General features: G+C 46.5%; 3 protein-coding genes and 2 long non-coding RNA genes across 9 annotated transcripts in view; 3 read left to right on the forward strand and 2 right to left on the reverse strand.

Annotated features, from left to right (window-relative positions):
- Positions 1 to 4,290: 4,290 nt before the first annotated feature.
- On the reverse strand, positions 4,291 to 70,580 carry ELOVL2 (ELOVL fatty acid elongase 2). Of its 4 annotated transcripts, XM_068166866.1 has the most exons (10): positions 70,348 to 70,580; positions 65,262 to 66,030; positions 64,306 to 64,468; positions 22,997 to 23,060; positions 18,567 to 18,754; positions 10,847 to 10,924; positions 9,822 to 9,993; positions 7,627 to 7,751; positions 6,099 to 6,233; positions 4,291 to 4,702 (listed from the first exon to the last, which is right to left on the reverse strand). In XM_068166866.1, the coding sequence occupies exons 3-10, from the start codon at positions 64,405 to 64,407 to the stop codon at positions 4,574 to 4,576; spliced, it is 993 nt and encodes a 330-aa protein (XP_068022967.1). In that variant the 5' UTR covers positions 64,408 to 64,468; positions 65,262 to 66,030; positions 70,348 to 70,580; the 3' UTR covers positions 4,291 to 4,573. The 4 variants fall into 4 exon arrangements, with proteins under 4 accessions (XP_068022967.1, XP_068022968.1, XP_068022966.1 ...); XM_068166867.1 differs by lacking the exon at positions 65,262 to 66,030; XM_068166865.1 differs by lacking the exons at positions 65,262 to 66,030; positions 70,348 to 70,580 and adding an exon at positions 64,627 to 64,824.
- Positions 6,533 to 30,351, forward strand: LOC137455775 (uncharacterized). 2 transcript variants are annotated; one of them, XR_010990905.1, is made up of 3 exons: positions 6,533 to 6,621; positions 29,307 to 29,467; positions 30,120 to 30,351. It is a non-coding gene; the product is annotated as an uncharacterized lncRNA (long non-coding RNA). The 2 variants fall into 2 exon arrangements; XR_010990904.1 differs by lacking the exon at positions 6,533 to 6,621 and adding an exon at positions 20,988 to 21,240.
- On the forward strand, positions 50,524 to 64,123 carry LOC137455774 (uncharacterized). The gene is made up of 4 exons (XR_010990903.1): positions 50,524 to 50,739; positions 52,348 to 52,443; positions 62,781 to 62,877; positions 63,493 to 64,123. It is a non-coding gene; the product is annotated as an uncharacterized lncRNA (long non-coding RNA).
- Positions 65,092 to 80,740, forward strand: SMIM13 (small integral membrane protein 13). The gene is made up of 2 exons (XM_068166869.1): positions 65,092 to 65,476; positions 77,193 to 80,740. Exons 1-2 carry the CDS (start codon positions 65,401 to 65,403, stop codon positions 77,378 to 77,380), a joined length of 264 nt encoding a protein of 87 aa, XP_068022970.1. The 5' UTR covers positions 65,092 to 65,400; the 3' UTR covers positions 77,381 to 80,740.
- A 13,657-nt stretch (positions 80,741 to 94,397) lies between these two features.
- The window catches only part of NEDD9 (neural precursor cell expressed, developmentally down-regulated 9), a 52,016-nt gene continuing 4,382 nt past the window's right edge, over positions 94,398 to 142,031 (reverse strand). Inside the window, exons 2-7 of the mRNA XM_068166858.1 lie at positions 125,344 to 125,784; positions 104,661 to 104,762; positions 103,434 to 103,535; positions 101,785 to 102,999; positions 100,944 to 101,033; positions 94,398 to 98,968 (exon numbers count right to left, since the gene is read on the reverse strand). Of these exons, the coding sequence (XP_068022959.1) occupies positions 98,459 to 98,968; positions 100,944 to 101,033; positions 101,785 to 102,999; positions 103,434 to 103,535; positions 104,661 to 104,762; positions 125,344 to 125,784 (2,460 nt within the window). The 3' untranslated portion in view covers positions 94,398 to 98,458. The remainder of the gene's footprint in view (positions 98,969 to 100,943; positions 101,034 to 101,784; positions 103,000 to 103,433; positions 103,536 to 104,660; positions 104,763 to 125,343; positions 125,785 to 142,031) is intronic.

The following is a 142,031-nucleotide window of genomic DNA, read 5'->3' on the forward strand; positions in this document are numbered from 1 at the left end:
TTGGTGTCATCAGCAAACTTGCTGAGGGTGCACTCAATGCCACCTTGTCCTATCACAGGGTGCAACTTAGAAGAGGCTGTCCCCTCCCTCTTGACAGCCAGCCCTCAGATATTTATAAACATTTATTAAATCCCCTCTCAGTCTTCTCCAGACTAAACAGCCCCAGGGTGCTCACCTTCTCCTCACAGGGCATGTGCTCCACTCCCTCAATCATCCTGGTAGCTCTTTGTTGGACTCTCTCAAGTAAATCCCTGTCCCTGAGCCATTAAACTCTGGATTGCAGAGATAAAAGTCCAGAGGGATATATTGAATATTGCCCAGATATTTGATGGCAAACTGGGGACTGTGGAGGGCAAGAAATTTGGAGTGTTGCAGAGAAAATGGAAAGTCAAGTTAGAGAAATTATTTCTAAAGCCACTGACTGCTGACTTCTAGGAGAGTTCAAAGTACAGTGAACAATGTTGGGATTAGATAAACTAGCATCAAAGGTCTTTTAAAAATGAGCAGCAGGATACCCATGCTGTTTAACATCATCTGCTTTGACAGAGTTCCTTAAAGCAGGGTTACTCTTCACAAACTTCAATGCTGTGGTAGGCTTTACACCTGCCAGTGCATCTTAATGAAGTTGTGGGGACATGGCATGCTTCCAAGCTCTGTCTGCTTATAAAACTGACCTCGGCTCCCTGTGTGGGTTGGAGGGAACCATTCCCTGCACACAATGTGCCTTCATGACAAAAGCCCACTTCTGCCAGAGTGCTTCACCACTTAATGTCTTGGAGAGGGCTGAAACTCTGCCTTCTTGAGAAGATCATGCAACAATGAGAAGCTGCTGTTGCCATCATTCTGGAGATTATGCTTATTCATTTATCTTCAATATCCCTGACTGGAGTTGGTACAAGTCCTTTAGTATGGATGTTGCCTTGGCCATTTTAAGCTTGCTCCTTTTTCCAAGGAGCAGCCCTGCCCAAAGTGATAGCTTGAAATAGGGAGAGGTTGAGATATGATGGCTCTCAGAACGTTAGGGGCTGGAAGGGACCTCAAGAGACCATCTAGTCCAACCCCCTCTGCCAGAGGAGGATCACTTATACCACATGACAGAGGAACTCATCCAGGCAGGTCTTGCATATCTCCAGAGATGGAGACTCCCCAACCCCCCTGGGCAGCCCATTAAGGATTTTTATTTTTCCAACTGCAGCAATAATGGTTGCACTTTGAACTTCTGAGATGTTGTTTGGTGGCTTCATTGCTCTCCCAGTTAGAGATGCTAAGCTTTTGTTGCCCCAACCTTCATGTGTGTTGGAGTGCTCTCTTGGTGTCTCCTGTGACTGTGAAAAAATCAGGAACCATTTTCATCCAAGTATCTTTGTTAGCTAATGCACAGAAATGAGACTGCATACTCTACCCTTGTGTAACCTGCCACTACAAAGGTTGGAAGATGAGTGAGCACTATGGAGGGTGTGGATAGAAGAGAAAGCAGGAGCTGTTATTAAAAATTATCATCACCTGCACTTGCTTTTAACTGTTTTACTGAAAAATCTGAACCCTTAAAGGCTGCTTTTGGTGACAGGTACGAGGGAATGGAGAGGGATGCCATGCAGTTTAGATGTCTCCTCCTCCCACAGTTTTTATATTGCCTTACATAAAACACTTCACCTTTTGAGAAGCTCAGTGAGTTCTAGCCTGTGAAATGCTTAAGCTAGGAGGACATGCTGGAAGCTTTGTCTTTTTCTTAATGGTCTCTCCCTTTGTAGTCAGTAGCAGTGGTATTGGAGACACCATCTGAGGCAGGAATGAATGACTTTCTGATTTTGGACATCCCCCTCCTGCACTACTGCATCAGTTCAGCATGTTTGAGCTGAAATGCCTGGAAGGTCTTAACTCCATTTGGCTTCTGCCAAACATTTCCTTTTTTGGAAGGTAGGTAGCTGACCTTGGCAGGTTTCCTTTGCCTGCTCCCTCGCACACTTTGAAGTGTTATTTATTCAGCTATGTAATATTTCATTCCTTTCAGGGGAATTAGACACAGATCAATTTTCAGCCTGGTGTTCTGAGCCAGAGCAACAGAGATCACAGTATCACAGTATAACTAAGGTTGGAAGAGACTTTGAGGATCACCGAGTCCAACCTATCAACACAGACCTCATGACTAGACCATGGCACCAAGTGCCACGTCCAATCTCCTCTTGAACACCTGCAGGGATGGTGACTCCACCACCTCCCTGGGCAGCACATTCCAATGACGAATGACTCGCTCGGTGAAGAACTTTCTCCTCACCTCGAGTCTAAACCTCCCCTGGTGCAGCTTGAGACTGTCCCCCCTTGTTCTGGTGCTGGTTGCCTAGGAGAAGAGGCCAACCCCTTCCTGGCTACAACCACCCTTCAGGTAGTTGTAGAGGGCAATGAGGTCACCCCTGAGCCTCCTCTTCTCCAGGCTAAACAATCCCAGCTCCGTCAGCCTCTCCTCATAGGGCTTGTGTTCAATGCCTCTCCCCAGCCTTGTTGCCCTTCTCTGGACACATTCAAGTGTTTCGATGTCCTTCTTAAACTGAGGGGGCCAGAACTGGACACAGTACTCAAGGTGTGGCCTAACCAATGCAGAGTACAGGGGCACAATGACCTCCCTGCTCTTGCTGGCCACACTATTCCTAATGCAGGCCAGGATGCCATTGGCCCTCTTGGCCACCTGGGCACACTGCTGGCTCACGTTTAGGTGGCTGTCGATCAGCACCCCCAGGACCCTCTCTGTTTGGGAGCTCTCCAGCCACTCTGACCCCAAATGATGATGTGAATGCATCAGTACACAGAAAAAGAAATGGAAATACAAAGTTCAGGTTGAGAACAACTGCAGTGGAGAGATGCTGATAGTAAAATCTGTTTATTTACAGTGTTACATATTGCAGGAAAATCAGTTTAAAAAGTCAGTGTTTCTCTCTCTTCAAAGTTGCAGCATTTTGAAGATGTTAAGACAGATCTGAAGATTTTTAAACATACCTGACTCCAGTGTTCCTGGCTGATATGGATCTAGAAGGTGATCATCTTGTTGTTTGTGGTTTGTTTTTTTTCCTTTCCTTTCCTTTTCTTTTCTTTTTTTTTTTTCTTTTCCTTTTTTTTTTTTTCCCCAGCCCTTTGTGTTTCAAGTAAGGCATTTATTTACTACTTTGACTTTTGCATGAAGTTTCAACAAAACAAAAGACAACATCTGTGGGTGTGGTTGCCATAGTAAACTTTCACGCTTAGCACGCTGACGCTGCTCACCTTGATAAGTCACATGCAGGCTTTGCCATCCAAAGGTTATAGACTCCACTCAGCCTAAAAGCCCTGCTTGGCCACACCAGCGTGTTGTTGACTGGTTTAGACAGTTGGTTCTGTTGGTTGCCTTGTGTGTTATCTTGTGAACTCTTCCAATCCCCTCTGCCTTTACCCCTGTTTAGCCCTGGAATGGGTTGTCCAGGGAGGTGGTTGGGGCCCCATCCCTGGAGGTGTTTAAGCCCAGGCTGGATGAGGCTCTGGCCAGCCTGATCTAGTGTGGGGTGTCCCTGGCCATGGCAGGGGGGTTGGAACTAGATGATCCTTGTGGTCCCTTCCAACCCTGACTGATACTATGATACTATTTCCAATGTCAAGCTGATGTCTACTGAGAACAGAATTAACCAGACTGGAAGAGACCTTCGAGACCATTGTGTCCAACCTATTATCCAACACCACCTAATCAACTAAACCATGCAACCAAGCACCCTATGAAGTCTCTTCCTAAATACCTCCAATGATGGTGACTCCACCACCTCCCCGGGCAGCAGGTTCCAATGGGCAATCACTCTCTCTGTGTGGAATTTCTTCCTAGTATCCAGTAGAGGAGTTTGTTGGCCTGGTTTAAAGGCAGGTTTGTGTGAAGCTTTGGCTTAATAAGCTTCTGTGTTAAACTCAGACTACAGATTTTGGTGTATTTTGTATGCTTTGTTGTGTATAGTTACGAATAGCCTTTCCATTTAAGCTTTTCAGCTCTCCATTCCTCTGTGGACCATCACCCCTTTTGGAAGAGAAGAAAGAGCAATTTGTCTCACTCTAAGACAGGACTGGAGAGGGGTTAATAAGAGTATCTTCACTTAGCTAGTGGCCAGCCCAACCCTAATCTGTGATACTTTTCCTAACCTTGGCCACAGTTGGGTGCACTGCACTGCTCTGCCTTGCCTCAAGACCTCCCACATGCACAACAAGTGCTGGCTGTGTTAGTCTGAATGGAGTCCCGACCTTTTGAAGGCATTGCTGGATGCATTCATCTGGTGTTTGAGAAAGTGGGGTTTTGTGTCAGCATTAGAGATCAGAAAGATTTTCTTTTTCATGTGAGAAAGAACTTGGTCTCCTTTTGTTCCAATTATGATCTTTGACAGAAAAAGTAGTTCTACTTGATTTGTTAAAACCTAATTAGCAGCACATTAAACGTCTGGTACAAAGAATTGATGAATGTAATCAAATGGGTTTGAAGCTACAGCTTGCAATTCAGTATTTTTTTTTCTTTTTTTTTTTTCTTTCCTCCTTTTTTTTAGAAAAAAAAAAGTCAAAGGAATTCCTCTACTTATTGTGCTTTCTTCTTGTTCAGGAATCCATTGGCAGCAGCAAAGTAGTCCTTATGGAAACCGTTCTTGATTTCTGTGGTCGCCGGGGCTTCCTTCAGCGCTGTTCTTGAAGGTGCCCTCCGGTATGTCTACAAAAGCAAAGGCCGTAAGAAATCTTTGGATTTGTTTAGTGTCTCCCCCCCACACCAAACACTGCTTGTGGTTAACTGTAAAATGGAGCTGTTTGGTCTTTGTTGATGCAGATGTACATATTTTCTTCAGGCTGTGTTAAGCGAACTGTGTTATTTTTAATGCTGTGGGTGATATTACCTTACTAGCATTACTGGTCTTGATTTCAAAAAGAGATTTGAAGCCCTTTTCACTAGAAACTGCACATGCAGGCAGGATGGTGTAGTTACTGCTAGAAGAATTTGGAATAAATGTTACAAAGGTGCTTGTTTCTTTTTTGATGTGGAGGAAGACTCCAAAAGTTGCCCAGCAGAGAAAATTCAGGCTTCCTGAGTCCTGACCGTGGTACCTGACTTGCTATACATGTGCAGAAGAGCTGAGGTGCAATGAGGAGGTGCTCACGACTGAAAAACTGTCTCTCAAAGACCATTTAGAATAAACCATTTAGAATAAATCAAACCAAGTTGGAAGAGACCTTCAAGATCATCGCGTCCAACCCATCAACCAATCCAACCCACCCAAACAACTAACCCATGGCATTAAGCACCCCATCAAGTCTCCTCCTGAACACCTCCAATGATGGCAATTCCACCACCTCCCCAGGCAGCCCATTCCAATGGGCAAACACTCTCTCTGTATAGAACTTCTTCTTAACATCCAACCTGAACCTCCCCTGGTGCAGCCTGAGACTGTGTCCTCTTGTTCTGGTGCTGGCTGCCTGGGAGAAGAGACCAACATCCGCCTGTCTACAACCTGCCTTCAGGTAGTTGTAGAGAGCAATAAGGTCTCCCCTGAGCCTCCTCTTCTCCAGGCTAAGCAACCCCAGCTCCCTCAGCCTCTCCTCATAGGGCTTGTGTTCCAAACCCCTCACCAACTTTGTTGCCCTTCTCTGGACACACTCCAGCAAGTCAACATCCTTCCTAAACTGAGGGGCCCAGAACTGGACACTGTACTTGAGGTGTGGACTAACCAGTGCAATATACAGTGGCAGAATGACCTCCCTGCTCCTGCTGGCCACACTGTTCCTCATGCAGGCCAGGATGCCATTGGCCCTCCTGGCTGCCTGGGCACACTGCAGGCTCATGTTCAGCCTACCATCAACCAGCACCCCCAGGTCCCTCTCTGCCTGGCTGCTCTCCAGCCACTCTGACCCCAGCCTGTAGCTCTGCATGGGGTTGTTGTGGCCAATGTGCAGAACCCGGCACTTGGATGTGTTAAATCTCATGCCGCTGGACTCTGCCCATAACTGTGTCTGTCATTCTTTACTAATGAAGACTACTATCCAAAAAGTTCTTTTTTTGGTTTTTTTTTTAAAATCTTCTACCATTGTCAGGGAGCTCTTGGAAGGCTTCTTACCTTAATGTAGAAGTTTATGAAAAGAATAACCAGTGTGGCCATGTAGGAGGACTGGAACATGAGGCAGCCAAATGGGAATCCACATGGCTTCACAGCTGCACTGAGTGTGTGCACAATGGTGAGCAGAAACTGGATCTGCAGAGGGAAAAAAAAACATGCATGAGTGTTTTGCTGAACAAGGGTCAGTGCTAGAGAAGTCAGATGTGTCACCAAGCCTCGTTCTTTGGAAGCTTGAATACTCTTCAAAACTATGCCTTTCTGATCCTGTGAATGTATTGTGGGAGTTAAAAATAGTGCTCTTATGAAATTAAAAAATAAAATACACAGCAGGGGTCAGGGATTTCTACAAACGTGGGTTTATAGGTCTCATTAGCAAAATGAAAGCTCTCTTTTTAATGGTAATTGTTCTGTCTTCCAGACCATGTTGTGCCAGACACAGCATTCAGCAGGAACTCGAGAACACGGAGGACTCCAAGCAATAGCTTTAGAAATCCATACAGAAAATGTCTGTGGAGAAGTTCAGGTAGGCTGGTGTTTCCACTAACAGAGTTAAGATGGGAATACATGAGGCAAAGATGATATGGAAAAGGAATTACATAAGGCTGGTTGTATTTAGGGCTGTGAACTACAGCCCATGCTGGTGCATCCGATTCTCCCCAGTCAGCTGAGTGTGCTTTCAGTCCAGTGTTTCAACTGCAGGAGTCCTCAGTGTTCTCCTAAATAGTTTCAAGGGTTTTAAGGACTGTAGAGTTTCTAATGTGCACTTGGGCCACAACAACCCCATGCATCACTGCAGGCTGGGGTCAGAGTGGCTGGAAAGCAGCCAGGTAGATGGGGACCTGGGGGTACTGGTTGACAGCTGGCTGAACATGAGACAGCACTGTGCCCAGGCAGCCAAGAAGGCCAATGGCATCCTGGTCTGCATCAGAAATAGTGTGGCCAGCAGGAGCAGGGAAGTCATTGTGCCCCTGTACTCAGCACTGGTTAGGCCACACCTTGAGTACTGTCTCCAGTTCTGGGCCCCTCAATTTAAGAAGGACATTGAGATGCTTGAATGTGTCCAGAGAAGGGCAACAAGGCCTGGAGAAGAGGAGGCTCAGGGGGGACCTTATCGCTGTCTACAACTACCTGATGAAAGAAGGTTGTAGCCACATGGGGGTTAGTCTCTTCTCTCGGGTATTCAGTGACAGAACAAGAGGATACAGTCTCAAGCTGTGCCAGGGGAAGTTTAGGCTCAAGGTGAGGAGAAAGTTCTTCATAGAAAGAGTAACTGGCCAGTGGAATGTGCTGCCCAGGGAGGTGGTGGAGTCACCATCCCTGGAGGTGTTCAAGAAAGGATTAGATGTGGCACCTGAAGCCATGGTTTAGTTAGTCATGAGGCATTAGGTATTAGGTAACAGGTTGGACTTGATGGTCTCTGAGGTCTTTTTCAACCTGTTTGATTCTGTGATTGTATGATTATCCATTTTGCCCTCTCTGGCATTTCTAAGGCTCAGTAGTTGAAAATGACAGTGAAATAGATACATACCAGTTGTGCCTGAGTGAGGTATTTCTTCCACCAGAGATACTTGCGCATGGAAGGGATGACTGAGAGTCCGTAATAGGAATACATAAGCACGTGGATAAAGCTGTTCAGAGTGGGTCCAAAGAAACCTATAAAAATCCATCATGGAAAACATTTGTATATACCAGCTGCTGAAGAGTAAGAGAAGATGTTATTGCTAGCAACATCTTTCATGCACTAAGTCTTTTTGCAATGAGTGTGGTAACATTCTGGAAGAAATTGCCCTGGCATGTGGTTGAGGTCCCATCCCTGGAGACATTCAGGATCAGACCTGATGTGGCCCTGGGCAGTCTGATCTAGTTGGAGGTGTCCCTGCTCACTATAGGGGGGTTTGGACAAGATGACCTTTGAGGGGCCCTTCCAACCCAATGCAATCTGAAAATCTGAAAGTCTTCCCATCATTGCTATTATTTGCTAAAGACATTCCTGAGATGGCTACATGAGGATGATTTAATTTCAGAGTAAAGCCTTTCAGTGGTTCTTCTGCCAGTTGAAGATAGCCAGAATTTTACCCCAGACAATACACAGAACTACAGAATGGTGGTGGTTGGAAGGGCTCTCCGGGGATCTAGTTCACCAGCTCTGCTGAAGCAGGGTCACCCAGAGCAGTTTGTGCAGGATAATGACCATGTGGCTTTTGAATCTCTCCAGAGGAGACTCTCCAATCTCTCTGTGCAGTCTGTTGCAGTGTTGTCAACCTCAACATAATGAAAGAATTTCTTTACTTTTAGATGGAACTTCCTGTGTTCTAGTTCATGCCTGTTGTCCCTTGTCTTATCACTGGGCACCACTAAAAGGAGTCTGGCCCCATGTCGTAGTTTGGGCTGGGTGCCCTCTGCTACAGGGGTGTTTCCTGTGTCCAGAAGTCCAGCCCAGTGGGTGGACACAGGAAATTAGGTTATTTCCTACCATGACCCCTTGCACCACTATAAGTTTTACGGCGGGGTCTGGCACTTCCTCTTTCCTTCCTCTCCGCCACCCGGTAACTGGGGGAGGGATCTCCCGGCCATGGGCCTGGTTAGGCCCAAGGCCACAGGGGGATGGGCAGTCTCAGATCTGGCCAGCTGAGACTAGCCTAGCAGTGGGAGGGGGGAAGGAGGAGCCCTGGGGTTTTTGGGTGCACCCTCAGGTGGGGATGGGATCTCTTTGGGTCTGTTTTGGGGTTTCTTCTTGTCACTGTGTTTCTAATTCTCTGCACACACTCACTGTTCTCTATTTAAACTTTCCATCACGTTTGCAATCTGTTTGTCTGAGTCGTCATTTCTGCGTGTGGTGGGGAGGGGGTTTGCCCCAACCCATTGCACCCCATCCTCTTAACATCTACCCTTTAAATATTGATAAGCTTTGAAAAGATCTGCTTTCAGTCTTCTCTTCTTCAAGCTAAAGACTCCCACACCTCTGTCTTTTTTCCTCAGAGAGGTGCTCCAGTTATCTCAGCATCTTCATAGCCCTCTCCAGCAGTTCCCTGTCTCTCTTGAACTGGGGAGCCTGGAACTGGACACAGTACTTCAGATGTGGCCTCACTACAGCACAATAGAGAGGGAGGAGAACATCCCTCAACCCATTGGTCACACTCTTAATGCACCCCAGGATACCATTGGCCTTCTTGGCCATGAGGGTGCACTGCTGGCTCATGGTGAACTAGTCCACCAGGACTCCCTTGCCACTCTAGCTGCTCATAGTAGATGCTAATTCAGAGAGTCATCTAGAGTTGGTCTCGCCAATTGTTTTGATTTTCTGCTGATTAATTACTTGACAATTACCAATGCATACAGGAGACAAACTTGCCACTGAGTTAATTTGTTGTGGCTGATATGTTTACTGGCATCAGGAGTTTTTCTTACATCTGTTTTCAGAGTAGATCTTGTATGTGACCGCTCTGTGTGCTATTCAGTGTTATCTTGTCTCAAGGTGGTTTGAAGAGAAGTAAATGGGAGGGCTTGTGGCAGCTAAGTGAAAATCTGGAGCCTAACATTTGTGTGGTTTAAAATTTTCACTTGTGAACTTTTAATTATGCTTTCAATTTTACTGTTTGGAAATCCTGAGAGGTGGTGAATGTGCTGTCAGTGATACACTTGTTTTGCACGGTGATGGGATCTGGATTCTCCTCCAGCTGCGGGTGACTCGTCCCCCAGGTGACAAAGCGAACGCAGACTTACTTTGCCCACAAGGTATCCAGTTCAGAACACACCACCAAATGTTAAACATCGTGGCATGGTGATACACATGAAGGAAAGTGATCTGGCTGGTTTTCTTTCTCAGCACAAAGAAGATAGTGTCCATGAATTCAATTACTTTGGAAAAATAATACCACCACAGCACCTTGGCTACCTGCACAAGGAATAACAAAAGAGCAGGAGATCGCTATCTGTCCATGCAAGGGCTTAAATATTGCTGTACTTCACTGGTCCTACTAGGCAGTCAGCTTCCCCAAAGGCATTAATATTCTACTGGAGGAGCACAGGCTCTTACTTCATTTTTATTTCTCTTCTGAATGAGACCACTTAGAAAATATGCATCATTTTAATGTAATGCATAAATAGGTAATTATCTCAATTAAGAAATAGGAGCTTTAAGGGGTTTCTAATTATGATGATTTTTTTTCTATCAAAGACAGTTGTGGGGTATTTTTGTGTAATATTTTTTTTAAGGGTGTTACCATTTATACTTTCTTATAACTGAACAGATTTGGCTGTCAGCTGCTGCTTAAATAATTCAACTTTGATACTCGACACAATGAAACAAGCCCTTCTCTAGAACTGAGATGCTTTATCAGAGCTCAGGGTATGTCTCAGGATGGTTAAAGATAAAGGGGAAAATAGTTTCTTGATTGAAAAAGGTATTTAACTGACTTTTTCTTTGCCAGAGCACAGACAAATGTTGAAGATTTGGGCAACAGATAGAAGTTAACCATTTTTTCTGCCCTTGAGCTCTAATGTTATCTGGAAATGAAGCCTGGAGCCTGGGAAATGACTGAGGTAATACACGGAATTTCTGTGATGCAGAAATAAGGGTTGAAACTAGATTGAAGTCAAGCCAGCAGGATGTCTCTTCAGGTTTCCAAATTTTAGAGTTGGGCTTGAATCAGTTTCCAGTTCAAACCCCATGAGTGTAACACTGAGATGATTGATTTTTCTCCTGGTTTCTTAAATGATATCTAGGCTGAGCTGCTGTTGTTTCTTACCCGGATGTCAGCTTCCCCTGCGCTGTGAAGGTTCTGGCACTGCAGGTTGTAGCCTCCTTCCCATGTGGCAAGTATGAGCTGAAACAGAAAATGCAGCAATTATAGAACCAACCTTATTGATTTTATTAGGCTTGAGGTGAGGAGAAAGTTCTTCACAGAGTTGTTAGCCATTGGAATGGGCTGCCCAGGGAGGTGGTGGAGTCACCGTCCCTGGAGGTGTTCAAGAGATGATTGGACGTGGCACTTGGTGCCATGGTTTAGTAGTCATGAGGTGTTGGGTGACAGGTTGGACTTGATGATCTTTGAGGTCTTTTCCAACCTTATTGATTATATGATTCTATGAAAACTGTTAGGCTGCACTGCCACTGTACTCACTGAATGGCAGTGCAGCCCAACAGTGCCAGAAGCTGGTGCTGAAGCTTCTCACCTTGCTGAGTAGCAGAGTAAGCACCAACAGCCTGTACTTGGAGGCCTGTGTTGTGCTTAATTCAAGTTTCAGCCACACAAATCTCACAGCTGTAGCTTGGTCCTGCATCTGTTCTCTACAGATTCTCTAGAATCATAGAATAGTTTGGGTTGGAAGTGGCCTTTAAAGGTCATCTAGTCCAACTCCCTTGTAGTGAGCAGGGACATCTTCAACAAGATCAGATTGCCCAGAGCCCCATCCAACCTGACCTTGACTGTGTCCTGGAATGGGGCATCTGCCACCTCTATGGGCAACCTGTGCCAGTGTCTCACCACCCTTGCTGTAAAATACTTCTTCCCTGTATCTAGGCTGAATCTCCCTTCTTTTAGTCTAAAACCATCACCCTTTGTCCTGTCACAACAGGCTCTTGCTGAAAAGACTGCCCCCATTTTTCTTACAGGGTTTCTTTAATTACTGAAAGGTCACAATAAGGTCTCCCTGGAGCCTTCTCTTCTCCAGGCTGTACAATCCCAACTCTTCCAACCTTTTTTTTTTTCCACAGCAGAAGTGTTTCAGCCCTCTGATAATTTTTGTGGTTTCCTCTGGAAAGCATTGTTACTTTCCAAATGGATATTGCTGTTTCTGCTAACTCTGATTTCTCTGTGCTCTTTGAGTTGTAGAATAAGCTCCCCATGTGATGGGCTTTCTCAGAGAGAAAATGTCTGGAAAACAAGGTATCCCCCCTTGTTCTCAGGGCAGGAGAAAGACCAGCACCTGGAAGATAAGCAAGACTTGCAAGGCATTTGGAATGTCTGCAGTTTGCCTGGAGAGAGGGCTGCCTTCTTGATGAATGAGCTAAATGTTCTACCTAAATGCAGAACTCAGAAAGGTCAGTAGAAAAGACACAAAGAGCTCAGGATGAAAACTGAGAAGAGACAACGTGTCCAGCTAGAACAACTGCAGGCAAGGAAGCAAAGTCAGCTTCTCACCTTTCAAAGCAAATTATTTGGCTAAGATAGAAGAACACCAGGCAATGTAACTCTTTTTTTGCTCAGAAAAGCTGTTTGCCTTACCCTTACATTTGACTGCCTTACACTGCACTCTGTGACCTTTTGCTGTCTAGGCTTTTTTCCCCTCACTTCTCCTTTCTCCCAAACTAAGTGCACCTCTTCTCTTCTGGTTTCTCACTTTTTCTTTTCCTCTAGCTCTCCTAATGTTAAGGCAGTCTTTCTGTCCTTATTTAAAGAATTACTTCCTAGAAAACCTTCATCTCAAGCACCAGTCCCATTGATGTAGGATAATTACTTGCTTTACTTAGGTGACATTCACTGAGTTCTGAAAAATTAACAGAGTAAACAATAATTTACTACAATTTATTAGTAAGTCATTGTGCAGAAGTTGAATTTCATAGTAAAACTTGAGCACATTTTAAGTGTGACCAGCAGGTCAAGAGAGGTTCTCTTCCCTCTCTAGTCTGCCCTAGTGAGGCCACATCTGGAGTATTGTGTCTAGTTCTGAGCTCTTCAGTTCAAAAGAGAATGGAGAGAGTTCAATGGAGGCTATAAAGATGATGAGAGGTCTGGAGCATGTCTCTTATAAGGAGAAGGCTCAGAGACCTGGGCTGTTTAGCCTGGAGATGACTGAGAGGGGATCTTATTAATGCTTATAAATATCTGAAGGATGAGGGGCAAGAGGATTGGGCCAGTCTCTTAGTGATGCCCAGTGACAGGACAATGAGCAAAAGGGGCACAAACTAGAACACAGGAGGCTCCATCTAAAGGAGAGGATAAGCTTCTTTCCTGTGGGGGTGCTGGAGCATTGGAGCAGACTGTCAAGAGAAGTTGTGGAGTCTCCTTCCTTGGAAAGATTTCAAACCCACTCAGACATTGCAATCCAGGGCAGCATGCTCGGGGTACCCCTGCTTTAGTAGAGGGGTCAGGTTAGATGATCTCCAGAGCTCTCTTCCCACGCCTACCAATATGAAAGTTATCTATCTATCTTCAATTGTGGAAGGTAGGTAAGCCCAACACCTTGTTCTGTACAAGGCCAAGTTCCCCCAGGGAAGATTTAGGTTGACATCAAGAATTTTTTTTTCACCAAAAGGGTTTTCAAGCCCTGTTCCAGGCTGCCCAGGGAAGTAGTGGAGTCCCCACCCCTGGAGGGATTGAAAAGATGTGTAGATGTGGTGCTGAGGGACATGGTTTCATGGTGCACTTGGGGCAGTGCTGGGTTAATGGTTGGACTTGATCTTAAAGGTCTCTTCCACCCTACATGGTTCTATGTAAAAATCTTTTCTTCTGGCTTTACTAAAAAGGTTAATGCACTAGGCTTGCAATACTTGTACAGTTCTGCTCTTTGCTCTGACTCAAGAGGTCCTCACATTCAAGTCCTGCATTCTCAGATGGATGTGGCTGCTTACTTACAAATCCTATGGATTTGTAGTAAGGCTGTGAAGTTACCTGAGGACACAGGCAGCTTGAGACATCACGCCACCCTCTTGGTAATGACACATATCTCTAGATCTCCTTTTTAATCTGACCCAGATGCTGCCAGTGTCCTGGTTTTCTCAGTGCCTGATCAACAAAGGGACTTGGGTGAGACCTTGGTGACTAGCTGAGATTTAATTTAAATAGGGCAGAGGTGATGCCTACTGCTGGGGAAAGCAGCCTTAAGACCATGACAGAGATTATGTCTTTTCCTATTAATGAGAGAGACAGTATCTTCACCCAAGTAATTTCACAATTCAGAGATCAATGTTGGTCTCCTTTATTTCCAGTTTTAGTTTAAACTGGAGTTGTGACAGTTTTATCTTGTGAACTTGGCCTCCAGCACCTCAGGCTGCATGCCTGGAATATAGTTTGCAAGCTGACTGGCATATGAAATAATTTTAAAGACCTCATTTCTTTTCACAGTAAGATGTTTTTCTGCTCACAGTTGGTACTTTTAGGATGCTAGGCAGAGATTTGTGTAGCAGTGAAACTGCTAAAAGTTTTGATTGTTATTAAAACAAAAAGATTATGGTTTTTCTTTAGGCAGATTTTTGCCAGTGTGACTAGATTTGACTAGTAGATTTGATCTGCGTCTGTGAATGCTGAATGGTGCAGAAGAGTACACACCCAGGAACAAACCTCTGATTCAGGTTTCTCCTGTAGTGGTGAGGGTGGTGCCTCCTGGACCCTCAGCAGTCTACCTGAAGCCTGCCTAATTTAAGCCCATGGCAGGGGGGTTGGAACTAAATGATTCCTGGGGTCCCTTCCACCCCTGACAATTCTGTGATCCTGTGACTTGCATCTAAGCTTCAGACAATTGATAAAAACCACGCTCCAAACCCAAGTGTCTCACTTCTTCATTATGTTCAGTGGGGAGACATCAGTGCCTTTGATGTCTATTTGCTTAACTCAGAAATCTAAATTAAGGTCTAATAAGCTGCCCTTGTGGGAGGCCCTCAAAGGCATCTGACTCTTCCTTGACATAAAAATTTTAAGGGATCTTAGTAGGGTGAGGGCAGCTGGGCAGAGCTTGTTTTCTTTAGACCTTGTCCTTTGGGGATAGTAGGGCTATCTGACCTTATGCTAGCAGCACATCTTAGAGTTGTCCTGGAGCTGTTCCTCCAAGTACTTTAGGGATTGGTTGACCTCAAAGCTCATGGAGCTAAAATCAGCTCCCAGATACTTCATGCCCAGGGAGATCTGGCTCAAAAGAGGAATCTGCCCTTGGAGATTTTAAACCAGCCCTTTTGTTATGACTCATGGCTATAATAATTGTATTCTTGCTTGAGGCTGTACAAGTCAACTGCAGTCAAGGGACAGCTGAACTAGGTCAGCAGGTGAAGATGAGGAGATGAAGAATTGCAGTACAGGTTCCCTCCTATCAGCTGGCTTCTCATGAAAGCTACCATGCAGGACAGTCTGTGTTGGGAGATACACCCCTTGTATTCTTTAATGGGAGAGTTTGAGTGTCTAAGAAGCACCCACTCTGTTCTGGAGCTATCACAAGGAAAGGTGTGTGTCACCTTAGAAACAAAACCAAGAAGAGGTATGAAGAACAATGGTAATAAGTGTGCAGTTTCTTGATGATTCATATTTATTACAGAGAGAATTATTTTGTGATTGATCTGTCACAGACACCAGAGAGGTTCAGGTGCAGTAGGAGGATGGAGGAACAAGACAACTGTTACAGAATGTCTCTAACTAGGAATTAATCTGCTCACACTTGCTGGAGGGATCAGCTGTGTTTACATAAGAAACCACTGTGCAGAATGCTCTAAATATAGTTAACCCTTGACTTAAAGAGCTTACTGTCCATGAAAGAGAGAATAAGGGCCAGAGGGAAGCTACAGAAAGGAGACATTCTGAAGTGTTGAGTCACTGTGACTTCATTCAGTACTGAGGATGATTTCTGCTCTCCCATTTCCCCTGCTGAAAGGAAACGGATGTGCAAGCTACCTCAAGGCAGATCTGCAAAGCATAACTCCCATTCTGCTCTCTCACAAAAGAAGCTGCGATAGAAACCAGGCAAGAAGACCATGAAAGAATGGAGAGTCTTTGTTATGGAAGAGTGTTTTGTATGGTGTAAAACGAGCCTGGCTGACAGTCCAGAGCGAAGAGTGAAATCTGCAGTAAAACAGCTGGCAGTGGGGATGCCACAGAACCATCAAATGGTTTAGGTTGGTAAGGACCTTTAAAGATCACCTGGTCCAACTCCTCTTCATTGAACAGAGGGCATGTTCAATTACATCAGGTTGCTCAGAACCTGGTCAAACCTCACCTGGAATGTTTCCCAGGGAAGGGGTGTCTATCACCTGTCTGGGCAACCCCGGCCAGTGTTTCACCTCCCTCACTGTAAAGAATTTCATTCTTATATTAATTTAAAAAGCCTCACCCCTTGTTCTGTCATAAGAGGCCCTGCTAGGAAGAGACCTGCAAAAATTCTCTGTTTATTCATTTCCTTGTGGCAGGCCAAGTCAGCCTGGGAAGGGAAGGGAGCTGTAGTTTCCTTCTCAGTTAATCCTTTTTGCTGAGTCCTGCTACTGAATAGAATAGAATTAAGCAGGTTGTTATCTGTGTGCCTTAAAGCAAAATGAGGATTTAAACATCAAAGTGCTAATTTAAATTCTGGAGGACAATCAGTATGGAGTAATCACACCTTCCAGCAGCTGCTGGTTTCTGCTTTGCACTGGGCATGATCCTGCACTCTCAGGCAACCCACAGCAACCACTGAAGCCAGCTGGAGCTTTGACTAGCCAGGGATCTGCATAGCACAATCAATCCTTTGCACAAACCACAGTCACCTGCTGGTTAGCTCAAATTAATTTAGAATTTGAAATCTTTGGGGGCATCTTTGGCTTCTGTAAAGTTTCTTGTCCAGCTGACAGAACAGTTGGTCCTTGGTTTGGTTTTGTTTGTTTGTTTCTTCTGGTGGAAACTACTATGGTGGCCAGGAGCCCAGGGAGCAGGAAACAAGGCGAGGCCATGCAGGCAAGGAAGGCAGTGATATCAGCCCAAGCCCCTGCAGGTCCCACCATGAAATCAAGCACATCCTTCAGCCAGTGCTTCTCATGCCCACAGTCACTTTTTAAGCCAAGTCAGAAAATGTTTTGTGGTTTTTGTCTTTCAGTGTTTGTTTTTTATAGCTGCAAGTGATGGATGTTAACATTTCAATATTAAAAGTAGAATAGAATAGAATGAACCAGGTGGAAGAGACCTTCAAGATCATTGCATCCAACCTATCATGCAACATCACCTAATCAACTAAACCATGACACCAAGCACCCCATCCAGTCTCTTCCTAAACACCTCCAGTGATGGTGACTCCACCACTTCCCTGGGCAGCACATTCCAATGGGCAATCACTCTCTCTGTGTAGAACCTCCTCCTAACCTCCAGCCTAAACCTCCCCTGGTGCAGCTTGAGACTGTGTTCTCTTGTTCTGGTGCTGATTGCCTGGGAGAAGAGACCAACCCCTGCCTGTCTACAGCCTCCCTTAAGGTAGTGGAAGACAGCAATGAGGTCACCCCTGAGTCTCCTTTTCTCCAGGCTAAGCAGCCCCAGCTCTCTCAGTCTTTCCTCATAGGGCTTGTGTTCCAAACCCCTCACCAGCTTTGTTGCCCTTCTCAGTACTCACAAGGCTGAGAATGGGGAGCTCTCAATATCAAACTGTTGACTTTTGGCTTTTGCTTTCTACTGGAGGTGTGAAAACAGGCATGTGTCTGCTGAGGAGCACTGTTTGAGTCCTCTACTGTTGCAAAATTATCAGATGCATTCAGACCTCCTTTCTGGTTCTGAATGGATCCTAATTTCTGTGAGCATGTCCCCTCATGATAAGTATTTGGAAAATAATCTGTGTGACCATATTCAGCCTTCAAGGCCCTCAGCATTGCTTTTGGCTGAAGTGCCAGACTCTGAACATCTGTCTCTCACTCTCTGACTGTATGAGGAAAGCTTCTTAATCAGGGGAGCAGCAAAATAACACTAAATTGCCAATACTACAATTAAATTGGTACTTAGGCCCAGCTATAAACCAGTTCATATTTAAGCATAGAGAAGTCATTTCTGCAACACACAAATAAAACCAAATCTATGGTCATATCCATGGATGCTGAAGAATGGGGTGAGCAACTGCTGCAGATTCAAAGTCATGCTTGTAGACAGTGCCTTGATGATAGACAGCTGTCCCCAGGTGTGGATTGTAGCTCAGAAAGGACAGTTAGTTAAAACATGCCCAGATCTAAACTTGGAAGGTCCTGTACAACTCTAGAGGACAAGTCTCATGAGGAGCAGCTGAGGGAGTTGGGCTTGTTCAGCCTGGGGGGAAAAAAAAGGAGACCTTCTTCCTCTCTACAACTACTTGAAAAGAGGTTGTAGCGAGGTGGGGGTAGGTCTTTTCTCCCAGGCCATAGGGCATGAGGAAACAGCCTCAAGTTGTCCAGGGAAGGTTTAGTTTAGATATTAGGAAAAAATTCTTTCTAGGACAGGGTTGTTGAGTTCTGGACCAGGTTGTCCAGGAAGTGGGGATCACAGTCTCTGGAAGGATTTAACAGGCGTGTAGATGTGGTGCTGAGGGGACATGTTGTAGTGGTGACCTGTTAGTACTGGGTTAATGGTTGGACTCTGAAAGGTCTGTTGCAACCCAAACAATCCTATGATTTATATTTCTAATTCACTGTGCAATTGCTAAGAGACTTTTTTTAAGTCTTAAATTTACTTTGCTGATGCTGTTGAATTTCTGACTAAAAGTACCTGTTGCTGAGAGATTTCCACTAAAAACATTATCTTGCTCACCTTTCTCAGCCACGTTGAGTGGGAGAGCACTTACCTCTATGAGCATGTACAAGGAGAGTAGTGTAATCCCAAGGTTGTATACAATGAGGTGAGCCCTGAGAGAGAAAGGAGGCCTGTTCTTCATGAATTTGTTGCCCAGCCATATGCAGAGTAGGTATGCTCCAGTAAGGAAAAATGTGGGAAGGTAAGAATCCAAAAGGAACCATCCTCTAACCCTGGTGTCTGAAAAGAGAGACAGGCAGCAGGTGATTAAGAAGACCATGGTAAAAATATTGTTACAGTATCACAGTATAACTAAGCTTGGAAGAGACCTCGAGGATCATCGAGTCCAACCTATCAACACAGACCTCACGACTAGACCATGGCACCAAGTGCCACGTCCAATCTCCTCTTGAACACCTCCAGGGATGGTGACTCCACCACCTCCCTGGGCAGCACATTCCAATGATGAACGACTCGCTCGGTGAAGAACTTTCTCCTCACCTCAAGTCTAAACCTCCCCTGGCGCAGCTTGAGACTGTGTCCCCTTGTTCTGGTGCTGGTTGCCTGGGAGAAGAGACCAACCCCTTCCCGGCTACAACCACCTTTCAGATAGTTGTAGAGGGCAATGAGGTCACCCCTGAGCCTCCTCTTCTCCAGGCTGAGCAACCCCAGCTCCCTCATCCTCTCCTCACAGGACTGTGCTCAAGGTCTCTCCCCAGCCTTGTTGCCCTTCTCTGGACACATTCAAGTGTTTCGATGTCCTCCTTAAACTGAGGGGCCAGAACTGGACACAGTACTCAAGGTGCGGCCTAACCAATGCAGAGTACAGGGGCACAATGACTTCCCTGCTTCTGCTGGCCACACTACTCTTAATGCCTGAGCACACTGCTGGCTCATGTTTAGGTGGCTGTCAATCATTACCCCCAGGTCCCTCTCTGTTTGGGAGCTCTCCAGCCACTCTGACCCCAGCCTGTAGCTCTGCATGGGATTGCCGTAGCCAAAGTGCAGCACTCGGCACTTGGACTTGTTAAATGCCATCCCATTGGATTCTGCCCATCTGTCCAGTTGGTCAAGGTCCCTCTGCAGTTAAAATAATGCAGATCATATCAGAGGTGTTCAAGAGGGGATTGGACATGGCAGTTAGGGCCATGGTTTAGTAGTCATGGGGTCTTGGGCGACAGGTTGGACTTGATGATCCTTGAGGTCTTTTCCAACATTATTGATTCTATGATTCTATGAAAATGATCTACTGAATGTGTGAGAGGGTATCTGTCAGGCTTGCTCAAAGAGCTATCCATTGCCTTTACCTTCCCAAACCTGCATACTAGTTCACAGAATATCTGCTGAAAACCTTTTGGATACAATAGTAACTTCTTCCCCAGTAACTTAAGGCCATTTACATCTCCTTATTTGAACAGGAAAGATAAAACAAAAACAAAGAAGAAAACCTCCCTATATACTTGTTAAATTTTAATTTAACACTGTAACTTCATATTTAATTTGAGCATACTTGAATCTGCTCAGTGGACAGTTTGCAGATGATAGAATGACTTTCAAATTGAAGAAGTGGTGGAGGTTGCAACCATGGAAGTGTTCAATGGCAGGTTGGATGAACCTTTGAGCAAGCTGTTCTAATAGGAATGTGTCCCTGCCCATGGCAGAGGGGACTGGAACTAGATGATCTTTGAGGGCCCTTTCAAACCAAACCATTCTGTTATTCATTACAAAGCAGGCATGTAAAATTGCCAGATATGCATTCTGTCTTTGCCATTTAAATCCTAAGGTAGATCATATTTGCTGGCAGACATTTATTCAAGGTGCTGATTTTCTCAAAAGCATTGCCTATAAAAAGCAAGTATCAAAGGTTTCCTTTGAGAGTTATCATTATCAAAGATAATGAGCAAGGCAAGGGTTTGTTTCTTACAGTTTCTGTCCCATTTGCCTGGTCCTGACATGAGATATTAAGGTCAAATCCTGCTTGCCTTATTCACACAAGTAATCCCATTGGCAGTAATCAGATAGCTCAGTGTATATGAGCAAAGCTTAATCCTCTATGTCAATCTGGAGGCACTGCTTCCTTGTCCTGTGAGCAACTGGATGTCATGAGCCAAAGGAGTGTGGTGTGTTTTGGTTTGGTTTTTTTCAAGGTAGAGCAAAATTCAGGATTTTATTTCCACAGTGATCATCTTCAGACATTTATGAAAAGAACAAGGGCTGTCCTAGTCACTGAGCAGGGACATCTTCAACTAGATTGGGTTGTTTGGGGCCTTGTCCAACCTGACTTGGAGTGTTTCCAGGGATGGGGCTTCTACCACCTCTCTGGGCAACCCATGCCAGTGTCTCACTACCCTCAGTTTAAGAAAATTCTTCTCTGTATCTAGTCTAAATCTCCCTTTCAGTTCAGGACCATCACCCCTTGTCCTGTTGCAACAGGCCCTGCTAAAAGTCTGTCCCCATCATTTTATAGGCCCCCTTTAAGCACTGAAAGGATGCAGTACAGTCTCCCTGGAGCCTTCTCTTCTCTAAGCTGAAAACTACCAACGCTTTCAGCCTTTCTTCAACCATCTCATTGTCAATGGCTCTTAGGATCACCTCAATGTGAGAATTAAATGCTCTGAGCAACGCTCTTCAAGTTCATAAGCAACATCTGAAGCTCTGGAATGAATGTTTTTGAGGTGTTTCTGTTCCCATTTGGGCTCTCAGCAGGACACAAAGCCAAAGGACAGGTAAAGTTTACATGTTTATTATCTAGTGTATGTATCAGGAGCACATGGATTTCAATTTATTTATTAGTATCCTAAATGAAGAGGTAGAAAGTAGCCATGTTGGCAAGACTGCTCTCCAAAGGAATGTCCCCCACCAGCTGAGGATTGCAACACCTGGTGCACAAAGGTTACTTGCACAGAGGCTACCTGGCATCAGCAGATAATGCATCATCATGTTTGCTCAAAGAGGAAAAGTAATTGGGAAAGATGAGAATGCAAATTAAACTAAACAGGATAAAATCCTGCCTCAGTATCCCCTCTGAAAGTTTTCAGTCTGCTGTGAGCAGCCACAAGCATGTGGGCTAATCCCACAGAAGTCATGTGCTTGTTTGGGTGAGCATGTCAAGTGTTTCTTAAAGTCTATAGTACTACACTTTCAGGAGTAATAAAATCACCTGCCCTTGCTGAGTATTTTCCACCCTACCTTGAAGGGTTAGACAGTTATTAGACAGAAAGTAGTCTATAATTATCAGTCAAGGAATGTGACTGGCTTGTTTCTGCTTACACCTATCTCTGCATGACAAGAAGGGGAAGGTTTTTATGTGGAAAAGGGTGGGCCAGGGTAAGGAGTGGATTTTCAAACCAATCATTGGTAGGAGGGATCAAAAGTATTCTGTTGACTGACAGCTTGATCTCCATGTTCAAGGATTATAAAGGTATGCTGTCAAGAGGAGAAAGAGTTATTTAAAAAATGTTGAACCCACACAGCATCTGAATTTGAGACCAAGGCAGGGAATAAAGGCACAGTGGGAAAGTGCTGGACTGCAGCAAGGGAAGGAGCAGGCACCCACGAGCTCTGTGAATCAGCTCATTCATGGTCACTGGCTGTGATGTGCCAGACCCTTAGGGTGAAATTTTGGCTCCTTTGAAATGAGTGGCAGGCTTCCCAGGCTCTTTAAAGGTGTCAGACTTTTATCAGAGAGGTTTAGAAACATTTTGATTCAGGTTTCTCTGCAGCTCTGGCCAGATAGTGCCTGAGTAGATTCAGACTGTAAGTCAGAGAGTCTTGCACCGAGGCCTGGCTCCTGTTCATACTTAGCTGAGGAGAGGAGAAGTGCTTATTACATTACTATAGCTTTACTCATATTTATCTGTTCTTGACTATCTCTGGGCAGGGCATAGCCAGCAGGTTGAAGGAGGTGATTCTGGTGCGACCCCACCTGCAGTACTGTATCCAGCTCTTAGAGCCCTCAGCAAGGGAAAGATGTGGACCTGTTGGAGTGGGCCCAGGGGAGGCCACAAAAATGATCATAGGGCTGGATCACCTCTACCATAAAGAAAAGCTGAGAGGATTGGGGTTGTTCAGCCTGGAGAAGAGAAGGCTCCAGGAAGACCTTGTAGGGGCTTTTCAGTACTTTAAAGGGGCTTATATAAAAGACAGAGGTAGACTTTTTATCAGTCTGTTGTGACAGGACAAAGGGTGATGGTTTAAAACTAAAAGAGATTGACTGGATGTAAATACTGGCACAGGTAGCCCAGAGATGTGGTGGATAGCTTTATCCCTGGAAAAACTCCAAGTCAGCTTGGGCAGGGTTCTGAGCAGCCTGATGATGTTGAACATGACCTCTGCCAGCACTTTGCTGTCCTCCTTATGGTGAGGGCAGCAGGACTGCACATGGTTGACTGTTGACTACTTCTCTTTATTGGAATATTTTTGAGTGGTATTATTTCCTAAAAGGCCTAAAGGTGCTTCAGTGCTTCAGGTAAAGCAACTTACCTCGAGGTCCAAACATATAGTCCACAAATGCATTTACTTCCTGGTCAAAAGCTTTCAGGTGCTCCTAAAAAGTATAAAAAGTATATCTGTGATGTCTCATGGCTGACAGAGAATGCAGTTTAGAGAGAAATCAATAAACTGTCATACAGCATGTGATGCTCAAGTATTTCCAGAGTACAGGACATCATGTCTACTGAAAAAAAACAAACCAAAGGACCTCTTTAAAAATTAATTTAGGGCAGATTGTGGTCTAGATAACACCAGAGGCCTCATTACTGGAAACTGTGCCAAAACCAGAAGCCTTCAGAAAGGGAAATGAAGGTTTTACAAATGAAAGAGAACAGCCATCCAGTATGGATGTTATTTTCACTCCAATAACAATGTGGTTTGGGGCTTGTGGTTTGGGTTCTGCTTCCTCAACTGAAATCACTTTTTGAGAGGAGCTGGTGATTCCTTTGCTAAGCTCCACAAAGCTGTCTGGTTGCAGCAAGCCTAGGGACAGTGCATCAGTTGACTCTACCAACTTTTCCCTTTAAGAAGGAAACCCCTGGGGCAAGCCATCTGAGATGTCTCTAAATCAGGCACTGAGGTCCTAAGCCAAGTCTGCAGGAGCAGCCAGGCCTCCTGTAATAAAGTTCAGGAGGAGGAGGGCTACATTAGGGAGAAATTATGTTTTGAGGTCTAAGTTAACAAAGGTGCTAAGCTGGAAGCTTATCATGTTTGTGTCTGATTTTAACTGGGTTGGGATCTAAGCCATGAGCAACACAGCCCTCTCAGCTCCCCCAGGATGTGGTGGTCTCCCCAGAATGCTTCCTGTTCCCAGATTCCTGTTCTGAGCAGTAGCTTCCTGCAAGCTGGTGCCTGACCAACTCTTTGCCACAAGCTTGAGGTCAGCCAGATATTTCCTCTGTTCCTTCCAGCAAGCTCTGCTGTGCTTGGTGAATTAATTTTAGCACTGAGCAAATGCAGCTCAGGACACACTGGGCATCTCCATAGGCTAAGAGCTGCCAAGGGCTCTGTGTGGCTTTGAATGCCAGACATCTCCTGGACTGCAGCCACCACTGGCAGATCTGACAATTCATGATAGAAAAGGATTTCTCAGATTTCACAGCACTGAGGAAACTAAACTAGCACTTAGAAAGGGTCCTGACTACTGCCCCTGGAGAAAGGCATCTTTGCAATTTCAGACAGTTTCCTCAGCAGCCTAAGGATGGATTCTGTCAGAGGAGATGGCTCCTTTACTAGGTACAGGACCTGTGCAAAAAAATCTGCTTTGATTTTTACCTCCTTGAGCAATGAAGTTTTTCTGCTATTCTTTCATGATAAAGGAACTTCCATTTCAGGTATCACAGAATTTGGTTGGAAAAGATCACCAAGTCTAACCATTAACCCAGCACTGCCAGGTCACCCTTAAACCATGTCATTCACCACCACAGTTACAACTCCTTTAAGTGCTTCCAGGGATGGGGACTCCTCACTTCCCTGGGTAGCCTGTTCCAGGGCTTGACAGCCCCTTCTGAAAAAGACATTTTTCCTAGTATCCAGCTCAAACATCTCCTGTCACACCTTTGAGGCCTTTTTCTCTTGTCCTATTGCTTGTTACTGGGAAAAAGAGACTGATGTTCATCTCACTACAACCTCCTTTCACGTAGTTGCAGAGAGCAGGAAAGTCTCTCCTCACCCTCCTCTTGAGCAGACTAACAAACTCAGCTCCCTCAGCCACTCCTTCTTCCGCTCTAGACCCTTCACCAGCTTCATTGCTCATCTCTGGACATGCTCCAGCACCTCCATGCCCTTCTTGTAGTGAGAGGCCCAAACCTGAACACACTCTTTAAGGTATGGCCACACCAGTGCATGGGGACAATCACTTCCCTAGTCTTGCTGGCCACACTTTCTCATCCAGACCAGAATGCTTTTGGACTTCTTGGCCACCAGGGCACACTCAGGCTCATATTCAGACATCTGTTGTCCAACATCCTCAGTTTCTTTTCTGCTGGAGAGCATTCCATCTACTCAGCCCCAACCCTATAGTGTTGCATGGGGTTGTTGTGACCCTATGAATCTCATACAATTGACTCTAGCCCATTGATAGAACCTGTTTAGATTCTTCTTAAGAGCCTTTTAATATCAAGCAGACCAACACACCTGCCCCACTTGGTGTCATCTGCAGAACATACCAAGATTACTTTGTGCATAGGTGACTCTTTTCATTGATCCAGCTTGTGACACTTGACCTCCAGCACCTGACTGGGATGAGCAGAGCGTGTGCTGAGGAGATAAAGTAGTCTAAAGTTAAATCTGCCTCCTTATTAATGTGCTTAAAGGACACAGTGGGGACTTGTACCAACTCCCAGTTCTGCTCCAGCCAATCTTTGCTAGCAGTTGATCAGTTCAGTGCCTGGTTTGCTTTCATTGGTGATTCAAGAGTAAAAACTCCTCTAAGATGTGTAGCAGAAACCCCCCCAAATTCTGAGGAATGTTCCTTTTTAGCTTTTTTATCTTACAGTTTATCTTAGTTTACAGGAACCCAAATAGAGACTTACAAGACACAGATTTACAAGGTTGTGAAAAACAAAATGTTTGTTTTTATATCTCATACTTTTACATTAAAAAGGGAGGTTATCTTCTGTGTCTAGTCTTGGCACCTTCCTATCAACATCACTAGAGAGACCAAACCATATTCCTGGGGCTTAGAACATATCCTTTACAGTGCCTCTGGGCACATTAGATGCAAATGCCTTGCTCAACATGATCTGTTTTATTTCTAAAGAAAGGCAAATAAATCCAGCCTGAACAAAACCACATGTTCCCACAACTCACTTCTCTCTGGCAAATCAATGTAGCAGCCTTTATCAATGAAGGCATTTGGGTTCCAAGGCTAAAGATTACTGGGTCTTTCATGTTTGCTTTCTTCTGTTGTAGTAGTTTTCTTCTCTGGGCATTGGCAGTGTTAGCAGTTTGGCAGGGATTTGCACAGAGTTGTGGAAGATCTCTTTAGCTATACCTATGAAAAAGACCTTAGGTGGTTGTCATCATTGAACCACAAGCTGCCCAGGGCAAAATGACAGAAAGGTATTTTGCCCCCAAGGGAGTGAAATAAAAGCACTCCCACAGAACTGGAGGTTAAATATGAATGCTATTTACAAATATATATACAGAAATACAACAGGTGTTTAGGTATAGATCAAATGAAGTCCAACCCTGGGCCTCAATATGAGTCCAAAACCTCCCCCCTCCCCAACCTCAGGAAGCCTAACTGCACCTTCACACACCCCCTGACCCCCTCAGGATGGTTTTACCAGGCCTTGTTCCCCGCCTCTCAGGCTGAACACACCAGACCTTGACCAGACCCAAATGCCACCCCGCCCCCCCCAGGCCTCACTGTCCCCCAGGCTAGGCTGAAATTGCATAGCAAAAAATTAGCTTGGCAGCCCAAGGCCACAAACTCCCCCAGGAACCACAGGAGATAAAAGCTGCCACGTTAGGAGCAGAGAGAAGGGAGAGAAGAGGAAGAACAGGCTGTGATGTTTGGTGATCCAGAGGTTGCAGGCTGATGGGATGGGATAACAAAATTTGCAATATCCTGTGTCCACCCCTAGCCTGTCCAGCCTTTTGTCTTTGTGGTCTTAAACCTATAACAGTCATCTGACGGAATCAAATCACTCAAATGAAGTGTAGGGAGCATAAAGCCACGTAAAGCTGTCTAAGGAGCTTCAATATTCTTGCAACAGAAATGTAAGTAACTGAGTTAGTAGCACAGTGTGGATATGTGAGTGATTGTTCTAAAATATCCTGGCTTGTATTAGACAGGCAGCCAGCAGGAATAAGGTGATCATCACCCTGGACTCAGATGAGGCCACAGCTTGAGTATTGTGTTCAGTTCTGGGCCCCTCACTACAAGAAGATCTTTGAAGCACTGGAGCTTGTCCAGAGAAGGGCAGTGAGGCTCATGAAGGGCCTGGAACACATGACCTGTGAGGAACACCTGAGGGAACTGGGGCTGTTCAGTCTAAAGAAGAGGAGGTTGAGGGGAGACCTCATTGCTCTCTACAACTACCTTAAGGTAGGTTGGAGCAAGGAGAGGGCCAGCTGCTTTTCCTTAATGACAAGCAACAGGAGTAGAGAAAATGGTTTCAGGCTGCACCAGGGGTGGTTCAGGCTGGATGTTACAAAATATTTCTTCACAGAGAGGGTTATCAAACATTGGGATGAACTGCCTAGGGCAGTGGAGGAGTCACTGTTCCCTGGAGGTGTTTAAGCAGAGTGTAGACCTGGTGTTTAGGGACATGGTTTAGTGTTGACCCTTCAGTGCTGGGTCAAAGGTTGGACTGAATGATCTTTGAAGTCTCTTGCAACCAGATGTATTCTATGAACGCTGACTGTACTTAAAATACTATTATTGCAAGTCTGGCAGGTATGGAAAAAACCACAACAAAACTCATCTCATTCTATGATCAGTCCCTGGTCCTCACTGAGAGATCAGTCTACTGGCTTACCCACTGAAAACACTCCCTTAAGTGAGGAAAGTTGTTCTCTTCCTCTGTTCTGCCCTAGGGAGGCTGACTCTGGAGTACTGTGTCCAGTTCAGGGCTCTCCAGTTCAGGAGAGACAAGGAACTACTGGAGAGAGATGCTATGAAGATGATGAGGAAAGTCTGAGAGACCTGGGGCTGTTCAGCCTGGACAAGAAAAGTCTGAGTGGGGATCTTACCAATATCTGAAGGACAGATGTCAAGAGGATGGGATCAGACTCTTTTCAATGGTGCCCACTGACAGGACGAAGCGCAGTGAAGTGGAACACAAGAGGGTCCATCTGAACGTCCAATCTGAATCTACCCATTTTTAGTTTTTTTCCATTCCCCCTAGTCCTATCACTCCCTGACACCCTAAAAAGTCCCTCCCCAGGTTTCTTGTATGTCCCCTTCAGATACTGGAAAACCACAATTAGGTCACCTCGGAGCCTTCTCTTCTCCAGACTGAACAGCCCCAACTCTCTCAGTCTGTCCTCACAGAAGAGGTGCTCCAGCCCTCTGATCATCCTCGTGGCCCTTCTCTGGACACGTTCCAGCACATCCAGATCCTTCCTGTAATAGGGACTCCATAACTGGATGCAGTACTCCAGTTCTGGAGCCCCATGTAGGTGTGGTGCTGAGTGGTGTGATTCGGTGGTGACAGTTTGGTCAATTGTTGGACTTGATGAACTTGAAGGTTTCTTTTTCTCACAAAAACAATTCTATGATTCTGTGATTCTCTGTAACCCGTCTTAGCCTAAGGATGGATATTCTAAAATGAAAGGTGCCTTGACATTCACTGACTATGATACCAGGTTTGTCTGAGCTAAGGAACTCATGTTCAAAGTGTTGATCTTGTGCATAAAGTACTTTTGCAGACAGTACCTGTGATGAAAAGGCAAATACCCACATAAGAGCTGATGTATGTTTTGGAGTCTTTCTGTTTGATGATGTGGATTTTAAACAGTTTTCTGAAATAAATCTCCTACAGATGAACATACTCTATTCAACTGCACCTTTGCTACCTGGAAACCTTTTGAATTAGTGGGAGGGTGAAGGGGTTGGGTTTCATGCAAAAGCTTTGACTGTCATTCAGTAAATCAAAAATCCAAGGTAATCTTTTGCTCAGTCTTACACAGCCACATAAAAATGATAATACTCTGTATAGGAAGAGATCTCATTTCAGGCTTCAAACAAAAGCCAGACATAGTTGTCAGCCCCTGCTTTGCAATACAGCTCCTGGAAGTAAGTGTGAGGAGAGGAGAAAAGAGAGGGGAGAGGAGAAAAGAGAGGGGAGGGGGGAGGGGAGGGGAGGGGGGAGGGGAGGGCTTCAAGATCATTGTGTCCAACCTATCATCCAACTGTGTATGGTGGATTTTATTATTTAGATGGGAACATTTCCTTAGTTCCCTGAAGGTTTCTGCTCTGTAAATAGTCAGTGACTGAGCAGTTCTGGAGTTAATCTCATTCTGTCAGGATGTTGGAAGAAATGAATTTGAGGTGCCTGCACATGTTTGAATATACAAACCTCCAAGAAGCTTTGGAAAACTGTAGTGCTGGCTTCAGAATGGCTGAAAAGGGGGGAATGAAATGAAGCAAAAGGAGGTCAGAGTTACCTCTCATGAAAGTGGCATAATTGCTTATAAAAGAAGTTGTTTAGCTATTTATTGGTTGGAGCACTTAAAATTAATCTGAAACAAAGATCTAGAGTGGGAAACAATTCTTCATCACAGATTTTTTTTCAGGCTGCCTTTTATGTTTTTGACATCCTTCTGTGATTTGTGTGTTACATCTGTACAGGAAATGTGTGTAAGGAGCCCTAAAGAAAGCAATTCCATACAGGAACTGCAGAAGAAAGATGATGCTGAAGACAGAAGGGTGAGGCAGAGGTTGCCATGTGTTGCATGACTACAACAAGGCTGATAGTCAAGGAAACTGGGAGATGGGACATCCAGAAATTGGTAATAAACTACATCTATGTAATTTATAACTATGTAATTTATAACTAATACATGGAACTCACTCAGATGATCTCACTGAGAATAGGAACAAACTGGAGTGACTAGCTGGGTGATGAGACTGCTGCTGTGTCCCATGGAAGGGAAAAAAATAGCTAGAAGGGACATACCCTCACATCTTTTGTAGTATTTCAGATACAAGAAACAGAAACTGGACTCCTTATTTGATATGGTAACTTCTGCATCCCATAGGATGTTCTGGGATGTTCTTTCATGTCTGATGCACTACAAAGCCCTCATCATAGAATTGTTTTGGTTGGAAAAGACCTGTTAAGAGCATTAAGTCCAACCACTAATCAGCACAGCTGTATCACCAGAGCTCCCAATAGAAGCACAGCCCTCTGACTGTGGTAAATTGGGCTGAATAAAGGGCTCTTATACCAATGTGAGATGGATCCACTCATGATGTTTTTGCTAGTTTAGCAACCTCTCTGCCCAGCTCCTTCCTAACAAGTGGCATTGTGAAGCTGGCAGGCCTTTTTAACTTCATCTGTCCTAAGGTAACTTATTTGGTGTGACTGAAGCTAGGCATTACTGTAGCAAGGGAAGTTCTGCCAGTGGTTCAGGTCCAGTAAGTTGCTTATATTACTCACAGAATCATGGAACAGTGAGGACTGGAAAGGATCTCTGGAGATAATCGAGTCCAAGCCCCCTCCTAAACCAAGAGTCATCCAGAGCAAGTTGCACAGGATGGAATTTGAATCTCTCCAAAGAGGGAGACTCCACAACCCCTCTGAGCAGCCTCTTCTGGTGCTCCAGGGAACAATGTGCAGAATTTTGCAGATGATAACCAACAGCTAATGGAAAGAATACTGATAACTCCCTTCCAAGGTATGGTTGTTATGTGTTCCAAGAGAAGAGGGATCTGTATCTTTATTTTGGAAATGCAAGTTGTTTAATACATTTTCATTTGATGCAAAAAAAAATTCTGTTGGAAAAACTACAGTGTAATGGAGGGGGAAAAAAACCCACAACAACAAAAGAAGGCTTTTTCAGCTTTTGCACAAAAAAAACATTAGAGATGAATTATCTTCATATATTTCCCTTCCTATTTCCTCTCTTCTTAAAGCTCTCACAAGAAAGTGTAAGCACTTCAGGAGAGGAAGATGTTGTTACTCTGGCCAGTAAATTATTTAAGAGACTTCAAGAAGAGCTTTGAACAGAACACAGAATAGCACTGCTAATACTTTGAGAAACACAGAAGATGTCTACAAGGTTTTGGGAAGAGCCATATCTGGTCTAAAAATTGTTTAACTTTTGTGTTTCTCAACCACATTATATTTGATTCCTCTTATTTTCTCATACTAGGCCATACATGCTTCCTTCCACTGCTGGATAGCCCAGCCCAGAGAGTGGTGGTGAATGGTGCCACATCCAGCTGGCGGCCAGTCACTAGTGGTGTGCCCCAGGGATCAGTGCTGGGCCCCATCCTCTTTAACATCTTTACTGATGATCTGGATGAGGGCATTGAGTCTATCATCAGTAAATTTGCTGATGACACCAAGCTGGGGGCAGGAGTTGATCTACTGGAGGGTAGAGAGGCTCTGCAGAGGGACCTCGACAGGCTGGACAGATGGGCAGAGGCCAACGGCATGAGATTTAACACATCCAAGTGCTGGGTTCTGCACATCGGCCACAACAACCCCATGCAGAGCTACAGGCTGGGGTCAGAGTGGCTGGAGAGCAGCCAGGCAGAAAGGGACCTGGGGGTACTGGTTGATGGTAGGCTGAACATGAGCCTTCAGTGTGCCCAGGCGGCCAGGAGGGCCAATGGCATCCTGGCCTGCATCAGGAACAGTGTGGCCAGCAGGAGCAGGGAGGTCATTCTGCCCCTGTATGCTGCACTGGTTAGGCCATACCTTGAGTCCTGTGTCCAGTTCTGGGCTCCTCAGTTTGGGAAGGATGTTGACTTGCTGGAGTGTGTCCAGAGAAGGGCAACAAAGTTGGTGAGGGGCTTGGAACACAAGCCCTATGAGGAGAGGCTGAGGGAGCTGGGGCTGCTTAGCCTGGAGAAGAGGAGACTCAGGGGTGACCTTCTTGCTCTCTACAACTACCTGAAGGGGGGTTGTAGACAGGCAGAGGTTGGTCTCTTCTCCCAGGCAGCCAGCACCAGAACAAGGGGACACAGTCTCAGGCTGTGCCAGGGGAGGTTCAGGCTGGAGGTCAGGAGGAAGTTTTACACAGAGAGAGTGATTGCCCATTGGAATGGGCTGCCTGGGGAGGTGGTGGAGTCGCCATCTCTAGAGGTGTTCAGGAGGAGACTTGACAGGGTGCTTGGTTGCATGGGTTAGTTGATTAGGTGGTGTTGGATGATAGGTTGGTCATGATGATCTTGAAGGTCTCTTCCAACCTGATTTATTCTATTCTAAAGTTTGCCTACATATTGTGCAACTATTTGGACTGTTTCCAGCTGCTGTTACCAAATCCAGCACCTTTTTTTTTGGTATCAAAAATCACAATATCTTTGTAGCTGAGGGTTGTTTTTGCAGGTATTGGGACTGCAGGTTGGCATCAAAAATGAGGTAGGTGGCCTAGCAGGCCTGCCTGTTATCTGACAGAGTAAATTGGTGGGGACTGATTCATCAAATAGGCTGGATTCCTCTAGAGGGAACTGAGAACAGCCATTTGAACAGTGATTACGGTCAAAAGTACTGAACAACTTCTCCTGGGCTGATTTAGTCACTGCAAAGAAAGCTGAGTTGATGAAGATGAAAAGTGGGAGGCAGCTGCAAATGAAACTCAAAGGTTTTTCTTCAGTAGGTGTTCAGGTCATGCTATCTGCAAGAAAATGCTTTGGTTTTAGTGGTTTCCTCAAGAAGAACAACAGTGGCTATCAATAGTATCATAGTGTCATTCAGGGTTGGAAGGGACCACAAGGATCATCTAGTTCCAACCCCCCTGCCATGGGCAGAGACACCCAACACAAGATCAGGCTGGACAGAGCCTCATCCAGCCTGGTCTTAAACACCTCCAGGGACGGGGCCTCGACCACCTCCCTGGACAACCCATTCCAAGGCCTCACCACTCTCATGGTGAAGAACCTCCTCCTCACATCCAGCCTGAACCTCCCCACCTCCAGCTTCATTCCATTCCCCCTAGTCCTATCACTACCTGAGATCCTGAGAAGTCCTTCCCCAGCCTTCCTGTAGGCCCCCTTCAGATACTGGAAGGCCACAATTAGGTCACCTTGGAGCCTTCTCTTCTGCAGACTGAACAGCCCCAACTCCTTCAGTCTGTCCTCATAGGAGAGGTGCTCCAGCCCTCTGATCATCCTCGTGGCCCTTCTCTGGACACCTTCCAGCACCTCCACATCCCTCTTGTAATAGGGGCTCCAGAACTGGACACAGTACTCCAGGTGGGGTCTCACCAGGGCTGAGTAGAGGGGGAGGATCACCTCCCTCGACCTGCTGGCCACACTTCTCCTGATGCAGCCCAGGATCTGATTGGCTTTGCAGGCTGCAAGTGCACACTGAGAGCTCATGTTGAGCTTCTTGTCCACCAGCACCCCCAAGTCTCTCTCCTCAGGGCTACTTTCCAGCCAGTCACTGCCCAGCCTGTATTTGTGCCTGGGATTGCCTCGACCCAGATGCAGGACCCTGCACTTGCTCTTATTGAACTTCATGAGGTTGGCTTGTGCCCACCTCTCTAGCCTGTCAAGGTCCCTCTGGATGGCCTCCCTTCCCTCCAGCGTGTCTGCTGCACCACACAGCTTGGTGTCATCAGCAAACTTGCTGAGGGTGCACTCAATGCCACTATCCATGGCACCCACAAAGATGTTGAACAAGCCTGGTCCCAGGACTGATCCCTGAGGGACTCCGCTTGTCCCTGGCCTCCACTGGGACATGGAGCCATTGACAGCCACTCTTTGGGTGCGGCCATCAAGCCAGTTCCTTATCCATCTAGTGGTCCACCCATCAAACCCATGTGTCACCAGTTTGGAGACCAGGATGTGGTGCAGGACAGTGTCGAAGGCTTTGCTCAGGTCCAGGTAAATGACATCAGTTGCTCGCCCCTCATCTATTAATTTTGTCACCTGCTTATAGAAGGCCACCAGGTTGGTCAGGCAGGATTTGCCCTTATGAAACATGAGTAGAAGGATGTAAAGCTTAGTAAGTATGGAAAAACAGACCTAAATGTAGCCAGAGGTTTTCTTTTCAGCAGTTGCTGCATTTGGGCTCTCTAGGTGACTTGATTCTGAATAATGGATAAGAAAGGCCAAGAGAGTTGGGGCTGTTTGGGTTTGAGGAGTGCACCATTTGTGCCTGTTACTGTTTGAAAATAAAGCTTATAGGATGTTCTGTTGTACTGTAGAACTGCATGAGGAAAAGCTACTTTCCTCTGCGGGTGCCAGAGCACTGTAACAGGCTGCCCAGAGAGGTTATGGAGTGTCCTTCTCTGGAGAGATTCAAAACCTTCCTGTACATGATCCTGGGCAGCCTGCTCTGGGTGACTCTGCTTTTATTAGGGGATTGGACTAGATGATCTTTGCAGGTCCCTTCCAACTCCCACCGTGCTGGGATTCTCTAGCAGACTGCAAGGACTAATGCATAGGGAACCCCTTCTACTTCTTGTTTTCTCTCACAGTTATCTTTAGGGAGTATTGCTGGGTTCCACACACACCCATCATAGTGCTTTCAGTGGCACCATGTAGACTGCTGAATCTCAGGATAATTTTATAGGGAAAGGCAATTTTCTGTCAGCTCTTTTCTTACCCTTGCACTGCCAGACAGCAATGAGAGTGGAGTTCTGTATGCTGCCCCTGTAGCTGATCTGTGAGTGCCAGTATGTGGAGGTGTGTGGGAGGTACCTGCACATCTCTCTGAAAGGAAAGGGCTTTTGGGTGGCCTGAAGGTTTGCAGGTGTGACCACTATATATTTAAGCAGTGGCAGTCTTGAAACCTGTTTCTCCCTTGGAGTGCTGGTAGGTGGTCTGAAACATGCTCTGCAGAAAGGAAGGGTGAGGCTGCTGTCAGATCTTGCATCCCCATGAGAAAAATTTGGTTTGTACAATTTATCAGCTCTTTGGTCTTTTTAAGTACTAGGGGAAAAGGAATTTGGAAGGTTTCTGCACTACAACTGCATGTGTTAGCATGAAAGTGATTGAAGAACCCATTAATATTTACTTGGTTTGCCAAAATCTATTCATAATTTAAGTGCCTGAAAGCATTCACCCTATTTTTCATTGTTTTGTCTTGTAAAAGGCTGAGTGTCACATTGTCTTCAGGATGAAACATTCCCTTTCAAAATCACTGCTGTCAGGATTTCCTTTCCACAGTTTTCAGCCTTTTTTTTCCCCTCTGTTCTTTACAATTGTATTAAGTAAGGGCTGAAATAATACATGGCAACTGCAGTGCTCAAAAGAGAACCTGTCGGGCATTAGATATAGAGAATAAACCAGGTTGGAAGAGACCTTCAAGATCATCGCATCCAACCTATCATCCAACACCACCTAATCAACTAACCCATGCAACCAAGCACCCTGTCAAGTCTCCTCCTGAACACCTCCAGTGATGGTGACTCCACCACCTCCCCAGGCAGCCCATTCCAATGGGCAATCACTCTCTCTGTGTAAAACTTCCTCCTGACCTCCAGCCTGAAACTCCCCTGGCGCAGCCTGAGACTGTGTCCTCTTATTCTGGTGCTGGTTGCCTGGGAGAAGAGACCAACCTCTGCCTGTCTACAACCTCCCTTCAGGTAGTTGTAGAGAGCAATAAGGTCACCCCTGAGTCTCCTCTTCTCCAGGCTAAGCAGCCCCAGCTCCCTCAGTCTCTCCTCATAGGGCTTATGTTCCAAGCCCCTCACCAACTTTGTTGCCCTTCTCTGGACACACTCCAGCAAGTTGACCTCCTTCCTAAACTGAGGACCCCAGAACTGGACACAGTACTCGAGGTGTGGTCTAACCAGTGCAGTGTACAGGGGCAGAATGACCTCCCTGCTCCTGCTGGCCACACTGTTCCTGATGCAGGCCAGGATGCCACTGGCCCTCTTGGCTGCCTGGGCACACTGCAAGCTCATGTTCAGCCTACCATCAACCAGTACCCCCAGGTCCCTCTCTGCCTGGCTGCTCTCCAGCCACTCTGACCCCAGCCTGTAGCTCTGCATGGGGTTGTTGTGGCCAATGTGCAGAACCCGGCACTTGGATGTGTTAAATCTCATGCCGTTGGACTCTGCCCATCTGCCCAGCCTGTCGAGGTCTCTCTGCAGAGCCTCTCTACCCTCCAGCAGATCAACTCCTGCCCTCAGCTTGGTGTCGTCAGCAAATTTACTGATGATGGACTCAATGCCCTCATCCAGATCATCAATAAAGATGTTAAAGAGGATGGGGCCCAGCACTGATCCCTGGGGGACTCCACTACTGACTGGCCACCAGCTGGATGTGGACAGAGCAGAAGGAAGGGTGGCTGCCATGGCCCCGTTAGCAGCATCTGGGTGTTGTATATGCTCCCCAAACTGTATCTACACCCTCTTGCTTTTCACCAGTTTCAAAATGAAACTGTGGCCAAAGCAGATCAATGCATACCTTTTAAAAGTGCTCCTGCTCAGTTCTACCTGCCCCACAGGGGAACAGCAGCTTGACTTATAATTAAAGCAGATTTCTCTTGGGAGACCTCAGAGGTGTCCTGCCAGTTCCCAAGGAAATGGTAGCAATTATTGACCTCATTTTTCCTTTGATCTTACAATCAGATTTAAAATGACAGTATGACATGGGATGGGACATAACTCCTGTCAGTGACAATGTGACAGGAATATAGATGACTGCCAGGGAATAACCAAAAAAGAAATTAGTTACAAATGAAAGGGTAAATAAAATTTCTGCCTCCTTCCAACAGCCTGGGTGAATAAATCACTTCCTCAGGCAAAACAAGGGTCCTTGAGAACTCCAGGTCTTATTCCTGGCTTGAATAAGTTTCCTTTGGAGCAGGAAGGTCCTTAAATTACAAGCAAATAACCTTGATGAAGTGGGGATTTTTGTGTGTTTTAGAGAGAAGTTAATTCTGTTACAGTTGATTCCTCAAAGGCCTGTTCAGCCCTTGGTGACTCTACAAGGCACTGAGAAGACAGGTTAGTATCTGAATTGATTTTTTCATCAGCAGTATGAAAGCCTGCACAGCTGAACATGCCTACTTCCAAAAAGGGGTTTGGAACACAAGCCCTATGAGGAAAGACTGAGGGAGCTGGGGTTGCTTAGCCTGGAGAAGAGGAGACTCAGGGGTGACCTTATCACCCTCTAAAACTACCTGAAGGGAGGTTGTAGACAGGTGGATGATGGTCTCTTCTCCCAGGCAGCCAGTACCAGAACAAGAAGACACAGTCTTAGGCTGCACCAGGGGAGGTTCAGGCTGGATGTTAGGAAGAAGTTCTATACAGAGAGAGTGATTGCCCATTGGAATGGGCTGCCCAAGGAGGTGGTGGAGTCACTGTCATTGGAGGTGTTCAGGGGGAGACTTGATGGGGTGCTTGGTGCCGTGGGTTAGTTGTTTGTGTGGGTTGGATTGGTTGATGGGTTGGACGCAATGATCTTGAAGGTCTCTTCCAACCTGGTTTGGTTTATTCTAAATAAAGGTTATTCTAACCAGCCTGGGTAAAGATTGTCTAACCAAGCTACACAATGAAGCAGCTTCTCATTTTAAAAGTGCAAGACAGCCAGCTGCACTTGGAGAAGCATAGGGCAGTAATTCTACCAGAGCAAGAGAGTACCGTCACCCTTTTAAGGCTTTGGTTTTACCAGATGACTTGGGTTTGAAACAGAATATTCCTCAAGGATGTGTCTGGTTATCGAGCATCTGCCCAGCACGTGCCATGTGTGCAACTACAGCTTTTGCAGCAAGAAGCTTGCATCCTAAATTTAGATCCATACAATGAATAAAGAAGACAGGAGCAGCTGACGGGGTAGGGGAGAATTACCACCACACGTTTAGAAGGCAGCTCAGTGTTCTCACTACGCCACATCTTGATAATTTTGTTTCCCTTGCTATTTGCAGACAGATTTTGTTGCTGCTGAAAAGCTGATTTTTGTAAGTTAGTGTAATGAATTCAGGGCTTTAGTTTGGACTTGGCATGCATGTCTGGCCATTCTTCTGGAGGAAGCACTAGAGACAAACAGCCGGCATAGCCTTTCTAGCGCGGTGAAAAGCTCCCGATTTTCTACTGTAACTTCAAGATTTTAGATGAATAGAAGACCCTAAGCCTCTGCACAGGATCTCATGGCTTGTTGGACAATAAACCTTTAAAAAAAAATGAATGAAAAAAAAAATCAACAACCCCAAAAGCAAGAGCTGTGGTTTTCCCACAATCCTGGCGGCGGGGAAACAAAGGGCACTCTATGCCCAAGAAGTAGGTTTCTTGGTTGCCGTCCCAGATGTCTGTCTGCAACGTAACACTGGCTCCCTATGGCAGGGATTAATGTGTAAGGGACTGCCTGCCCCTCCTGTTACAGACTGGGGGTGGGGGATCAAAAAGGATTTGCTAAAATGTATTCCCTGACCCAACAGTGTTGTCTGAGTTTAAATGGCTCACGCTGGTGCTGTGGGGCACTGGTGTGCAGGATGCGGGGAGGCAATGACTGCGTCAGGAACAGTGTGGCCAGCAGGAGCAGGGAGGTCATTCTCCCCCTGTACACTGCACTGGTTAGGCCACACCTCGAGTCCTGTGTCCAGTTCTGGGACCCTCAGTTTAGGAAGGAGGTTGACTTGCTGGAACGAGTCCAGAGAAGGGCAACGAAGTTGGTGAGGGGCTTGGAACACAAGCCCTATGAGGAGAGACTGAGGGAGCTGGGGCTGCTTAGCCTGGAGAAGAGGAGACTCAGGGGAGACCTTATTGCTATCTACAACTACCTGAAGGGAGGTTGTAGACAGGCAGATGTTGGTCTCTTCTCCCAGGCAGCCAGCACCAGAACAAGAGGACACAGTCTCAGGCTGCACCAGGGGAGGTTTAGCTTGGATGTTAGGAAGAAGTTCTATACAGAGAAAGTGATTGCCCATTGGAATGGGCTGCCCAAGGAGGTGGTGGAGTCGCCGTCATTGGAGGTGTTCAGGAGGAGACTGGATGGGGTGCTTGGTGCCATGGGTTAGTTGTTTAGGTGGGTTGGATTGGTTGATGGGATGGACACAATGATCTTGAAGGTCTCTTCCAACATGGTCTGGCTTATTCTAAACAAAGGTTTATTCTAAAGGCCGCAGTACTTGAAAACCTCAAGGGGCTGCATCTCTAGTCCCTCTGGGATGACATAAAAGTAGGGCTGTGGGGTTCTCTCTTTATACATTTTATTTTAATCCATTGTGTTTTAAACACATACAAACTCCAATAAAGCCTGAACATTTTTTCCCTTTGTATCTTGAAGTATCTGACAGGCAACTGTGAGCATCCCTTCAGAAAACCCCGAAGCTTTGTGCTGAGTCAGATGCTCAACTTGTAAATTATTAACTAATTAATTGCTTCATTGAGACTTTTCCCTGCAATGCTGATTCCCTTTATAAATACACATTTGCTAAAGACATTAGCAGTAGAAAAGGAGGCTCAGGGGAGACCTTATTGCTGTCTACAACTTCCTGAAGGGTAGTTGTAGCCAGGAGGGGGTTGGTCTCTTGGTCTCTTCTCCCAGGCAACCAGCACCAGAACAAGAGGACACAGTCTCAAACTGCACCAGGGAACGTTTAGGCTTGAAGTAGGAGAAAGTTCCTCACAGAAAGAGTTGTTAGGTATTGGAATGTGCTGCCCAGGAAGGTGGTGGAGTCACCATCCCTGGAGGTGTTCAAGAGGGGACTGGACATGGCACCGGGTGCCATGGTCTAGTAGCCATGAGGTCTGTGGTGACAGGTTGGACTTGATGATCTTTGAGGTCTTTTCTAACCTTATTGATTCTATGAAGATTGGATACAGCCTGTGAAGGATGCAACAAAAAGGAAAGATACTGAGAGCTGTTGGCAAAACTGGCAGATACATACATGTTTTCAAACCAATAACCAATTCATTTACAATGCAGGGGGTTAAACAGGCTTCTAATGTATACATTGCTAAAGGTGTTATAAATATGCAACACACACAGTGTATGTATACATTTGCACCTCAAATACTATGTTCAGTTTTGGGCCCCTCACTACAAGAATAACATTGAGGTGCTGGAGCATGTCCAAATCAGGGCAATGAAGGTGGTAAGGGGTCTGGAGAAGAAGTCTTACAAGGAGCAGCTGAAGGAACTAGGGGTGTTTAGCCTGGACAAAAGGAGTTTGAGGGGAGACCTTCTGGCTCTCTACAGCTCCTTGAAAAGAAGTTGTATCATAGTATCATAGTATCAGTCAGGGTTGGAAGGGACCACAAGGATCATCTAGTTCCAACCCCCCTGCCTTGGGCAGGGACACCCCACACTAGACCAGGCTGGACAGAGCCTCACCCAGCCTGGGCTTAAACACCTCCAGGGATGGAGCCTCGACCACCTCCCCGGACAACCCATTCCAGGGTTTCACCACTCTCATGGTGAAGAACTTCCTCCTCACCTCCAGCCTGAATCTCCCCACCTCCAGCTTCATTCCATTGTAGCAAAGTGGAAGTAAGCCTCTTCTCCTAAATAGCAAATGCACAAGAGGAAATGGCCTCAGGTGGTGCCAGAGGAGATTTAGGTTGGATATTAGGAAAAAATTTCTTTGTAGGAAAGATTTGTCAAGCCCTGGAACAGGCTGCTCAGTGAAGTGGGGGACTCCTCATCCCTGGAAGGATTTAAAAGGCATGTAGCTGTGGTGCTGAGTGACGTGGTTTAGTGGTGACCTGGAAGTGCTGGGCTTGATCTTGGGCCTCCTCCAACCAAACCAATTCTAGCATTTGATAAGAAAATTAATTAAGCACTGCACTTTTTGTTTGCATCCCTTAACTGTGTACTGTATCTATAGTCAAGATACTGTAGTTTCCTGAATGTGACTACTATTAATGCTTCTAGAGTATTTTAAAGTTGCCATAGACACTGAATGTGTACAGATTATTTTAGTATAAAAACTTCTCGGAGCAAACAATTATAGCAGAGAACACCCTGGGGTGGGTTGGTTTGTTGGTTTGTTTTAAATAATGGTCTTGAAAATACTTTCATTCTCATGAGCAAAACCATCTCCAGTTGCCCCACTTATTAAACTCAACTGAGTTCCTCATAAACTATAGCAGATTTGAAGTGCTATTGTGTTTTAGGCACTGTGAGAGCAGCTCTGCTGGCTTGAGAGTTAGGTTGCCATGCACCAGCTTCATGGCTGTGCTTTGTTTGGGCTGGGAATACCACAGCAGACCTTATAGCACTGCTGTTTGTACAGCTGCTACCTGTTTCCCTTCAGGTGACCCTGGTTAATCCAAATAGTCCTTGGGCACTTGGGCTCATCCTGAGTAAACCAAGTGATGCACAGCTCATGTGAGGAGCCATGCAGGATAGTGACCTGCAGCAAAGGGATGGTGCTGCATGGCTGGGAGCTGTAATCTCATCTGTTGGCACAGCTGGAACAGGGTCCAAGCCTGCAGTGGGCAGTAGTGTCCCCCCTACTCTAGTCATGAGGTCTGTGGTGACAGGTTGGACTCGATGATCCTTGAGGCCTCTTCCAACCTTAGGAATACTGAAATCAGGGTCAGAGAGATGTTCACACTCTTGGCTGGCTTTTGTAGTGAACTCCTTCAGTATAGATACCTCAAGCTGAAGTCCTTCCATCCTGCATTTTTACTGAGCTAAAACACTGAGTTCTTGTTTTCATCAGTTTAGGTGCTCTAGAAGTTCAAGTCCTGCTTTCACTGCCACACTAGAACTAGAAGGATGTTTAAAAAGAACACCTGTAAATTAAAATGATTACTGACTTCTGTGAAGTCAAAAACTGAGAGAAGAATAAAGTGGGATTAAAACCCGTTACAAAAATCTCTATAGTAATGCCAATGTATTTTCTTTGTTTCCCAGACCTGCTGCTGAATGGCTTATTTAATCCTTCTTTAATGCTACTGGGATGAATTCTGCCTGGCCCTGTTTCCTCTTTGGAAAATTCTACCTATGGACATTTGGTTAAACTGGGTTAACCACAACACATCACAATTCACCTTGTGTAACCTGTTCAAGTTATTGAATTACACAAAGTAGAAAGCAGGATTGCACTCTCATTCCTTCATCATGTGAGAATGGACCTGGAAGAAGCAAATTTAAGAGGAGGGGATAGTCTTTGCATAACTATAACCCCAAATGTATAGGTAGGTGCTGTGCTGGCTGCTGAAGAGACCAGCAAAGCTCCACACAAGTGCACTGGTCCACTTGGCCAGACTCACTGGACTCACTGCCAGCAGTGGAACTTGTGTATTTTCATTTCTCTTCAAAGCTTGGAATGAAGGAATCTGGCAAAGTAACTTAGGGCTGCAGGTTAACATATGCACATGCATGTTTTCTATCCCTTGCTCTCCATTCAAAGACCAGTAAGGTGGGTCATGTTCTAGCCTGATTTAGCCACATCTTTAAGAGTAACAACACATCTCAGTAGCACAGTACATTAGAGGTTGGAAGGGACCTCCAGAGATCATCGGGTCCAACCCCTCTTCCAAAGCAGGATCACCCAGGGTAGTCAGCACAGGAATGCATCCAGGTAGGGTTTGAAAGCTTCCAGAGAAGGAGTCTCCAGGACCTCTCTGCCTCTCTGGGCAGCCTGTTCCAGTGCTCTGTCACCCTCACTGTAAATAAGTTTCTCCTCATGTTGAGGTGAAATCTTCTATGTTCAAGCTTGTACCTGCTGTTTCTTGTCTTATTGTGCACCACCAAATAGAGCTTGGCCCCCTTCCACTTGACACCCACCTCTCAGATATTACACACATTGATGAGATCCCCTCTCAGTCTTCTCAAGACTAAACAGCCCCAGGTCTCTCAGTTTCTCTTCATAGGGGAGGTGCTCAAGTCCCCTAATCATCCATGCCTCTCTGTTGGATTCTCTGCAGCAGGTCTCTGTCTCTCTTGAACTGGGGAGCCCCAAACTAGACACAGTATTCCAGCAGTGGTCTCAGCAGGGCAGAGCAGAGGGGGAGAAGAACCTCCCTAGATCTGCTGGACACACTTTTCTTGATGCACTCCAGGATAGCATTGGCTCTTTGGCCACAGAGGTACGTTGCTGTCCCATGAAGAACTTGCTGTCCTCTAGGGCTCCAAGGTCTTTGTGGAGCTGCTTTCCAGTTTACAGATTTTTCTTGTTCTTATGGTCTGGGTGAAGAAAAACCAGTTGCATTAATTTGCCCATCAGAGAACTGAGATTTTCTTGTTCTGCAGTAATTTGCTACATTTTTGTAGATGCTGCCCAAATGCATAGACCTGCTCCTGAACTATTTATAGGGGTGTAAATGGAAAACAGGAAAAGGGAAAAGACTAGAAGAGGAGGAGGTGTTTGTAGCATGCTGCTGTGGATTAGAGAGTCCAGATCCCAGCTTCTAAGGTTTCAGCCTTAATCTTCCAACATATGCAAAGCCTTTCAATTTCACTTTGAGGTCATCCAGTCTAACTGCTGTGTGAGGAATGCAGGCAGAAAACAGTAGAGGAAACTTTTCAGTTAGGCAGGTATGAGTCTAATTCATGTTGGGAAAGAAACTGGAGGGTTTAGGTCAAAATATCTGCTTATAAAAGCTAAAATCCATATAGATTCAGATTAAATTCAAACAGGCCAGCAGGTCGAGGGAGGTGATCCTCCCCCTCTACTCAGCTCTGGGGAGACCCCACCTGGAGTACTGCGTCCAGTTCTGGAGCCCCTATTACAAGAGGGATGTGGAGGTGCTGGAAGGTGTCCAGAGAAGGGCCACAAGGATGATCAGAGGGCTGGAGCACCTCTCCTATGAGGACAGACTGAAGGAGTTGGGGCTGTTCAGTCTGCAGAAGAGAAGGCTCCGAGGTGACCTAATTGTGGCCTTCCAGTATCTGAAGGGGGCCTACAGGAAGGCTGGGGAGGGACTTCTCAGGATCTCAGGTAGTGATAGGACTAAGGGGAATGGATTGAAGCTGGAGGTGGGGAGATTCAGGCTGGATGTGAGGAGGAGGTTCTTCACCATGAGAGTGGTGAAGCCCTGGAATGGGTTGTCCAGGGAGGTGGTCGAGGCCCCGTCCCTGGGGGTGTTTAAGCCCAGGCTGGATGAGGCTCTGGCCAGCCTGATCTAGTGTGGGGTGTCCCTGCCCATGGCAGGGGGGTTGGAACTATATGATCCTTGTGGTCCCTTCCAACCCTGACTGATACTGTGATACTAAGATATGAAGCTCGTGAGCTTTAATGGACATTTATCTTCTGATGTATGGTTTGCTGATAATTTATAAGTAACTGCTGATTTGCAGAAGAGCAAAACCAGAATTGCTAAGGGATGAGAATGTCACAGTATCTAATGTCAGGAAAACGTGACTAGAAGCAACTCAGTGCTTCAGTGGCTGTACTGCTCTTACAACACATTTTGTGTCTTTGTGATTATGTCCAGTATTAGAAGTCTTGGCATCTGATAGGATCAGCCTAAGCTGACCTGTAAAATCAAGTGTCATCAGCACTGGGAATTTCCATGTGACATAACATCACCAGGAGAAGGCTGCACCACTCACTGGGCTCATTCAGTTGTTAATTAGTTCTCAGAGCAAGCAACCAGCAGAAAGATAGAGGTCAGCTGGAAAAATATTGGTTTCCTTGATAGTTAAGGAGCAGTGAGGTTAAGAGATGCTCTGTAATGGACATTTAGCAGGCAGGAGGAAAACAGAGTTGCTGGCAAGGTCAGCTTAGACTATCTGAGACCTGATACACATCTCAGGTACTGATCAGATAGCTCTTTCCAGAAAATGAGTATCCTCATGAGCTCAAGTTTCCAATGAGCAAAGCAGATGCTCCAAGTCTCTTGACTTTTACTTCTGTTTCAAAGAAGGTGAAGCATCACTTCTTGCTTGGCATTAAATGTGTGTTGCTGTTACTATTTCAAGAGACAGTGGTTTCTTACAAGTAAATGGAATAAATATCTTTGTTTTACAGGACAAGTTAGAAGTAGCATTGATGGCATATGTAGCTGATTCCTGTATTCATAGAATCATAGAATCAATAAGGTTGGAAAAGACCTCAAAGGTGATCAAGTCCAACCTGTCACCACAGACCTCATGACTAAATCATGGCACCAAGTGTCATGTTCAGTCCCCTCTTGAACACCTCCAGGGACGGTGACTCCACCACCTCCCTGGGCAGCACATTCCAATGGCTAACAACTCTCTCTGTGAAGAACTTTCTCCTCACCTTGAGCCTGAACTTCCCCTGGCACAGCTTGAGACTGTGTCCTCTTGTTCTGGTGCTGGTTGCCTGGGAGAAGAGACCAACCTCTTCCTGGCTACAACCACCTTTCAGGTAGTTGTAGAGAGCAATAAGGTCTCCCCTGAGCCTCCTCTTCTCCAGGCTAAACAATCCCAGCTCCCTCAGCCTCTCCTCGTAGGGCTTATTTGCTACAGATATCCTTTAAGCCAAGTAAAATGGGAAGTATCTATCCTCAAAAAAATAAATTAATAATTAAGAGAAGAAAAACTAACTGACAGACACAGGATAATTATTTGCCAGCAAAAGTAATTGTCTGTCAGAAGTGGTAAAGTTAAACCTAGTTATTAAATATCAGAGAGAATGAAGGTGTTGCAGGGGAAAAAAGCAACAAGAAGCTTCTCCCTGGAAACCCAAATTTATCAAGGAATTCACATCTCTGTTATAGTCTGTGTGATCTGTAAATGTGGTGAGGGAGCAAATGAGTGATAGCCACGAGAGTTAAGTAAGCAAGTGAAACTGAGGAGTTGTAGCTGTTACTGGATTGAAAGAAAAGTGATCCATTTGAAATGATTTCTTTCAGGAAGATGCTAAGAAAGCAAGCAAGAGGTGATGTATCATAGTATCATAGTATCAGTCAGGGTTGGAAGGGACCACAAGGATCATCTAGTTCCAACCCCCCTGCCATGGGCAAGGGACGCCTCACACTAGATCAGGCTGGACAGAGCCTCATCCAGCCTGCTCTTAAACACCTCCAGGGACGGGGCCTCAACCACCTCCCTGGACAACCCATGCCAGGACGTCACCTCCCATCCAGCCTGAATCTCCCCACCTCCAGCTTCACTCCATTCCCCCTAGTCCTATCACTACCTGAGATCCTGAAAAGTCCCTCCCCAGCCTTCCTGTAGGCCCCCTTCAGATACTGGAAGGCCACAATTAGGTCACCTTGGAGCCTTCTCTTCTCCAGACTGAACAGCCCCAACTTCTTCAGTCTGTCCTCATAGGAGAGGTGCTCCAGCCCTCTCCTATGTCTGAAAATGTCCTTTGTTACTTTTTGCAGATATGTATAAGCACCTTTGGGGATCATCTGGGGGATACTGGTTGATAGTAGGCTGAACAGGAGCCAGCAGTGTGTCCAGGTGGCCAAGAAGGCCAGTGGCATCCTGGCCTGTATCAGGAATAGTGTGGCCAGCAGGAACAGGGAAGTCATTCTGCCCCTGTACTCAGCACTGGTTAAGCCACACCTTGAGTACTGTGTCCAGCTCTGAGCTCCTCAGGTTAGGAAAGATGTTGACTTGCTGGAGTGTATCCAGAGAAGGGCAACAAAACTGGTGAGGGGTTTGGAGCACAAGCCCTGTGAGGAGAGGCTGAGGGAGCTGGGGTTGCTTAGCCTGGAGAAAAGGAGACTCAGGGGAGACCTTATTGCTCTCTATAACTAAATGAAGGGAGGTTGTAGGCAGGTGGGGGTTAGTCTCTTCTCCTAGGCAACCAGCACCAGAACAAGAGGACACAGTCTCAAGCTGTGCCAGAGGAGGTTTAGGCTGGAGGTTAGGAAGAAGTTCTTCATAGAAAGAGTGATTGGCCATTGGAATGGGCTGCCCAGGGAGGTGGTGAAGTCACCATCATTGGAGTTGTTTAGGAAGAGACTGGATGGGGTGCTTGGTGCCATGGTTTAGTTGATTAGATGGTGTTGGGTGATAGGTTGGACTCAATGATCTCAAAGGTCTTTTCCAACCTGGATAACTCTAATTCTAACACCCCTGCTAGAGCAGGGTCACCCAAGCAACTTGCACAGGATAATTTCCAGGCACTTTGGAATCTGTACAGAGAAGAAGACTCCATAACCTCTCCGGACAGCTTGTTCCAATGCTCAGGCACCCTCACAGGAAAGTTTTTTCTCACATTCAGATGGAACCTCCTGTGATCAGGTTGTGCCCATTGGCCCTTGTCCTGTTGATGGGCACCACCCTCTTGACCCTCACTCTTTGGATATTGATAAGCACTGATAAGGCCCCCTCTCAGCCTTCCCTTCTCCAGGATATATATGCTGAGGACTCTCTGCTTTTCCTCATCAGAGTGATGCTCCAGTCTGCTCTTTTTAGCCTCTGTGGCTACTCTTGAGTAGTTCCCTGTCTCTTTTAAACTGGGGATCCCAGACCAGATGCAATACTACAGATGTAGCCTCACTTGGACAGAGTAGAGGGGAAGAACTCCCTCAACCTGCTGGCCACATTCCTCTTAATGCACCCCAGGAGGCCATCAGCCTTCCCTGCCACAAGAGTACATTGCTGGCTCATGGTGACCTTGCCCAACAGCACTAGGGGTTCTTGTCCATGGAGCTGCTTTCCAGCAGGTCAACCCCTAAGCTGTATTGGTGCATGGGGTTATTCCTGCACAGGTGCAGAACTCTACACTTGCCCTTGTTAAAGGTCATTAGATCACAGTATCACAGTATCACCAAGGTTGGAAGAGACCTCGAGGATCATCGAGTCCAACCTGTCACCACAGACCTCATGACTAGACCATGGCACCAAGTGCCACATCCAATCTCCTCTTGAACACCTCCAGGGATGGTGACTCCACCACCTCCCCGGGCAGCACATTCCAATGACCAATGACTCTCTCGGTGAAGAACTTTCTCCTCACCTCGAGCCTAAACTTCCCCTGGCGCAGCTTGAGACTGTGTCCCCTTGTTTCCTTTTCTGCCCAACTCTCCAGCCTGTCCAGGTCTTGCTGAACAGCAGCACAGGCTGATGGTGTGTCAGCTGCTCCTCCCAGTTGTGTCTGATTTGTATAACACTCCTGTAAACTCCTAGAAACACACTTGGAGGCCAAAGGGGATAGCCCTGTGCCGTTTCCCTTCCACACCTGTCCCCACGACACAGTTCTCTGGCTTGGCTCTCAACTTTGCAACCTTTCCATCAAAACGCTTTTTCATCTGAAATCTGCTATCTCTCCAAGGTGTCTGGTAAACTGAGGGAAATTACTTCCTGCTTGATGAAAAAGAAATCGTTCTGTGAGAAAATACTGTAACAACTGTAGCCCCGAGGGTCCCTTTCAGTGATAACCAATGGGAAATGAAATCATGCAGGTAATGTAGTGCATGTCAAAGCGAGGAGAGGGGGAAGCAGTGCTTTGCCCTTGAGGGTGGGCTGGGAGCACAGTACTGAGATTTTAGTTGAGTTATTGTAAGCAAGATAGCTCTCATCTAGTCTTTAATCTTTCAAGGGTTTGGTTTTTTTTTGCAGATGCTATTAAAAGGCAAGTTACAAATTCTCCAGCAGTAAGGAAGAAACAACTGCATTAAAATCAAAAGGTTCCCTGTATCATTGCATGGTTTAGTTGATTAGGTGGTGTTGGATGATGGGTTGGACATGATGATCTTGAAGGTCTCTTCCAACCTGGTCTGGTCTATTCTATTCTATTCTATTCTATTCTATTCTATTCTATTCTATTCTATTCTATTCTATCCCATTCCATTCCATTCTATCCCATTCCATTCCATTCTATCCCATTCCAATCTATTCTATTCTATCCCATTCCATTCCATCCCATCCCATTCCATTCCATTCCATCCCATTCCATCCCATTCCATTCCATTCCATTCCATTCCATTCCATTCCATTCCATTCCATTCCATTCCATTCCATTCCATTCCATTCCATTCCATTCCATCATTTTTCAGTGAAATGGAGAGCTTCTGTTGTTTGGCAGAGGAATAAAAAGCTCAATGTTGCCTCTTCTATACCCTTGCACAAACTGCCTGGTTTTGAGCCAAGTTTCTAATGTGTTTCAGCACCAAGAAATCACAAGGCTGCATCTCAGCATGAACATCCTGTGATGCTTTTCATAGAATCATAGAATCAACAAGGTTGGAAAAGACCTCAAAGATCATCATGTCCAACCTGTCACATCAGGAAAAAGCAATGCATCTTAGAAGGCAACCTTCTGCCTCAAAAGAGAGCTCATAATGCCATACAACTACAGGTGTGAGAGAGATGTGACATGGGGAATATGGCACAAACTAGACACAGAACACAGAAAGTTTCACCTGAACATAAGGAAAATTCTTCTTGTCTCTGAGGGTGACAGAGCACAGGACCAGGCTGCCCGGAGAGGTTGTGGAGCCTCCTTCTCTGGAGAGACTCCAAAGCTGCTTGCAACTGGAGATGAAGTGGGTGCGGATGGCAGTAATCAGAATGCCTTCCCCACAGACATGCCAGTTCTCTGACAAACAAATCTCGCCTGACAGCTTGGCCAACCATTTATTCCCTGCCAATCTGAAGGCACTTTGCTTGTTGGAATGGTTTTATCCATGCTTACAGCTAACTGCAAGAAACAAAGGGGGGTTGGGGTTTTTTCTTTCGCTTCAAGCTGGCTGTGAAACTGCATGTGCAACGCAGGGAAATGAGGAAACAATCTGATGTGTGTTTTCCAAAGTGCCACTTGAGAACATAAAACAACTGAAGAGGAAAATATCATCTTGTTCTGTTAATTGGTGGTTCTGGTATTTTATGGTTTATTTCTTTTATTCCCCCCCCCCCCCCCCCCCCCTTCTATTTCTCTCTTAAATCCTTGAAGGCAAAAACCTGGATTTCAAAAGCTAATGCATGCTTTAGACTTCAATCCTGATGAATAAAAACACAATGGGTAAGGAGAGGAAAGGAAACATTAAATAAACAGAGTATGGAATTTCTCTTAGGTCTCTTCCTCCAAAACAGTTCTCAATTTCTCTCTTTTAAAATCTTTAATCAGACTGATGAACTCCAAGGACTGTATGGAACCCCAATCATAAGGCTGCTGGCATGAGAGAAGAGGGTGTGGAAATGAATTAGCTCCCATCATCTGTTAATACCACCAGCAGGTATCCTAGAGTTTAATTCACATATTCCTGGAACATGTTTGAAAGCCCAAACTTCCCAAATCCATTACACCCTGGATGTGCTCCGGCTGCTGCCTCTCTCAAAGAATGCTACTGAGTGCTGCATGGTACAGCCTTAATGACTCTAAATAACTGCAGTATCACAGTGTCACCAAGGTTGGGAGAGACCTCAAAGATCATCAAGTCCAACCTGTCACCACAGACCTCATGGCACTGAGTGCCACGTCCAGTCCCCTCTTGAACACCTCCAGGGACGGTGACTCCACCACCTCCCTGGGCAGCACATTCCAATGGCTAACAACTCTCTCTGTGAAGAACTTTCTCCTCACCTCGAGCCTGAACTTCCCCTGGTGCAGCTTGAGACTGTGTCCTCTTGTTCTGGTGCTGGTAGCCTGGGAGAAGAGACCAACTCCCTCGTGGCTACAACCACCCTTCAGGTAGTTGTAGACAGCAATAAGGTCTGCCCTGGGCCTCCTCTTCTCCAGGCTAAACAATCCCAGCTCCCTCAGTGTTATTGTCACCTAAGGGAAATAACTGTAGGCTTTTCTTTGTGTGTGTAATTTACTTCTCCTATTAGGCTGCTGGACCACGTTGTCTTAGCAAGCTGCAAAGCACCCTGACTAGCATACAGTAGGAGGCTTTCAAGAAATAAAGTGCTTTTGTTGATCTTCCTTCTGTTTGGTTTTAGGATGTTTATTTGCAACTTGGTCATTCTGCTTCCATCTTCCATTTCTTGCTGTGTTTGCATTTCAAATAACAGCACAGGATATGCAATACTTCTTGCTTCATTTCCATATCTGTCCTTCTTAGAGGGAGGAATAAAATCAAAATCTCTGCCAACCCTGATGAATCTTTGTTTATTCTCTAGTTGCACATCTTTATACAGCAATTTCTGCCAGATGGGGCTTGGTTTCACAGGACCACAGAATGGTGGGAATTGGAAGAGGTGTCCAGGGACCAGCTAGTCCAATCCCATGATAAAGCAGGGTCACCCAGAGCAGGTTGTTCATGCAGGTTTTGCATCTCTTGAGATGGAGACTCCACAACCTCTCTGGGCAGCCTGCTGCGCTACTCTGGCACTCTCACAGGTAAGAGATTTTCCATATTTTTAAGTGAAACGTCCTGTGTTCCAGGTTGTACCTGCTGTCCCTTGTCCTGGGTAACACTGAAAAGAGTCTGGCCCTGTCCTCTTGACCTCCACCCTTTATATATTTATGAATACTGATAAGATCCTCTCTCAGTCTGGTCTTCTCCAGGCTAAACAGCCCCAGGTCTCTCAGCCTTTCCTCATCAGAGAGGTGCTCCAGTCCCCTCTCCAGTAGGTCACTGTCTGTTTTGAGCTGGGGAGCTCAGAACTGGACACAGTACTCCAGGTGTGGCCTCACCAGGGCAGAGTAGAGGGGGAGGAGAAGCTCCCTTGACCTGCCAGCCACACACTTGCTAATGCACCCCAGAATTCCTTCAGTCTGCACTGTTTGACCATTCCTATTTCATCCTGGTGAGTTTTGAATGAGGAAGAGGAAATACAATGCAGGTTAAAGTCATTAGCTGGAATACTGTAACATAATTTTTAATACTTTCAGCATTAATACTAAGTAATAGTGGTCACATTCTTGAAGATGTAGGATGTAAAGTGTTCCCTTTCACCCTCCTAGATCTGAGCATAACTAACCCTCCAAAACTAAAATGCTGTTACTTTAGTTGGGCACAAAGTGCTATGGCAGACCTAAATAGTCCCTGCATTTCATATGGAAGCCTGCTTGTCAGCTGTGCAGCAGCCCCGTGGGTAAAGATCCAGCTGCTCAGGTAGTGTGGCCCATGTATTTAGCATATGATAAGGTGAGCCAAGGGGAGGTTTAATGCAGATAACAAATTTCTAAGCTCAGCTGTCACCAGGCACTTATAAATAGGCTGATAAATTTGATAGGCCTGAAGCATTCATCATGCAGAGCTGCAGGCCCCAGTCTCACCAGGTGCAGCTGGGCAATCCTTCTTGTGCCTCTCTACCACTGCCTCTCAAGCCAGACTCATCTCAGCAGCTTTCTGGCTCTGGACAAGCAGTACACAGTTAGTTTCATGCTCCTCATTTCCTTCCCTTCCCATTTCCCTTCTTTAATTAGAGGTCAGTTGTGACATTTTACTTTATCACTGAGGGTGGACTTTGCACTCAGGGTTTTTTTTTTTTGTGTAAGGACTACCCATTCCTCAGCTTCCAAATCAGTTTTGTAGGCAGTGATTAACAAAACTCACAAAAGTCCTGCCTGCTGTGATTCTCATGATTTACACTTAGTATCATAGTATCAGTCAGGGTTGGAAGGGACCACAAGGATCATCTAGTTCCAACCCCTCTGCCATGGGCAGGGACACCCCACACTAGATCAGGCTGGCCAGAGCCTCATCCAGCCTGGTCTTAAACACCTCCAGGGATGGGGCCTCAAGCTTCAGCCTTGAAGCTGGCTTAGATCAGGGAATAAACCAGACCTTTATATTAACATCAATCTGCAGTTTATTAATACCTTATAAAAACCCAACCTCCTGTACTGTTTCTCCCAACTATGTACTGAAGTGCAGTTTGAGTTTGAAAGTGTTTGCCTCTGATGAACCTTTTCCTTCAAAAAAAATCAAGAGATGTTGTTAAACTAAATGAACACAACATCAAGTGCCTGATGAGTGATGAGAGGTTTTATTTTCCACAGGTCAGACTGCTTGGAACAAAGATATAATCCCAAGCCTTAAAGACTCAGAGGGTCTTCCTAGAGATGAAAAAGGTCAATACCAAGGCCAGCATGCAGGTATCCATAACTATGCAAATGAATCACTAGACTCTTACTTCAGGTCCTGGAGGGTGATTTTTAATCAATCCCATTATGTGCCAAAGTCTTCAGCACATCTTAAGTTTCTATGCAGTGCTTCTGTCCCTTTGTAGTTTTACATGCAGTTTTGGAGCATACTTTCTCATAGCTTAGTAATTGTGTGTCAGCTGTGTCAAGGGTTGGAGCTGTGGAGGGTTGGAGGGTTGGCACAAGCCTGGCTTCCTGCTGTGGTTCTGAATGGCTGAAATTGGCTGCCTTTTCACTTTGATGGAGCTGGAGAGATCTACTTGGCAGTGGGTGCTGCAGCATTGGCTCCTGTATCAGTCATGGATTTGGGCTGGATTAATCTCTGCCTACTATGTCCTCTTCCAATTTGTGTGTTGATGTTCAGGGGCTGGACCATTGTCTTTTAATATTCTTTTTCAGGAGGTGCTTGGGGCAACTAATAAATACTGCTGGACAATAAGGTAGGGTTTTATCTTGGCTACTGCCAACAAAGAAGAGAGATTTATTGCTATCTAGAGCCCCTTCTGTCCTGCAATCGATATGCCCACATCTAGCATCATACCCTGATGTGGTGTCCATGATGCTTATGAATGCTTAGAAGAGTTAGGTGTCTGTTTTCATTGATTTCAGCTTAGACAGGTTATCAATGTATCTTAGGGAATTTAAAAGGCATTCTGGCTCCTGCCCTTATAACCCCTTAACAGCTGGATTGGTGTAAAGGCACAGATACTTCAACCTACAACCTACAGATTCACGCTGTCTTCATGTTTATGCTTACCCCAGTGTTATTTGCCCTCTTTGTAAATATTAGTTGCCCTGCACTGTGCAAGGTTACAGTCTCTTACTCTGTAAAGTTGGGATTTGACCCCGTGGAAAATGCACTGACAAATCAAAACTTATAATCGGTTTAAAGTTCAAGGGTGTAGCCAAATCCTGAGCCAGTGTAATTTGACCTAGATTCATTGAAGCAGAGCTGCAGTGAAATGCATGCACAGAGCTGTCCTTCTGAGGTTGCCCTCAAACGGTGGGGATGCTGAGGAAACAGAATCACAGAATGGTAGGAGTTGGAAGGGACCTCTGAGGACCATCTACTCCAACCTCCTGCTAAAGGAGTGTAACCCAGAGCAGTTGTCCAGCATCACAATGTCCAGGCAGGTTTGGATTCTCCTTGGAGAAGGAGACTCCACAACCTCTCTGGGCAGCATAGCCTGGTCCAGTGCTCCATCACCCTCACAGGAAGGGAGCTTTCCCTTTTGTTTAGATGGAACTCCCCATTTTCCAATTCGTACCCCTTGCCCCTTGTCCTGTCATTGGCACCATATTTAAAGCCTGGTGAAGGCTGTGGTTTGCTGCTTCAGCAAAATGAAATTGAAAAAAAAAAAACCTCTTGGGCTATTTTCTTCAAATCATAGTATCATAGTTTCATTCAGGGTTGGAAGGGACCACAAGGATCATCTAGTTCCAACCCCCCTGCCATGGGCAGGGACACCCCACACTAGATCAGGCTGGACAGAGCCTCATCCAGCCTGGGCTTAAACACCTCCAGGGACGGGGCCTCAACCACCTCCCCGGACAACCCATTCCAGGGTTTCACCACTGTCATGGTGAAGAACTTCCTCCTCACATCCAGCCTCAATCTCCCCACCTCCAGCTTCATTCCATTCCCCCTAGTCCTATCACTACCTGAGATCCTGAGAAGTCCTTCCCCAGCCTTCCTGTAGGCCCCCTTCAGATACTGGAAGGCCACAATTAGGTCACCTTGGAGCCTTCTCTTCTGCAGACTGAACAGCCCCAACTCCTTCAGTCTGTCCTCATAGGAGAGGTGCTCCAGCCCTCTGATCATCCTTGTGGCCCTTCTCTGGACACGTTCCAGCACATCCATATCCCTCTTGTAATAGGGGCTCCAGAACTGGAGGCAGTACTCCAGGTGGGGTCTCACCAGAGCTGAGTAGAGGGGGAGGATCACCTCCCTTGACCTGCTGGCCACACTTCTCCTGATGCAGCCCAGGATCTGATTGGCTTTGCGGGCTGCAAGTGCACACTGAGAGCTCATGTTGAGCTTTTTGTCCACCAGCACCCCCAAGTCTCTCTCCTCAGGGCTACTTTCCAACCAGTCACTGCCCAGCCTGTATTTGTGCCTGGGATTGCCTCGACCCAGATGCAGGACCCTGCACTTGCTCTTACTGAACTTCATGAGGTTGGCTTGTGCCCACCTCTCCAGCCTGTCAGTGCTAGTGACTGAACACGCAGAATGCCAGGGAAACTCTGTCAGCTGACTTGAAGGGACACTAGCAATATACACCTGCTGATTTTCCTGCCACTAGAGAAGGGAGTATGTGGCAGTTTGGGCTGGGTGCCTCCTGCTGCTGCCATACAGGGTGCACCTCTGGTGCCCCGGGTGTCCAGCCCAGTGGGTGGACACAGGCAATAGTGTATTTCATACCCATAATGTTCTGCTCCCCATAAATCCATCTGCAAGGTCTCAGACTTCCTCTTTCTTCCCTCACTGCACCCGTGGGAGATGCTCCCTGTCTGGTAGTGGAAGGGGAGTTATCTTGAGGCCTCTTAGGCCTGGCTAGACCTAATGCCAGGAGGAGAAGGGGAAAGGGCAATCTCAGAGCTGGCCAGCTGAGATTAGCCTAACTGTGGAGGGGAGGAAGAGAGAGCCCTGGGGGTTCTGGGTATACCCTCAGGTAGGGAGAAGGGAAATGCTGGGAGGCTTCTGGGTATGCTTTGGGATCTTCTTCTGTCACTGCGCTTGTGGTGGTCCCGTTTGGAGAAAAATATTTTTGTGGTTAAATCATATACAAGAAAAAGTAGTTTCTGTTGTTAATCATGTCCCAAGATTCTGATACAACCAGCTTGGACTAATTATTGATCCCCCACCACACCTCACACTTTAAGGCTGCAAAACACCTGTCTGATACTGTCCTACTTTGTAAGGTCAACATCACACTTAATGCATTTCTGTTTATAAACATGATGAGCTCCTTTGGGGGATGTTACTATGACTGCAAAAGACACACTATGCTATGGGGAAATGGTCCCACTTGCTAACTAGGTGACTGTGTTGTTCCACTTTCACTTTCTTAAATGCTGAACTGGAATCTAAAACTCTATTGTTCATTCATGCCGTGGGGCGGGGGGGAGGGGGAAAGTGTGCCACTACAGACCGTGTGTGTGCCAAGCACTGGTACATGCTGCCCAGTGCGTTTGTGGAGTCTCCTTCTCTGGAGAGATTCCAAACCCACCTGGACATTGAAATCCTCAGCAACCTACTCTGGGTGCCCCTGCTTTAGCAGGGGGGTTGGACTACATGATCCCCAGAGGTCCCTTCCAATCCCTGCCGTACTGAGATTCTCTACGACTAACACAAAGGCATCTACTAACACACCGCCGGGAATAATCCGTTTATATAACGTGCTCAAATGTGCCTCGAAATAGAGGAAAATGCACCAGCGAGGAGCGGGGAAGAGCACAGGGGCTGTGGGAACACTGGGGACTAAGCATCACCCACTCCCCTCACCCACACCCCCGAGCCTCCATTTCAGTGTCCCCTCCCGGTTCCTCGCACTGCCCTGGAGAGCTCAGCGGTCCCTCCAGTCCCTCCGCCGCCACCGGCTGTCTCATTGAGGGGCTGGAGGGGAGCAACTAGAGACATCGCTCTGACAATGTACGCCCCGAATCTGACCCGTAGAAGGAGGGAGGGAGGAGGAAAGCATTGGGGCCCCGCGGCGGCGGCTCGTGTGCGGTCGGATCTGGGAGGGGGGATGAAAGGAGGTGGAGGAAGAGAAAGGCAGAGTCTCTGATGGCGACTTGGGAGGCCCGGCCGGGAGGACACTCACCATGGCGGCGCGGCGGCGAGGCGCTGTCCAGGGTAGGGCTCGGCTGGGCTCGGCTCTGCCGGCAGTGCCCGCCGCGCCCGCGCTATAAGGCGCCGCCTCCTCCCCGGCTCCGCCGTGCCCGCCCCCGCCGGCGCCGTGGCTGCAGTGGCCGCCGGGGCGAGGTGGGCTGGGCTCGGCCGGGTCCCCCCAGCGCACCTGGAAAGGAAGGGGCGTGAAGAGGATAGGGAGCTGATGATGAGCAGCCTCTGGAAGGTGGGAATGAGATGGCTGAGAAGGGGAAGGGATTGAAGATGCTGTTCCATCACTCTAAGTGTTGCTGTGGGCAGCGGCCGCCAGCCTTTGACAAAGGCATTGGGAAGATTCAATTAGCAGGGTTCTCCATTGACTTGTATCAGCAGTAGTGTGGCCAGCAGGACTACGGCAGTGATCATCCTCCTGTATTCAGCACTATGAGGCTGCACCTCAAATGCTGTGTTCAGTTTTGGCCCCCTAACTACACAAGATGGACATTGAGGTCCTAGTGCATGTCCAAAGAAGGGCAACGGAGCTGGTAGAGCACAAGTCTTGTGAGGACACAGTCTCAAGTTGCGCCAGGGGAAGTTTATGCTCGAGGTGAGGAGAAAGTTCTACACAGAGAGAGTCATTCATCATGGGAATGGGCTGCCCAGGGAGGTGGTGGAGTCATCCCTGGAGGTGTTCAAGAGGGGACTGGACATGGCACTGGGTGCCATGGTTTAATAGTCATGAGGTGTTGGGTGACAGGTTGGACTAGATGATCTTTGAGGTCTCTTCCAACCTTATTGACTCTATGGTTCTAGGAGTGGCTAAGACAGCTGGGGTTAAAACATGCTTGTATCTAAGTTTGGAAGATACTGTACAACTCTAGAGGTAAGTCTCATGAGCAGCATCTGAGGGAAGTTAGGTTGTTTAGTGTGGAGAAAAGGAGACTCAGGGGTGACCTTCTCACTCTCTACAACTCCCTGAAAGGAGGCTGTAGCAAGGTGGTGGTCAGTCTCTTCTCCCAAGTGAAAAAGGACAGGACAAGAGGAAACTGCCTCCACTTCTACCAGGGGAGGTTTCGCTTAGACATTAGGAAAAATGCCTTCCCCCAAAGGGGTGTTAAGCCCTGCACAGGCTGCCCAGGCAAGTGTTAGAGTCTCCATGCCTGGAGGGATTTAAAAGATGTATAGATGTAATGCTGAGGGACATGGTTCAGTGGTGACCTGGCAGTGCTGGGTTAACAGATGGACTTGATCATAAAGGTCTCTTCCAACCAGAATGACTCTAGGGTTCTATGAGTGGCCAGTTTGGGAGCAGACAAGGGCATCAGTTGGCTACTGTGATCCTGACGTGATCCTGTTGCGTTTAACAGAGAGGTTGGCCTATAGTCCAGCACTCCTATTTGCTGCTCAAGTTCTCTGAAGACCTAAATCTTCCACACATCATCCAAAGAGAGGTCAATGTCTCCCTATGTCCTAACTGTGATATCTCCCCAGAGATCTGTTTGCTAGGGAGGGACTGATTTGATAAACAAATATTTGTGTAAGTTGGGTACGGAAGAGGAAAATCATACAGCGCAGGAGGGGCTACTGACCCAGTTACAACTCTGCCACTGATATGAAACAGAAGGTGGTTAGGGGAAAGGAGAAACTTGGTGGAACAATGCCTTCACAACTGACTTTTGTGCTAAATGCAGATGAAGAATTCTACAAAATGTGTATTTAAACTATCAAAGCTTATGGAATGTGTCCTGCTGCTTTCCTCTGGTTTTACTAAAGCAGTCTTCAATGTGCACCTGAAATAGCATAAAGGGCTGTGGTTAGTAGGCCAAGAGAGGCTCTCTTGCCCCTCTACTCTGCCCTGGGTGCATCTCAAATACTGTGTCCAGTTCTGGACCTCTTAGTTTAAGAAGGACCTCAGAGAACTGCTTAAAAGAGTCCAGCACAGAACCACAAAGATGCTGATAGGAGTGGAACATCTTCCTTATGAGGACACACTGAGGGAGCTGAGGGCTCTTTAGCTTGGAGGAAAGGAGACTAAGGAGTGACTTATTCATGTTTATAAATATGTAAAGGGTGAGTGCCAAGGGGATGGAGTCAGGCCCTGCTTGGTGATGCCCAATGACAGGACAAAGGGCAATGGGTGGAAGTTGAGGCATAGAAAGTTCCATGGAAACAGGAGGAAAAGTTTATTCACTGTGAGGGTGACAGAACACTGGAACAGACTGCCCAGGGGGTTGTGGAGTCTCTCTCTCTCTGGAGATATTAAAGACCTGCCTCGACACATACCTGTGTGATCTGGTATAGGTGATCCTGCTCTGGCAGGGGGCTTGGACTGGATGATCTTTCAAGGTCCCTTCTAGCCTCTAACATTCTGTGATTCTGTGGAATCAAAATAATCTTTCTTAAAAAACCAAAATTCATCATCTTTGTTTTATTTCCAAAATTAAAGCTTGTGAAAAAAAACCCAAACCAAACCAACACATTCCCACATGTGTTCCCATTGCTGCCCTCTCAATTCTGGCTCTTCAGAGTTTTGTTGACCAGAGAAGAGCCTTCCTTGGTTTCAGTGGCAGAAGCATTGGAATAAGCTAAGGAGACCAAGCGTGGTGCAGGAAAGGTAACATCTTCACAAACCGAAGTACACTTGATGTATAGACAGGCTGTGTTTCTCCAAAATGCAGTGCTGATGTTCAAAACATCTTTTGGAGGAGGATAAGGGAAGACCTTCTCACTCTCTACAACTCCCTGAAAGTAGGTTGTAACAAGGTGGGGGTCTGTCTCTTCTCCCCAGTAACAAGTGACAGGACAAGAAGAGATGGCCTCAATTTGTGCCAGGGGAAGTTTAGGTTGGATAGGAGGAAAAATGTCTTCCCCCAGAAAGTTATCAAGCCCTGGAGTGGGCTGCCCAGGGAAGTGGTTGAATCATCATCATCTCCAGAGGTGTTTTAAAGATGTTTAGATGTGGTGCTACAGGACATGGTTTAGCACCAGATTTGGCAGAGTTAGACAATGCTTGGACTTGATGATCTTAAAGGTCTTTCCTACTGAAACAATGCTTTGATCTTGAGACTTCCTTCCTGGTGGGCTCTTTGTCCATGTCCTACTTCAGCCCTTGCTTTCCCTTGGACCTAGACAAAGAGCTACACCAAAGGCTGTGAGACTGGCTGTCTTCCCAGGGCTGCCTAGAAATGATACTGCCAGAAGCTTCACGTGAAAGTGTGTCCTTGTGTAACTTCTAGCCCACTTTTAGAGTTGCAGGCTTGTTTGCTTCAGCTTCCAATCTCCAGCATGTTTGTTTGCACTGAACTGAGGTTGACCTGCCAGCCTTTCCTCTAATTCATCTTTCTGATAGGCTATTCATTGAATTCTTCTCATGTTGCTAAAGACCATCTTGAAATACTGGTTGGGGGTTTTTTTGGGGGTCTTTTTGGTTCACTCTGTTGTTCCCTAGGCAGAAAATTTTCTTCTCTTTAGGTACTGTAGAGCAAGGAGTACTTTGGAAGCTGACTGATGGTGAAACATGATAGTGACTTGGAATGTTTCAGCTTCACAATTCTTATTCCAATGTCTTTACAGTCCAAACAGGCTGGAGCTAGTGTGTCAAGCCAAATCTAGACCCAAGCACAAACCATTTTTGCCCTTATTCTTGTTTTCCTTTATCTAAACCAGAAACAAAATATACGTTCAAGTTTGGCAAAGGTGTAACACTTCTTCATTCTTGAGTACCTGACACATTATACAATGCTCTCAGGAAGCCCATAAGGCAAACCATATCCTAGTCTGCATCAAAAGGAGCATGGTCAGCAGGTCAAGAGAGCTGATTCTTCTCCTTTACTCTGCTCTTGTGAGACCCCACCTTGAATACCGCATCCATTTCTGGTATCCCCATCATAAGGAGGACACAGAGCTGTTGGAGTGAGTCCAGAGGAGGGCCACAATGATGATCCAAGGGCTGGAACACCTCTGCTGTAAGGATAGGCTGAGTGAGCTGGGGTTGTTCAGCTTAGAGAAGACTCCAGGAGCACCTTATAGCTTCTTTCTGGTACCTGAAGGGATCTTATGGGAGAGAGACTTTCCATAAGGGTGTCTAGCAACAGGACAGGAGGGAATGGTTTTAAGCTGAGGGAGACTAGGTTAAGATTGGATCTTAGGAAGAAGTTCTTCAGTACAAGCATGGTGAGACTCTGGAATAGGTTGCCCAGGGAGGCTGTGGATGCCTCCTCCTTGGTGGTATTCAAGGCCAGGTTGGGTGAGGCCTTGAGCAGCCAAGTCTATTTGAGAGGCATCCTTGCCCATGGCGGGAAGGTTGGAGTAGATGATCCCTGTGGTCCCTTCTAATCTGAGCCATTCTACTAGTCTATAATTAATGTCATTTTCTTCTACAGTAGCAAGTTTTAATCAATACAATAATATCTACAATGAAGACACACATAGGAAGCAAACAGGATTCTGAAGGCATCTAAAAGAAGTTGTAATAGTGTTGTGGATATTTTTAACACCTATCTAGTGACCTGAATTTGGAGATTTAAGGACTGTGGCAGGATTTGGATTCATCTGTTTTGTTTCAAGGGCACTGCCATTTGTTTAGTTGGATACCAGGCAGAGAGTACAGCAGATCCCTGCCATGCAAAGAGCTTTGAGTGATTGTTGAACCACGTTGTGCTGAGAGGGAAGGGAGAACAGCAAGTCAACATGTGGACAAAAGGAATTGCTTAGTTCCAGCTGAAATTTCCTGGAAATAAGGAGAAGTGGAAGCAATTAAACCAGCACTTCAGTCAAGGGGAAATGGTGTTACACAACTACTTCTGTTCATGGCAAAATACCACTTGGAGTTAGCCTGAGTCCTGCTGGTGTAGAGGTTGTGGTAGGTCAGACTTCATCACAAACTACTTAATGTACAGGATCACAGACCAGTTGAGGTTGGAAGGAAACTCTGGGGGTCATTTGGTCCAACTCACCAGCTCAAACAGGACCACTTACTGCTGGTTTTTCAGGGCTGTGTCCAGTCAGGTTTTGATTATCCCTGCATCTTAGGAAAAGCACATTTGTGTTGCAATGGCTTTGGAGCTCCCAGTTCCCATGGGGTTTGCAGCTCAGCAGGAAGCATAGAAGAGATGGTCAAATCCTGCAATCATCCATGTAGCTCTCTCTGTCAGTAGCATCTGTCCAACTCACTGGCAACTAGCTCAGATAAAAGAGGTTATCTATGTTTTGTCTAATTTTATTGGCACAGGACAATGTTTGTGTGACTAAAGATCTTGGTTCTGCTAGTGACACCATGGGCTCAGTGTGAAAGAACTTTGGTACCTCTCAGCAGGGGCTTAAGAACTGTCAGCAATAAAACTGTGTTGAATCAAATCAGAAGTAAAGTACCAAACCAGCTCTGTAAGCCTGCCCTCTTGCTTTGCTCTGATATGATGAGTTCTTTCTTAAATGCCTTTTTTTTCCCCTATGCTGCTTGGTTTTTAAACTCTAGCTGGTGTGTGCTGTACCTTCTGCACAGCCAAAGGTAAAACTTTTATTAAACCACCAGCTGTGTGGACATAAACTTAAAGCAAAGCCACAAAAAACACGCTGGGGGAAGTAGGGAATGAGCAGATGTGCAGTTTTTGTAATACATGCTGTGTTCTAGCACCCTCTTCAGGAGCACAGCAATACTGCCAGGATCTCCTTTTAAACCGGGAAAGCAGTTGCAGTGTGCCCAGGAAAAGTCCTTGGTTGCAGTCACAGATCCTGGTGGCATTAACTTGCTGTGAATCGTGAGTGGACCTGAGGGATCTCTCACATCCACTAGTATTCAATATTAGGGTGGCACATGGAGGTGCAAGTTTCATAGAATCATAGAATAATTTGGATGGGAAAGGACCTTTAAAGGTCATCTAATCCAGACCCCCTGCAGTCAGCAGGGGCATCTTCAGCTAGATCAGGTTGCTCAGAGCCCTGTCCAACCTGATATGGAATGTTTCCAGAGTTGTGGCATACACCACCTCTCCGGGCAACCTGTGCCAGTGTTTCACTACCTTCATTGTGATCACAGTCTTGCTGTGTTGAGACCTACACCAAAGAGGTCATGGTGTGATACATCACAGTGCAACACAGAGGGGAAGGGTAGAAGATGCCTGTTCTCTATATTCTTGCCCCAGGAAATAGAAAGGTATGGGTAATAAAAGGAAGGTAGCAAGGTGAAGGTCACCAAGTATATTCTGAAGAGAAGAAAAGGCTACACTTTGTGCCTTCTGCATGAACTCCCTGGTCAGCTTCTGGGGTACAATGATAGGCAGTGAAGCTTCTGTATGTTGTTTTGGATGCAGCAGTTGGTATGGTTGCCAGTTACCTTCAAAGACAAGGTATGTGCCAAAAGAATTAAAAAATTAGGACACCATAGAACAAAAAACTGCCTGGATTGCTTGAACTTGCTCTGCTTGTGCATATCCATTTTAATTAGCCTTATTTGCAATAACAGCCTTTAGCAAGACTCCTGTTTCATCAGTGCATGGTGAGGATGATGATAAACAAAGAGGAGGCCATGAATGATGCAAGAGTCTGGAACAGGAGGAAAGGTAATCTTAAAGTGGATGGAATTCCTTTCCAGGACTAGAATCCACTTCTATAATGTCTGTGTTGTTATGGGAGATTCACAGATTGCATCAAGTTGGAAGGCACCCTCAACAGTCATCTTGTCCAATCCTTCTGCCGTGAGCAGGGCCACCTCCAGCTATTTGTCAACAGTTAGGACTGGGCCAGTCCCTAGAGAGTGACAGACACTCTCTATTAACCACTCTCCATTCCCAAAGGGAGGAGAAATGGAAAAAGAGAGAGAGAGACTGATTGACTGGAGAACCAAAACAGCTTTAATGACAATATTAACAATAAAATGAAATATATACAAATGGATACAAACCAATATTGAGCCCAACCCACTGATGGCAATGACATCACTGTCACCACTGATACTGGGGAGGTCCCAGACTGGACTGAGTTGCAGCTGAGAACTTGATTCAGGAACACATGGATCAGAATCAAAGGCAGAACAGAGTCCTCCTTGGATGCTAGCCATTGAAGGAGAGGTTTTAACCCTGGTGATCCCTCAGCTTTATACTGAATAGGATGTAGATGGAATAGAATCCCTTAAAGGTCAGTTTAGGGTCACCTCTCCTGTCTGCTTCTCCCTGCAGGTGCCACCTCTGATTTACTGCACCCCAACATGGGACACAAGATTAGCAGTGACCTTGGTCTCCACGGGAACAAGTAATGCAAGAGCTTTTCTGCACCCCAACACCTTAGCAGCAGCTTTCACCACCAGTGTTATCACTGGTAGAAGCAGCCACTGTCTATGCAAACATGCTGCTAGCTTCAGAAGGTACCATCACTGAGAAGAGCCTCAGCTGGAAAGGAAATTCATGGAACAGAATCCAGTTCTGTTCTAGCTTAAGCCCAGGCAGAGATAACTAAATTTCTTTTCTACAGCTAGTCAAAGATTTTGTCCTTCACTCTGCTGTCTGCCTGAAGGTAATCAAGTGTAGATCTATCTACATGCTGAGCACATACAGCTGCACCTGACATTGGTGAAAGCTGTGCTGCAAATGAATGAAATGCAAGGAAAACATGAGATTCTCCCCATAAACCAGCTGGAATGGAGGCTACAAGGGCACATCCAAAACCAGCTGATAGCTCAAATGTGTATTTCAGCTTCTCCCTGGTGAAGGAGGGATAATAACATCCTTCCCCTTTGTCTTGCTATTCAAACACAAACTACTAGTTAACTCCTGTGAAACAACTGGTTAGTCTGCATGTATCAGCTCTCACACCATGAAAATAAAGCTGGTGTCCTCAGCATCTGTGTCCCTCTTCCTTGTCACTAGGGTTTTACTCTTATTTGCAGCATCATGTGGCCTTGAGCTCTATGGGAACATGTTAAATACTGGTGCTTTGAGCCAGCTTGTGCTTTGGAGCACCACCTGCCAGAGGCCCTCTAAATGTCTACTCACCAGTCTTGTGCTGCAGTCCTTTTGTTGCTTCACGACCTGACCGTCCACTTCCTCCACCACCCAAAACATATCTCCATGTGTACACAGAGAGGACTGGAACATGTGATGAGGTAGGACTGGAGCATCTGATGAGGCGGGGCTGGAAGTCCTGGGGCTATTTAGCCTGTAGAAGAGAAGTCCGAGAGAGGATCTTATCAATGCTTATCAACATCTGAAGGACAGGGAGCAAGAGGATGGGGCCAGACTCTTTTCTGTGGCGCCCAGTGTTTTTCTTGTCGTGAGGGTCCCAGAATGAACCCAGTACTCCTAGCGTGGCCTCACCAGTGCTGGGTACGGGGGAACAATGGTCCTGGTCCTGCCGGCCACACCACTCCTGATTCTGGCCAGGATGTTTGTTGTTGGCCTTCTTGGCCACCTGAGCACACCGCTGGCTCGTTTCCAGCTGGCTGTTGACCAACACCCCTAGGTCCTTCTTTACAGGGCAGCCACTCAGCCCCAAGCAGGGGGTTGTTTTGACGCGGGTGCAGGACGCGGCACGCTCCGCGGAATCTCAAAGCGGCCCCGGGGCGGGGCGCGAAGGGCAACGGTTGCCCCGGGCGCCGTTTCCCGCCGTGAGGGGGCAGCGCGTTGCATGCCGGGACTTGTTGTCCCCGCGGACCGGGGCGCCCGCCCCTTGTGGAGAGAGCGAACGACAGTTCCCAGCACGCGCGGGGCGCTTTTGCGTCACAGCGGTGCGCGTCACAGAGACGCGCGTCACGGCCCGCCCAAGTCTCTCTGCCGCCGCTCCTCGCAGCGGCGGGAGGAGACGGAGTCGGTGTTGCCACCGGCTGAGCTCCAGTCCTCTCATTTGCCCTTGTTCTCCCGGCTGGGCCGTGGAGCTGCCCCCCTCCGTTCCCCGGAGGTACAGGGCAATGATGCAAGGCGGGGCCTCCTCCCCGTAGCCGCCGGCTCCTCACCTCAGCCCCGAGGCGGCCCGCAGGGGGGTGACGGCCCAGACGGCCGCAGGTGAGGTTGGGTCCGGCGGCTGCCGCAGCGAGGAAGCGTTTTCGAGGAAGGTCCCCCGCCGCCGCGGGCGGAGGAGAGGCGGCCGGGGCCATGTGGCAAAGCATCGGTCTGACCTTGCTGGTGATAGTGGCCACCCTGGCCTGCGTGCTGCTCTTCATGCTGTGCGGTGAGTCCCGCCCGCTCCCTTCCTCGGGGCGGGGATGGCGGGTAGGGGGGGCGAGGAGGTGCCTGAGTGCTGCCTTGGCTTCAGTGTGCGGAGCGTCTGTGTCCTCAGCCCTTACCCCCCGCGTTCTCGATCTCTGGTAGTTTCTCCTGGCACGGATTGACTGGAGGAAATGAAAGGGCAGGGTGCCCCGGGATGTGGGGCTGCGTGCGTGGCTCGCAGCGCCCCCTTTTCTTTGTTTCCGTGTGATTTTGAGCCTTGAAATCCTACCAGGGCTTAATTCGGTGACTAATGTGAAGCTGACAGCTTTTTTGGTGAACCGACTCCTGAGCAGTCACTGTGCAGATGGTACATGGGTCTGGAGTGGAAGAAGAAAACTTCCTACTCGTACTCCGTAGCTTTTGACAACTGTTTGCTAGACTAGGTTTAGAGCAGCTTGTAGGAAGTTTGTTTTTCCTTATGTGGATCCAAGAATTGCAGAGTTTTTTAAGGCAGAGAAAAGCATTGTATCAGTGGGAGGTACGACTTGCATGTCTCTTGAATCGACAGCGTGGAGCCTGTGGGTGTTGTGAATAGAATAGACCAGGCCAGGTTGGGAAAAGACCTTTGAGATCATCAAGTCCAACCCATCACCCAACCCCATCTAATCAACTAAACCATGGCACCAAGTGCCTCAATATGCGGAACTTGGAGCTCTGGGAAAAAAAACAACAACAAACCGCCACCTCCAAACTCAAAGTGTGCTGTAACCTGTGGTGAAACGCTTGTGAGACAAGGTGGATCAATAAGGGATTTTTGAAAGCCCAATGAGCAGAGTCAGCTAAGATTCAATATGTGAAGTTGTTAATTGTTGTCAAACCAGCAAAGCATTGTGAAAAGATTTTGCAGTGTTGAGGGACCTGATTACTATCCAGTAATATACGGGAGGTGAAACCCACTATTAGCATATATGGAGTAATGTGCATTAAAAGTGTGAAATATATTCATGGGGAAGCAGAATCGCTTCAAACTGAGCTGTTAGTACCTCCGAGGAAGGATTACCTGAAGTAATTGCAAGCCTTTCTCCAAAGCAGGTGTTTAATGTTTGGTAGCAAGTAGGCAAATCAAGCATTAGAAGTTGAAAATAAAACAGAAAATCTTGCTATATTGCCACAGGAACATACCATGTGCCTGTGTTTTACCCTTTGACAAGAAAATTCAGTGTTTATTACCTTGCTTGAAACAAAAAGAAATGAAATCCCAGTTTCTTAGGAGAAAAGAGAGTATGGGGAAAGCTGTGTAATGATTTCTGTCTGAAGACAAATTCTGATTGGGTTAAATCTGTCCTGCCTGGAAAATAAATGGCTGAAGGAAGGGTGGTGATTATGGAACTGAGTAGAATGAAAAAGGTAAGCTGGGAATGCTTGTGAAATTTCATCACTGCAGAGAAATTAGAGAACTTAACTTGATCAAGCAACAGGCTTAAAAGGAGAATTTTTTTTTTCCCACCCAATGAGGAAACAAACTTACAAGCTCATTAACAAAGAATATGTTGGATGTTGAGACTTCTGGTGTTTAAAGCTTCCAGAACAAAGGTTGACATCTCTAAGCCATAGTGAAAAAAAGGCATTCAGGAAACTCCTGAAATACAGCTACCAGGGGCTGCAGAGGTGTATGAGGGTGCACCACGTCTGCCTTCCCTGGTCTTGTGCTCTTTTCCTGTTCATCCTGTACCGTTTGTTGTTACAGGCTAAACTTGGACCTCAGTGGGAACATTGAGGTTTCTATGTGCTCATTGGGCATAGTAGAAGATGAAATATGGTACATGATAGGGTTTTATGTTTTTAGAGCCTTGCTGAAAGGTTAAAATGATTCTGCAATATGGTGTCCAAAATCTGACATGAGGATCGCTTTCTCCAGGCCTTTCTGCTTTTGTCTGCCTACGGCAAATGGAATCAAAATGCTAAGAAGCTCTTTGAATTTGCCTGCCAGCTTGAATCTCTCTCTGGTGTGTTTGTGCTTAGAGCAAACCCAATTACTACTTTTTTTAAAGGAAGTATTTTTATGAATATTTCACACTTTCCAGGTCTGTAATACACATTCAGCTTGCATTCAATAAATACTTTGAATCCTTTGTTGTAGTTTTTCAGTATTGTCAGAGCTCATCAAGTTGCTACTAAAAGTCACTTACATTTCAAAAGTACTGAGCACAGAAAGCTGCTCACTGTTTTGAGAAGGGATTTGAGCTGTTACCCTGTTTGAAGTAACTCAGATAATGATTTACTGTGTTGGTAATGATTTCCCCCCCCCCCCCCCCCCATTGTGCAGCATTTATTAATATTGATACATTTCTAGTTCTTGTGCCATCATGATTGATGGAAAACACTAATGGAAAACAGTATCGAGACCACTACTAGAAAAGGATGTTGTCTTGCTGGAATGTGTCCAGAGAAGGGCAACAAAGTTGGTGAGGGGCTTGCAATACATGCCCTATGAGGAGAGGCTGAGGGAGCTGGGGTTGCTTAGCCTGGAGAAGAGGAGGCTCAGGGGAGGCCTTATTGCTCTCTACAACTACCTGAAGGGAGGCTCTACACAGGTGGAGGTTGATCTCTTCTCCCAGGCAACTAGCACCAGAACAAGAGGACACAGTCTCAGGCTGTGCCAGGGGAGGTTTAGGCTGGAGGTCAGGAGGAAGTTTTACACAGAGAGAGTGATTGCCCATTGGAATGGGCTGCCTGGGGAGGTGGTGGAGTCACCACCACTGGAGGTGTTCAGGAGGAGACTTGATAGGGTGCTTGGTTGCGTGGTTTAGTTGATTAGATGGCGTTGGATGATAGGTTGGACTTGATGATCTTGAAGGTCACTTCCAACCTGGTCTGAACTATTCTATTTGACTGAGTGTGAGCTATTTCCCATTTGGTTAGCTATCTGTGCCAGTGAGAGGCAGTTTTTTAATCCACCTCCTTAGCTACAAATCTCTGTTCTTTACAGCCTGTTGAGCCTGAGTGTAACCTGAGTGAATGCCAGGCAGTGAGACACACCTTACAAACATGACAGAAAAGTGGCTGAATATAGTCTTGACTAAGCTTGACCTGATGATAATGTTTTACAGCCCTCTGATAAGAGCTATTGAAACAGCCTTATAAAAAGGACATACAGGGTCAAGAGTCTAAAGAATTGTAAATTGAATTTTGAGTGTGAATGCTTGCAGAGAATAACAGATGTAAATATTCAGGAAACACCCAAGGCTTGTGTGGATTTCTGCTGCTTATTACAGATGTGATGTGATCATGCTATCAACATGTGAATAGTAGGGGGGGGAAGAATAATTTCATTCTTCCCTATGAGGGTGGAGAGGCACTGGAACAGGTTGCCCTGTGAAGCTGTGGAGACTCCAAGCCTGAAAGTGTTCAAAACCAAGATGGATAGGGACTTGAGCAACCTGGTCGAGTAAGAGGTGTCTTGGCCTGTGGCAGGAGAGTTGGACCTAACTGATCTTTACAGTCCCTTCCAAGCCAAACCATTCTAGGATTCTGTGATTTTTCTGAAGGGAAAAGATGACATTCAAAGCACAAACTATTAGAAGTGATTTGGACTGGTTCTTCAGCCATGTGAAAAGCAAATGTTTGTGCTTGAATTAGGCATTTATATGTATAAAAGTACTTTGGATAAATGACCTTATTTGTTCATCTAAACGTTTCTGGGTGCTCGCAGATGCTGCTTGCCTTGCTAATCTGAATGTGCTAGGAAGCAGGGAAGCCTTGCAGCTCGCAACTTCTCTATTTGTAAACTGATCACATCCAACACAGAAACCATTGAGAGACTCTAAACAGCAGTTTTTCAGTTGCTCTTTTAAAAGTGGGACTGCTTCTGTGGGTAACTTGCTTCTGTGGTTTTTTTGTGGTATGGCTTCCCCCCCTACCCCCTCATTGTTTTCTGATGTCCTGTCTTTGGATTCCCTCTGGTGATCCTGTGGCTGCTTCTGTGTATTCCATGTGCTACTGCATTTGAGACTCATGCATAGTCAAGGCTACAAGATGAAATAAACTATCAGCCAAGGTGAACTCTAGTACTGCTTACCTCTGTATGTGTTTTATTTTCTCTGTAGTAAAGCATGAAGTTGTGTGGAATTGCAGGAGTCCCTTCAGTGGAGCATATGAAGCATTCACCTCATTTGTCAGGAGGGGCTAATGAGATGTAGGTTGAGACACATGACCTTAAACCAAAAAATCATGTAGCTCAAAGTGCAGAAACAGATGTGTGCTTTGCTTCACAAGTCAGAATTCAGTTGCAGGTGGGAAAACATTTGAGCCCTAAACTCTGCCTGAATAAGTTTTCTTTAATGCTTTGTTTAAACAGTTTCACAACTATCTCAAAAGTATGAATCAGAGAAGGATGGGGGTTGGAAGGGACCTCTGGAGATCATTTTCTCCAGCCCCCCTGCTAAAGCAGAGTCACCCAGAGCAGGTTGCTCAGGATCACATCCAGGTGAGCTTTGAAAGTCTCCAGGGAAGGGGATTTGGTAACTGCTCTGGGCAGCCTTTTCCAGTCCTCTGTCACTCACTAAGGAAAGAAGTTTTTTCTTATGTTTAGGTAGAATGTCTTGTGTACTAGTTCATGCCTGTTGCCCCTTATCCTATCACTGGGCACCACTGAATGGAGTCTGGTCCCCCTCTTGAACCCTGCCCTTTAGATATTGGTCAGATCCCCTTTCATTCTTCTATGCTCTGGGATGAACAGCACCAGGTCTCTCAGCCTCTCCCCATCAGAAGAGTCCCCTTCACTGGGTTTTGTCCAGTAGTTCCCTGTCCCCCTTGAAGTGGGGAGCCCAGAAGTGGACACAGTACTCCACATGTGGCCTCACTAGGACAGAGTAGAGAGGAAGGAGAACCTACCTTCACCTGCTGGCCACATTCTTCTCTTAATTCATCCCAGGATACCCTTTGCCTTCTTGGCCACAAGAGTAGGTTGCTGTTTCATGGTGAACTTGTTGGCTGACAACACTCCCAGAGTCTCTGTCCATGGAGCTGCTTTTCATCAGGTCAACCCTTAACCTGTACTGGTGCATGGGGTTACTCCTCAGGTGCAAGACTCTGTGCTTACACTTGTTGAACTTCATGAGGTTCACCTCTGCCCAACACTCCAGCCTGTCCAGGTCTTGCCAAATGTTAGCACAGCCTTCTGGTGTGTCAGCCCCTCCCCAGTGTTATGACATCATCCAACTTGCTGAGAGTACACTCTGTCCCTTCATCCAGGCTGTTGAACAAGACTGGACCAGTTACTGACCCTTGGGGAACTCTACTAGCCACAGGCCTCTGAGTAGGCTGCACCACTGCTCACAGCCCTCTGAGCTCTGTCGTTTAGCCAGTTCTCAGTCTCTCTGTCCGCTCATGCGATCCACACTTCTGAGCTTAGCTAAATCTTTCAACTTACCTCAAAAGATGAGGAAGATCATGCTTGGTAGACCAGCAATAGAGACAATATTCCCTTTAATTTGAAGCTGAGCTGTGAAACTGTTAAAATGGAAAATGGGAAGAGAAGGAGTTTCGTTATGCTCAGTCAGCAAACAGCATGTGGTAGAGTGTTGCATTAAAAAGGACCAGCTTTAAGGAGCTGTGCAGAACCAAGCATGTTGTCATCTGATGTCTTCTGTTAGTCCAGTATTAGAGTATTTTATGCTGCCTTCAGTCTGATCTCCATAGCAAATCTCTTTGCTAGGGCACTGTATTATCTACAACATAGAAATGATGCAGCATTAGAGTCTTGTTCCTGGTCATGGAGCACGTTTGATACATTGCTCAGAGTAGAGCCCTGTTCTCCCGAATCTCAGGCTAGCATCTAGAACTCCATGCTGCTGTTTTCCATCTGTAACTGCTTAAGGTCTTCTGCAATGGACACTTCAGCATTTGAATAGAGGTATCATTGTGCATACCTTGATGATTACAACAGTTGTAAATTAGTCTTCATGTGCTGCAGTCATCACAGAATCATTGAATGGTTTGGGTTGGAGGGGACCTTAAAGATCATTTAGGTCCAACCCTCCTGCCATGGGTAAGGACACCTCCTACTAGACCAGGTTGCTGAAGTCCCCATCCAACCTGTCTTTGAACCCTTCCAGACTCGGAACCTCCACAGCTTCACTGGGCAAACTGTTCCAGTAGGTCACCACTCTCATGGTGAAGAATTTCTAACAGTAATCCAGCTTCTTCCCATCTGAAGCCATTACCCATCATGACAGAGTGGCAGAGCACTGGAGCCAGCCTCCCAGAGAAGCTGGGGAGTCTTCTTCTCTGGAGAGATTCCAAACCTGCCTGGACATTGTGATCCTGGGCAACCTGCTCTGGATGACCTTGCTTTAGGAGTAAGGTTGAACTAGATGGTCTTCAGACATCCCTTCCAACTCCCAGCACACTGTCATTCTCTGAGTCTGCTGCTTGACTTTCACAGGTTCAGTGAAGCTAAAGAAAATAAAGCACAGGAGGACTGATTTGAGTGAAGCAGATTGTGTGTGGAAGCTAAACCAATAGGTATTTCTTTGGGAGTGACTCACCTGGACCATTTTGAGATGCAATACCAGTGGTGTCAGTTACTTGTCCTAGGAGAGCTCTACAGGAAAAAAGCTGCTATGCTAAGTTGCTCAAAGAATGTACAGAAATCCCCATTTTTGTGTGTGTGTAATTTAGCTTTTCCATTTACTTTTTAACTTTTTTTGGGGGTGCTGTATGTACTTTACAATCTTTTCATGTTAAACCCACACCCTTATGTAACTCAGCTCTTCAGCAGGGCAGTATGGCAGGTGTCACCATTTTGCAGCCTCAAGAGGCTTAGAAAGGAAGAGAAAACACCTTTTCCTCTCATTCAGAAGTAACTTAGTCCTGGCAAATCTGCCCCCAGGCTTTGTGTGTGGTTTTGTTTAAAGGTGTGTTTAGTTGATACTGTTGCTGGAACTCCTCCTTTAGCAGTCTGGTTATTTCCAAGGAAATTCTTACTGAAGTGTTTACTAACAGTGAGGCAATGGGGAGTCTCAGCCGAGGAAGCAATCTCCGTTCAGACAGGTGTGTTTGGGGGTGGAGTTGTACTTTGACTTCTCATCCAAGCTAGCACTGTAATACAGCAAGTGAAAGAGATGAAATCTTTTTGCTTTAATTACCTTACACCTAAATATCTCTGGTATAGGCTGGGAGGTTTTGTAACTCTGATTTTCAAGCTTGGTTGCCTTCCCACTATTATAATTGACTAAGCTTGTTGTAATTCTTTTCAGTATGCTGCATGGTGGTTTGTTTCACCTGGTTATTATCACGGATCTGCTTGTTTATCAACTATAACCAGTCTTGTTGGTTGATTATTTCCTCAGTCTTGCTTGGAATCTTGTGCTGGATTGCTCTGAAGTCTGTGGTATTTGGGATACTTAGACTGTGGCACTATAACTCAAAAGAAAAACTCAAATGCTGCTTGAGAGTGGTACAGAATAAGCTGTAAATGTTCCTTGGTATTTCTTCCCTCTCCCAGTAATTCTGTGTTAAGTGGCCTGTTTGCAGTGATAGAAGAAGTATGTGATACACTTGGAGAATCAGTCAGGGTTGGAAGGGACCACAAGGATCATCTAGTTCCAACCCCCCTGCCATGGGCAGGGACACCCCACAATACATCAGGCTGGCCAGAGCCTCATCCAGCCTGAGCTTAAACACCTCCAGGGCTGGGGCCTCAACCACCTCCCTGGACAACCCATTCCAGGGCTTCACCACTCTCATGGTGAAGAACTTCCTCCTCACCTCCAGCTTCATTCCATTCCCCCTAGTCCTATCACTACCTGATATCCTGAGAAGTCCCTCCCCAGCCTTCCTGTAGGCCCCCTTCAGATACTGGAAGGCCACAATAAGGTCACCTTGGAGCCTTCTTTTCTCCAGACTGAACAGCCCCAACTCCTTCAGTCTGTCCTCATAGGAGAGGGACTTACTTTAACCTGAGTTAAAATGCCTCCCTTAATTTAGTGTTTATACCAAATACATTTCAGGTAATGCTTCTGTAAAGTGCCCTGTAACTCTTTTGGGAAGACCCTGAGTATTTTTGGCTTTTCTTTACCCCCTCCCCACGGTCTTCTCTGGTAGGAGAATTCACTTTGCAGGCAGTTTACATAGGATTGCAAACAACTCCAACAGAAAATACGTGCCTAAGAGTTGTTTTTTTTTCCCCTCACACATGCTGAAGTGGATGCACTAGAATGTAACATGTGCTTTTAGTGCATATCTGAGTTTAGTGGCTCAAATTTTCTCTCTGCCAACAAGCTGGGCAGTTGAAGCCACTTAAAAATGGCTTGTAGTATTCTAATTGGTGGTGAATGGTGCCACATCCAGCTGGTGGCCAGTCAGTAGTGGAGTCCCCCAGGGATCAGTGCTGGGCCCCATCCTCTTTAACATCTTTATTGATGATCTGGATGAAGGCATTGAGTCTATCATCAGTAAATTTGCTGATGACACCAAGCTAGGGGCAGGAGTTGATCTGCTAGAGGGTAGAGAGGCTCTGCAGAGAGACCTCGACAGGCTGGACAGATGGGCAGAGTCCAACGGCATGAGATTTAACACATCCAAGTGCCGGGTTCTGCACATTGGCCACAACAACCCCATGCAGTGCTACAGGCTGGGGTCAGAGTGGCTGGAGAGCAGCCAGGCAGAGAGGGACCTGGGGGTACTGGTCGCTGGTAGGCTGAACATGAGCCTGCAGTGTGCCCAGGCGGCCAGGAGGGCCAATGGCATCCTGACCTGCATCAGGAACAGTGTGGCCAGCAGGAGCAGGGAGGTCATTCTGCCCCTGTACACTGCACTGGTTAGGCCACACCTCGAGTCCTGTGTCCAGTTCTGGGCCCCTCAGTTTAGGAAGGAGGTTGACTTGCTGGAATGTGTCCAGAGAAGGGCAACAAAGTTAGTGAGGGGCTTGGAACATAAGTCCTATGAGGAGAGGCTGAGGGAGCTGGGGCTGCTCAGCCTGGAGAGGAGGAGACTCGGGGGTGATCTTCTTGCTGTCTACAACTACCTGAAGGGAGGTTGTAGACAGGCAGAGGTTGGTCTCTTCTCCCAGGCAACCAGTACCAGAACAAGAGGACACAGTCTCAGGCTGTGCCACGGAAAGTTCAGGCTGGAAGTCAGGAAGAAGTTCTATACAGAGAGAGTGATTGGCCGTTGGAATGGGCTGCCCAGGGAGGTGGTGGAGTTGCCATCACTGGAGGTGTTCAGGAGGAGACTTGACAGGGTGCTTGGTTGCATGGGTTAGTTGGTTGGGTGGTGTTGAATGATAGGTTGGATGCGATGACCTTGAAGGTCTCTTCCAACCTGGTTTATTCTACTCTATATAGGCCTCACTTTAAGGCCTGTATTCACTTGGGATATTTCATGTGTTTTCTTTCCTGTGTGGACTAGAAATGAGCATAGCTGGTGGTAATTTGGTGCCTTCTAGACCCAGAAGAATGGATTGATTTATGGTTTTCAGAATGCACAAAGCATTGAAGATCCCAGAGACTTAAAATACCCCTCCATGGAAACAAATTTTGAAAAGCTGTTGCCTCAGCAGCTGTTGTTTCACCTGAAATTGAGGTGGAGGTTCTTCACCATGAGAGTGGTGAAACCTGGAATGGGTTGTCCAGGGAGGTGGTTGGGGCGCCGTGCCTGGAGGTGTTTAAGAGCAGGCTGGATGAGGCTCTGTCCAGCCTGATGTAGTGTGGGGTGTCCCTGCCCATGGCAGGGGGGTTGGAACTAGATGATCCTTGTGGTCCCTTCCAGCCCTGACTGATACTATGATACTACTATGAAATTAAAAAGACTCCAAACTCAGAGGTCTGCCATTGAGATTTTTTTGCTAGGACCAGGGGGATGAATGCATTTGTGGGACATCAGATCCAGTCTTTATTGCCAGTCATTTACATGTTTAGGTATCGATGGAAAAGAATGTGCTTGGTGTAGGCTTCAGGAGTTAATTTAGATCGTAAGAAGTTGTCAGCAACCAGCTCTCCTCAGCAGCAAAGAAGTTAAGGAAATGAAAGGTCTGAAGGATGTGGAAAGTATTCCAGGAGGGAAGGGTGGAATCTTGTTTTGTCCTAAGGGATGGCCTGATCTGATTGCTATGGCTGATTACAGAAGAGGAAGAATAACAGTGGTGCTTACTGGTCTGTCTTTCCCTTCCCTAACACGCCCTGGTTGTCCACACTCAGAAGTCTGTTTCTGCTGACAGCTGTGTAATGGAGAGGACGAGTTTCCCTTAAAATAGGGCTCTTAATCTTTGCATAGGTCAGCAGCATAGGTCTGAATAACTCGAAAGACCTTCTGAACAGGAAATGGGGGTATTGATTTATAGCTCTGGGCAAGACAGATGGGCTTTAGCGTTGCAAATGATACTTATCCAGCACATGTTTTCCAATAGTTGTTTAGATTTTATGCTGCTTAACTTAACTTAATTCCACAGAAGAGGTACATTCCAGTTCTGTGGATGATCAAACTTGATTGGTTAGCTAAAGGGAAAGAGGTATCACTAGTACACAGCTGTGTAACATTTACTCCAGTCTCTACTGACCTAAATGCTTAGATAAGGGAGACCTTTTAAAGGGAAGTTTGTGGTATTTATCTACTTGTAAAAAATTCCTTATGTGCTGCAGAAGCACTTGCAAAAGAAGAGTAGCAGGATCTGACCTATTTTTCAAGTGAGATTCTAGAAACATGACCATCTCAGCTGTCTGTTTGCATAGTTTTAGGACCCAGAGCATTCTAGCAGTGGAGCAGAGATTTGGGCATGGTGAGGGAACACCTTCAATTTGGGGGATGTGGCCTTTTAGTGCACATAAGGAGGAGCTTGTGCATTTCAAAGTAGGATTTGTTATAAAATGTGGTCCTAATTTCAAGGTCTCCACAAGAATGCTTTGTAGCTTTTAAAATGTGATCTGCAGAATGTGTTTGAAAGTGGAAGCTCTGGTGCTGCTTTTTTACAGTGCCTGTGTAATGAGTCCCAAGTTCTTGTTCGAAGTATAGCCACAGAAATTCCTTTTCTCCCCACAGCTAAGACCTTTGTCTGTGTCATGGTGGTCACCCACCTTCTGCTTTCTGTGGCAAGAGAATCACAGAAAGGTCTGGGTTGGAAGGGACCTTTAAAGGTCATCTAGTTCAGTCTCCCTGCAGTGAGCAGGGACATCTTCAACCTGATTCAGTTGCTCAGAGCCTCTCCCAGCCTCACTTGGAATGTTTCCTGGGATGGAGCATCTATCAACTCTCCTGGCAATCTGTGCCAGCATCTCACTACCCTTAGTGTAAAAAAATCCCTCATTAGATCTACTCTAAATCTTCTTATTTTGGTTTAAAAACATCTTCATGTGTCCTGTCACAACAGGCCCTGATAAAAGTCTGTTGTTATCTTTTTTGTAGGCTCTATGTAAGTACCAAAAGGCCACAGTAAGTCTCCCTGGAGCCTTCTCTTCCCCAAGCAGAGCAGCCCCAACTCTCTCAGCAGCATGTTCTAGTGCTGCTTCTGCTTACTGTGTAAGTCCTTGTCTAGAGCTTTAATGTTGGCTTTTGGATGAGGACAAGCTTCATCAGGTTGAATTGGTATTTATGGGAGTGCAGGAAGGAGTGGTATGGTGTCCTGGAGAGGTAGTCAATTAGAGATTGGAAGCTGGTCTCTTGTCCTGTGTGCTTTGCCTGAGAGCTGACTAAACATTTGTATGAAGTCACTAGCAGTACCTTTCTTTTTCTTTCTCCTACAGGCTGGTACGTGGTCTGGCAGTTGTTTTTGTCTAAATTCAAATTCCTGAGAGAGTTGATAGGTGATACGGGGTCCCAACAGGGAGACAACGAGCCTTCAGAGACTGAAGCTGAACAGGAAACTCCACCCTCGCCTCAGAGGGCAAAATCTGCTCGACAGCGACGGGCACCTACAGAAGACACAACTTAAGGGTACTCCACTGAACTCCTGACTGAGTGGTTAAGCACCTGTGCACTGTGTCCTTCAGTGGTTTGATCTTGCTGAGAAACTGTCTGGAGAGGTAATCCCTATAATACCCGTGGACCTTCACTTCTGAACTACCACTGTATGCTACTGCAGGAGAGGTTCAGGGAGGGCTTCAGCAGCAAGCCACAGAATACTGGAAGAAAGGAGGAATGTGAGAAATCTCCATCAGAAAAAGGCTGAGCTGCTGTAGCTCCTGTCTCCACACAGATTCAAAAGAGGTCCTGGACCTTAGGCTTAGCCTTTGTGTGAGTCTGAACACCGTAAACATTTCAGACTTGAAATGGTTTCTAAATTATTTTTCCTTTGCAGCACTGTAAGTACCTATAGTGAAATGGAGTTTTATTTCCTTAGCTTTATATGAATAGATATATTTTTTTTCCTTTGACTTTGAGAACTTGGAAAAGCAGTGGAAAGACTACCCTGCTTTGGGAAGTTTTCTAAAGTGAGATTAATGATGTTCTTATGTATGTAAAAAGTATAGATGAAATATGAAAAATCAATATTAGATGCACATGGGTTGGAGGGGTTCAATCTCCTCTTAAAAGAAAGAGGAATTGTGTGGTAAGAGCTGGTTTGGCATAAGGGTTTGGCACAAGAAGGTCTGCAGGTTAAACTGCCCTGCCAGGTTTCTATGTGTTTTTCCTGCACCCTTAAGTCTAACTTGTGCTGGAGAGGGGAAGGTGCCCGGGTGTTCTGAGGTGTCACCTCTGGCTTCTGGATACTAAGCACTTCTAGCTCACTTCGTACACCTTCACGTCAGGTCTGTGGTACCTGACATAACTTTCTTGGAGCCAGTGAAGGCATTCTGACCAGTTTGGTAGCCATGGCTGTAACACTTTGATAGTGCCACAGCAATGAATTTGGTACCTCATCTTTGCTGGAGGACTTAACTACTTTGTACTGAGCGGTTGCTCCTGATTTCATGGAGAATGAGTGGCGGAGCTATTTTGACATTGTACGTCAGAACCAAGAGCTCCACTTCTGGCTGTCTAGCAGCTCCAAGGACTGAATCATGGCCTCTGTGGAAAGAGGAGGAACATGCACATGCCACCCCTGAGGTGCATGAGAGAGAGCTACCAACGCTTGTCATGAAAGCTTCAGGTTTTCTCTCGAGGCTTGGATATGTGGTGGTGTTTGGATCATTGTTCCCTGTGTGGAAACTGAAACAGGACCACAAAATCAGTCTTGTACTTTCAGGAGTCTAAACCTGTGACTTCCAGACTTGTGGTTTGGTTCAATTCCATGGCTGGAAGCAGCAATGTTTAGCTTTTTCATCAGGTAGGGGTTACATCTGGGAGGAGAGCACTGTTGTGGTGCCTTTAGGTTTCATCATCTGTGAATACACTACAAATACTAATGAGAGCATTCACTTCATAAAAGGATTTTGAGCTTTCAGTGTTACAATATATAAGACCTTTCCTTCAGAGTCTGAAAGTGGTTGTTCTGTTTACTGGCATGTATGTATAGGCATGCTTTATTAATAGCAGGGCTACATTTTCAAGCATGATCAGGCTGTGCTGTGCACACACCCTTGAAACACATTGAGATACTGATAGTCTCCTTCCTCTGCCTTGTCTGTTGGCCAATGAGTGCATAGTGATGGTTTCTGGGGTTTTTAATTAGTAAAATTCCCATGTAGTCAAGCTGAGCAAAGGCAATCAAATTCTGTTCCCTGCTGCTTCCAGTTGTTGGCCTTGCACAACTTAAATGTCACAATATTCTTGCAGCTGAGTGTCTTTTCACAGGATGAGACTTGCAGTCTGAACAAGCACTGGTACATTTCTCTCAAGAAACATCTTCAGCATCTTTGTCTTGAGCTTTGCTAACAGAGGCTTACAAATGAAGATGTAATTTTTTTGTGCTGAGGTAGGATATTGGCACTCTGCCACGCTTCACTTTTGCTTCAGTGCGCAGAAGATGGCAGAAGGCTGATGCTTGTAGTATCCCCAGCTGAGATAAGTAACAGTCAGCTCAGTCTCTGCTTCTAGCTATGAGGAAATGTGAAGTTGCAGCAGTCTGCACAGCTAATCTGGGTGGCTTTAAAGAGGCAAGAGTCAAGACTGGAGCAAGACCATGAAGGAAAACCCATGCTGGTTTGACTGCTGATGCCGATTGAACATGCAATAAGATGAACGTGGAACCTCTGAGTAGCTCCTCTGCTCTAGCCAAACAACTTCCTCCTCCTCCTGGCTGTGTGTAGGTGTACATTTCACTCCCCAAAGTGAATTTTCAGTCTTTTTTTATCATTTTTTTGGACAACTGATGCTATTTTTTTAATGTTGCTGTGACATAGCTGCCAATAACATGCTCTGCCTAGTCTATAACTTGAATGATCTTATTAGTAGCAGGCCAAAGGTTTATAGTAGGCAGTTTGGAAGAATTTTGGAGCAGTGATGTCTGCTGTCAATGCATCATTTTTTCCTGAAGGAATCTGTAGTAAAACCTTTGTACAGGGCACTTGGTGCAAAGCTGCTGAAGCAAAGGTTTGTGTGTGAAAGTGTACATGTGACGAGACCTGGGTTGTGATTGCTGGCAGTCCAATATACTCATGTCTTTGAATATTTTTACCAGTGTACTTCTGCTGGGTGAGCACTTAACTCTGAATTGACTTATTCAAGTCAGAAACCTTATGAAGGCAACAGGTTAGACAGTTGGTCTTGTTTTGTGTGGTAGGGACTATTTGGAAGCTGTTTATTGCCTTATTGTTGCAGCCATTCTCTTGAATGTATTTTGGGGTTTTATTTTAAATACAGTCATATCACCTTTCTTGCAGGGGCTGTGTAACTTTGAGCAGTAATTTATTACCTGTGTTGGGTGTGATAGTTAATTAAAAACAGTAACTGCAGCAAAGGCTGGAACAAACACAAGTGGAGGCCAGTGGGAAACCATACAACTTTGAGTGTTGTAAATGACTTGGTTGGTGCTGGATTGCAGAATTCAGACCCAATAGGGAGCCACTGGGGTGGTTATGGTGATTTCATGTTTGCCCATGAGGCTGATTCTATGCAGTTCATCCACTCAGCACTGCTGCTCTAGCTGTCCACAGTAAATGCCAGGCGCCATGCTGTGATTTGTGAGCCACTTGCTGCTTACTATCAGGTTTTACACTGTACTAGACCCTTGTGTGTACTTCTGTTCTGTTTGGAAATGACCAGCATAAAGAATGTGTTCAGTGTGGTCATTTGCTCCTTCAGTGTTACAATACTGTACTTAAAGCTTCTGTGGTTGTCTGTTTTCATTGTTAACTGTTCTTTTAACTGACTGCACAGATGAAAAATAAAGTAACCAGACTTGATAAGAATATTTGACCTGAGTGGATTTCTGACTTACTTTCTGGCTGTCCAAGTTTGGGCTAGAACAGAGCTGTTTCTATTCAGTGATTTGGCTTTTCAGCTCAGGATCTTCTCTTCTGAAGCTGATGGCATGTTTTCACAGTGGCTGCTTCTAGCAGTGATGATGCTGAGGTTTCTAGCAAAGACAACATGATGAGGGATCATGAGGGTCAAGCCTCTTCTCCAGTGGCCATTGTCCAAGGAGGTCTCTGTTCTGCTCTTGATCTGTGTGTTCCTGAATCCAGCTTCTGAATGTGGCTCCCAACTGCTGCTGAGTCCAGTCTGGGACTCCATCAGTGCCTGCCTGCAGGATCCGTGGTGACAGTGACGTAATTGCCATGAGGGGATTGGGTTCAATATTGGTTTGTATCTGTTTGATTTTATTGTTATTTGCATAAAAGCTGTTTAGTTTGGGGTTTTTAACCCATCAGTGTCTCTCTCTTATTCCCTTCCCCTTTGGGAAGGTGAGGGATTCATAGAGACCACTGGTCACTCATTTAGTGGCCAGCCAAGCTCTAACCATTGACACCTGTGTCCTTCCCAGAACCACTGCAGAGAAGACCTCTCTGTGTCCTATCAATTTCTTCTCTGTGCTAGCATCTTTTATTTTTAGTTTGAGTTCTAGAGATCCCTTCTGGCCTCTAACATTCTATGATTCTGTGACCCTGCAGCAGCAGGGGTGGTCTAGGTGATCTCCAGGGAGGCCTTCCAGCCCCTACCGTTCTGGGATTCGTTATTTTCCAAAGTCATGAGAGTTATTGGCAGTTGTTACATTTAGGTACTTTCAATGACATTTAATCCAGCCTCAGTTTTTACACTTCACAAAGGATCCAGGTGCTGAGGGCAGCCTTGCTTTTGCTTTTCCTTATCCCTGCTTCTAGGATGTCCTGTTTCTCCTGAACCCTAGAAAGAAAGAGCATGGATAGGGCAAAGTGCTGAACTGGCTGCTTAAATAGGTGATTGCTCACAGAGCAGATCCAGCCTGAAACTCCAGAGGCTTTTATCGTCGCGGTTGGGTGGAAAAGGCAGTTTTGGGGCTAGCCTTTCACCACTAGATGGCATGGGCCATCAAGTTTTGCAGGCTCAACTTGCAGGAGAACCGTTGAGTACCTTTGCGTTGCTGTTACTGTTTTTAGTCATTCTGCTGCTGTTGCAGCAGTGTTGGGAAGTACAAGGGCAGCTGTAGAGCCTTGTTCTTGTTTGGCTCTGTTTCACACATGGGACATGTGGAGTCCTGTGCCTAAAGGGTCTTGCACGTTGGTCTGCAGCACAAGGTTTTACTTTGTAAAGGAAAGCAACTTCAAGAAGAGAGGCCTTAGACATGCTGAAAGGGATCTGCTTTGCTTCTCACCACTTTAAAGAAAACCAACCCCAAGCAAGCTACAGCAGCACTTCTTCAGGTCTCAGGGTTGCAAACATGCCCCCCTAACATTGTGTCCTGGTTTGAGGTAGAACAAAACTAATTCTGATAGTTATTTGGGTTGTTTTTCCAGCTCAATCTCTTCTCAGTGATGGCACTTCCTGAAGCCAACAGCTTGTTTTCACAGATAGTGTCTGCTTCCAGCAGTGACAGTGCTGATGGTTAGAGTTACTGCCAAGGGTTGGAGTGCAGAAAGGCTCTTGCTTAGACTTGATCCTGTGCAGACTGAGGTCACTGCTGCATCTTCTGTGCTACTTTGAGGTGCAGTAAGGGATGACCACTGCAAGAGGGAGATGACACTTCAACCAGGACTGTGGGAAGCTTCAGATGTGATTGTGAAGGACAGCAGGGCGAGCCTGTTCTAGGGAAAAGGAAGAAAGTGGGCTGAGAGGAGGAGGCTGGGGTCTGGGGGGCTTTGGTCTGTGCTTCCTCCTCAGGGAAGGGAACACACTGAGGACAGTGTTCATGGTACAGGCACATGACTGGAGCAGTGTTTTCTCTAGGAACTCCAAATAATTCAGTGGTGGCTGCAGCAACAGGGTTCTTTACATGTCCCACCTTGTGGGTAATTGCACTTCAAAGAGTAGGTAATGAAAGCCTGCAACCTGCTGCCACAGGGTGCCACAAAGGTATGTTTGTGGACACGTAGATACAGGCTAACACAGGCTTTCATGGGTAAATCCCAAGTTCACAGGATAATGAGAAGTCTCTGCTGGGCTCTATTTCCTAGTATCTGTGGTCCAATGATTGCAAGCACTAGGGAGGGTCAGGTCTGTGAGCTTACCCTGAACATACCCTTCTGCCTCTCAGAATACAGGGGGGCTGTGTGCCCCATGGCCTGATCCAACAGGGCAGTTCTTAAATGCTGGCAGGCTGACAGTTAGAAATGCTCTGAGAACAAAGTCAGTGAGAGCCATTAGCCTGGAGTACAGGAGGTTCAGGGGAGATGTTACTGCTCTCTACAGTTACCAGAAAAGAGGTTGCAGCCAAGTGGGGGATGAGAGGAATGATCTCAGGTTGCACCAGGTCAGGTTTAGGTTGAACACTAAGGAAAATGCCTTCCCCCAAATGGCTGTAAAGCACTGGAAGAGGCTGCCCAGGGAAGGGGTGGGGTCCCCATCTCCGCAGGTATTTAAAAGACCTGTAGGTGTGGTGCTGAGGGACGTGGTTTAATGGGGGACTTGGCAGTGCTAACGGTTGGACTCAATCTCAAAAGTCTCCTGCAACCAAAATGATTCTATGAGTCCACAGTGCAAGAGCTAGAGACAAATTAGGCCTGAAGGACTTACAGCTGTGTGCATGGGATGAGCTTTATAAATAGATGCCTCTCAGCTGGTGCTGGGGCCACAGCTGTGGCTCTTCTGAAGGCTTGTGCTTCCATCTCTGTCTGTGAAAAAGCAACGTTGCTGAGGAAGGGATTGGGGAGCTTGCTGAAGTGTCTTCCTGGCTGCTGCTTTCCTCCTGGGAAACCATGGATGGATTCAGGTACCAAACACCATATTTCACTTTTCTGCTTGATTGAGGACACAGTTTCAAGCTGTGCCAGGGGAGGTTTAAGCTGGGTGTTAGGAAGAAATTCTTCACAGCAAGAGTGATTTGCTGTTGGAATGGGCTGCCCAGGGAGGTGGTGGAGTCACCATCACTGGTGGAAGTGTTTAAAAAGTGACTGGATGAGGCATTTGGTGCCATGGTTTAGTTGATTAGATGGTGATAGGTTGGATTTGATGATCTTGAGGGTCTTTTCCAACCTGGTTAATTCTGTATTCTGAGGGTTTTTTAAGGATTAGAAAGGGAGAAATGTTCACAGGGCAGAGAGGTTTTCTTCTTTGTTACCTGGCCTGGTTGGTGTTTTCTGCTGAAGTTAATCCTTGTGAAATGGGTTCATGGGTTACCCCAAAGATTTTGGTTTGCTGTGGAAGAGATGCCATAGGCTCCTGTTCCACTGCCCTCTCATGGGACTCTGAGCTTCTGTGTAGCAAATGCCCTCTGAGCAGTAGCTGGGGAGGTGTAATGGCTCTGTGTGAAATACAGGAATTTGGGCCTTTAGCCCTATTCCAGCACAGCCTGGGGCAGATTCACCTTCTGGAAAACCAGTCAGCTACAGGAGTCTGGATTGCATGCTGCTGGTTTGGTATCTCATGCTGGCCTCCAAGCAGGGGCTTTTGTTTCTTCCAATAGTAGTGTCATGGTTTGTGGTGCAGGAGCAGCTTGTGGAGTACCTTCATGCTTCCTTGTCTGCCTGCTAATAAGCATAGTACCAAATATGTGGCTGTTTATTCCTGTGCTGCCAGGAGGCCCTGCAGCTCATTCAACAGGTGGTACCTCACTGACAGAAAGCTTTGCTTGTGTCATTAGATAAAGCACTAGGAATGTGTGCTTTCAGAGCTGGTTCCTGAGTGTGGTGAAGACAACGTGCAAACACCGTAGGAGTGAAAGCTCACTCAGCTGGATGTGTGTACTTGCAGTGCAAGGTGCATGTTGTCTGCAGCTATATCACAGAATGGTGGGGATTGGAAGGGACCTTTGGGGATCATCTAGTCCAAGTCCTCTACTAAAGCAGGGTCACCCAGGGCAGGTTACACAGGATCATGGCTGGGCGGGTTTGGAATCTCCAGAGGAGACTCCACAACCTCTCTGGGCAGCCTGATCCAGTGCTCTGGCACCCTCACAGGAAAAAAGGCTTTCCTTATGTTGTAGTGAAGTCTCCTGTGCTCTAGCCTGTACCCATTGCCCCTTGTCCTATCAGTTGGCAGCACTGAAAAGAGCCCAGCCCCTTCTTCTTGACCTCCATCATTTAGATAGTAAGAAGCATTGAGAAGATCCTCTCAGCCTTCTCCAGGCTGAACAGCCCCTGGTCTCTCAGTCTATCTTTGTAAGAGAGATGTTCCAGTTCCCCTCATCATCTTTGTAGCCCTTTGCTGGACTCTCTCCAGTATTTCTTTGTCTTTCTTGAACTGAGGAACCCAGACACAGCACTCCAGACATGGCCTCCTTAGGACAGAGTAGAGGGGGAAGAGAACCTCCCCTGACCTGGTGGTCACACTTTGCTTAATGCACCCCAGGCTACCATTGGCCTTCTTGGCCACGAGGGCACCCTGCTGGATCATACTTTGTGCCCTTATGAGAAAACAATCTAAACAAACAAACTAAAACCAACCCAGACAGAAATGGGGTGAGGATATGTGCTGGTAGTGAATGAGAAACAACTTGCACAAAACCAAGCACTAGCCTGTTCCATGGCAGGGATGTGTGCAGGATTGCCCATTGAAAGGGGAGCTAAACATCACCTAAGTGTCTCAGTGTCTGGTGTGTGTGTCCTGACCCTTGTGTTTCTCTACCCCAAGAGCAAGCTCAGGAATACCTTCAGGCTGGGAGCTCCTAAGGAAGCCCTCTGTAACTACATGGACGTAGCACTGCTACAAGCCCAGAGCTGGCAAAGAAACTGCTGGGGGAGTGGAGAGACAGAGGTGTGAGCTACCTGCATGTTGGACTGCCATCTGGCACAGAGCATGTTTTGTTTGATGGGACTTTAGTGGCAGGTTTGATCCCAATGCCTAAAAGCTTACTGAGTACAGGGGGAGGTGGCAGGACTGGGGGCATTCAGTTTGGATGTGGGTTGTGGCATTTGCAGGCTGAGGCTCCAGGACTGCTCCAAGCTGCTGAACCCTCAGGACCAGCACTGATGAAACCAATACCAGCTTCAGGCTTGATGGGCTGGAGGGAGCCCATGAGTTTTTAAGGTGTGTTAGTGTTCAGGTTGTGACTTGAAGTGTGTATGGCCACAGCAAGTTTCAGGAGGCAGGTGTAGGCTCTGTAGAGTCATCACCAAATTTTAGGAGCCCATGATACAATTGTTTGCACCTTGCCTCAGCTGCCCTTGAAGACTTAATCATTGGACGTGATTAGAGAAGTGTTTATCTAATCTTAAAGTAGATTTAATCATATGGCTTTGTTATGATCTCTGTTCAGTTTAAAGGGGAGCTTGATGATATCTCACATGTAGAAATCTTCAGGTAGGCAAGGTGAGTTGCATCTGGGGTGTCTCACAGTGGGAGCAGAGCTGGACTGATTCAAATTGGGGCACTTCTGAAGGGTCTAGAGCACAAATCTTCTGAGGAGTGGTTGAGGGAACTGGGGTGGTTTACCCTGGAGAAAAGGAGCCTTGGGGGAGACAGGCTCTCTACAACTGCCTGAAAGGAGATTGGAGTGCGGTAGGGGTAGATCTCCCAGTAACAACAACAGGATGAGGAAAAAACAGGCTCCAGTTACACTGAGGGAGGTTTAGGATGGATGTTAGGAAAAACTGCCACTTCCCTGGGCAGTCTGTTCCAATGCTTTGACACTGAAAGACTGTCAACCTGCCTATGCAGTGAGACCCTCAGAATGGCCAAGGAGAAGGGACTGTCACACTGCCTGGTCCCAAGGGCTTGCATTCATCCAGAGCTCACCCCAGCTCAGCACAGCTTCATGGGGTGTGTTATTTCCACATTCTCAGAGTGCAAAGGCAACTCCCAGATGCTGCTGCTGCAGGATGCAAATGGTAGATCCTGCATCCACCTCCTTCTGCATATGTATGCCAGGGAGCAAAGTGTCCTGTGCAGTGCAGCCCTGCTCTGGTAACAACCTTTTGGTCATTGTGGCAGTCCCTGTGACAGTGATACCAGGTGCTAGCTAGGAGTTGTGCTCATTCCTTAAGGGAATCTGTGAGCTGAAAGCTGTGTCTGGAGCAGTGAGTCCTGAAAATAACTGCAGGTCAGGAGCTGCAGAACACACACAGACTCCTCCTCATTTATCAAAAAATTAACTTCTCTTTGAAACGTGGCATGAAGGAAAGCCAAGTGAAGTGAACTTCTACCCTTCTGGAATCCAAGTTAATTGCAGGTGCCTGTTTCCAGCTCAAATTGCCTCCTGAGATAAAAGGCCTTTGGGTGGGCTGCTCCTGCCATCCTTCATAAAAACAAAGCACAAGGTGGGGAAAAAAAAACCCCAAAGTCCATTTTAAAATTCTTTCTTCTTCATGGGCACTCACAGTTGTGGGGGTTTCTCTTTGAGCTTAACTGGGAGTAAAGCCAGACATGAATCGGTGCAGGGGGAGGTGCCCTGGAGCCTCCTACCTGCACAAAATGCTTTAAAGCTCTTTGATTCCGTTCTACAAAACCATCAAAAGCCAGAGCAGGCTTTTCTTCTTCTTTCTCTTCCCCTTTCTATCTCCTCTATTCTTTCAGGTTTTTCTGTTTGTCCTGCACTGTAACCATCATCTAACTACCCAGAAGTCTGCCTTCATAAAACCAGCAGATGCTCCTGGGACATTGTTATTGCATCTTCCTGGTCTGGGTAGCCCTGGCTACAGAATTGAGCAAGATAAAACTGGCTAAGGAGGAATCTATAAAGGGCTGCTTGGATTTGGCTTCCTGCAGCTTTGCATCTAGGAAAAAGCTCTGATCATTTTTCCTGCAATTAAGGGAAATTAGAAGAAGAAAAAAAAATCCCTCCTGATCTCAGGGGACAACATCCCTAACCCAGCAGCAAGATTTTTACATCCCCTCCTTGGCTGACAGAAGCTGATACCCCATGGGACAAGTGTTTATGAAACCAGGGAATCTGTGTTTTGGCTCATGGTTTGTTTAACCTTCTGGGAGCTGGCTGTGTGTGGGGGTAGCTGCTGCTGCTTGTGCCTTGCAGATGAGATAGGCTTTATCCTGGAGACCTGATACTTCATGCTCCTCCGTTCTGTTTCTGACATACCAAGATGCTGGTTGCATGGTGTGGCAGTTTAGGCTGGGTGCCTCCTGCTGCTGCCACACAAGATACACCTCTGGTGCCCCGCGTGTCCAGCCCAGTGGGTGGACACAGGCAATAGTGTATTTCATACCCATAATGTTCTGCTTCCCATAAATCTATCAGCAAGGTCTCAGACTTCCTCTTTCTTCCCTCACCGCTCCCGTGGGAGATGCTCCCTGTCTGGTAGTGGAAGGGGAGTTATCTCAAGGCCTCTTAGGCCTGGCTAGATCTAATGCCAGGAGGAGAAGGGGAAAGGGCAATCTCAGAGCTGGCCAGCTGAGATTAGCCTAACTGTGGAGGAGGGGAAGAGAGAGCCCTGGGGGGTTTGGTTGTACCCTCAGGTAGGGAGAAAGGGAATGCTGGGAGGCTTCTAGGTATGCTGTAAGGGACTCTGTATGCTTTGGGATCCTTTGTGTCACTATGCTTGTAGCTTCTGTAAAACACTTTACTGCTTTTCCATTTAAATTTTCCATCACTTCTGCAATCCATTTGTGTGAGTCTCGTTTTTATGCCCCTGGTGGGAGGCAAGAGAGGATCTGCCTGGCCTTCTAACCTGGGACACATGGTGTCCTGGTTTAAGCTAGAACAGAATTTATCCTGGTCAGTGATTTAACTTTTCAGCTCAGTCTCTGCTCAGTGAGGGCCCTTGCTGAAGTTCACAGCTTGTTTTCACAGCTTCTAGCAGTGGAAATGCTGAGATTTAGAATTACTGCCAAGGGCTGGGGCTCAGAAAGGCTCTTGCTTAGACTTGCTCCTGTGCAGACTAAGGTCACTGAGAACCTCAGCCTTCTTCATGTCACTTGCCACCAGTTCACCTGTTTCCTTTCTGAGGGGGCCCACACCTTCCCTTGCCTTCTTTTTACCATCGATATACTGTGGTGAAGGCACCATATGTCCAGAGTTATTGAAACTTGTCCCAGCATGTGTGGACACATCCCCCTCCTTCCCTGCGGGGAACAAAGGCCAAGGTGTCAGCCAGGTGGCACAGCCAACTGCCCGCACCCATCACATGGGCTGCTTGTGCTGATACCAAGTGTGGGCATAATTCCAGCCTCACGCTTTCTCTAGGCTAAAGCTGGTTGTTTAGGAGAGTGCCCAGTGGCCAATCCAGCCTCGAGAAACTTGTAAGTACTACCCCAACTTGTAAACAAGTCGTCCTCGCTCTCTTTGCCCAAGCGCTGTAAGCTCGTTGCTCTTGTGCTTAAGCCTTTGGTGCTGAGCTCCGTAGTCATTGCTGGTGAGCCTCTGCACTCCCTCATGCAAGCAAACTAGCAGCCCCTGCAGGATGAGGAGAAGCCAGCACCTGGGCAGGCCCGTGGTGCCTCCAGTGGAGAGACCCTCGCTGAAAGCCTGGGAAGCCACAGCGCTGTATTGCCAGCCCTACCGGTCGAAGAAGAGCCCGCCCTGGCTTCAAGAGGACTGGACCCCCGAGGGTAAGCCTGCCCGGTTGGCGGGAAGGGACTAGCCGAGTCCGGCAGTCCAAGCGTCTGCCACAGCCTGAAGCAGCAGACTGAGAAGCCACAGCTGTGTGTACCAGCTCGCATAAAGCCGGGACCGCTCCGAGGGAGTCCCGCCCGCCAAGCAAAGGCGCAGCCGGTGCCCGTTCTCACCGGCCCCGGAGCCCAGTGCCGCGAGGGCCGACCCTGTCCAGGGACCAGCACTACCGGGCCGACCCCGGGGCACCACTCCCCGCCATCAGGAGGGAGCCGCCCGTGTCCTGCTGAGGGGATCTGCCCACCGGTTAGCCTAGTTGGGGCTGTTCAGTCTGCAGAAGAGAAGGCTCCGAGGTGACCTAATTGTGGCCTTCCAGTATCTGAAGGGGGCCTACAGGAAGGCTGGGGAGGGACTGCTCAGGATCTCAGGTAGTGATAGGACTAGGGGGAATGGAATGAAGCTGGAGGTGGGGAGATTCAGGCTGGATGTGAGGAGGAGGTTCTTCCCCATGAGAGTGGTGAAGCCCTGGAATGGGTTGTCCGGGGAGGTGGTTGAGGCCCTGTCCCTGGAGGTGTTTAAGACCAGGCTGGATGAGGCTCTGTCCAGCCTGATCTAGTGTGGGGTGTCCCTGCCCACGGCAGGGGGGTTGGAACTGGATGATCCTTGTGGTCCCTTCCAACCCTGACTGATACTGTGATACATTCTGCCCCCCCCTCTGCTGCAGCGGGAGGGAGAAGGCTGCCCGCCAGCCGCTCTGCCGCAGCCCAGCAACTAACTTCGCTACAAACAAAGGACACAGTGCAGCTTCCACCTGCTTGCCGCTCACTAACGCTCAGTTCAAAGCGCCCGCGCCGGGCGGCATAGCGTTTCCAGTTCAAGCCTCCGACTCATTGGAATACTCTGTGTATAGGTAAGCAGCCGCCAGTGTCCTGCCGAGTCGCCGCCTGGTGGACAAGCGGCGGAAGTGCACCCTCCCTTCCTGCACTTGAAATTAATTCTGTGAGTATTCTAATTGGGTCCAAATTGTAAATGCTAAACCACTTATGGGATGCATTGCACAATCGTGCACTACAATCTGTATGTAAAATAGTGATTCTTCGATTGCTGATAATTATGAATTATTTATTTTATTATTATAGTTCATAAATTAATAACCTCTTCATCACTTATACCTATAGAAACTTTTACTGTTCCCCTTGATCTCCCTGGATAGATTTAATTCTGAGCTTTAGCTTTTTCTAACCAGGTCTCTTGCTGCTCAGACAGCTTCTTTATGTCTCCCCCCTCCTCATTCCATCTGTCCTCTCCTCTACTCTCTGTAGAGTTTCTATTTGTGTGCCAGCGTGTCCAGGAGCTCCTTGCTCATCCAGGCAGCTCTCCTAGCATTCTTTCCTGCTTTCCTCTTTGTGGGTATACTTTGCTCCTGGGCACAGGCAAGGTGATCCTTGAACACTAACCAGCTGTCCTGGGCCCCTCTTCCCTCTAGGGCTTTGTCCCATGATACTTTGGCCATCAGATCCCTAAAATCCAGGGCATCATATTCAGTACAAAGCTGAGGGATTACACTGGTCAAGTCTCTTCTTCAATGGCCAGTGTCTGAGCAAACTCTGACCATTCTGCTTTGTTCCTAATCCATGTGTTCCTGAATCCAATTCCTTTCTGCAGCTGAGTCCAGTCTAGGACTCCCTCAGTGCCTGCCCCCAGCAGCACTGGTGACAGTGATGTAATTGCCATCAGGGGGTTGGGTTCAACATTGGTTTGCATCTGTTTGTTTCTATTCAATTTTCTTGTTGTTATTTTCATTAAAGCTGTTTTAGTTTTCTTTTCCAATCCACCAGTTCCCTTTCTTCTCTTTCCCTTTCCTTTAGGAAGGGAGAGGTGTTAATAAGAGAGCTTCTGTTACTCATCTAGTGGCTGGCCTAGCCCTGACCCTTGACATACACACAAAAGCTACTGTGCCTTAATGGTGTTCAGCAGAGGAGAAGAAACCCCTGCCAGGGAGGTGATGAGTATGCTCAGTCCATTGCAGCTGCTAGGCTGCTCCTTGGGCACAGATTCCACAGGTGTTGGGTTTCACCTGTGGCAAGGGACTTTGAGGGCTCATGGAGAGGGAGAAGTCAATAGCAACAAGGCAGAATCCTGTGAGCAATATTGATGGACTTTACTTGTGGAGGTGCAGGGCCAGAAGTTAAACCCAGAGAGGTGCAGAGAGAAGACAGCAAACTGCAGAGCCATTCTGGGTTGAGCCTAGCCCAGTCCTATCTGCTGAAAGGACAGAACTGAAGCACCAACTCCTGTGAGGAGTTGCAGTATTGCAAATTAAACCTCAGGAGATGTGGGAAAGTCATGTTCTGCTCAGCATTGCCTCTCCCTTGGAGCAGTTCAGATTCTGCTCACAAATTCACACCTGTGAGCCAACACCACATTGCTTAGAGACAGGGGCTTATCAAGAGGTATAATGAACTTCTTGTTTCCTTGCTTCTTCCCATGGCACTGGCAACTCCTCATTTTCTTCTGCCCAAAAGAGGTTGAAGAGAAGAAAAAGGCTCTGCAGCACCCAGCCATGCCCTCATGTTACTACATTCATTAACCTGAAACTCTTTGCCAGTCATTTGCTCTGGGAGGCCAACCCTAAGTGGCCCTAACCACTGGAAGGTGGTAGGATGGAGAGCACCCTGCTCTGAACCCAGCAGCTCTCCAGAGGCACAAAGCAATGCCCTGGGAAAATATCTGCTCTCACATTTGGCTGCTGACTATTTCATGCCCTCTGGAACTCACAAGCACCAAAGACTAACTAGTTTTTGGCTTCTGAACACAGAAGGATGTACTTGCATTTCTGAAGTGATTCCAATGGCTGGCAGCATGTCCAGCATGATCAGGTCTTGCTAATTATGTGAACTGTGCTCCAAATGTAGTTGTAATCAAAACAAAATTGCCTCTGGGCAGTTCACTGGAGGGAAACAGGTGCTTTGAGTTATTAAGAAGCTGTGCTAGCCCTCGTGATCGCCCCTGGGATGTTAGGTTTTGTGTTGCTCCTGCTGTCTCTGAGATCACCAGGCTAATGATAAGGCTGGATTAGTTGTGCTCTCAAGCTTGGATTCATGAATTCATCATCCTTTTTGAGTCAAAGAGCTTCTAGGAGGACTTTGCAATGCTGGGTGTAACTGGAGAGTTCCATGTAGGTGCAGCACTGAGGGATGTAGTTTAGTGGTGACCTGGCTGTGCTGGATTAATGGTTGGACTCGATGGCCTTAAAGGTCTTTTCCAACCAAAATGATTCTCTGATGCTGAAAATCCACCAAGTGGTATCTAAGGCTTCACAGACAGAGAAAGCTGCTGGCTTAGGTGGAATTTGGGTGCAAAAAGGAATTACTTATGAAAGTGAAAAATAACCCCACGTTTCCTGGACAGTCTGGCTTGGAGATGGATAAATCATCTAGCAGAAGGAAGGTTCCATTGATTGGAAGTGAGATGTTTATATTGCTGTTGAAACTGGCAGCACAACGAGTTAAAATGAAATGAAGAAGCATGTTTCAGAGCTGGGAGGGATGCTCTGTGCTGTCCTCTGAGTCTGGCGAGTCCCTGTCTTGACCCTTGAAATGTCCCTGTTTAAATGTGGACTGATGCCATGAACACTGTGAGAGGAGAGAGCAGCAAGGGAGGGTTAAGAGCTGCCTCTGGAGGAAATCCTACCAGTTTCTAAAGCCTTTTGATTGGGCCTGAGGCATGTTAAGATGGAACAGGCAGCCTGGAAGTGGGATTCAACAGGGAAAAGATGGATTTGGAGCAGAACGGCTACAGATGCTTGGCTCCTGAGCAGAGGGAAGGTGTTACTGGTATAGCAATGCTCTGGAGTGCTGGCAATAGATGTGGAAGGAATGTTTCTGAAGTGTAGCCCAGATGTACATGTTGGTGAGTGCCAAAAGCTCTAGGGTCTAGAAGTTATGGGGGATGTGAAGATGCTGGGGTGTAATCATGGATTCACAGACCTTTGCGATCTCGGTTGCCAAACAGCAGCGGTTTCTTGGCAGCTGTGTGGGGACAGTGGCTTAGGGAGGAGAACAAAGAGGCTCTGCTTTCTATTCTCAACCAGTTTGGTTGTCCAGTCCCTCCTTTGTTGCTAGCTGACCTTTTCAAATTTAGCAGAGGAACAAAATGGAGGACTCTAAGGAAGCTGAGAAGACCCCATGAGCCAGATCAGGCTCTTTGCTCTCAAGGCTTTCGTTGCATTTACACTCTCCAGCAAGAACACCTTTCACTGGCAACAGGGAATTGGCATAAGCACACAACTAGTCCTGGGCTCTTTCTGTCTGCTGTGTGTGCCCAAGGTATTTGACAGGAGGTAGGGCAGTGCCTCAGCAACTGTGAAAAGGGGAGGTAACTTGGGAAAGGCTCAGTGACCCTTAAAGCCACATGTTTTTTTCAGATGGAACCCACAACTGAGATACTGCTCAACTTGGCATGTAGAAGATGGGCTCTCTTGCCATTGGGTTGGTAGGGAAGGATTGCTACACTGAGAACACATGTTCCTCCAGTTCCTGTGTGGATTATGGCTTCACCAGTGAGTGCTGGAGAGGGGGAGGCAATCACTCCTGTGTCCTGTCACTCCATCTGACAGTGGGATTGAGAGGACCTGCCTCGTTCACCTCAGGGAACCTGCCTGTGCTATGATGAGGTGGTTCAGGAGGCAGCTCAAGCAGCAGGAGTAGACACCAGGAATGGGGCAAGTGTGTGCTGTAGACCTTTGATGGTTGTATTTGGGATACCTTAGGTGGCTGAGTTGAATAAATGCTTCATCTGCTTCTTCTGGACAGGCAGAGAATCTGTCCTTCCCTTCCTCAATGTCTCCCTTTCCATGGATAAGCAGTTATAGGGTGAAGATGGACAGGGAACTCCTCATTTTAGAATGGCTTTGATGGTTGTAGCAAGCATCAGCATTTCCTTTTAGTATGCTTAGAAGAGCCAGAAGACAAGAAAAAAAAGTAAGACCAAGTGTTGCCATTTTCAATTTATATCTATAAAAAACCCCCTTGGTCATTTAATCATTAAAAAAACCTGACTCTCTACAAGGTAACAAACTGTAATACAGGCTTGCAGTAAAGGTGGTCCTTTTGAAAGCACAAACTACCAACATTTAACCACTAAGCTTCAGAACACTTTCACTTTCTAAGAATATACAGTGAAAAGAAAATAAACCACACAAAAAACCCAACACCCAAACCCGAACAAACCAACCAAACCAAACCAGACAAGGAAGTCCAAAAGAATCCCAAACACCACAAGGACAAAACAGATTCACGTGGATTGCTATTTGGCCCCTGGCTGTTGGTTGTAATGACCAACACTGCCCTAGCTGGGTATTGTGCTGGAGCCAGTTCTCACCAGCTCACAGAAGGGTAAGGGTTGGAAGAGACCTCTGGGGATTATCTAAGCCAGCTCCTTGCTAAAGCAGGGTCACCCAGAGCAGGTTGCTGAGGATCACATCCAGGCAGGTTTTGAATCTCTCCAGGGAAAGAGACTCCACAACCTCTCTGGCTAGCCTGCTCCAGTGCTGTGGCACCCTCAAAGGAAAGAAGCTTGTCCTTGTGGTGAGGTGGAACATCCTGCGTTGTAGCTTGTGCCCGTTCTGGGCCAGCTGAGATTGCGCTGACGCCTGCTGCCCTCCCAGGAACGTTTGCAGACCCTGGAAGTGACATTATGGCACCCAAGAGTGATCTTCACACAGAGACAAAACATTAAGGCCACAAGATTTCATCTGCTGCTGAAGTGATTTTGTTAAGCAAGACAACAAATCCTGTTTCAACAAGGCACATGTTTGGATCCAGACTGAGAAAGGAAAGTTAGGCAGAAGGGCTGCTGCCCTCACAGCTACCCATTTACCCATGATCCACCTGCTGATGCCAACACCAAGGACACCTGGTTGTGGGACTACCTTTGTTTCTGCCAGGACAGTAGTGTTTCTCTTTCACCAATGCCAGAATCACCTGGAATTTACCTGAGCTCCTGCTCACTTAGAAGCATGGCTTTTAGCCTGAGGCCCACAGGAAAATGGCCTTCTAAGACTGATTTTTAGGGCATTCACAAAAGACAACAAACCAACCAATGTGAGTTTTGGAGCAGGCAGTGTACATGAAGTTTTAAAGCAGTCTTAACCACTCTTCTAACAAATTTTAAAGGTCTCAATTGAGAACTGCTGGGTAGGTTTGTGTGTACTGCTCTCTACAACTACCTGAAGGGAGGTTGTAGCCAGGTGGGGGTTGGTCTCCCAGGCAACCAGCACCAGAACAAGAGGACACAGTCTCAAACCACACCAGGGCAAGTTTAGGCTTGAGGTGAGGAGAAAGTTCTTCACAGAAAGAGTTGCTGGCCACTGGAATGTGCTGCCCAGGGAGGTGGTGGAGTCACCATCCCTGGAGGTGTTCAGAGAAGGATTGGATGTGGCACTTGGTGCCATGGTTTAGTAGTCATGAGGTGTTGGGTGACAGGTTGGACTTGATGATCTCTGAGGTCTTTTCCAACCTCATTGATTCTATGATTCTATGATACTTGCTGGTGGAATGGCTCCATTAAAACAGGAGGTCTTTTATTTGACAACAGTGTAGTGAAGAAGGATCAGCACCTATGCAACAGAAGGTGGAGAGGGGTAAAAAAAAACAAGCCTAATAATTGAAGACAGAATTGCAACAAACGCAACTGCTCCTCAAGAACATGTCCTGGCAAATATAAGTGCTAGTTCTACATTATATTGTCTGTGCTGTAGAGATGTTTAAGTATAGCAAACTGAGCTGTTTTCTGTCCATAAACATCACAGAATGGTGGGGGTAGGAATGGACCTCTAGACATAGTATCATAGTATCAGTCAGGTCTGGAAGGGACCACAAGGATCATCTAGTTCCAACCCCCCTGCCACGGGCAGGGACACCCCACACTAGATCAGGCTAGCCAGAGCCTCATAAACACAATCTAGTCCAACCTCCCTGCTAAAGCAGGTTCACCTAGAGCATCCTGCCCAGGTGGGTTTGGAATCTACCCAGAGAAGATGACTCCACAACCTCTAGGCAGCCTGGTCCAATGCTCTGTCACCCTCACAAGAAAGGTTTTGTTTTCCATCTTACAAATGACACTTTGTATGTTAAGCCTTCTGGAAGGCACACTTTGAGACCTTCCCCATCTGCAGCTTTCAGGATGAGCCAAACAGCTCATGGAATGCTCTCAGGGATACCTCTCAGTCCATGACTTGTAAGGGTTTGGGGCCTGACTCTTCTATTTAATTGCCAATGCAAACACACTCATTGACACATTTTGAAGTTCCACCTTGCACAGTAATTAGGAACAGTGAAATCTGAGTGCTGTAGGCTATTAAACATACAGGACTCTGCCTTCCTCCTTTAGAAGGTTCTGCTTCTTCTAAGGCCTTGTTGTAGGTTAGAGACTAACTGTCCTACCATAGGGATAAAATTCCTCCAGAGAGCCCAAGGGTGCAGAAAGCCTGTCCCAGAGGGTGGACACAGGATATTGGAATTTGTTATTCCATCCCATAATCTCCCTGTATAAGGGGACCTCCCAGCCAGTTTGCTCTCTTTCTCTCTGCTGCTATCTTTGGTTTGTGGGGGAGTGCAGCCTTGTGGGGAAGCTGTTTTCTTGCTGTGCACCTGAAGCCTGGGGGTGCGGTGGGGGCAGTGAGGCACAGATCGGGGGAGGCTGGGGGGCACATTGCTGATGCATCGTGGAGGCCTAGTGTTGGTGGAGGAGGTCTGTCTAGTGGAGGCCTGGTGGGCCCAGCTGAGGAGCTGATTTTGAGGGTGGCTCTAGGTCCTTTTGACTTTCTGCCTGCTGTATCTGATGTATTTTTGTAACCAGTATTTCTGTTTGGCCTCTGTTTCTGTGCAAGTGCTGTGTTTATTTACTCCCTTGGGGTAAATTCTACCTTTTGGATTAGATTTAGTTTTGTAAACAGTGTTTCTGTTTAGCCTCCACTCCTGTGCAAAGTGTGATTGTTTACTCCTTTGGGGTAAATCCATTTTGTCCTCTGTCCAGAGCTGTTTCAGCTCAAACCACAACAGGCCTAAGAATTCTTTTCTCCTACAGGCTGTGCGCCTTGCTTGAAGTGTTTGCTTGTTGTAGCAGTGCAGACCTGCTAATCAGAACAACTGAATGCTGGACAATAGGGGAACATCAAGAGGAGGCTTAAATGCCATGGAATTAACCTAGAGAAAGTAGTATCTTTAGCCTGGAGAAGAGAAGGTTCAGGGGAGATGTTATTGCTCTCTACAACTACCTGAAAGGAGGTTGTAGACAGGTAGGGGTTGGTCTCTTCTCCCAGGCAACCAGAACAGAACAAGAGCCAGGGGAAGTTTAGGCTCCAGGTGAGGAGAAAGTTCTTCACAGAAAGAGTAATTTGCCATTGGCATGTGCTGCCCAGGGAGGTGGTGGAGTCACCATCCCTGGAGGTGTTCAAAGAAGGACTGGATGTGGCACTTGAATCCATGGTTTACTTAGTCATGAGGTGTTAGGTATTGGGTACTAGGTTGGACTTGATGATCTCTCAGGTCTTTTCCAACCTGGTTGATTCTATGATCTTAGAAGAGAATGGAGTTCTATGAGAACCATTACACTCGCTTCATGGATTGCTACAAGTAGGTTTGACAACCAAGTCCATGTGCCAAAAGGAAGATGGAATGAAAGGAGAAGAGTGCAGCATCCAGTTAACAAATACACTGAGGGGAGAGGCACTATATACAGAAGACAGGCGCTGCTCACCCAACGCATCGTTTTTAAGGTGCTTAATTGGTGGGTTAGGGAACGTAGCAACATATACATATGTATGCAGTGTATACAAATCTAAATGGGTATTAGAAACATCATACAGAACCAGATATATTCCCAGATCCCTGATTTCATTAGAGTCTCTAAGGTGGTATTTAAAATAGTTCATTAAAAAACCAACAACAAAACCAAACAAAAAAGGCCCCAGAAGAGAACATTTGCATAAAACATAGCTCCGGGTTGTTTGCCTTTCTGTTTGGCTGCTTGTGGACTGGGTTCCACTGGCTTTCATAAGGAGGCCATCTGGACCAGTGAGAGTTTGAACAACTGTGCATAGTGAGACAGCTCTGTTACTCGGTCCACCATCTTCTGCAGGGCTGCAGTGTTGGGGTACTGCAGGGCAGCCATCTTGGTAGCCAGAACAATGCTCTTCAGCAGCTCGCACAGCTGGTTGCTGGAGTTCATCACTCTGTTGCGTATGTCCTGAGTGGCCACTTGCCTGGTGAGCATGTCTCCAATGAACACAAGTTTGTGAGCGCTCAGGATGACAAACTTGCTGTGAGCCACGAAGATCCGGGGGGGCTGGGCAGCGTTGACACAACTGAAAAAGGCATCGATGGCGTTCAGGAGGGAGTTGAAGTGAGTCTCGCATTGGTCAGAGTAGAAGAGGAGCAGCTGGCTGTCGCGGGAGGTGGCAGCACTGTTGGCAGTCTGGAGAGCTTGAGCTGGCTTCCACTTTGAGATGTCATTCTCCACTGGCTTCGTGATTTCTTGCTCCAGGCGTTGAAATTGATTGATCTGCAAGGCAAATCCAAAGGCTCTCTTCAAAGAATATTCTCCTGTGACATTGTTATGTGCTACAATTGCACCACGTGCCTGAGGACACCCCAGCTAGCCTGGACTCACCTCATGCTAAATAAACAGAATTAAGTCTTTTCTAAGAGCTTTTACTTTGAAGAGCGAGGGGTGGTCAAGTAAAATGGAGTGGAGTGGAGTGGAGTGGAATGGAATGGAATGGAATGGAATGGAATGGAATTAACCAGGTTGGTAAAGACCTTCTGAGATCATCAAGTCCAACCTATCATCCAACACTATCTAATCAACTAAACTATGGCATCAAGCACCCCATCCAGTCTCTTCCTAAATACCTCCAGTGATGGTGACTCCACCACCTCCCTGGGCAGCCCATTCCAATGGCCAATCACTCTTTCTATGAAGAACTTCTTCCTAACATCCAGCCTAAACCTCCCCTGTCATGGCTTGAGACTCTGTCCTCTCATTCTGCCACTGGTTGCCTGGGAGAAGAGACCAACCCCCACATGGCTACAACCTCCCTTCAGGTACTTGTAGATCTCCCCTGAGCCTCCATTTCTCCAGGCTAAGCAACCCCAGCTCCCTCAGCCTCTCCTCATAGGAGCACCACAAATCCAAAGGCATGCAGCTCAGAAGAGAAAATGGTGTAAACCAATTTGCTTGCATTACACAACCCAGAACACCTCCTGAATTTGCAGCCCGTTGCTCATTTGGAAGAACCCAAAATCAGAAGTGAGAGAGATGGATCCAAGTGACAATGACTCCTACACGCTCTCTCAGAAGCTGCCATCTCTGTGGGATTTTGAGATGACAAACCTCCAGTTCTCACCTCCACCCTGCTTGTTACAGTTTTCTGCCACACAATATGGCAAAAACATACTGAAGAATTAATGAGGGCCAAGTGACAGCCCTCAAACCCTACAAGAGCTGCTTTTAAAAAGTGGAAAGTGATGTTAAGCACAGTAAGTTAATGGTCTGGATGTTTGCTGAGGAGATGTGGAGGCAGCACATGTGTTCAATGTGGACCAGTGATGAAGGCACTGGATTGCAGGTCAGGAAAGCCAAGTTTACGACCTGGCCTTGTGACTGACCCACTGTGAGATACTTCAGAAGTCCCTGTGGTAAGCCTTTGGAGGCAGAGACTGCTTTTCCTTGTACTCTTGCACAAGGCTCACCACAGTGATGCACTGTACTAAAACAAATAATCTCATAAACTGAGATGGTCAGAAATTGCTTTCAAGGGAAAGGCTTATTCCTGCCTTGAGAGAGGCTGAGGGAGCTGGGGTTGCTTAGCCTGGAGAAGAGGAGGCTCAGGGGAGACCTTCTTGCTGTCTACAACTACCTGAAGGGAGGCTGTAGCCAGGTGGGGGTTGGTCTCTTCTCCCAGACAACCTGTGTCAGAATGAGAGGACATAGTCTCAAGCTGTGCCAGGGGAAGTTTAGGATAGATGTTAGGAATAAATTCTTCACAGAAAGAGTGATTTGCCATTGGAATGTGCTGCCCAAGGAGGTGGTGTAGTCACCATCACTGGAAGTGTTTAAAAAGAGACTGGATGAGGCACTTGGTGCCATGGTTTAGTTGATTGGATAGTGTTGGATGATAGGTTGGACTGGATGATCTCAAATGTCTTTTCCAACCTGGTTAATTCTGTATTCTGTATTCTTGTCTTTTATGTTGACAAATCCATTGATGTTGGAGCCTGACTGGCACAAATCCTATGTGGAAAGAAACTAACCTGGAGCCTCTGTTTAGCAAGACCTAATGCCTACCACTTTCACCATCTAGCACCTGGGGTTTTCCAGCTCTGTCTGGTGGCATCATGCACACCTCCCAGCCATGATGTGAGCACCTGCACACTGCTAAGGGGAGGCTCCCTCCTGCTTTCTTTGACCTGTACTCCTTTTGTGCAAGGAATGCTGCATTTCTGTGTGAGCATTGCACAGCAGTGCACCAACATACCTGATGGTGCTCCAGCTCCAGTTTGCTCTGTTTGATGATATTTTCTTTTTCCAGCAGCTCCTTCTGTTGCCTTTCAAACTCTTCTTTCCCCTGTTTTGCATAACACAAGACACCATGGTAAACCAAACCCACTCCTGAGCTGAATGACAACTTATAGGTCCAATAACAGATCTCTTTGTATTGGCTTTTTGGCTTTTTCCACTGGTAGACATCACCAAGAGTACAGAGAAGAAAAAGATGGTGTGACAGAGAAAAAGGCTATTGCTGTGACATACCAGTAGTTCTATCTGAGAGGAAGTGATCACCCTGCTGCTGAAGCTGCTCTTAAATATGCAGTAGTGTGGCAATCTGATTGCTACTTTCCTGCAAACAGCTTCTGCAAAACCCACAAGATGTTCTAAACATCTGAGAGCTATGGCTGGGCTTCCACTCAGTTTTGGAGTGGCAACAAGGAAATGAATACGGCAGAGCTGCTGTGCTCCAGCATAGCTACTCTGCTGGAAGTAGATTTCTTTGGTGTAAGGCATCACTGATACAGATGCTCAGAGCCAGGAAGGTGCTAAATCCCAGAATCCTTACTTCATAGCATAGAATCATTTTGGTTGGAAGAGTTCTTTAAGATCAAATCCCAGCATTACCTGGTCATCACTAAACCATGTCCCCCAGCACCACAACTACGCAGCTCTTTAATCTCTCCAGGGACTGGGAAGCCACCACTTCCCAGGGCAGCCTGTTTCAGGGCCTGACAACCCTTTTGGGAAAGACAATTTTCCTAATATCCAATCTAAAGCTCCCTGGGGCCACTTGGCCTTTTGCAGAACAAGGTGTTGTGTTGACCCACCTGCAGGTGAACGTAATCGTAGTCATCCATCCAGCTCTTCTCCGAGCCGTCACTGGTGGCGTTGTGGGGGGGCTGAGCTTTGCCCAGGATGGGGGGAAGGGGACCACAGTAGTTCTGTGCTTTCTCTCCATGACACTGCATGTGAGGATTGTCATACACGTAGTCAGGAGCGTTCATGATGTTCTCTGGTGAGGTTTTGAAACGTGAGCTGCTGGATACCTGTTTGAAGAGCACCTCTGCGTTGACGCTGATGGTGGTGGTCAGCTGCTTGGCGTCGTCTGGGACTGTCCTTGCCACCATCACAAACCGGTCCAGGTCGTCACATTTGTTCTGCAGCCTGTTGACAGCTAGAACGTTCAAAGACCAGCTGTAGCTGTTCAAGTCGTGGCTGGTTTGGGTAAGAATCTGGTGAGAGTCCTCCAGCCTTTGCACCTCTCTCCTCATTTTGTTCAGGAGGCTGAACTCGGGCAGGCAGGAAGCGTTGGCTGCGGAGCCTTTGGCAAAGTGGAGGTACTCCAACAGGGACTGCTCTACCTTATCCACAGCAGAGTGGATTTCATTGATGTGCTTCTCCATGTAGCCATAAGACCGCCAGTCTGCTGTAACGAAGGCCATGAGGTTATTGACAGCTGTCTCCACCATCTGCTGGAGGTGATAAAGCCTCTCTATAGCAGTGTCTGGGTCAAGGATTAGTCTCTTGTCCTGTGCAGCTGAGAGAGAGTCTTTTGATGCTGTGGAAGATGTGGACATGTTACTCCTTGTGCTTCCCGTGCTGGAGAAGGACAACCTATTTATCCCATCAGTCACATCCTGTAAGCCTTTAGTGTCTTGGAGGACTGGTGGTGGCACATCATACACACCTTCTCTCGCTTCTGAGATGAGACCTTCACTGAGTCCTGTCTGTTGTCCTGGGAATGAAACTCCCCTTGGGGTATCATAAACATCTTTTTGAGGTGCAAGTTGCTGTCCAAGGAAATGGTTTTGATGGTTCAGAGGGCTGTCATAAACACAGTGTTTCTGTGGCACCCCATCTGGCAATAAATGGCTCTCAGGAGAAAATTTATGAAGTTCTTTCCCAGTTGCTTTAGTGATGGGAGGAGGAATATCATATACTCCTTCTGGTCTTACACTGTGTGCCACTGAAGGTGAAAACTCCTGCACGTTTTCCCTCAGGCCTGTATCATCTCGGCATGCAGATGCAGGTGTAGCGTAGACCTGAATGGCAGAAAGCCAACCATGAGACCTTTGGCTTGACTAGCAAAATATTTTACATCTTCCACACAGGCTATAAAATCCTGGGATGGGATATCTGTCATTGACTATCACAGAATCAGATACTTATCAGGGGTTTGACTGAGCACTGGGTTTATTATCTCACTTTTTAACACTCATCTCAATGTAAAATCTCCTAAGCAGCAAAATCCAAAGAGGCAGCCTGCTGCCACAAACATGATGTGGCTCTATCAACTCACAGCCCATAATGGTAGCATTTTGATGCAGTGCTTTGACTTACCAGTCTTTAACAGTTTAAAACACCTAGGCAAACCTCTAAAGGACTGAATCTCCTTTTCTTTCAGGACGCGTTGTTTAAACATGTCTTTGGTCAGATGTGAAAGTACAGCATCTTGTGGAGACAGAGTAATACTTACCCCTTTGGCAGGTGGTATGTCATAGATTCCTAAAGGTTTGGCTTCTCCCATGGGAATTGGAAGTGCAGGCCCCTTAACTGATGTGGGGGGAATGTCATATATCTACAGAAAGAACACAGTGGTTATGGAAACAAGTCACCTCAGGAAAGCTCTGACCTCAGGTGAGTTTTCTTGGTTTCTGTGTTTCCCCTCAAGCAGCCTGGAGATGATCAGAGCTCTTCAGCTTTGTTTCATATGGGAAAGATGCTTAGATTTGCCCTGTACTGTGGACAGTCAGGAGGAAATGCACTTTGCTCAGTGTGTGGACAGCTGAAGTGACATTTGACTTCCATCCCCAGAGTTAAACTAAAGCCAGGTTATTATGGTTAGCTATTGGGGTGAATGAGGGTGCAGTGCATTCATGTGACCAGAACTGATCACACCCTTACTGCCAGAGATTAGAGGGCCTGAAAAATAAACTTTAAACTCTCTGAAAGTAGGGCTGGCCCTGTCAGCACCACTTATCTGCTTTATCAGGTGCAATGTGAGCTGTCTTACTAGCAGAAAATACAGCTCTCAGATGTTTCAAGTGTCCCACTTGGTGCCATGTCCTACATGAGAGTGGGTTCTGCATGTCACTGAATGTATCTTAACTCAGACTTCCCAACACTTCCAGCCATTCTGTGTCAGGCTGTGCTATGTACTACTCGGCTTCAGTGTGGTTGCCTAGAGAAGCTGCTCTGTCAGAGAGTCATGGAGATATGCAAGGTCCTGCAAGCATCAGCTCTAGATGTCTGTGGCAGTAGGGACTGAATGCTAAGGGTGTTCCCCAGAGCAAAGATGTATCTCGGGGTCAGTGGTGAAAACAACTCCCTGCATAGTAGCTGTTCATCTGGGTGACAATTTTACCCTTACTGAGTGAATTGCTGTCAACTATGCAACAACAAAGCAAGGGGAAAAAAACACCAACCCACAACCTGTTCCCAAGCAGCAAGTTTATTCTGTTTAGATAAACTCTTTGATCAAAACACAGAAAATGGGACTGTGGCGTTTGGTGCGCTGCCAGATCTTATTCAACATCAAACACAACCCTGAAATACCTCAGTGCTCTGTGAATAAGCCACAGCATCTAATTAAAACATATTTTCTCTCTGAAATGAGAGAACTTGCTTTGCTCATAAACCTTTGCTAGAAATCCATCACCCTTTGTGCCCTGTCAGTGCTGCTGGCAGTTTTATTGGTACCTACCCCTTGGAGAGGGCGAGCAGGGGGGATATCGTAGGTATCCTTCTGGTAATTGGAAGGGAATTCATAAACATAACCTTGTCCTGACCTGACTGGAATTATTACCTGTGAGATGAAAGAAAAAGAGGAAACATAAGTCTCTGAGGATCTTGGCATGCTCTCTCAGTAACTGCAGGGGGTGTAAACAGTCCAGTTCTATTAACATTCATACTTCATGCGGCAATGGGAGTAGTGCAGCTCTGCATGTGCCCCTGGCAGCTGAAGACTGCAAAATGGCTGTTAGTAACTACATGAGCACCATCTTCTCCTTCAGACCAGTTCTGACACAGTTGCTTGCTAGTATCTTCTACAGTTGCTGCAGTATCCTTTGTTTGTCATGCACAGATTCTCCATGTCCTGGTTTGAGCTAGGAAAGGACTGATCACAGAATCACAGAACCATTCAGCTCAGAAGAATCAGAGAATCAATAAAGTTGGAAAAGACCTCAAAGATCATCAAGTCCAACCTATCACCTCATGACTACCAAACCATGGCTTCAAGTGCCACATCCAATCCCTTTCTGAACACCTGCAGGGACCGTGACTCCACCACCTCCCTAGGCAGCACATTCCAATGGCCAACAGTTCTTTGTGTGAAGAACTTTCTCCCTCAGGATCACCAAGTACAACCAATAACCCTACTCTACAAGGTTCACCCCTAAACCATATCCCCAAGCACCACATCCAAATGACCTTTAAACACACCCAGGGTTGGTGACTGCACCACCTCCCTGGGCAGCACATTCCAATGTCTGACCACTCCTGCTGTGAAAATTTTTTTCCTAGTGTCCAGTCTAAACCTACCCAGTCACAGCTTGAGGCCATTCCCTCTTACCTATCACTAACTACCTGTGAGAAGAGACCAGCACTAGCCTCTCTACAATGTCCTTTCAGGTAGCTGTAGACACCAATGAGGTCAGTCCTGGTCAGTGATCTGATTTTTTCCCCAGCTCAGTGATGGCACTTCCTGAGGTTAAGTTTTCACAAGACAGTGGCTGTGCTTCTAGCAGTGATAACACTGATGGTTAGAGTTACTGTCACGGGGTGCAGAAAGGCTCTTGCTTAGACTTGTTCCTGTGCAGATCAAGGTCACTGCTAAACCTTGTGTGCTACATTGAGGTGCTGAGCTATAAAGCTGAGGGATCACAAGGGTCACGCCTCTTCTTCAATGGCTGGTGTCCAAGGAGGACTCTGTTTGTTCTGCCTTCAATCCCAATCTATGTGTTCCTCAATCTAGTTCTGCAATCCAGCTCCTGATTTCTGAGTCCCAGTTTGGGACTTCCCTAATGCCTGCCTCTAGCATCAGTGGTGACACTGATACCATTTCCATGAGGGAGCTGGGTTCTTTATTGGTTTGTATCTATTTGTACCTATTTCATCCTATTGTTACTATTTTCATTAAAGCTGGTTCAGTTTTTCTTTTCCAACTCATCAGTCTCTCTCCCATATTTTCTTTCTCAGAGGGGATAGTAGAGAGCTTCTGTCACTTATCTAGTGGCCAACCCAGCCTTAACCCTTGACACTCCAGCAGGTCTATGCAAGCTTGATCCCTTCTCCCTGCCGACTACCCATTAACACAGACTGCATGAGGCGATGGTTTCACCACCTATTCACTGAGACCAGCTGTTCCTACTGAGGTGTTGAGTGTTCCCACTTACTGACAGGCTTAAAATACTATGCTCAGGCTCTGGGATTCTACTCCTGTGCTTCTGGAGGTATTTCCCACCTTCTCTGGCCAGATACCTTGTGTTACTGTGCTCTGTGGCACAAGATCCTGGATGACTGAGTGTGAGGTGTGGCTTTGGAATTCATTTACAAAGAAAGGCTAAAAGTGGGAGATTCAGTTTAGCTTTCTCTCTCTTTCTTGCTTTGTCTGTATTAGTAGCTCAGATAGGAAATGATAAGGTATTCTTGAAGTATATAATGCAAAAAAAGCCTCTGAAAGAAAAAAAAAAGGCTTAGAATTTACCTTTTTTTCCCCCTCTGACATTTTCTAAACCACTGACTACCATAATGACTTCAAATAAAATTTGGTGCAAAACAGATGTATTGAGCAGCACCTGCCTGGCAGGATTTCAGTATAATGTAGTATAGAGGAAATGTTACCCAACCCCAAGAGAGAGCTGGGTTTACAGTGGACATCTTAACCTCTGCTGCTGCTATTCAGCTCTAACAACAGCAACAAAAAATACTCCAATCCCAAGGCATAAAATGGCAAATGACAGGCCTGGACAGAATTCTCTACCAGAGCTACCTGACTGCTTTAGAAACTTAGGCAAAATGTAAAAGTTTCTGCCCAAATGCTCTATAAAGATTCTGCAATGGTTTTTGCTGTACAAAAACTGAGCATCCTGCCCAGATTTCACAGTTTTGTTTCACTGAGGTCTTCAGGAAAAGTCCCCAGTGCTAACCCACTCCCTTCTCTCTGCTATGTTAACCACAGAGACGCTTCTTTTTACTTGCTGGCCAGATGTTGCTGTGTAATCTCTGTACCATGAAACAATCTCTGAAGCAGAGAAGGCTCTGAGGAGACTGAATTGCAGCCTTCTAGTATTTGCAGGGGGCCTACAGGTGAGCTGGAAAGGGACTTTTCACAAGCACACCTAGTGACAGGATGAGGAATAATAGTCTCAAACTGGGAGAAGCTAGATTGTGATTAGACATTATGAAGAAATCCTTCCCCATGATGGTGGTAAGGCTCTGGAACAGGTTGTCCAGAGAAGTTGTGGGGGCTTCAGTCCTGATCTGAAGCTCATCTAGTCCAACCCCTCTTCCTAAAGCAGGGTCACCCACAGCAGGACTGCAATACGCAGGCAGCTTTGGAATCTCTCCAGAGAAGATGACTCCACAACCTCTCAGGGCATCCAGATGCAGTGCTCTGACACTCTCTGTCACGCTGGGTAATGGCTTCAAACTGGAAGAAGCTGGATTACAGTTAAGACTTTAGGAACAAATTCTTCACCGTGGAACAGGCTTCCCAGAGAAGCTGTGGAGGCTCCAATCCAGTCAGGTTGGATGGGACCTTGAGCAACCTGGTCTTGTGGGAGGTGTCCCTGCCCGTGACAGGGGAGTTGGAACTGACTGATCTTTAAGATCCCTTCCAAGCTAAATCATTCTAGGATTCTGTGATTGCTGAACCACTTGAGGTGGCTTTGTATGTTTGATGGCAGTTTACTTTTGAAGCTGCACTTCAGAAGGAAGTAAGTGGCTGTGAAAGAAAAGTTCCCCCCTTACTCACTTCTGGAACTGGGATAGCAACCCCTATCTGGTACTGAGGAATTTATTTCCCAACAAATGTCACTGCACTTCAGACCTCATGAGAGTTCTTTTTCCTCTTACCTCTCCTCTCTCCAGAATGCCTGTGGTTGCCTGGGTTTAAATAATCCTGCCTTCCAAACCAGCAATTTTCCTTGTTTATGTGCTGAAGGAAACAGATGGTGTTCCCACAAACTCCCCAGCCCAACAGTCTCAAAACATTGTTAACCACTTAATCCATGCAGAGCAACTAACGGAGGGCAGGCTTGGCTCTGGTGAAACAGGGAATGAGCCTGCTTCAAACGACTCTCCGGACTGCAAAACAAAGACAGCTGAGCAGCAAGTTTGTTCTGGTCTTGCTGCAGATCATGCTCTTCCAAAAGAAACTACTTGGGTCTTTTCCATGCCAATGGCATGTTCCTCACCAAGAAAAAAGTGCTGAATGTGCATGTGCTTTGCAAAATATCCACTGCTGTGGCTCATTAAATCCCTCTTCTTTAAATACAAGGGGAAAAGCACATCATTCTGTGTCCTCGAGGTTTGCAACAGAGAACATTCCTAACCAAGGCAGCAACAAGACTGTTCCCGTGTGCAACGCTGTAGTTTGCATTGTTTAATAAGCATAAAGAACAAATAAACCTACTGAGGCCAACACAATTTCTCTGAATTTATAGCTGCACTTTGGAGGGCAGAATTTGGCCTGTTCCCAGGAACAACAGCTCCTGACAGGGGGAGCGATGGGAAACGAGCTTGGCTGCATTTTACAGGTGGAAGAATTAAAGCAGAGCTATGTGGCACCTTGGCAGCACCTTTCCCCACCCAAACCACAGGCAGGCAGGGGAGTTGAAAAGGGCAGTTTATTATTTCAGCAGGCAAGCAGGTGGAGGGAGGTTCTCCCTCCTCTCTACTCTGCCCTAGTGAGGCCACCTCTGGAGTACTGTGCTCTCTTTAGGACGCCCCAGTTCAAGAAAGATAGGGAACTACTGCAGAGAGTGCAGTAGAGGGCTCCAAAGATGAGGAGGGGACAGGACCATGGTGGAGTCACCATCATTGGAGGTGTTCAGGAGGAGACTTGATGGGGTGCTTGGTTGCATGGTTTAGTTGATTGGGTGGGTTGGATGGTAAGTTGGACACGATAATCTTGAAGGTCTCTTCCAACCTGGTTTATCCTATCCTATCCTATCCTATCCTATCCTATCCTATCCTATCCTATCCTATCCTATCCTATCCTATCCTATCCTATCCTATCCTATCCTATCCTATCCTATCCTATCCTATCCTATCCTATCCTATCCTTCTATCTCTCTGAGGCAGAAGGGCTGAGAGACTTGGGGCTGTTTAAGCCTGGAGAAGAGAAGACAGGGGGGATCTTATCAATGCTTAGTAGTATCTGAAGTATCTTAGAGGATGGAGCCCGTCTCTACTCAGTGGTGCCCAGACGCAGTACAAGGGGCAAGGGGCATGAACTGCAACACAGGAAGTTCCATCTGAACATGAGGGAAAACTTAAGTTCCTGTGAGGGTGGCAGAGCACTGGAACAGGCTGTCCAGAGAGGTTGTGGAGTCTTCATCTTGGAGAAATTCCAGATCTGCCTGGACACGATCCTCAGCAACCTGCTTTGGGTGACCCTGCTTTAGCAGAGGGGTTGTACTCAACGATCTCCAGGGATCCTTTCCAACTCCCACCCTTCTGTGATTCTGTGATTTTGCAGGATGGCCTCCCAACCCCAAGAACCTACTTACTGCTTTTAAAATAGATCAGTGCATTCTGAAGGAGGGAAAGAAGATAAAGTTTACATATTTGTTTTAAATCTGGATGAAGAGCTGCATATTTCCTCCCTCCTCACCACTCCACGGGTAACTCCCTGCGGTTCACAAGCTCTTGCTATCAAGTGCTGCCAATCTCAGCTGTCAGTCTTGTGTCTATTAAAATCATCTGTAGCTTGCTCTGGGAGGAGGCTAAATGGTGGTGCATAAAATGGGGTTGTTAGAATGCTTGGATGTGGCAATGATGACTCAAAATACAAGCAAAAGAGAATGGTGTTGGTTTGGGGTTTTGTTTGTCTGTTGCTTTGTTGTTGTTGTGAAGTGTTTCTGTAAACTTAATGCAAAACTGTAGTTACTGAACTTCTGTTCCTGATCCTCATAGGTGGATATGAAACATCTACCTGGGCTCTCTGAGGCTTGTAAGGAGAACAAAATAGCCAAAGGAGAACAAAATAGCCAAAGATGGGGAAACCATAAGAGAGAGAGAATTAGGGGGGAACCCCCAAATCTCTACTCTCTTGAACTCCTATGCTTTGGAAGGCAGTGGCAGACGAGGAGATTTAGATTGGATGTTGGGCACAAGTTCTGCACCATGAGATTGATGGAACACTGGCACAGGTTGCCTAAGGAGGTAGTTGAAGCCTCATCCCTGGAAATATTCAAAGTCAGGCTCGACAAGGCTCTGAGCAACCTGATCTAGTGGAGGATGTCCCTGCTCACTGCAGGGGAGTTGGACTAGAAGACCTTTGGAGGTCCCTTCCAACCCAAACCAGTCTATGATTTTCCTGGCTTGCACAAGCTGCATTAAGATTTCCAGTGACTGATAATTCATTTCCTGACAGCAATACCTATTGTATTGCTGAGTATTGTCTGCTGTAAAAGAAGAGCAGAAATGGTTTTAAGAAGCAGTGTTCTTGACTTACTTATTTGCTATCTATGATGACATACAATGTGCTTCCCAGCTGTCAGTGAGGTTTCATTCTCACATGTGCTAAGGATACTTGCTCTTGCAAATGTTTGGCTTTCTAAGTTGCTATAGGTCTTAAGAATATCAAAACATAACACTTTATTTTAACCTAAATAACATATGAACTTCAGGCCACACTATAAAATGCTCTAATAGAATTTTCTTCTGCCAAGACTTCAACTGTTGGAGAGCTTTTCATCAAGGCTCACAAGCTGAAAGAGAGGGGAGGAAGCCTAGAGAGCAGTTTCCTCTAATGCACCAAGCTTGTAGCTGCCACTATGAGTTGGTCCTAGTGCTGTGAGGCCAAGCATTTCTGCAAAGCAAGAGGAAATGAGCAGCAGTGCCTGCATTTGCTTTCCTGGGCTGAGTGAGTTAGCAGCTCTGCTGTGCGGTTGAAACGTGGTATCGGCACGCATAATGACACTGCCACTTTGTCTTTGGTTGGGTGTTCTCCAGTGGCTTTTCTGAGAAGTAAGACTCAAGATGTGTGAAGATAAGGATATGTGAACAAATTCTACCCTGATACAGAGCTTAGCTATAGTCCTTGATATTGTTTCAATCTTAAAAATAAGCAGGCTTTTTCCTACACTTTCTGTCCGTTTGTTGTCCAAGACCTGTACCTCCAAAGATCTGCTCTTCTGCCTGGACATCATCCCAGGCAACCTGCTCTAGGTGAAACTTCTTCAGCATGGAGGTTGGGTTTTGATGACCTCCAGAGGTCCCTTCCAACCCCTGTCAGACTGTGATTCTGTGTTTCTGCTACAGCAGTGCATGTGCTCGGGGTGAAAGCACGTCCAGATGTCACTGATTCATGGTGTGTTAAATTGAAAACGCTGAACTTTGCAGGCTCGGGGTTTAAACAGAAACTTTGAAATGTGGCTCTGAAGTGCCTCATCAGGAGATGCTCAGTCCCCACGGTATTGTAATGCAAATAACAAGTAATGAAAATGGGTGTTACCCTTTCCTCCCTTTGAGGCTGTGGAGGTGATCGTCCCCTTCTGCTCAGCGCTGCTGAGGCCATGCTTTGAACACTGCATTCAGTTTTGGACTCTCTCACTACCAGAGAGACACTGAGGTGTTTGAGTGGGTCCAGAGAAAGGCAACAAAGCTGGTAAAGGGTCTAGAGCCCAAATCTTATGAAAAGCAGCTGAGGGACCTGGAGGTTTGGGTTTTTTTCTGCAGAAAAAGGAAGCTTAGGGAGGCCTTCTCACTCTCTACAACTACCTGAAAAGAGGCTGCAGCAAGGTGGGGGTCAGTCTTCAGTCTTTTCTCCCAAGTAACAAGCAATAGGACAAGAGGACAGCCTCAAGTTGGCCCAAGGGTGGTTTAGACTGGACATTAGGAAAAAATTCTGAAAGGCTTGTCAGGCACTGGAACAGGCTGCCCAGGAAAGTGGTGGGGCCCCCATCCCTGGAGGGATTTAGAAGACATGTAGATGTGGTGCTGAGGGACGTGGTTTACCAGCAGACTTGTTAGTGCTCTGTTACTAGTGCTGGTTGGACTTAATCACCTTAAAGGTCTTTTCCAGCTCAAATGAGTCTACGATTCTGGCCAGATTTATGCAAAGTTTGGGGTGTGAGTTGTGAAGATGTAGAGCAGAAGCTGTGAAAAGGACTACAGATAAAAAAAGTGAAATCAGGAGGTGGCTTAGAAACCAACCCTCAGCTGCTGGTGATGCCAGCGTAGCCAGCTGCTCTGCAACCAGCCCAGTCCTGACTGTTCCAAGCTCTGCTCTGACCCTTGCCATTAACCAGCCCCCAAAAGCAGATTCATTACACTGGTTTGCAGTTTTGTTTTTTCCTACCTCTGAAGTGCAGGGGTTTTTTGTCTTCCCAAACAATGCTGTTGGGGTTTGCTTCATTTGGGTTGGGGTTTTGCTGTTGTTGGTTTTGGATTTGGGTGGGTTTTTTTTGTTTTGTTTTGGGGTGTTTTTGGGGGGGGAAGGGAGGAGGGTGTTTTGCAAAAATAACATTCCTTTTTTCAATCTATGAGGTTACATAAAGGCCCTGAGCTCCAATGAGTGCAGCATGACAGGGCTGTATGAAGTGCAGTGGAATGGTGCTGACATTCATCAGCTGTAGCCTTGGATTGTGGTACTGCATTTTTCTTGCTGCTGGTGCGCGTAATCACCAACTAAATGCGGATACAAGAGGCTCTCTCTCTGCAGATCTTACCAAATGAGCTGCACAAGGCACAAAAAAAAAAGCTCAACAGTTTTGTCACTGACAAGATTTTACTGCTTCTTTTTGCCTGTATTTTAATGATGCATTCGTGACCTGATCCTGCTCACGCTCTCATCGTTTCTAGGGCTTTCTGCCAGTTGTGTTATGAGCAATATTTCTGCTTGCTTCAGTGGAACAGGCTTGGGGCTGGCTGGCCTTGAATTGCAAGGCTGACTGGGAAAGGGTATTTCCTAGCTTCTGGTGGAGTTGTTCTTGCTCAAAAAATGTGATTAAAGAAAGGCAAACCAACACTTCTGAGAATGCTCCCACTTTGTATTTTTGTGAGGAAGAGAGCAAGAGAGATGAGCAAAGTGGAGCTGTTACTATGAAATGACTGTGATACTGTGGAATTATCAGCAATTTTAAGAGGATACTTGTCCAGTATTCTTGGTAAGAGTTTCACAAGTGCCATCCCCATGACAATTACTCATTTTTAGACACTGACATCACCATTTCTGCATGTGTTGGCCAACAGGGGTAATGAGCTGATGTGTTACAGTACTGGTGATAGAACAGGCATGTACTCAGAAACAAATGTCTGTGGATGGATCTTGCAGAGAAACACAATCTCCACATTTTTGTGTGTTAAGTCCTTCTGGTGGAGAGATAATTTATCCGATAAAGCATTCTCTAGAAGCCTGTGATTAAACCTGACCTGGAAGTGAGTGGTGAAACTCAGTACCTCAGTCTTTTGGTATCTTGCCCACAGTATACGCTTCAAGCAGCTTCAAGTGCCATCCCACACTGTCTCATCTGCCTGCTTTAAAAAGGTTGTCTTGTGAAGAACCATTGGCAAATATGCACTTGTTTTCTATGCTGGTAACACTATGAGTGTTTCTTCTGAAAGACAGATGACTACATTCAGGGTGGGTATGGAGAAGGATAGGAAGGAAAAGGATGAACAGACAGGGTGCTGGGACACATAGGAAAGAGTGGTCTTACTGTTGTGAATTAGAATAGAATAGAATAGAATAGAATAGAATAGAATAGAATAGAATAGAATAGAATAGAATAGAATAGAATAGAATAGAATAGAATAGACCAGACCAGACCAGACCAGACCAGTCCAGACCAGACCAGGTTGGAAGAGACCCTCAAGATCATCATGTCCAACCTATCATCCAACACCACCTAATCAACCACACCCTGCAACCAAGCACCAAAGGCTCACAAACAATAATCCTGCATGGTTTAGTCCAAACAACTTCTTCCAATGCTCTAGAGGAGATTCATCTTGTTTCTGTTTTTCCTTCCCTCCTATATTGAATTTCTGGATGGAAGGTTGGGAGGGAAGCTTCATTTGGGAATTGCTGAAGTAGGGTATTTCCATGACTTCTTGTTTCCCTTAAAATATTTTCTTTCTTCCTTTAAGACATTTCTCAGAACAGATCTTTCCCTGTCACCAGTTTCAGTTTTGGTGGACTGGCTTTTCCCAGTGAGCAAAAATAATAATTGAGATGAAACACTGCCAAAGAGTTTGAATTCCACAAGAGTGCTGTCGGAGGGACGCTTGGGCAGACTCAACAGAAGGGCCCCTAAATCACTCAGGTTGGGAACCATTTTGCTCTGAGAGAAGCAGGCAAAGAAAACTTTCCGTCGGGAAGCAACTCAACTGAATTTGATTTGTAAAGGTTTTCTGGCTCCCAAGCTGCAGTCTGGCTCCATTCAGGACTGGGTTTCTCAAGGCAGCCATAGAGACGGGTGCTCCTGTGAACTGGTATTTAGATTAGCACAGCTTGCTTTGGCAGGTCTGTGGAAGGCATAGACACCTTCTAAGCAGCTATAAACTCCATCCTAAATTGTCTGTTGCATCCATTTAATAATTACACCAGGACTCAGTCAGGAATGATTGTGCACAAAAAGTTACTGTGATGCTGAGACCCAATGGAGACAGGTTACAGTCTCTGAAGGAGAAGGGATGAACTGTCTTATGGAAGGTTTCTACCTCCAAAGAAGTTAACTACATTAATGTCACTTAGATTCTATTCTAAGAGCTTCTTCTGGGGGAAAGCTTTCTTCACTGAAAGGGTTATCGAACATTGGAATGGTCTGCCCAGGACAGCGGTAGAGTCACCATCCCTGGGGGTGTTCAAGCTTATGGACATGGTTTAGTGTTGGTCCTTGAGTCGAGGGTTAGGGTTGGACTGGATGATCTTTGAGGTCTCTTCCAACCAACTTCATTCTGTGATTCTAGCCAGTCAGGTTTCTAACCACCAAGAATACCCATAATCTTGTGGAATGGAATGGAATGGAATGGAATGGAATGGAATGGAATGGAATGGAATGGAATGGAATGGAATGGAATGGAATGGAATGGAATGGATCTCATGCCATTTTGAATAGAATAGAATAGAACAGAATAGAATAGAATAGAATAGAATAGAATAGAATAGAATAGAATAGAATAGAATAGAATAGAATAGGATAGAATAGAATAGAATAGACCAGACCAGACCAGGTTGGAAGAGACCTTCAAGATCGTCATGTCCAACCTACCATCCAACACCACCTAATCAACTAAACCATGCAACCAAGCACCCCATCAAGTCTCCTCCTGAACACCTCCAGTGATGGTGACTCCACCACCTCCCTGGGCAGCCCATTCCAATGGGCAATCACTCTCTCTGCATAAAACTTCCTCCTAACCTCCAGCCTAAACCTCCCCAGGTGCAGCCTGAGACTGTGTCCTCTTGTTCTGGTACTGGCTGCCTGGGAGAAGAGACCAACCTCTGCCTGTCTACAACCTCCCTTAAGGTAGTTGTAGAGAGTAATAAGGTTAGAATAGAATAGAATAGAATAGAATAGAATAGAATAGAATAGAATAGAATAGAATAGAATAGAATAGAATAGAATAGAATAGAATTAACCAGGTTGGGAAAGGCCTTTAAGCTCATCGAGTCCAACCTATCACCCTACACTATCTAATCAACCAAACCATGGCACCAAGTATTTTTACTATTATTCATTTTTTAGCTAAGGGTTGATCCTGCACTTGTGCAGGCAGGTTTGTGTGCTCTAGGCCCTCTGTTGTTGGATGAGATTGCAGGACGGGCTTTTTCCCCCCGCCCTGATACTAGAGGGGTGGGAAAGAAAAGCATGACTCTGGTCTGCAAATAGAACTGATTAAAGAGAGCCTTGAGCTCAGGGAGAAGCAGGGAGTGATGTTGAGCTCATACGTTTGCTCAGCCTAATAAAATGCAGTCACTCTTTTGCTTAAAATACATCTCTACAAACCACACCAGGGACCAACTACTGCTTACTCTGACTTGTGGAAGAGGGTTTCTTCACTCAGTGGTTTTCATGGGGACCGCTGAGGGTAGATTAGCTGCACAGGCTTTTTCTCAGTAAAATGACATTTCTCCTGTTAATGTCACGTGGCAAGTTACAAGTGAAAACTCCTCTGCCTCAAGAAACTGCTGTGTGCTGGTCTTCCCATCGAGCTTGCATTCAGTTTCTGAGAATTTCATCCTGTAGAGCACACTCTGTGAAGCAGAGCACCGAGGAGGTACATGTCGCTCTTCCTGCTGCAGGCAGCAAATTTGCTGTGCATTCAGCACTCCTAACACTGAAGCAGGATTTTTTTTCAGGAAGGATACAAATCCCTGAAGTGGAATTTGTAATGTGAAGGCAGAAGAGAATCCACAGAGTCATAGAAGCATAGTGTCACAGAATGGTTTGGGTTGGAAGGGACCTGCAGCGAACAGGGACACTCTTCATCAGGTCAGGCTGCTCAGAGTCCTGTTGAGCCTGACCTTAAATATCTCCAAGGACAGAGTCTCAATTACATCCCTGACCCACCTGTCCCAGCGTTCCACTATCCTCATGGTTAAGAACTTGTTCCTAACATCCAACCTAAGTCTACTCTTCTCTAATTTAAAACCAGCAACCCTTGTCCTATCACTGCAGGCCTTTGTCCCTCTCCAGCCTTCTTGTAGGCCCCCTTCAGGTACTGGAAGGCCTCTATTAGGTCCCCCTAGAATCTTCTCTCCAGGCTGAACAACCCCAGCTCCCTCAGCCTGTCTTCATAGCAGAGGTGTTCCAACCACCCCTCTTCTGGACCCGCTCCATCAAGTCTATGTCCTTTGTGTGTTGAGGGCACCACAATGCTTGTGTTGAGGGACTAACAAATGACTGGGCTGCTTAAATACAAACTGTATCACAGGAAGCTGTGGTATTTCAGACTTAGAGGTAAACAGTGATGTTATTCTATCCTGGAATGTAAATACCTTTTGCCAACAAGCTACAAAAGGCTCGATAGCGCTCCTGTTCTTTGCTGCTGCCACTCTATATGCCACAGCTCTTGACTAGGCTTAATATATGTGGGGTTTTATGTCATAATGTGCAAATAGGCAAGAAAAAATAATACTGTAAAGGCAGGCTTATTACTGGAGCAAACATTCTATGCAGCTGTTTGTTTCCTCCCAGCTAAGACAGTCCTTGCTTAATTGGGAGGAAAAACATTGTAACGTGGCTAACTGGCTTCTGCTGCTGAAGCCTGTGCCAGAACCCTCAGGGTGGTGCTGCTTGTGGGGTGGTGTTTCTGCTTTCTCATGGATTCAACCAATGTGACTCTAACATAAATAAAGACCAGAGAACAAGGTCTGTTCCCTTAGCTGTGTTTTTACCCAAACCTCCTGCTGGAGGAAGGCAGCAAGCTCTTGAGAGGGCTGGAGCACCTCTCCTATGATAGACTGAGAGAGCTGGGGCTGTTCAGCCTGGAGACGGCTCTGAGGAGACCTAATTGTGGCCTTCCAGTAGCTGAAGGGGGCCTACAAGAAAGCTGGGGAAGGACTTTTGAGGGTGTCAGGTAATGATAGGACTAGGGGGAATGGAAAAAACCTAGAATGTTAAGAAGTTCTTCCCCATGAGGGTGGTGAGACACTGGAACAGGTTGCCCAGGGAGGTGGTTAGGAGCCTCATCCCTGGAGGTTTTGAAGGCCAGGCTGGATGTGGCTCTGAGCAACCTGCTCTAGTGTGAGGTGTCCCTACCCAAGGCAGGGGGGTTGGAACTAGATGATCCTTGAGGTTGCTTCCAACCCTGACAATTCTATGATTCTATGGAAAAGGTGGAGACTGCAGGATGGTGAGGTGTGAAACTCTTGATCTGTCAAGGACATGTTTATACTTGGAAATAAGCCAGGGAATTTTTGTTTGAGTTCCTTCCCTCTTCTGCTTTATCCAGGTCTAAAAGGTGGATAAATCTCAGTGTCTCCTGAACTGTGAAGATCTAGTTCAAACAGAGCAACAAACGAAAAAGCTGATGTGTTCCAAGTTGTCCTTGCCTGAGTTAGTCTGTGCTTTGTGAGAGCTGTAGTTCGGGGCTGGCAACCCCCATGGTGCAGCCTCTTCCCTGGTTCAACAGCTGTGGTGCATCAGCCTCGTACTGTTCTGAGTTCCTGTCGTAGTTTGGGCTGGGTGCCCTCTGCTACAGGGGTGTTTCCTGTGTCCAGAAGTCCAGCCCAGTGGGTGGACACAGGAAATTAGGTTATTTCATACCATGATCCCTTGCACCACTATAAGTTTCACGGCGGGGTCTGGCACTTCCTCTTTCCTTCCTCTCTGCCACCCGGTAACTGGGGGAGAGAGCTCCCGGCCATGGGCCTGGCTAGGCCCAAGGCCATGGGGGTTGGGCAGTCTCAGATCTGGCCAGCTGTGGGGGAGGGAAGGAGGAGCCCTGGGGGTTTTGGGTGCACCCTCAGGTGGGGATGGGATCTCTCTGGGTCTGTTCTGGGGTTCTTCTTGTCACTGTGTTTCTAGTTCTCTGCACACACTCACTGTTCTCTAAACTTTTCCATCACGTTTGCAATCTGTTTGTCTGAGTCGTCATTTCTGCGCGTGGTGGGGAGGGGGTTTGCCCCAACCCATTACAGTTCCCTTGCTCAAAAGTTCTCCTGAAAGCTACTGGCTCCTGCAGAAAGCTTTCAGAATCTGTCAGAACTGTTTTCCACAAGAAAATGTTTCTCCTACACTTTTGGGGGGCAAATTACTCTGTGATTCTGTGAGCCTAAGAGCGGGGTGGGACCAGCTCCTAAGGGATCTATGTAATGACATAGGGGCTGGATCTCTAAACACAGCTTTATTGAGGAACTTCTGAATGAGACAAGCTGTATCAGGCCAGTGCAGGCATCAAGGGCACGTGTGTGGGTGCACAGTGCCCTGGATCCATTTTCAGGCTGGCAGAGACAGCACAACAGATTACTTAGCAGAAACACTGGACCAGAAAAACAAATGTTGAAATCATGGTAGTGACTTTTTTTTTTACCATGCAGCTTGCCCTTGATAAAGCTCATGTGTGAACTAATGATTAATCACAGATGCAAAAGACACTGTGCTTTGACAGCACCTTTCCCAAAGGATGTTCCCAAAGCAGAATGAGCTCCCTCATAATTGCCCTGCATATTTTGCAGATGAGATTGCTGAAGTGCAAACACACCACTCAAGACCATGCAGCAGCCTGTGGCAAGGATAAAACCCTGGTTTCCTGAGTGTCAGACTTGCCTGAAGGGCCCTTCTCTTTGCTGCTTGCAGCAAAAGTGTTGAGTTTGAAGGCAGATCACAAAAAGAAGGAATTCTAAAATACAGCTTTTGTATCTTTCTGCTCCTCACAGCACTTAAGGGTGTAGCTGCTTTGTGACTAATCTTGTAGCACAGCTATAAAAACCTGGGGCTAACCAAGGCTAATTTTAAACCCTCTCTCATTATCTCTGTCATTTGTAGGGTGAGTTTTAGAAGGTGGTATTTTTATTTGATAGAAGGAGCTGATACAGCTCTCTTGTCAACAACTAACTTGGCTAGAATCGACCCATCATTGTAATTACCTGCCTCAGGACTCCTTTTTGAGTTGCTTCACCTTTCTGGTGAAGGAGATGCAGTTACCTCAGCACAGCTTTATTACATGCCTGCTGTTGATTTACTGTTGCTTGAGGCTAGACAATTCCTGCCTGACAGCAGTTCCTAAGCTGTGCCTGTAAAACTTGTATGGCAGCCAAACCACACATTTGCACAAAGAAAAGGGGAAAATGTGTGCAGGAGTGGATAGGAGAGAAACTTCTGCTGGTCCTGCTTTGAATGGTTTCTCATGGATACAGTCTGCTCTAGCTACTGCTGTGGAAAGGCAGAAGGTTTATGTATAGAACGACCTCAGCACCTCTCTCCCATGTCCTCAAAGCTGCCAAAGTGCAGGGCTTGCAAAGCAGCTGTTTCTGCTGATGGAAGAAAGCAGAGTGGCTCACTCGAGCCTTTGGGGCAGGTGTTACAACTCCGAGAAAAGAGCTTCATCATTTGAAAAGTCAAAGCAAAGATTCCCCACATCAAACCTTCAAGGATTTCCAGATTTCCTTAATACTGGCTGCTTTTACAGATCCCCAGAGGAAGAGGATTTGGAGGAGGACAGGCTGTTTTCTCGGACAAAGGAGGCAAGTGCTAAAGTGCTTCCCCTTAATTAGCTTTTCTTTCACAAAGGCATTAGCAGACAGTTGCAGCTGTAACAGTAAAAAGCTGTTTTGCCAAGTAAGGAGGATAAAGATTGAAATAGTTTTACCCTAGACTCCTACAGCCCTCCCGTTCTCTCCTATCTACCACGGCTTCAGCCCCAGTGGGCTCTTTTTAACGTAGAGCCGAGCAATTCCGAGGGACTGCCTCTGATCAAAGCAGGACACTGCCCTAAAGTTTGCTGGCTAGCAAGCCTGCTACGAGCACACAGTGGCACTGGGGGTTCTTAGGATAAAGACATTTAAAGTCAGGCTTAAAGTGATATTATCCTACGTAAGATGAATTGCTTCGTTCTGAACAGGTTAGTAGCCACTTTGCTGCGGGTAAAATGCTTTATAAATCACATCCTGGGCTGCCTCAGGAGAAGTGTGGCCAGCAGGTCGAGGGAGGTGATCCTCCCCCTCTACTCAGCTCTGGTGAGACCCCACCTGGAGTACTGCCTCCAGTTCTGGAGCCCCTATTACAAGACGGATATGGAGGTGCTGGAAGGTGTCCAGAGAAGGGCCACGAGGATGATCAGAGGGCTGGAGCACCTCTCCTATGAGGACAGACTGAAGGAGTTGGGGCTGTTCAGTCTGCAGAAGAGAAGGCTCCGAGGTGATCTAATTGTGGCCTTCCAGTATCTGAAGGGGGCCTACAGGAAGGCTGGGGAGGGACTGCTCAGGATCTCAGGTAGTGATAGGACTAGGGGGAATGGAATGAAGCTGGAGGTGGGGAGATTCAGGCTGGATGTGAGGAGGAAGTTCTTGACCATGAGAGTGGTGAAGCCCTGGAATGGGTTGTCCAGGGAGGTGGTTGAGGGCCCGTCCCTGGAGGTGTTTAAGAGCAGGCTGGATGAGGCTCTGATCTAGTGTGGGGTGTCCCTGCCCATGACAGGGGTGTTGGAACTGGATGATCCTTGTGGTCCCTTCCAACCCTGACTGATACTATGACACTATGATAAATGTGTGTTTACTGCATTCTGCAGATGGAGGCAAAGTCAATGGGTTTCGTGCAGCACAGCTCAGCTCTCACAGGTTACAAGGAATTTACTGAGTTCGAAGTCAGCCAAAGAAATGGTCTTAATTTTCCAAAGAAGGTGACTGGGGTTCAGAAAAATGCATGGTCAAGCTTGTTGAGCAATTTCTAGGCAGAAACATGGAGAAAAGTGCTTTAGTGCTATTGATTTTTTGCATCTCAACAAGAAGTTTGCACTTAGGCAGATCAGGTCCTAAAACTGAAGTGCAGAGCACTTATTCCAAGCTAATATCTTGAGCTTCCCAACAGACCTGAGTGCAGCTCTATAGTATGGTGCATCTCCTGTGGCCCAAGGCAGCAGGCTGAGGAGAGAGTGATTGCCCATTGGAATGGGCTGCCCGGGGAGGTGGTGGAGTCACCATCATTGGAGGTGTTTAGGAGGAGACTTGATGGGGTGCTTGGTGCCATGGTTAGTTGATTGGGTGGGTTGGATGATAGGTTGGACGTGATGATCTTGAAGGTCTCTTCCAACCTGGTCCATTCCATTCCATTCCATTCCATTCCATTCCATTCCATAACATTCCATTCTCTGCACAGTGCTGGTGCTGGCTGCCCAGAGAGGTTGTAGAGTGTCCACCTCTGGAGGGATTTCAAACCCACCTGGACACTAATTCTGGGCAGCCTGCTCCGGGTGACCCTGTGTAATGGTTTAGAATCTACCACCGCGTTAACAAGAAACTCTGCTCACTCAGTCAGGAAAGCAAATGGAAGCTGTATTTACAAGCAAAACTACACTCCACAATGGAATGCAATGAATATGTACAAATACACAGTATTTACAATATTATACAGGTACTTGCAGTCAGAAGAACAGCATGGAAACCTCCCTGAACAGGGGAATCTGCCCTGCTTCCCCCTTAAACTCTTCCCTCCCCCCTTCCCTCTGTTTAATTAGAAGAAAAGAGAAAGAGATGTTAGAGAGTTAGTGCTCTTATCTCAAGGTTAGGCTGATAAGGTCTTCCCAGCTGAGCAGAGCTGAAAGGAGCCTCAACAGCCAGAAAAGAGAGAAAGGAATGAAGGAAGAAGTGAGATGGTTAGAATACATCCCACACATCTGACCAATGAGATTAGTTTAGAATAATCTCTTGGTTTCCGTTTTACTCCCAGCTGTGGATTTGTTTATACATCTTCACTCTTCTGCTTGAAAATCACAGAATCACCAAGGTTGGAAGAGACCTCAAAGACCATCAAGTCAACCTGTCACCACAGACCTCATGACTAAACCATGGCACCAACTGCCACATTCAAACCCCTCTTGAACACCTCCAGGGATGGTGACTCCACCAGCTCCCTGGGCAGCACATTCCAACGGTCAACAACTCTTAGTGAAGAACTTTTCTCCTCACCTCCAGCCTAAACTTCCCCTGGCACAGCTTGAGACTGTGTCCTCTTGTTCTGGTGCTGATTGCCTGGGAGAAGAGACCCCCCCTGGCTCCAACCTCCCTTCAGGTAGTTGTAGACAGCAATAAGGTCTCCCCTGAGCCTCCTCTTCTCCAGGCTAAGCAACCCCAGCTCCCTCAGTCTCTCCTCATAGGGCTTGTGTTCAAGGCCTCTCCCCAGCCTCGTTGCCCTTCTCTGGACATGTTCAAGAGTCTCAATGTCCTTCTTAAACTGAGGGGCCCAGAACTGGACACAGGACTCAAGGTGTGGCCTAACCAGTGCAGAGTACAGGGGCACAATGACTTCCCTGCTCCTGCAGGCCACACTATACTTGCTGCAGCTAACTTTTAAAGGCATAGCCTGAAACTGCCACACCCTGCTTTAGGAGAGAGAGGTTGGACTAGCTGATGTCCAGAGGTCCCTTCCAACTGTTGTCATGCTGTGATTCCGTGACATACGCTAAAATATGATCTCTTCTGTCTTGTCCCATCAATGGGCTATTTGCTAGGTACTCAATAACCACCTTGGAGGACACCTAAATGCTGCTGTGGACAGGGAAACTGTACTGCCCCTGAAAAACATTTCACTATATCTAGTCTGTAGGGAAAGGAAAAAAAGGAGAGGAAAAGAGGTGAGATTTCTCAAGAAAACCCAATTGCTCCAACAAAGTTTCTATCTCTTTGCAAGTGCAATTGTCTCATTTTTATCTTCCTGCACATCCTGCTAAGCACAATTGTGGAAAAGTTGAGGAAAGCAGCCTCTTCATAACTTGACTTGGAATGATTCACAGATCTTTTTCTCTTGCTCAGAAGGAAAAACCAATAATTTCTTCTTACAAAGGAAAACTACTTTATAACAAGGAAATACAATCATTAGAAGATGCCTGATATGAAACAAGGCTTAGCTGGGAGTGTGGTGGGGGAATAACCTGAAGCAGATTGTCTTGCCCATCTGAATTAGCAGATGGAAATTTAAACCAATCAGGAACTTCTTGATATAGGCATCATCTGCTCACAGAACTTGGATTCAATAGAATAGAATAGACCAGACCAGACCAGACCAGGTTGGAAGAGACCTTCAAGATCATCGTGTCCAACCTATCATCCAACACCACCTAATCAACTAAACCATGCAACCAAGCACCCTATCAAGTCTCCTCCTGAACATGCAGTGTACTGTGCTTTAAGCTCTAGGGGTAAGGAGGATGCTACAAGCTGTTGAGCTGGAATGGAGGGACTCTAGAAACTTCCTTTTTGGCTTGGCAATAAAGGGTCTGGAAGACCAGGAGAATGTCCTTTCTCCCTGAAAGAGTGATTCACCCTTTTCAACCACCAAGGCACTGTGCACCACCAGTTACCTGACACTGTGTGCCACCAGCATACCTGGCAGGTACCCTGTGAATGTAAAATGAGGGAATGCTAGGAGGGGAGCTTGAGAGGGACAGCGGGAGTAAGGTGGGATCCACAGTGCCTCTCCCTGGAGCCTTAGGAGCTCTTGGCTGCTGCAGCTTCCAGTTTCAATCAAGAAATTTAGCTGTAGCTAAACATCAAATGCACCCTTATAAACTTTAGGATCTGTATTAAAGTAACCCTCATTATCATCATCCTCACTCTTCCAGGTATGGCTCTTGTCTCATCAATCACTGCTTTCTCTTTGTAGTTTAGACCCACTGGAACTCCTCCAGCAAGGCAGTACATCATTTTTAATTAAACAAAAAATTACTTGGGCAGATGATGTAATTGCTCATTAATTTGTGTGAGAGGTAATCTCATGGCAGCAGCTCTCTTTTGAGCATATAATGCAAGAGTGCTGTAGGCCAGATGTGCTTCAGCCTCCCTGGGGAGCCACAGGGGATACAAGATCACAAATTCCCCCTCACCTTCAGCAGCTGCAGTAGCACAGCTCCAAAAAGAGTTCTACTAGGTATCTGAGTTGTGAATGAAGGAAGCTATTAAGAACTGGGCCTTCCTCTTTCTCCCACAGCAGTAAGGCTACTGCTGTAACTTTTGTATAGATAGAAATATAGATAGAATCATAGAATCAACAAGGTTGGAAATTACCTCAAAGATCATCAAGTCCAACCTGTCACCCAAGACCTCATGACTACTAAACCATGGCACCAAGTGCCATGTCCAATCCCCTCTTGAGCACCTCCAGGGACGGTGACTCCACCACCTCCCTGGGCAGCACATTCCAATGGCCAAAAACTCTCTCAATGAAGAACTTTCTCCTCACCTCGAGCCTAAACCTCCCCTGGTGCAGCTTGAGACTGTGTCCTCTTGTTCTGGTGCTGGTTGCCTGGGAGAAGAGACCAACCCCCTCCTGGCTACAACCACCCTTCAGGTAGCTGTAGACAGCAGTAAGGTCTCCCCTGAGAGCTTATGTGTGTGTGTGTATATATATATATATATATATATATATATATATATATATATATATATATATATATTTTTCCTATATCTGAGGCTATCAGTAGACATTAGTCACTTTACTGGTGGTCAGCATAAGTTACCTGCTTTGGAGCTATGGCATGAAGGCATCTGCACTCACCTTGTTAGTCAGGCCTGGGCCGTCAATCGGTCGCTGCATGGAGGGTGGCACCTGGTAGATATCCTGTCCCCCGAGTCCATGCCCAGTGGGTATTTGGTAAATTCCCTGATTCACGTGGGAAGGAGGCACTTGGTAGACAGGGTCCCGTGCTGAGGCATGTGAGCTTGGCACTTGGTAGATCTTTTGTTGGTTGAAGGACTGAGGCATCAGTCCTGAACTGGATATGTCCTGGCCGGGAGGACCGTCCTGTACCACCGGACCTATCAGGAGTTTGACGCGGTTGCCTGGAACGATGCCTTGCCTGCCGTGCAGGGAGCACAGCCACCACCCTTCCAGGCCCTCGGTGTTCTGCTCTATCACTGTCAGGATGTCTCCTTTGCGGAAGGCCAACTCTTCTGCACACTCGGGGACGTTGTCGTACAGGGCTCTGGCCATAAGATTCTGTGGAAGAAGGAGGGCAGGAAAAACAAATGAGCACAGGCTGGAATTCTTCCCCAACTTTGAGCACCTTCTCTGTGGAGAGAAGTAAGAACTGCACTTGAAAAAACAGCATGGATGGAATGGAATGGAATGGAATGGAATGGAATAGAATGGAATGGAATGGAATAGAATGGAATGGAATGGAACTAAACAGGTTGGAAAAGACCTTTGAGATCATCAAGTCCAACCTATCCTCTGTCTCACACTGGAGAAAGGAGAGACTTGTGCACTAGCAACACTGCTGGTGAGAACGTTTCCAGTAGTAATAGAATCATAGAATCACAGAGTTGTTAGGGTTGGAAGGGACCTCAAGGATCATCCAGTTCCAACTCCCCTGCCATGACCAGGGACACCTCACACTAGAGCAGGTTGCTCAGAGCCACATCCAGCCTGGCCTTAAAAAGCTCCAGGGATGGAGCTTTTACCATCTCCCTGGGCAACCTGTTCCAGTGTCTCACCACCCTCATGGGGAAGAACTTCTTCCTAACATCCAATCTGGATCTGTCCATTTCTATTTTTGTTCCATTCCCCCTAGTCCTATCACTACCTGACACCCTCAAAAGTCCCTCCCCAGCTTTCTTGTAGGCCCCCTCTTCAGCTACTGGAAGGGTTCCTCAGAGCCCTCTTCTCCAGACTGAACAGCCCCAAATCCCACAGTCTGTCCTCACAGGAGAGGTGCTCCAGCCCTCTGATCATCCTCGTGGCCCTTCTCTGGACACAGGTTCCAGCATCTCCAGATTCTTCCTGCAATAGGGGCTCCAGAACCAGACACAGTGCTCTAGGTGGGGTCTCACCAGAGTGGAGTAGAGGGGGAGAATCACCTCCCTCGACTTGCTGGCTATGCTTCTCTTGATGCAGCCCAGGATCTGATTGGCTTTCTGGGCTGCAGGTGCACACTGGTGGCTCATGTTGAGCTTCTCATCCAACAGCACCCCCAAATCCTTTTCTTCAGGGCTGCTCTCAAGCCAGTCACTGCCCAGCCTATATCAGTGCTTGGAATAGGTTAGATAGAAGCTCTTTATGTGGTCTGTCCACCTGAACAGCCAGGAAGGTTCTGTTCTTGGCATTGAGATTTCAGATCTTCCTGCAAATGGGGACTTGTACCTTCATCTCTTGATGACAATTTCCCTATAAACACACTCTGTGTACTGCTACAGCTGGCTGACATTCAAAAGAGAACTTGACCAAGACTCTCAGGGACACAACCCTGAGCAGTTGCTTCCAAACATGTTTACTTTTGCAGGGTCCCAAAAGACTTTCCACTGGAGGTGCAGAGCCCATTAGTGTAAAGGCAGCGTGCTGGCTTGTCTGAGCTCCTCTTTAAAGCCAGGGATCTGTAGACCACCTGGGGAGAAAAACTGCCCTAAAATACAAATTGACTAAATGTCACATGTTGTCAGCTGCAGTGCTCACGTTGGCATGTAGCTCTGTGCCTTCTCATTCCTCCTTGGTGGCACAGTGCAGCACAGCACAGGCTGAACTGGTAAAAAGCTGCTTCAGAACCACTCTCACCAAAACTAAACCATCCTGAAAGGGCAAGGTCCCACTCTGCAGAAAGATCAAGAGGGCATTATGTAAGAAGTAACGTGCCCAGTGACCCCAGCTGGTGTCATGCCTTTGCCATGGTGGAAAGCTGCACCAGTCTGTGGACCTGTCCTTTATGCTAAAGAACATAAAAGGTTAGGTGCCAAACATTACTACAAAGTGTATCTATATGTAACTTGGAAGGAGTCTAAGGTGGCCAAGAAGTGTCTTTGACCTTTGTCAAAATAGTTGAAGCTTTCTTATATGCATTTTGCTTGACTGAGAGAGTTGGAGTTGTTCAGTCTTAAGGAGAGAAGGCTCCAGGGAGACCTTATTGTGAGCTTTCAGTACTCAAAGGGAACCTATGAGAAAGATGGAGGGAGACTTGAAAAAGGCCTGTTGTGACAGGAAAAGGGGTGATGGTTTTAAACTAAAAGAGGGGAGGTTTAGCCAGATGTAAGGAAGACATTTTTTACACTGAGTGTGGTGGAGCACTGGCATGGTTGCCCAGAAAGGTGGCAGATGTTCTGTCTCTGGAAACATTCCCAGTCAGGTTGGACAGGGCTCTGAACAACCTGATCTAGTTGAAGACATTCCTGCTTACTGCAGGGGGGTTGGACTAGATGAGCTTTAAAGGTCCTTTCCAATCCAAACCATACTATGACTGTACCAATTGGACCAGCAACATTACTAAAGGCATCTTCACACAGGTCTACTCCCAAGCATTTGTCGGTTGCTTCAGGCAGGCTTTGCTGCATGCTCTGACCTCCACTTTGTTGTGGCTATGCTGCCCAGCAGTACCTCTGCTGAGAAGTTTTAAACCAACTCCAAGTTGATGTAAGATTGTGGTCTGAGAGGTATAGAAGTGTTACTAACAAGTGACATCTCCTCTCTTGGACTGGACCAGCTCCCTTCCCTCTTTCTTTGCAGGCACATCCAGTTCCAAATAACCGGCCAAGCTTAGGTATTCAATGGAAAGTAGGCAGGCTGTCTGTACTGACATTCTTGGACCCCTTACAAAAGCCATGAACACTTCATTTCTTGGCTCTGGTGGTATTTCCAAATGGTTGGCAACAACTGCTCCATGCCTGCCTGGCTGGCTGCTTTTTGGTGAAGACGGTCAGCAGAGACTGTGACAAACTAATTGTAAGCCCTTGAAAAAATACACAGAGTCCTGGATCAGGAGCACTCCAGCTGAAGTATTTGGATGCAGTGCAAAAGCTGAAATGGTGCTAATCCACCATAAGATAGGATATGCAGCTGTCTTGGAGAGTTATCTTCCCTCTGTTAAAGGGATAGTGTCAAGTACCATTTAGTGGGTTTATCTGTCATAGTTCTCCTCCTCCTTGGACACAGCAAAATAGGTTTGGATTGTTTTTGGGGGGTTTTTATCCTCTACTTGTTACATCTTTTTTTATCCTCTACTTGTTATATCAACACACACTCATGTTCTCCCATCATCTCTGTGCTTCATTAAGGCAGCAGACTTCCATTTGACCTTGCTCAGCTCAGCTTTTCCTCTGTGTAGCATACAGTCAGGAGGTTGTATGAAGGGCTTACTGGTGGATGTGTAAAGGGCAAGCTCAGATGTCATGTAAAAGGTTGAAGATGCTTTTCCCAAGACACCCACTGTTGAAATGGGGTGCATGAGATCAGTTTTCTCTCCTCTGAATGGGGTATCAGCTTTCAAATGTATGAGAAGCACTGGCTTTGCCTTTCATCAGCATCATTAGTGAGGTCAGTATAAATTAAGCTTTGGCTTGGGAAAGCAGGACTGCCATTTTGAACTCCCCTGTAAACAGCAGTGCTGGGGGCCACCATTCTCTCTGATGTACATCTACTCAGCTCATCAGTCAACAGCACTAAGAAATGTGAACAGAGATAAAGCAGGGAGCAAGTGATAAAGCAGGGAACAGTGACAAGGCAGAGAGCAGTTTTGTCCATGCCTTGGCAGAACTGTGAAACTATTCTTTAGCATGGCCAAAAACCAGAGCTCTCTTCTTGAACACTACATCTGTGCTCTTGCCATGCAGACCTGGCTGCTCAGCTGAGTCCAGCGAGCTCAGAAAAGAAAAGCTCCTGCCTAGGCTGAATATTAAACCTAATCTCTTGTCTCTCTGCATTTCTGTCTTTCACAAGAAAAATCCACTGGCATGACTAGCTCAGCCTCTGCAACTATTTAAAGGAGGCTTTCACAGAGAATGCTGTTTAAAGAAAGAGGAAGATTACAGAGGGGCACAAAACAAGCAGGCTAAATCAATGATAAATGCTTATTCTTCTATACTTTGGTGATTAAAGGTATTTGAAAAGCCTGATTAGCTTTTACAGCAAAGCAGTTCTCAGAACAAAGCTGGAATGGTGGTAGAATTAGAGCAGATAAAAATTCCCATGTGAATTTTTTTTCCCCAGTTGCTCATTATCTCTGTCCCAGTGACCTTCTCACCACCTGGCATGCAGCATGTTAATACTTTCTGGATGTGCTTCAAGAACTTCTTTGCTGCAAACACAGCTTCAGATTCTCCTTGTCAGTGTTAAGTCAGGCACCAGTATGGGAATTACACTAATTGGTTGCCACTTGCTTCACAGCAATTTCCCCAAGGCCTTTTAAATAGCCCAGAGCCATGCCACCAGCATCAGTCACTGATGGAGCAGTGGAACAGGCAAAATATTTCTCCAAATAAGCACTGGGACCAGAAACATTAAGCCTGTTGTTTATTGCCAGCAACATAAGCACTGTGCCTGCTAAGGAAAGCTTCTGGGTTTTGAGTGTTTCCCTGACTTCATTCTTCCTTCACAGGATTTCTCAATCTGAGCTCCAGGAACAGTGTCAAAGTTGCTTTTATTAGTCAGCAGTCACTCCTGAGAAAACTGAAACTTTCACCACAGAAGGTCATCAGGAGAGCTTTTGAAAACCCCACAGCTGCTTTAACCTGCTGTGGTGATCAAGATTGTAGACTCTACCCTTCCACACACAAAGAAGTCTTGATCAAAGACACCCCTCAACACTTGTGGGTTTCACCTTGACTGATCTGGCAAATCAGAATGATTCTTTGGATGCTGTGAGCATCACAGCCCACATCTCACAAGACTCATTGGTCTCATCAGCTTACAGATGGGAGGGTTATCTGCAATTAATTGGCCTTGCCCTGAGAGGCATGAATCTGTCACTCATCTGCCTGTGAAACAGACACCAAATAAGCACTAACATCTGACACAAAAAGGCAAAGGCACAGCAGTGACCTTTCTGTATGACTATGTACTAAAAAAAACCCACCCAAAACCTTGGCCATCTCCTAACAAAAAATGGCAACAGAGGAAGGGATGATGAAAGCCCTTGTTACCCTTGTCCTGAAGCTTGTTTTCACAACTGGCAAGTTGCACAGAAGGCCTTTTATATTTCTAATACAAAGAGGAAAAGAAAAAGGAGGGCAACAGATTGGAGTGGGTCCAGAGGAGGCCACAGAAATGATCAGAGGGATGGAACACCTCTGCAGTAACTACATGGCAAGAGCAGTGAGGCTCTCCTCAAAATCTGGATGTACCTGTGGTTCATACACAGCTCCATTCTCCCACAGGATTGTTTTAGTCAAAGACAACATTAAGATCATCAAGTCCAACTGTTAACTCAGCATTGCTAGGTAACCTCTAATCCATGTCCCTCAGCATCACATCTACACAGCTTTTCAATCTCTCCAGGGATGGGGACTCTACCAGTGCCCCTGGCAGCCTGTTCTGGGGTTTGACAACCCTTTTAGGGAAGACATTCTTCCTAATATCCAACCTAAACCCTCCCTCCTACTACAATTAAAGAGTGCTTCTCTACAGCTAAGGGTTGACTGTAAAGACTCAGTTCAGCTTCTGTATCCTCAAGCCTTGCTAGCAATACTGGAATGTTTGGAAGTCAAAGCCAGGGTCAGGCCCTCACTATGTTAATACTCTGTACAGACAAAACAAAACAAAACCCAACACATTTGTTCTCAAGAAGATTGAATTCCTCTTAACCTCGGGCTCTTGAGTGGAGTAGAAAGCATTTTCTGTTAAATCACTAAAAAAAGGAAGTTTTTCAGTCTCATGTTAAATAAAGTACTATCCCAGCCATCATCAGGTCAAAGTGAAAGAGAGCCTGACCCTAATGACTGCTGCCTGGGGATTGCAGCTGGAACGTGCTGCAAGAAAAAGCTCAGCAGACTTCATTGATGCCTTGTGTCAGAAACTCTGCCTGAAATAAAACTGAAATGGATACTCTCAGGATTAAATGCAGATTACAGTGCCTGTGGACCCAACTTTCTGCACTGGTCGAGACAAAAGTAAAGCTTTCAAGCTGCCTCTAGGTAAAGTGAACCTGGGATTTGAAACTTCTATGTCAATTTTCTTTTAATGCCAGTTGTGAGTCTATTAGCTAAACCCCAGACAGGTGCACTTTGTATTCTTGGCACACCTCAGATTTTTCCCTCCCTTTTGCATCCAGGATGCATGTCCTAGTAAAAGCTGACTGACAGCTAAAGCTGCTGCTGCCCTAAAAGCTGTCCACTGTTCTACTTGCAGAGCTTGAAGGAAAAAAAGACTCTGCAAACCATTCCTCTTCTCTGGTGCTGAAGGAATTAGCAGGCCAGATTCAGATGGATCAATGAGGTCTGTTATATAACAGTCAGAAAAATCACAGAATGTTGTGGGTTGGAAGGGACCTCTGGGGATCATCTAGTCCAACTCCTCTGCTAAAGCAGGGTCACCCACAGCAGGTTGCCCAGGATCACATCCAGGCTGCTTTGGAATCTCTCCAGAGAAGGAGACTCCACAGCCTCCCTGGGCAGCCTGCTCCATCACCCTCACAGGAAAGAATTTTTTCTTTATGTTTAGGTGGTACCTCCTGCATTCCAGTTTGTGCCTTTTGCTCTCTGTCCTGTTGCTGGGCACCACTGAAAAGAGTCTGGTCCCATCCTCTTGACTGCCACCCTTTAGGTATTGAGGTGTTCAGGAGGAGTCTTGATAGGGTGTTTGGTTGCATGGCTTAGTTGGTTGGGTGGTGTTGGATGATAGGTTGGACACGATGATCTTGAAGGTCTCTTCCAACCTGGTCTGGTCTATTCTATTCTATTCTATTCTATTCTATTCTATTCTATTCTATTCTATTCTATTCTATTCTATTCTTAGCTGAAGTGAAAGGTGTCCACTCTTTCGTTAGGCTTCTGCAACTATGGTTAAGATGTCTGAATAAAGACACTTGGAAGAGTGTGATCTGGTTTGGTTGGCTTTCCCTGCAGCGAAGGGAACTGACAGACTTCTGCATACTGTGGTTTGGAGGATGAAAAGGTTGGTTGTGGATGAAGCTGAGTGGCAGAAAGAGGCAAGAGTTAAAGAGAGCCATGGAAACATCTACCCTTTCTGTTAGAGTAAACACATCCAGTGACGTGAGTACCAAGAGTGTGTGAGGTGCCCACAGCCATGGAAGCAAACAGAGGAATAATAAATTACATGCTCTGAGATTAAATACAAAGGACTCTTTAAGGGCTGAGTGTTGCAGTGCCAAGCTCTTAGCACAGGGTTGTGGACTTGACTCCTCAGTCAGCTCTTCAATGAATGAACCCATGAGGAAAAGGTTCAGCCAACTGTAAGCTTGAAGAATTTCACTTGCTTCCCTCAGAGGTGCAATACAAGGATGTCCCAGAATGCACAGACCTGTGGATACTGATCCCTGCTCTGTGCCTGGCTGGTGGGGCGTGTGGTTGTGTCCTGCTTTGTAAGAAGCACTGTTTATGTGCAAACAGAGCTAGGGAAATCACCTCTGCCTTCAATTGAAAAAGGGTGGGACCCCTTTTTTGCTTTACTGTTTTGGGACAGACTGTATCTTAAAAGGCCAAGTTGCTTCTATGTATAGCTAGCTTAGGAGAAGGAAGGAAGAGAGGAACAAAGGAAGGAAAGGTGGGGGGGGACCCCAAAGGAGTGTCTATGCACAAAGCAGTAGCTTCATTTTGGTTGGATCACTTTTAATTACCCACCATGTAATCTTTTTACTACAGATTCCCTTGTCTTTAAGGTTCCAAAGTAAGCTTAAGCATTAGGATACCCTTGCACAGCTGCAGCAGGGCTAGCAGTAATGAGTTGCCTGTGGGGCTGAAGGCCTGGTCTAAAAACCCTGTAAAAATTGAGTTTTATTCTGAGATAAACAGCTTGACTACAAGCAGTACTGGTGGAAGAGAGGGAAGTTTGTGCTGTTTTGCCTTCTGAGTACACCTCCTTTTCTATTTCTGGCTGTCACTGCCCCTGAAACAAAGAATTTACTCTGCTGCTTTTGCAAGGAAGGGAACTAAGGAGGCGCAGTAGGTAACAGGTCTATCTGTAACAAGCAACTTTTCATGAAGGTTACAGTTCACTGAGTAAGACATTCAGCTGTGCAAAATGTCTGCTGCTGGTCTCCTCAAACCTGGAAGAAGTTAGTGTGAGCAGCAAAGGCTGTATCTGGTGTGCACAGAGCTGCACAGGCACGTTCTCAGATGTGTCCCTGTGGGCACTGACATGGGGAATGGAAAAGGCACTTTGCTGCTGGGCAGTAACAATCCCCTACTGTGCAGACCTGTAACAGCTAACCACAGAATCTCAGAATGGTAGGGGTTGGAAAGGACCTCTAGAGAGCACCTAGTCTAACCCCCCTGCTAAGTTGGGGTCATGCAGGATCACATCCAGATGGGGTTTAAGATTCTCCAGAGACGACTCCACAACTTCCCTGGGCAGCCTGTTCCACTGTTGCAGCATCCTCAAAGTAAAGTTTTTCCTTACGTTCAGATGGAACCTCCTGTGTTCCAGTTGTGTCTGTTACCCTTCAGATGCAGTACCCGGCATGTGGCCTCACACTAGGAGGGGAATCTCCCTCAATCTGCTGCTGGTCACACTCTTCTTAGTGCACCCATTGGCCTTCCTGGCCACAAAGGCACATTGCTGGTTCACAGTGAATTTGTTATCCACCAGGACTCCCAGGTCTGCTCTGCAGAGCTGCTTCCCAGCAGGTCAACCCCTAACCTGTACTGGTGTTATTCCTCCCCAGCTGCAAAACCTTACACTTGCCCTCGTTGAACTTCATTAGGTTCCTTTCCACCCAACTCTCCAGCCTGTGCAGGTCTTACTGAGTGGCAACATAGCCTTGCCAGCAAGAAGCAGTGTGCAGGAACTTTTTATCTGAAGCCAACAGCTATGTAGGAGGCAGGAAGTGCTGCCACATCATGTATAGAAGAGCTCACTGCATTACCAGGGTGTTGCAGATAGCTGCAGCTTTGGCAGGAGGACTTTGAAAGGCCCTCAGCATCTAAGTCAGACTGCAGGTCTGCCTGCTGGCTCTGGGAACTGTGAGCTTCCTCGTCTCAAGGCCAATGACAGAAATGTAGCAAGCAACATGGCAAGAGAAAACAGCATTGGGTTGCTCTGGGGGAGATTAGGTTGAGCATTAGGAAGAATTTGTTCCCAGGATGCCCAGGGAAGCAGTGGAGTCACCATCCCTGGAGGGTAGATGACATGCTGAGGGATACATTTTAGTAGTGACCTGGGTTAATGGCTGGACCTGATGATCTTAAATGTCTCAGCCAACCAAACTGATTCTATGAAAGAGGGACCCTGGTTGCAAACAGTTCAGGGTGGTCATGTTGCAATTCACTCTTACAGGCAAAGCCCACAGCTCCACTTCTCAGGCACTCTTCTGCTTTCTTCCACAAAAAAAAACCCTCAAGTTTTGTTCTAGTGGAGATATTTTCTGGTCAAGCATTGCTAGCCCAAATGTATCCACCAAGAAGGGCTTGGAATTTAAGGCAGTTTTCCGTGCATAGATATGGAAGGCTGGCTTTACAGCTGATGAGAGAGCTTTAAGCTAACAGCCTGAGCAGAGCCCTAAGGACAGGTCTTCACCCACCCTAAGAATCCTTGCACTCTGGTCCTGTGCATCTCTGTCAGTCATGCTAAGTATTCCAAGCTGCTTGGAGGTTGTGGAGTGGAAAACCTTGGATCTGCAGGGGAGGAGTGTCTAATTTCAGTGTTCCATCAAGCAGTCCCAGTCCGTCTGTCTGGCCTGAATTGCAGAGTTTGCTCTGGCTGGGTTGGTTTCTTTTGTTTTTTTTTCCTTTTTCCTTCCTGACCAGTTACACAGAAAGTTAAGAATGGGACTGTCTCCTCCTTAATGGATCACACTTACATAAGGCATGGTGGCTGTCTTACTCTGGATAGATTCACTGCCAAGTTGTGTAGGCCCAACACTCTACCCAGCAGGGGTGGCAGTGAGCAGATTGACCACTCCTCCACTCACACTCCTGCTCAAGATGCTGATGTGGTCCATCAAGTTGCCCCAAGACTAGGATTCAATTGCAAACTAAATATGGGAGAGACTGAAGGTTCTCTGGTATGAGAACATCTTTTGTTTCTGTGTAGTTCTTCCATTTCAAGCAAACAGGAGATACTTGTGTATCCATCCTTGTTGTAGGCAGTTGTCTAAATAGCCTGTGAAACTGAGGCACAGCAGTGAATCTGCAACTTCAGAGGGAATCCAAAGATGTGAATCCAGGAGGAATTAGGAGGGTAGGAAAGGTGGAGGGCATGTAAAAAGGGAAAGAATACAAAAATTAAGGTCCTAATTGGTGTTTTGTCCTGTGTGAATACAAAAATGTCACTGTTCTGTGGGGAGTACATCAGCTTACTGCTGTGCCTGACATTTCAAAGTGTAAGTTTTCTGGCTCTGGATCTATAAAGATTGAGAAAACACTAACTTTATGCTGGCTATAAGGACAACCAACCAAGCTTTGTTTGTCTGGATTATATTCTTCTGTCTCTTCACCAAGTTTTGTGTTTTTGGCCTGGCTGGGTTATCTTCACCATGAGGACAGCTGGAGAGGGACTTTGTACAAAGGCATGTAGTGCTAGGATGAGGGCAAATGGCTTCAAACTGGAAGAAGACAGGTTGAGATTAGACATTAGGAAGAAATTGTTCCCCATGAGGGTGGTGAGGCACTGGAACAAGTTGCCCAGAGACACTGTGGAGGCTCCAAGCTTGGAAGCGTTCAAAGCCAGGCTGGATGGGGCATTGAGTGGCCCAGTCTAGTAAGAGGTGTCTGTGCTGGAGGGTTGGAGCTAGATGATCTTAAAGGTCTCTCCCAGCCCAAATCCTTCTATGATCTTATTTTACTTAGAGGGGAAATGAGGTGTGGGGCTGCTGCTGTGGACTCCTAGGCATCGCAAAGGCAATTATAGTAACACAATTTGATGTCAGATGCTAAATAAGGAGCTGATTTACCCCTTCTGTCTCTGACACAGTGAAGCATGGATGTCTTGTGTCACAAACACCATCTGACTCATACAAAACTTCTGAGGTGCTTGGTGAATGTAAAGGGAGAGTTTAACAGACATGGCAACTCCCTTTTACTACATAGCAACCTTCTGTTTGGAGTGTACTGTGAAACAGGTCACAGCCACCCTAGCAAAGGGCGTATCTGAGGTAATGCTTTTTAGCTCAGCCCTGGGGAACACCCCTGAGACTCATGCATGCTGCTTCTGTGCTGTCAGACCACCCAGCCTGTTTGGAGCTGTGGTAGAGAACCCAAAGGGTTTGCACCAGTGAAGCAGAGCAGTGACACACTGATGACATATTCTGATCTTATTCCCCTGCCCTCTGAGTTCCTGGGGTTTCACAGGAGTGGTGAAATACCATTTTCTCTGCTCTTTCAGGGACTGCAAACCACATCCCCTGCCTTACCTTCAACAACTATTCATATTTTGGGAAATTCCACCACACCTAACTCGCAGAGTTCTCTGTATATGTTTTACCTTTGTAACCAGTTTCCTTCCCCCCCACACCCCCTCCTGCCCAAGGAAGGGTGTGAGCGAGCTCCATGACTTTAAAAGGCCTTTTCAAATCTGAAGGCTCTGTGCCTTCTGTGACATCAACAGGGGGGAGGAAAGGAAAAGGGAAAAAAATAAAGCATGCAAACAATAGCCTTAGAGTAAATATGATCTCACTGTGATTAAACCACAGTACATCAAAAATCAAAAAGCAGATGGAAAACCCAACCTCTTTCCCTCAGGCAAGCAATTAAAAGCCTAATGAAAGGAGATCGGATGTTGAACGCTCACGAATGGAAGGAGCAGAGCAGAAGGGGGGTGGGGAAGGGATAGAAAGAATCCTGAAACGTGTGTTTTGAGTTCTCAGTTTTCCATTTTCTGGCTTTTGCAAGCAGCTTTCTCCCAGACAAAAAGTTTCCTTCAAAAATAAAATAAAATTCCTTCTCCTAAATTTAACCCTTCTCTGTGCAGCTCTGGGGAAACAATCACAGCCTGCCTGTCAAGAAATCATAGCCCTGTAGGCACAGCTCAGCATTGTCACCAGGTTTTTCCTGGCTGATGTCTTCAGCTCTGGAATGGATGGTTTTAATATAGATATATATATATATATTTAATCTAGAAGCTAGCAGAACTGGGACATGATCCTTTCCTCCCACCCCAAGTCTCTCAAAAAAATTCTCCATAGAAGGAAAAGCCACCCTTCTTAGTCACTTTAGTGTCACCATCTGGGATGCTGCACAGCACTTGCAATTTAGGATGTCCTGGGAGTCCAGCTTACTGAAGAAAAAAACAAATGTTTCTCATGTTTTCATGTTTCCAGCCCTCAGAAGGCTAGTGGGGGAAACAGGCAACAGGCTGCCTGGGAAATCAGACATACTTTGTGGGGAGCCAGGCCTGGCTGGCAGATGAGGCTTTGCTAGTCTGGTCAGAGCCTTCTCCTTGACACAGGGCAGCAGCCAAAAGTCGACAAGCCTCCCAGAACAGCTCAGTTTTGGTAAGCTGACATTTTCTAAGGAAGTGTGCCCCCAGAGAAGGGAGAGTGTGTGGGTGTGTCTTAACCAGTTACGGTTACTACACTTAGTCTCAGACTGAAATACAACTTTAACTGTGTCCTTGATTGCTGCAGAGATGGGTTTGTGCAGATCCCAGGCTGCAAACAAGACAAAGCAAGCAGAGTGGGGGGGGTGGGGGGGGGTGTAAGAAAAAGAAGATATCTGCTAGTAAACTAAGGGGCTCTATAACAATAAAAATTGGTTTATTACCCTTAGCATTTTAACTGGATGTAAAGTCCACAGGACAAGGGCATTCGTGACCCTACCTACTGCAAGCTCTGTGTTAACCAGAGTGCACTCTTCCAGTTGTTTTGTACTTAACCCTTTGGATCAAACATTTGTTTTGAAAGAGAATCACTGATTTTTCACCTGCATTTTCCTCCCCTTTCTAAGTTCCGTTGTCACCAAATGATTTACAGTATTGCCACTGCCACAATTTGCAACCACGCTGTGCGTGAGGCCCGCTTAAGAAACAGCTTCTGATACGCTTCTGTAGACTAAATCCATTCATATTCCTCTTCCTTTTCATCCACTCTGACTGGGAATTGAATGTTTTTAAAACAAACACAAAAATAAAAAGGTGAGAATGGGCCTCATCCCTTTGGAGAAGAAAAAGATTAACTTTTTTATACCATGCTAGGCACTGGTGGTTTCTAGGACTGCAAACTACAGCAGCCCTGCTTCTTGTCAAACGCAAGCTACGTCCAAGTCTGCTGTGGAAAAATGAACTCCTTAAAATTAAAACTGTTTCCACTACTGTAATGTCTAGACCAAAAGGCAAAAGAAAAAAAACCATCACTTGCCAAGAGTGGCCTGTGATGAACAGGCAGCAGTATTCAAGGGCTGTACTCACAGCTGCTGCTATAAAGTGACCCAGCTTCACTGATCATGAGAGCTGCAGCGATTTAGAGGAAGCAAAGAGCACCTCCAAATGCAGCTCTACTTAGCAGTAAGCCTGATTTAACAAAGCATAAAGCATCTTTCAGGGGTCAAAGTTCTGTTGTAACAGGTAAATCTCCATTGCTTTCATAGATGCTCAGACTGCACATGCTACCTAAAGAAGCATCTTGAAGCGTGACCTGCATGTTCATGATTTCAAATGTCACTGAATGAGAGCTTCTACAGAGAAGTGTGGGCTTTAATGTCTCAAGAAGTTCATCTGCTTGTCTCCATCAAGTACTCCCAGAAATGGGAACAGTAGAAGGCAAGGGTTCTCCACAACTGTTGCAGCTAAGGCAGATACCTGTGCATGCTCCTCTTAAGTGCTTATGTCACTTTAAAAATGAAATGAGACTCTAGATCTTGGAGACAGGCTGGTTTCTAGTTGCTGCTGGTATGAATGGGATTTAAGTACTTAAATGGTTGTGATAAGCCAGTCCAGATAAAATAAGCAAACCAGAAGTGACTTTACCCTGAAGTGACTGAAGCCCATCTATTGCATGCAGAAGTCATTCCCATGCCCCTAATATCTTTGATAACAGCAACATGACAAGGGGGAAGCCATGTGCTCCTTTCACAGTCCCCTACTTTTTGTATGCACAGAGATACAAGGCTGTTTGCTATTTCCAGATACAGAGGGAACATCCTCTTCTCCTGTATTTCTGTGCAAGGGCAGGACCTCATGCTTGGCTGAGGACTACTGTGAGTGCAAGCTCTTTGTGAGAAGGCAGGCTTCTTGTCTCCTACTGTTTATAAAGTTGGCCAAGGGCCTTGAATACACATCCTATGAGAAAGGGCTGAGGGAACTGTGGTTGTTTAGTCTTCAGAAGAGAAGGCTGAGGGGAGACCTCATCAGCTTCTACAACTCACTGAAAGGAGGTCAGAGTGAGGTGGAGGTTGGTCTCTTCTCACATGCAACAATGGCATCCTGGACTGCATCAGAAATAGTGTGGCCAGCAGGAGCAGGGAAGTCATTGTGCCCCTGTACTCTGCACTGGTTAGGCTACACCTTGAGTATTGTGTCCAGTTCTGGGCCCCTCAATTTAAGAAGGACATTGAGACTCTTGAACATGTCCAGAGAAGGGCAACGAGGCTGGGGAGAGGCCTCAAGCACAAGCCCTACAAGGAGAGGCTGAGGGAGCTGGGGTTGTTTAGCCTGGAGGAGGCTCACAGGAGACCTTATTGCTGTCTACAACTACCTGAAGGGAAGTTGTAGCCAATTGGAGGTTGGTCTCTTCTCCCAGGCAACCAGCACCAGAACAAAAGGACACAGTCTCAAGCTGTGCCAGGAGAGGTTTAGGCTTGAGGTGAGGAGAAAGTTCTTCACAAAAAGAGTTGTTAGGTATTGTAATGTGCTGCCCAGGGAGGTGGTGGAGTCGCCATCCCTGGAGGTGCTCAAGAGGGGATTGGACGTGGCACTTGGTGCCATGGTCTAGTAGCCGTGAGGTCTGTGGTGACAGGTTGGACTTGATGGTCTTTGAGGTCTTTTCCAACCTTATTGATTCTATGATACGATTCTAATTAACATGACAAGAGGAAACAGGCTCAAGTTGTGCCAAGAGAGGTTCAGGTTGGATGTTAGGAAGAATATCCTCACAGAAAGGGTCCTCAGACATTGGAACAGGCTACCCAGAGAGGGGGTGGAGTCACCATCCCTGGAGCTGTTTAAAAGCCCCATGGATCAGGTGCTGAGGAATGTGGGTCAATGGTAGTGGCTTAGCAGTAGTGGTGAGATTGTGAGCTCTAGGTGAGCAGTTGGACTTGATGATCTCAAAGGTCTCTTCCAGCCTCAACAGTCCTATGATTCCCTATCTGTCAGCAGTGGTGCATGGGGGTAGGTGTGTGTAAGTCAGGAGAAGTGTCACCTTTGACCTTTTAGTCAGATCACTAGGCATAGCTGGCTTTGCTACGATGGCTGGTATTTGTAATGCAGCAGTTCAACAACATAAACTTCTCCTGAGCCACCACACGTACAAGTACAATGTTCAGTGATAAGATATCAGCACAAATATAATCTTTTCTAACCCCACTTGTTGCTGTGATTGAGATGGTAAGATTCCAAAGGTGAGTCTATATGTGGCCTTAGGAACTGTGCTCCAGGACTTAACATGTTCACAGTAATGGTTCTTGAGACTTCTCCACAGTCTAGCCTATATCCTGCAAACTGTTGACTAGAAGCTTAGAAGGGCTGCAGAACTCTCCTTAAACATTTAATTTGCCCTTTGCAGAAGATGTTTCCATGAAGTCTTAGTATTAAGCAGTTGTCCTGCTTTTTGATCTGGCAGGGCCCCCCTGTAGGTCCTTTGATATTACAGCACTGCTTGGAATGAGTAATGTTGAATCAAGGTATCATGAGGCAAAGCAATAGTATAATGTGTCTGCAATCTCTGGCACATTTTTCAAAGCCTGAGTAAAACCCCCAGATTAGTATCTAGTGCCTCTTTTACTATCTAAGGTCAAAGTAAACTGGAACTATCAACAATAAGGAAAACTGTCTATCAGGCAGTTCTGCTTCTCCGTCACATAAGAACTACTGGACAGAGACAGATTAGACAAGCAGTTTCACAATGAAGTAGGTACAGAGCTCAAGAAGAGCTATTAGGATAGAACCATAGAAGTTTAGGAATCATGCAAAAAACCCTATATGCTGGTAGCGGTAGTGTTTCAGAGGAAGAAGAAAAGCCAGCACAAAGCAAGTGCTGTAACACTCCTAAGCCTCAGCAGCTCCATCTGTGGAACAGAATGAACAGCACCTTGCTGTTCTACCATGTCTTTGGAAGGCAAATGAATTCTGCAGTGGGAATTTCTCAGATGGAGGGGAGGGGATACACAGAGACTACAGGGGGGATGCATGAGAATCTGAAAAGTACAGAGGGTCTCCAA

Source organism: Melanerpes formicivorus, unplaced genomic scaffold (assembly GCF_026170545.1).
Source record: "Melanerpes formicivorus ecotype bairdi unplaced genomic scaffold, bMelFor1.0.p_v2 SCAF_109, whole genome shotgun sequence".
Classification (NCBI taxonomy): Eukaryota; Metazoa; Chordata; class Aves; order Piciformes; family Picidae; genus Melanerpes; species Melanerpes formicivorus.

Bases quoted from the DNA above. Each gene is read 5' to 3' on its own strand.
- SMIM13 (XM_068166869.1), top strand. From the start codon at position 65,401: ATGTGGCAAAGCATCGGTCTGACCTTGCTGGTGATAGTGGCCACCCTG. The intron at 65,477-77,192 runs GTGAGTCCCGCC...TTTCTCCTACAG, and splicing joins GCTGCTCTTCATGCTGTGCG to GCTGGTACGTGGTCTGGCAG.
- ELOVL2 (XM_068166867.1), bottom strand. From the start codon at position 64,407: ATGTTCCAGTCCTCTCTGTGTACACATGGAGATATGTTTTGGGTGGTG. The intron at 23,061-64,305 runs GTGAGTAGACAT...TATACTTTTTAG, and splicing joins AGGACTGCAGCACAAGACTG to GAGCACCTGAAAGCTTTTGA. The intron at 10,925-18,566 runs GTAAGTGCTCTC...TTTCTGTTTCAG, and splicing joins CCTTGTACATGCTCATAGAG to CTCATACTTGCCACATGGGA.